Here is a 144,179-nt window from a genome sequence, read left to right as displayed (position 1 = left end):
CGGGTTTTAAAATTTACCCGATAGTGCACAATAAGTAACAAATATTATTCATTGAAGATTTTGATAACTATTTTTGAATGTCAAGATTTACATGAGTTTCTGTTCCATTCATCTTTTTCACTTCTGGTCATATTAGATCATCTCTGATATATAAAATTTCCTGATTCTAAATTACCCAAGCATCATTCAAAGCCTTTGCTTTAATTTCACATTGCTCCAGAAGTTAATCTTTATTTGCTTTTATCAAGTAGTGCATGATAGAGTAGCATTTTCCTTGTTCTATTTATTCCCAGATAAAAAAAAAAGCTCTTTGAATTGAAAAAACACAACATTTTCTGGTTCTCATTTGTAATAGCTTCTGAGTAATAGCTGGTATTTCTAGGCAAACTTGAATTAGAAACGAAATACCATGTCATAAAATTGGCAAAATTTTAAAATGCTGGGCTAGTAATTAGTGATACAGGCATTAATTATTGTATTACTATGCTTGAAAAATATACTATATATGTATTTTTAAGGAATTCTTTACAGTATGTATACTGTGGCATGCCTAATGCATCTGATGATGTGTCCAACTGCCCTTTTTCATTTGCGTATGCATAAAATACATAAGCTTCCCCAGTGAACATACTAGGGGACCCAACAGAAGGAGGTAGACCAAGATGGTTCTGTGAAACCATCCTACTGGATTAAAGCCTGGAGCATGCTAGGCTGAAAGCTGATCTCTTATTAGTAAACCCTTCCCTCCACCTTGTTGGAGGACTGACAGCAGAAGGTTATCCTCCAGCTCAGACAGCAAGGTGTTAACATTCCCTGGCTTTGTCACCTGACTTACAAGGGAAAGGGTGGGCTGAAAAAGCATTTAGACAGAAAGTAAACCAGTACTAGTGAGTTGAGACTTCCTATCCTCTCTTCTTCACCTGACAGAAACTTAGACCTGTGTATAGAATGTCTTGTTATATTTCCTTCCTAGGGTTCTCAAATAAAAAATCCTTGCATGCTACCACAGAAGGGTATGTATGTATGTGATACAAAACCAATCCATTTGAAAGAACAAATAGCATTGTAAGACCAAAACGTAATACAGAATCATATCACAATACTTTTTAATACATAGACAAAATAAACTACCATAGCAGCTCAAGATATAACATTGCACACATTCCTCCATTCATACCTCATTCCTCCAGTTCACAAGAACATACAGTAGGTACTAGGACTTTGGTACAAATCAAAGTCAATGAGTAGAATAACCAGTCAACAGCAACTTATCTTTAGATTCCCGAGATAATGAAGAGTAAAATAATTCCCAAGCTCGCATTTAGGGGCTGATGCAATATCAGGCGCTGAGCTCAGCGCACCTCTAAATGCATGGTTGGATGCAGATTTTGGATGCGCTAGACATATGCCCAATATAATATCGGGATTAGCGCATCCAAAACATGATTCCATACCGGTGTGTCGCTAATAGCACTCATCGCATGCAAATGCCATATTGAGGTGGCTATTAGCTGCTAGTACCTCCCCCATGTAAAAAAAAAGTGCGCTCCACGTGCACATTTTAATCTTCAAAACTTAACACCAGCCCAGAGCTGGTGTTAAGTTTTGAGGCACCCCCAAGCCCTGATCATAAAGGCAAAAAATACAGCTTTTCTGTGGTTTCTCCTACTTAATATCGTTGCAATATGTTGCGACCGTCGCTGCCCAACGTCTCCACTCCGCCCACCTTACCGCTGTGGCGACTCCCTCTTTGCTTGTTGGATGTTTGGCTGCCGCGGCGTCATCTTGCCGCCCTCCTCCGGCATCCCCGGACCGGCAAGACGCTGCACTCCGCCATGTTTCCCAGAAGCCTAGGGCATGCGCGCGGTGTGGCCCTGACTCAAGTACCAGCAGTGGCACGAACCTCAGGGGCATCCCCCTGAGATGACATCATCCGCACCGGATATTTAAGGTCTCTCAGATTCAATGCCAAGAAGTGCAAAGTCATGCATATGGGGAGTGGAAATCCGAATGAACTGTATTCGATGGGGGGGGGGGGGGGGAAAGCTGATGTGCACGGAGCAGGAGAGGGACCTTGGGGTGATAGTGTCTAACGATATGAAGTCTGCGAAACAATGCGACAAGGCGATAGCAAAAGCCAGAAGAATGCTGGGCTGCATAGAGAGAGGAATATCGAGTAAGAAAAGGGAAGTGATTATTCCCTTGTACAGGTCCTTGGTGAGGCCTCATCTGGAGTACTGTGTTCAGTTCTGGAGACCGTATCTACAAAAAGACAAAGACAAGATGGAAGCAGTACAGAGAAGGGCGACCAGGAAGGTGGAGGATCTTAATCGCATGACGTACGAGGAGAGATTAAAGAATCTAAATATGTACACCCTGGAGGAAAGGAGGAGCAGAGGTGATATGATACAGACTTTCAGATACTTGAAAGGTTTTAATGATCCAAAGACAACGACAAACCTGTTCCGTAGGAAAAAAATCAGCAGAACCAGGGGTCACGATTTGAAGCTCCAGGGAGGAAGATTCAGAACCAATGTCAGGAAGTATTTCTTCACGGAGAGGGTGGTGGTTGCCTGGAATGCCCTTCCGGAGGATGTGGTGAAGACCAGAACTGTGAAGGACTTCAAAGGGGCGTGAGATAAACACTGTGGATCCATAAAGTCAAGAGGCTGCCAATGAAGAGTGGGTGACTCACCAGAATGACAGCTACTGCCTGGAGACAATACCCTTATTCAATAAACATACACATGCTTACTGTGACTCCAACATCGCTCTAAGATTCAACAGCAAGAGGAAATGTGGAAAAATGGATTTACACTCACAAAGAGGGGAGTAGCTGGCTTGTTACGGCGGTTACTACCCCAAACCAAATAAGCCTGATACTTCACCTTCAATGCATATACAGCATAGTTCTCTGCTTCAACGACAGGGGAGAAGAAAAAAGGGTTCGCACTCACAAAGCGGGGAGTAGCTGGCTTGTTACGGCGGTTACTACCCCAACCAAATGTGTCTGATACTTCACTTTCGATGCATATCCAGCATGGCTCTCTGCTTCAACGGCATGGGAGAAGACTGATACATCATGCATTTCCAGCATAGCTCCCTGCTTCAACAGCAGGGGAGAAGAAAAACAACCAATAAGGACTGTATAACATAGTCTGGGTAAAACAAATAAGCATGGGTGTAGCTTGCTTATTGCGGCGGTTACTACCCCTACTACCCCTAACTAATCAAGCTAGATATTTCAATGGTGGGGGTGGAAGGTAAATAGAACCAAGAGCTAAGAGAAACAGATAAGTATGAGAGAAAAAATGTGTGAAGCTTGCTGGGCAGACTGGATGGGCCGTTTGGTCTTCTTCTGCCGTCATTTCTATGTTTCTATGTTTCTCTGAATTCGCTAACTAATCGAGTTAGCAAGGAAAGGAAAGTTTCTTACGCTCCTAGCTACTCTACCTCCTCGGATTTACCAGGGGTACCCACTCCTCGGGGGCCTCATTTCTCTTTTGCCTTTCAGGTCGCAGTCTGGAACCGGTACTCGCTCCTCGAGGGCTCACTGCTTCTGAGTACCACTTCTGCCAGGAAGTCATCTCTGCCTACAACACCAGTGAGTTACCATCCTTCTCTCAGAGCTTTCCCTGGAACCAGGTACTCGCTCCTCGAGGGCCTAATCCATTCCAGCTCCTGGGCTGCTTCAAGAGACCATTGTGTGAGTGTTACCATCTAGGTTCTGTTCCTGAACCCTGCTTACCCTGCCTACTCACTATACTTACTTTCTCTACAGCTCTGCCATCCTGGGATCGCTGTTCCAGTATCAGAGGGACTACAGCCCAGCCGGGAGGTTCCAGCTCACTACTGCCACCTCTGGTGGTTCACTATACTGTTTAATAAAAGAACTGGTGTGTGTCTGTCTCCAAACTCTGAGCCTGACCGGTGGTCCCTCTCAGGAAAATCCATGTGGGAAAGGCAAAGGACACTCCTTAGTCTCCAAACATTCATTCCAGCTCAGCTTTGGGCTGAAGTTTCTTTTTTGTTTTCTTTTTCTGATCAAGAGAAAGAACACAGAACATGTCTGTACCAATTGGAAAAATAAAAGAACATAAAATCTCAGAGGCACGGCCAACGCAAAATAAATAAATAAATGAATGAATGCATAATAAAGCAGAAAGTGTGACATTCTAGATAGCTTCTGTTCAAACAACCTGTCCCCTTGCACTTCTAAAAAAAAAAAACCCAAAAAGTGCCAACTGTGCCCCCAACTGTGTCCTTTCAAATCACTCCCCAACTGTTACTTTCATTCCATAGAGATAAAGTTCCTCTCTCCAGATATTACGTTTCATTCCTAACAGGACAGTGGTTGTGCAGTTCTATAACAGACGCAATCAGAACATCACTCCTCTGTCTCTCACCTAGTGATGCCCTTTGGGATATGCAACGCCCCCACAGTCTTCCAATTTATGGTAAACAAGATCTTCCGGGACTTTCTCTACTCCCATGTAGTAGTTTACCTGGATGATATTCTAGACTTATCAAAGTCATTGTCGGAGCACTGACATCATGTGAAACAGGTCCTCCAGAGACTCCATGAGCATTCCTGTACGCCTAGGTAGATAAGTGTATCTTCGAACAGGAAGAACTTCCCTTCTTTTGATATACTATTTCTCTACAAGGCTTCTGTATTGTCCCAGGTAAATTAAAAGTCATACTGGAGTGGCCCTGACCTGTAGACCTTAAGACTTTGCAGTGCTTCCTAAGGTTCAAAAATTACTATAGGCAATGTATCCTCCTTTGCGGCCTCATTCATTGCCCTAACTAAAAAGGTCTCAGACCCCAAGAACTGGACCATGGATGCTAACCAAGCTTTTGAGCTCTCAAAGAGGAGTTCGTCCTTTATCCGTGCCTATACCACCCAGATCCATCCAAGCCATTCAACCTGGAGATAGATCCCTCTACCCTAAGGGTAAGTGTTGTCCTCCTACAGCATAACCATAATGGTACACTTGTGACCTGTTCTTAATTTTTGAAGAAATTCTTTCCAGAAGACAATATTTATTCCATTGGGGATCATGAGCTACTGGTGGTTAAGCTAGTCTTGAAAAAATGGTGACACCTGCTGGAAGGAGCCAAGCACCTAGCAACTATCTATATGGATCACAAAAACCTAGAGCATCTAGCACAAGCGCAGAGACTGAACTCCTGGAAAGTCTGCTGTCATTCTTTTTTCATCAGTTTGACTTTGAGTGCACTACCATCTGCTGAGAAAAACCAATGAGTTGATGTCCTTCTACATTCCTTTCATGCTGAGGGCTAACTGGAATCCCCATGGCATATTATTGACTCTGCGAACATTGTAGTCGCTGCCACATTCATAGTTCCTCCTGGGAAAACTGTGGTTCTCCAGCACCTATGACAGAAGATTCATTAGTGGGCTCATGACTCCAGCTTGGCAGAGCACCCAGGTCTCACCTGAACCTTGTAATTAATCATCTGACACTACTGGTGGCCTCAGATGAAGACCAATGTGAAGCGTTAAATAGAATCTTGCCCCATATGTGCCATGAATAAGAGTGTGTGAGCATGGGGTTTGTTGCAGCCACTGCCAACCCCCAAGGAACCCTGGACCCATTTGGCCACTGACTTCATCACTGACTTTCCCCTCTCTGGCAGCAACACCACTTTATAGGTGGTAGTGGAAAGATATTTTAGAATGGCTCATTTCATGTCCCTTCCAGACCTCCCATCCACTCTTGAACTGGCTAAACTTTTTGTCCAACATATCTTCCATTTGCACATGCTCCCCCTTTACATCCTATCAGACCTGGGAAGGCTAGTGCAGAAAGTTTGGGATTATGTTGGATTTCATTTCAGTTTACCACCCCTAGAACAATGGACAAACCGAGCAAATGAATTAGAGTCTCAAGGCCTATCTATGAGCCTATGTGAACCAGTGGCGGAATAATCGGGCCTCCCTCCTTCCATAGGCTGAATTCTGCTATAATAACATGTGAGCAGTTCCACAGGGTCATTGCCTTTCTACATTAAGTTCAGTTGCCATCCTCATACACCAAGACGAGTTCCAATCTCTGTTCCTTCCCCGGCAGTTAACCTGATAGGAATTCCAGGAACTTTGACAGAAGACAAGACACACCGTCTCCTAGAGCAAGCAGTGGAGTGTTTTTAAAAAACATGCAGACAAGAAATGTTTCCCAGTGCCTCAGCTTCACCTGGGAAGCCTGATTTGGCTCAGTGCCAAAAACCTGCACTTAAAGATGCCGTCTTTAAAGTTCACACCACTATTCATGGGTCCATTTCCCATTGTGTGACAACTGGCCCTGTGGCTTACAAGCTCATACTACAGGCACCTTTATGAATTCATAATGTTTATCACATCTAACTGTTGAAACCTGCCATTCTTTCTTAGCTTGGCAGACCACCCCTCCAGACCACAGAAGTTGCTACAGAAAAAGACAATTAATTCGAGGTCCAGGAGATTTTAGATTTCCAAAGAGTCTGAAACTAGTTGCAGTTTCTTATCTCCTGGAAAAACAATGGACCTGAGTAAAATTCTAGAGAGCCGATCTCCAATCTGCAAGCCCCACCAACTCGTATTCGTATTCCACAAGAGGTTTCCCAATAAACCCAAGCCCAGAAGATTGGGGAGGATGTTTTGAATGGGGGGTACTGTTAAGATGGGCGGCTCATGTGTTGGTCCTGTGAGCCACCACATTCACCCCAGGCAAGGCAGGGCCTTCCTCCAGTACATGTGCGCTGCTGGGAATGGTGTGCAGTGCTCGGACACCTTCTTCTTCTTCTTCTTCTTCCTGCTGTTCCCTGGGCCTCTTTATGCACATGTGCACATGTGTGCTCCAGGACTTAAAAGGACCTTGGCGTGAAAAGTCCCTGTAGAGCCCTTTGAAGACATTTACTGTCTGCATTACTTAAGGCACCTCTGGACCTTGCATCAGTGCCTCAGCAACAGATCTCTTGCCTTAGCAGTGCATGTGGCTTGCGCGCTCCTAGTTCCTGTTGTTTCGCATTCCTATATTCAGCCTTGTCTCATCCAGCTTTGCTTCCAGTCTTGCCTCGCCCAGCCTTGTCTTCTTCAGCCTTCTTCGTCCACCCCTCCTTATCCAGTCTTGCATTGTCCTATCCATCTAGCCCAGTGTCTTCTTTGTGTCTTCATCCACCCTTGGCCTGACTGTCTGGATTTTGACCTCTTGCCTGGACGTGACCATGATAGCCTGCTGCCTAGATTTGACCACTTACTTGGACCTGGCCATTCTTGTTAGCCACCTTCTCCAACCTTGCCCTGTCTCTGACACCCTTAGTCTGCTACCTGCCCTGACCCCAGTGTGCCTTTGGAATATAACTCACTTCAACTCCCTAGGGACCCGCCTAAGCCCCACCAGCCATCAGAACCCAAAGGCTCAACCTGCAGGGGAAGCGGCAGGTATAGGTGAAACTCCAGACTGTCCAGCTACAGGATATGTCCATCAGCTGTCAGTGTAGGCCTAGTAGGTTCGCCTAAGAGCCTGTGTCAACTGTGCTTCAGCACTAAGGGCTCACATCTTCGCTACCCTTCACAGATATAACATGGAGGAATCGGAAGTGATGTAAGCAGAAGCACAAGTTTATAAAATAAACTCATACAAACAAAAACCAAAGTTCAAAGAATATGTTTAAATCAAAGAAAACCATTCTAACTGGTCGTTAAGGCCCTGAGGAATAAGAGTACACAGATAAAAAATCAGAGAACAGCACTAGATTTTTGATCTGTGTACTGTTAATCCTCAGGGCCTTAACGACCAGTTAGAATGGTTTTCTTTTATTTACAAATATTTTTGGAACATCAACTTAGTGTGCACTAAATTGCATTTGTATGCATTAATTGGGGTTAGTACGCACTATAAAAATTAGTGCACGCTAAAAATGAATGTGGTACCCCTAGCAGGTCTGGCCACTAGATGCCAATATCCCTGTCCTTAGAACACACTTAGATAGCTGGAGATTCTGATTGGATGATATTCAATGCTATTTAGCCCAGCCATTTTAAGACTTAGGGGGTTCAGTTAGAGAGAGCAGCTGCAGAGACAACATGTATTTTCTCCACACTCTGATAGGGCCTTCCGGCCTTGCCCAAAAGAGTTTTGTTTTAGAAGAGACACCTCACCATGTCCTCCCTGCCAGATGGTCCTTCTTATAATTTACAGTGAGATAGACTTTTAAAGTCTGATACCCCTTTGGGGGAAGGGGTTCTCTTCAGGGGACCAAAGACCTGTGAGGCTACTCTACTCCCTAGGTAGGCAAGCACCGGTGATGGATCCTGCTGCGAGACACAGTGAGGGCAGAGAAGATATCCTGATTAAGACTTAAAGCATTTTTGGAACTATAGTGTACTGGGGAAGTTTTTGGATCCCCTTTCCCTGCTGGGATTTCAGTGCTGTGAATGGACTGATCTCCAGATTTTTCCACCAGAGAAATCACTTACAGTAACAGCTAAGCAAAATGAACAACTGAATGAAAGGAAGGAAGAGCAAGAGAAGAAGATCCCATCTGGATTTCCCTCCAAGGAATCAGGACAGGCAGAATATCCACAGGAATGAAGATCTCTCAAGGTAGGATTTTTGAAAAGCAAAGGGGACCCCTCCACTAGGATTCCCACAGCACAGTTGCTGGGAGAGTAAGTGCACTTAAAATCACCATGGGCACTAACCAGAGGCCTGTAATAAGGACACCTACCTACACAGAAAGAAACCTGTAACCACAGTCAGATGTACACTCATCATTTTGGACATTGGACTTTACTTTAACTTTAAGAATCAGTAAACGTTATTTTAACAGCCAGCCTCTGACCTCATGAGACGCATGTAAAGTACGGCACACACTGGTGACCTTCTTTAATTGTCTGGACCATAAATGTGAGCTTCCTCCCAGCAAAAGAGTGTGTGTCGTCGTCCCCCACCCGTCCCCCAGGGATTAAGAGTCAGTGTGGGAATGAATAGCTAGCTGGAGCAGTCCCAGAAGATCCAGAAGATATAAATAAGATTGTGTGGCCTTGGAACTTAAAACACCCAACTAAGGGTTACATGAAAACAAAACAAAAAAAAATTGCATACTCTTAATATGCATATACCTAACATCTAGACTATATTGTTCTATTTAAACCTAGAGCAATTGAGCTGTTTCTTTACTGACCTATTAATAGAGGATTACTCTTAAAAGCACATCACAGATGTAGGTGATACCTTTTTATTGGACTAATTTAATACAACTTGCCTGTTGACCTTTAATTCCACGTATCCAAGTAGACTAATATGGCAACCACAGTTTTTTGCTCAATTAAAACAAAACAATATCTGATTGCTAAGGGTTGTACCCAAAATCATTTTCATATCATTTTTGCAATCATTTCGGGGGTGGTCTTTTTGGGTCCACCCCAAATATATTTTGTTTTATTTTGTTTAAAAAAACCAGAACCCACCCCAACCCAGTTTATTAAAATATTGAGCTCCTCCCACCAGCTGATCCTCCTCACTCCCCGGTGTTGCGCGTCCCGTCCGCGCTAGGCCTGCGCCCGGGCCTGCTCACCTTGCTCTTTCACTAGTGGGTCCCGGGCCTTCCTCTCCCGCTTCCACTGCCTGCACCGCCCATCTGAGGCGTCCCGCGGTGGCGTCTCCTAGGCCCTCCACATCGGGCCTAGCTCTGGTGCTGGCCCCGACTCTAGGAACGCACTTGCGGACCACCCGGCCCTTTAAAGGGCCAAGTGCGGGAACCAGCTCCGTAGTGCAGCCCGATGACGTCACCTAACCAGTTTAAAAGCGAGGCCCTGTCCCCCAGGACCTCGCCTTGGCAAACGGGTCTACACCTCGGTGTCCCACGTTTGCTGCGTTCCTGTATTCCTGCTTGTCTTCCTGTTCCTGCTTGCTCCTGTGTTCCAGTCGGCTCCAGTGTTCCTGCGTCTCCATGTGTTCCAGTGTTCCTGCGCCCTGTGTTCCTTCCTGTGTCCCTACTCAGGTAGTATCTTCTCGGACTCATCTCTGGTACTGACCTCGGCCTGCCTGACTAGTCTCTTTGTCTGCTGCCTGGAACTGACCACTGCCTGCCTAACTACTCTCTTCGTCTGCTGTCTGGAACTGACCCTCGCTTGCCTTGACTATGCTCGGACTGACCATGGTATTGACCCCTGCTTTGGCTGACCACTTCTGGATGGATACTCTGGCTTTGACCCTTGCACTTGGACACTCTCTTCTGGCCTTCCATGACTTCCAGACAGACCTGCTTGGATTCTATCTGCGGCCTTCACCCGACTAGACCCGCAGGCACTGCCTGCCTCGCCCGGAGAGCCTTCCTGAACTGGTCTGGTCCATCCTCTCTGCATCACCCAAGCACCCTTACATGTGGTGGGCACACCCGTCTGCTACCTCTCCGGGAGACCATCTGAGGCCCAGCTAAGTCCAGGCGGTCTGGGTACCCAAGGGCTCAACCTACGGAAACCCCGGACTGTTATTGGTGAAGCTCCAGCTAGCCTCTGTCTCCTCATGTGCTCCGCTTCCTGGTGGCAAGCGCTCTCTGGGTCCAACCAGAGGGCCGTATCAATCCTGCACCAGGCCAAGGGTCCACCTCCAGTGCAACACTGGGCCCTTGCTAGACCACCAATGATATTTTGGTTAGTTCTGGGGGGTCAGGAGGGTGGTTTGGAATAGGCAATGGGAGTCAGATGGTGGGGGGGGGGGGGGGGGGGGAATCAATATTTTAATAAACAGAAAGGGCCGAGGTGGGTTCTGGGTTTTGTTTGTTTTTTTTACAAAATATTGCTTTTTTGGCAAACCCCTCCAAAAAAAACAAGAAATACAACACAAAAGCTTGTGGTTTTTCCTATCATTTTTTTAAAATTCCAAAATGAAACAAAATAAGAAATATCATCAATATTTCCTATTTTGTTTCAAATGAATACCCAGCCCTACTTATTACGGCTCAAGTCCAGTAAAAAAAACCAGCACTTTTTCCAAACCAACATCCTCCCCCACAGGAACTCTAAAAGAATAAAACAAGTGTTAAATGGATTTTTAAGGAGGAACTATCCTGATTTTCCTTTTTGAAAATTCACTGAAAATTCCAAAAGAACAAAAGTATCCATGTAATTTGCACCTGTGTGGGTTATGAAAACATTGACCCCCTCCACATTCATTTCAGTGTCAACATCACCTAATCTATTTCTATGTGTGCAGTTTCCTTCTGCTTCTTCACCTCTCGCTATGACAGCCTTCACCTTCTTACACACCGATGGAGCTTTTATCCATTCGTGCCTCATTTGGAGAAGGTTTAGAAAATAGGTCAGCCCAACAGGATCCAATTTTGATCTTTTGTTGTAAAGATTTTCATTGTAGAAGTATTTCATATTTATTGTACTTGCATTCTGCTGAAAACACTCATGTTTGCTTCAAGTTCCTTGGGTACAGCTGAAGGATTCGGCATTGTCTGATGGGGGAAAGGAAACAGGAGGAATACAGCACCTGTGAACCTACATGAACTTTATAGTGAGTAGTTTAAAATGAGAAAAGACTCTCAGCTGTGATTGCCACCCAGAAACAACACAATTTGTAAACTAAGAAAAAAATTGCTGGGCATGGAAAAGAAATCTTTGCCAATGTGTTTACCCAGGCTGAAGGAAACTGCATTATAAAAGTAAAACTGGGTTAAAATAATGTTAAGATTGCACCCCAGAAATACTAATAGACAGGGCCGGAGGAACCACTAGGCGAGCTAGGCCTGTGCCTAGGGCGCCGAGACTTAGGGGGCGCCGCGGCAGGCAGCAGAATTTTGAAAGGGGCTAAAGGTCACTGGTGCCATTTTGCTTAGTGGCAGCCGAGGCCCTGGGAGCGGCAGATCGCTCCCGGGCCCTTCGCTGGACCACCAGGGAGGGCGTCGGGAGTGTGGCGCTGGGGGGGTGAGGAGGCAGGGAGAATCGGGGGCTGGCTGCCTGCCGCGGCGCCCCCTAAGTCTCGGCGCCTGGTCTCCGGCTGCGCCGATCTTCCTTTCTTCGGCCACGTGATCAGCTAGACCGGCTGCGCCGATCTTCTTTCTGTGGGTGTGTGTGTATGTGATGTGATGTATATGTGAGAAAGGAACGGAGCTTCTGTTTGTGTGTGTGTATGTTGTGTGTATGTGAGAAAGGAATGGTGCTTCTGTGTGTGTGTATGTGATGTGATGTGTATGTGAGAAAGGAACGGAGCTTCTGTGTGTGTGTATGCGATATGTATGCGAGAAAGGAATCTGCCAGTTTAAAAAAATGAAATGTGATAATACATAGACCTCAACTTTTGTGCTGGTTTTGTTGAAAAGTTGGATGAAAGATGAAATTACTGAATTTTAAGCATCCCTCTTCTGGAAAATAAAATTTAACAAAGTGGGTAGAGACAAATACTAAAGTAAAAAAAAAATTAAAGTATTTAAAATGTTCATCTCAGCAAAATCACAAATTTAAGATACTGACGCCAGGTTGTTGGGGTTTTTTTTAAGCATAATTTAAGCATGAAGACTAGAATAGTTCCAATCTGAAACGATTTTGCTTTCTTTTTTTTTTTTTAAGCCTTTAGAAAATGTATATTTTTAAATGACTAAGACTGGAATCTTCCCATTTAAAAAGGAAGCTGACTAAGGATATCTTTCTGTTCCATATCTCCCCCATGAATAACCATATGACTGATAGTTTGAAGAAAGACACTTGCTTTATTGCCTGAAAGCGTAAAACAAGAGAAGCTGTATGGTGTGGGTGGCTGTCCCTTGGGAGGACAGAACCTGAAGTAAGGGTGTCATTTTGCCTTCTGATAGGAATGTGGTTTTCTTATTTAACAGTTGGGAGCATCACTTTCACTTTTAGTAAAAGTGAAAAATGCTGCAAGTCTGAAAGCAAGGTTCTTCTGTGAGAGTATAATGTGTATGTGAGACAGGGAGGGTGCTTCGTGTATGTGAGACAGGGAGGGTACTTCTGTATGTGTGTGGTGTATATGTGAGTCAGGGAGGGTGCTTGTGTGTGTCAATGTGTGTGTGCAAGAGAGATGGAGCATGTTTTTGGCTGGCTTGTGGCTGTGAGAGAGGGCATGTGTGTGATTGAGCCTGTTTGTAAGTGAGATAGAACATGTGTGTGATTGAGAGCTTGTGTGTGAGTGAAACAGAGAGAGCATGTGTGTGATTGAAAGCCTGTGTGTAAGTAAGAGAAAGCGAGAACATTGTGTGATTGAGAGAGACTGGCCAGAGAGGCCCGGCACTTCGGAGAGGTGACGTGTGAGCGAGACTGATCAGGGAGATGACTGGTATGTGTGTGCTTGTGTGTGTGAGAAAGAGAGAGAAAGAGGAGTGACTGGTTGGGGAGATGATTGATGTGTGAGAGACAGAAACTGGTCCTGAGGGTGTGACTGGTGTGTATGTGTGTGAGAGAGAGAAGAGACTGGTTGTGGTCCCTAAGGAAGAGAACTGTGAGGACAGCTTCAGCAGCTACTGCTGCTTCTGGTGTGGCCTGCAAGGGAAAGGAGAAGGAGAACTGCTGGAGAGGGTAAGTAAAGGTGGCTTTTTAAGTTCATTTTTCTTGATTGACTACCATTTTAATTATTAGGTAGTATGTAATGTGTCTGGTGTTTGAAATATTTTATTGGTGTTTGGTAAAGCTTTCAAAATTTGCATGCGTCTTTAATTATTGGATATTCTATTCATCAGCTGTTTTGAAATTATTTTATTTGTATGGTTTTATAATTATGATTAATGATTTATAAATCTTGATTTTATTGATTTGTTTCATGAGGAATGGTGAAATCTTTTGCTTTCCATTGTTACATTGTATAGAGTTTGGCATGATGCGTTTTACTGTTCAGTTTTTGTCTGCACATTTCTATTTATACTTTGTGTGGCTTTATTCTGTATTTGGTGAGGGTCTGTCTCTGCTCTGTGTGTGTGACCATGGTGAGATATTCTGCTAGCATATAGTGTCTGTATAGGGATCTATAGCAATCGGGTTTGTTTTGTTTCCTCAGTAGGTCGTGTATTGGTATTCTAGGGCCCAGTGTAATATTTACCCTTGCTTTTTCACAGGTAGTGTTATTGTTGTTTGAGTCCTTGGTGTTATTACTGTTATGTTACGATGGGATTGCAGGATAGATTTTGAGTGTCTTTTTTGCGGGGTTTTGTGTTAGTTCACAATGTGCCTGGCAGTGGAAGGTGTTTGTGCTGCTGTTACTGTGAGGTGACACCAGAATTTGAAAATATCTTTTAGTATGATGAACTGTAAGGGAAACATCCAAGCTCCATTGTTTGGGGGAATTTCAGTGGATGCACAGAGTTACAGAACTGGAGGTGCAGGATTTATATTGACATTCTGCCCCTTCCTATATATTCCAGACTTCACTCTCATAGCCATATAGAATTAGTTGAATGAGGCTATCAAATAATTTTATAGTGTGAAACTGGCCAGCTTTTTAAAATTACGCAGAAGACACTTTGGACTTTTTTATTAACACTTTTTTTTTATAATCAATTTTAAAGTAGGATCCATGCTATAGAGGTGGGTGTGATGAAGAAATGTTATGTTGTCTCCCCCCTCCCCCAACAATTCTTCTGTCTAGAGAGCGCCACTGATTTTCTGTGACCTTAAGCATTAGTACAAGAAGGATTAAGGGGGCGATGCTGGAGAGGCACACAAATGCATTGGCCCCCGGGCACTGGAGACCTTTGGTGCACCACTGGGTGCGAGCCATATGGGGCCGCAAGCGGTGGCAAAGAGGAGTAGAGATTTGGCGGGTCGCGAGCAGTGCCCAACCTGCTCGTGACCCGGAAAACCACATAGTCGGCGGGCGTGATCGAGGATGAGGTAGGATTCGGGGCCAAGACCGGGGAGTGGCGGCGCCACCCGGGGGGGGAGGGGGTGGGGAGACTCAAGGGAGAAGGCTCGCTTAGGGCTCCAAATCCCCTTGCACCGGCCCTGCTAATAGAGAAATATATCAGCCTCATTCTGGCTGCATAACAGAATAAATCATGTCATCTTCTTCTGAATCCTAATCAAGAAGGCTTTAACAAAGTGAGAGTGGATTCCTAATCTGTTGAGCCTGGTACTACACAGTGATGATCTAGGGCTGCCCTGCCATTTATCGTGGAATGAGCTTTGGACTAGGTAGGGGTGGTTTTGATGAATACAGTATGGTTTTTTTTTTTAATCCTAATAGTTTAAGATTTTGCTCACAGTTTTGAACAAGAGATGCAGCTGCTCATAGCTAAAGCTGTAATCATAAATAAAATGGGTATATCTCCTTTCAAGAGTTTAGTTACTGCTGTCATTTACAGAATTAAGATGATATCAACCGATCCTCCTCTACATATTGGCTCTTTGCAGTACAGCTATAAAATGTATAAATAGACCATCGTAACTTTACCACTGCTGTTTCACAGTAAAAACTAGTGCTGTTGGGCATGACTATGTATGATCATTGGTCTATTTACAGTTTGCTTAGAATATTTTCTCTTTTGGAAAGGGAAGGGAAAGGTTAGGTCATGTAGATAACTTCAATATGTTTATTTATTTATATTTTCGCTTTATTCAGCACTTCAAAGTAGAGTACATTCAGGTACTGTCGTTATTTCTCTGTCCCCAAAGGGCTCACAACCTTGTGTAAAAAAGAAGGAATTTGGATACACTGGGGGTTAGGGCAATGATTGAATAATAAATCTGTATAGAAAAGATGGCCTGCATCTACCTGTAACAGGAGAAAGGATCCTTAGGGGTTGATTTTAAGACCCGATGGCTGTGCCCGGGGGGGGGAGGGGGGGAGATTTTAGCAAAATACACGCAGCGACACAATCAGGCCTCCCCTGGTTCCCTCCCAGTCCGCTCCAATTAAGCAGCGGACTGGGAGGGAACTTTTCTATCCTAACCCTACCCTTCCTACCTTTTCCCCTCTCCTCTCTGACCCCCTAACCTAAACCTACTTATCCCTAACTTTTTTATTTTAATACTTACTGCTCCCTTGGAGCAGAAGTAATCTCCGCACGCTGGCCGACTGCTGGCACGCGCTTCCTCAGGACAGCGGCTAATGCCGCTGTCCTGGCCCACCCCCCTGCCCTGACCCTCCCCACCCAGACCACACCCCAGCCCTCCTCTTTTGCAGGGCCCGGCACTTCGGCGCATAATGGGGGTTTACGCGCGTGACCGGGCCCATTCTAAAATGAGCGTGCCACGTGCAAGGCCCAGCAACACATGTAACCCCCTTTTTTTTCACGTGCATGACCCTTTTAAAATTGGGCCGTAAGTGAGCAACTCAGAACATAAACTATCAGGCATTTAAACACCAGGACAGGGGTGACAGAAGGAGGTAATGGAACTGAAATGTCACCCCCAGTGCATACACATACAGGAAGTGGTTGGAGAGAAAAACAAAATGAGTCTACTTTTAGGAAAAGCACAGAAAAGGTGTCTGGGAAGAGCAGTAAGCCAAGGGGAAACAGCTGGAAAGCTATATGCACAAATGCCAATCTGAGCAACAAAGTTCCAGATTTGCAGGCCCTGATAGTGGAGGCAGACTTGGACATTGTCACTATTACGGAAACTTGATTCAATGAGCCTCATGAGTGGGATATAGTCATCTCATGCTATAACTTGTTGGAAAGATATAGAGGGCAAAAAAGGGGGAGTAGTAGTTATTTTTGTCAAAAACAGTATCTTATAACTGAAATGGAGGGATTGTGCGGAAAGGAGGAAGTGCTGGACACCTGGGCCTTTCCTGGATTCAGGGAATGGGGAACCCTGTGTTCAGGACGCCTGGGGATAAGGAAGACCTGCCCTTCCGAGGACGTGATCCACTGCAAGGAATAACTCTGATGTTATCTTTGGTTAAGGGAAAAGAGTATTAAGTTAGACATCCAGGAGGAAGATTGTTGGCTGCCCCTTCCCACCGGTAGTGGTGCAGGGTAAGAAAATCTGCTTCTGGGGGATCCCCCTGTTGGGGTCCTGAGGAGAGTCAGAGACTGAAATAAATCTAAAGAAGTGAAAAACCTGCTAACTGTAAGTAACAGAACTGTAAATATTCTAGAGGATGCCCATCAGTGGTTTTCAGCCTCTGATGAGAGAGAGGATTTATTCCCTGTGCGAGGACAGGATTTTTGGCTATTTGTGGAAGGGGTTTTCCTGACCTGCCAAAAGGTTATCCTGCCCATCGGGATCTCCATTTCACCTAATCCAGGAGGATGGTAGGATCCCTTGCCTACTGAAAAATCCCTGCACAGACAGAGGTGAATATTGTAACCAAGAAGAGAAAAGAGACTGTGGTACTGGAAACATATTTATTGTGCCATGGGCAACTATTCCATTCAGTGTACCTATGTTTGGACACTCATCTAGAACATCCCATGTATTCATTTGGCACACGGCACACAAGAAGTGAAGTGACCCCTCTCCCAGGGAATACCAAAAGGCTGTCAGCCACCCCTGCACTGGGACCCGAAAGGAACCCTTTCCCCCCCAAGCCAAAGGGGAAAAGGGCACAGAAAAGAGCTAGTCAAGGTTCCTGCCACAAAGAACTTACAAATACTTTTATCGCCCCACCCATGCAGGATAGGCACCCCTGGGTGGGGTTACACGTTAAACAAACCCTTCATTTCAGTGTTCATTGAAGAAGATCTTGCGGAAAGTTAGTAAGAGCATGGGTGGGAGTGGGGTAGATACTAGGGATGTGCAATCATTTTTCCCAAATTAGGCAATGTCAACAAAATTGCTAATTCGGAATAGTTCGGGAGAACCGAAAAATGATTGAATTTTTCTGAAATGTTGGAAAAAATTCATTTTTGAGTTAGTGCGCGCTAATGGGAGTTAGTCCGTGCTAACTCACTAATGATAGTGCGTGCTAACCCAACAATCGGGGCCTCCGGAAAAAACCCTCGAACCACGGAAAAAAACAAAATTCCCGTGGGGGGGGGGGGGGGGCGGCCGAAACGAAGCCCGACACGAAGTTTTTACCCGAAGCACATCTCTAGTAGATACCACTTGAGTTACAAAAGAGAATGTTTGAGTGGAACTAGAGAAACGGAAAATGAAATGGGACCGGAGGAGATACATCCCAGGATTTTGAATGAGCTCAGAGAGATGCTGGCAGGTCCACTGAAAGACCTATTCAATAGATCCTTGGAAGCAGGAGTGGTAACACAGGACTGGAGAAGGGTGAGTGTGATCCCACTTCACAAAAATGGTGGCAGAGAGGAGCCTGGAAACTACAGTATGGTTAGCCTTACCTCTGTGGTAGAAAAACTAATAGCGATGCTTCCAGAGGAAAGGATAGTGAACTATATGCAATGCAGTGGGTTGCATGATCCAAGGCATCATGGCTATACTAGAGGATGCAACAAGTTGAGAATTAAAAGCCAAAATGTCCACATTTTTTGATTCTTTATTGTAGAATTAAATATCTTTAAAATTGCCCGAGTCAGGCCGAGTTTCACCCTCTTACAATGGGGCTGCATCAGGGGCTCAACTTCATCAATTAAACATTCTTGATTATTCAAATAGAGTGTATGTGAGAGGCATCAGATGGTCTCTGAAACTTGTTGTCAGTAAATATGGTGCTGTGGTCACTTAACAATATTGCCGTGGTAGGTATACCAAACAGAAGCGATCAATGCAAACAGCAAAGGTAATTATAAATATTGCCATAAACTCTTATCTTTTAGCAATGATTCTGCAGACAGCTCGATCTCGATTACACTCTGGAAGATGACCATGTCAGACAAATCTGATTGACTTTTTTGATTGGCTAACTAGAGAATTAAACCAAGGAAGAGTGCTTGAAGTGAATTATCTGGATTTCAGCAAAGCTTTTGATATGGTCCCACATAGGAAGCTCATGAATAAATTGAAAAGCCTGGGAATGGATCCTAAGGGGTGGAATAGATCAGAAACTGATTGATTTTTAGATGACAGTGAGTATCCATAAATGGTACATACTCTGAGGAGGGAAAAGTGGAGTGTCTCAGAAATCAGTTCTGGAACTGTTTTTGTTCAATCACTTTGAAAGTGATATTGCGGAAGGGTTAGAAGAAAACGTTTGTGTTTTTGCGGATGACACTAAGATCTGCAACCGAGTGGACCCACTTTAAGGAGTAGAGAAAATGAAAAGCAATCTAAGAAAACTTGAGAAGGTTTGGCAGCTGGGATTCAATGCCAAGAAGTACAGAGTCATGAATTTGAGTGCCACAATCCAAAGGAGCTCTAGATGATGGGGGATGAAAGTCTGATGTGAATGGACTGGGAGGCAGGCCTTGGAGTGATAGTGTCTGGCAATCTGAAAGTGGCAAAGCAATGTGACAAAGCGGTAGCTAAGGCCAGAAGGATGCTGGGCTGCATAGAGAGAGACATAACCAGCAGGAAAAAAGGGTGTGATAATGCCTCTATACAGGTCATTGGTGAGGCCTTAACTGGGATACTGTTTTCAGTTATGAAGACTATATCTCTAAAAGAATAGAGACACAATCGAAGCAGTACTGAGAAAGGTGTCCAAAATGGTGTGGGGCCTGTACCAAAAGAGTTGTGAGATGAGACTGAAGAATCTAAATATGTAAATACTGGAGGAGAGCAGAGGCAGGTGTAATATGATACAGCTTTTAAATACCTGAAATGTATTAATAATGCACAGGAATCAAACTTTTTTTGATGAAAAGAAAACTATAGAGCGAGAGATGTATAGAATGCTCTCCTAGTAGAGGTAGTGAGGACAAGAATGGTAATGGAATTCAAAATGACATGGGATAAGCACAGAGGATTCCTAGTAGGTAAATGATGGAGACAAAGAAAAGGGTAACCCATGTTGACTAGGGTAACCTGCATAGAGCAATAATTACCCTAAGAATTAAAAAAAAATAAAAAAAATAACTCACTGGACAGTCTAGATGGACCTTTTTCTGTCAACGTTTACTATGTTAAATATCCCCCACACAATTAGTGACATTTACCTATTTCAGGAACCATGGATACTATGATCCACAGAGCAATGAATATCAAACCCTGACATTGACTCAGCATTTTGAAAAATGTCTCTGCTTCAGGGATTTGAAAGATGCTGTACTTTCTGACATGCTTGCACCAAGAGGCAAAGAGAAATCATTTTATCAATGTCAAAAATGTGTCAAGAACTGCCAGTCAGATCACTTTAAAAACCAACTATTCTCATTGGAGGAGAGTTCAAACATGTAAAATAACCACATGAATAAAACATCATCAACATATATACTCCAGGTTTTAATTTTAGAAACCCGAATGGAGGGATATATAACATCTACAAATCTTACAACTTACACATTTGCTGTACTGGGGACAATGGGAGACCTTGTTGCTATCCCATGCAGCTATTTATTTATTTATTGTTAACTTTTCTATACCGACGTTCCTGTATAAAATACATATCACATCGGTTTACAATGCAACTGCAATATTTGCTCGAGGGCGATACAATGAACAGGGGAAACAATTAACAGTGGCGAGGGGGTAATAAAATCTATACAAGTAATAACTGTATTGAGCACTGAAAAACAGAGAGAGCAATGCACTGCAAAATTTGCATGGGGAGATACAGGGAGCAGGGGCTATTATTAACAGTGGTGAGGTGATTATCAAATCTTTAAATTAATATCAGGGTTGAGAACTGAGGGAATCCTAGGTTAGGGCCTTGAGCAACTAGCATTTGAAAGCAATATGACCAATTGACAGGGCCCAGCCTTGAAGGCCAAAAGTGAACCAGGGGCCAACCTTAAATTACCAAAATTACACTACAATTACGGAATTGAATGACATTGCTTCAGTAAGATAGGGAGCAAAAATTGATGTAAAGATTGACATAAATGAGCTTCAGTACACAGAATTTTAAAGGAGAGGGTCCCAGCCTAGGAGCTGTTGAACCTACTAAAATGCGGATTACATGCGAATATATGCGTGATATGAGAAAAAAAAAAGGTTTGCGGAGAATAGACCACGGTGGGAGGAAATGTCCGACTGAAAGAGGGGGTATGTTAAGTGTCCGGAAAGGCTTGGCTGAATAGTCACGTTTTGAGGGGTTTTTTTAATGCAGACGGGCACGGTTCTTGTCGAAGGTCGGGTGGCAGCGCATTCCATTGATGGGGTCCTGCTGTCGATAAGGCGCGCTTCCTTAAGGATGTTTTCGCTTGAAATTCCCATGAATTTGGAGAAAAAAATTGGACTGAAAATAAGAACATATAATATGCCACACTGGGTCAGACTAAGGGTCCATTACACTCAGTATCAGGTCTCCAACAGCGGCCAATCCAAGTCACAAATACCAGGCAAGTACCCAAACATTAAATAGATCCCATGCTACAAATGCCGGCAACAAGCAGTGGCTATTAGGGGTGTGCATTCGGATTGACCGCATTAGTAAAACGCAACTCATATTTTTTTTTTACTTAAAAAATTGATTCGACATAAACGATCGGATTTCCCACATATCGAACATAGATATGTTCGATATGTGGGAAATCGCGATTGTTGAGCCAAAATAAAAATATAAACCCCCTCACCCTCCTTAATCCCCCCCCCCGACTTACCACAACTCCCTGGTGATGGAGCGAGGAGTGAGGACGCCATTTCTGCAATCCTTGGCGAGAAGCATGTGACGTCGGCGGCACGTCGAGTGACGCCGGCGTCACGTGATTCCCGGCTCGTTCGCGCCGGACGGCTCGTTCGGCCCAAAAAGAACTTTTGGCCAGCTTGGGGGGTCAGGAGGCCCCCCCAAGCTGGCCAAAAGTTCTTTTTGGGCCGAACGAGCCGTCCGGCGCGAACTTGCCGGGAATCACGTGACGTCGCGTCTGAGTGACGCGGCGCCACGTGATTCCCGGCTCGTTCGCGCCGGACGGCTCGTTCGGCCCAAAAAGAACTTTTGGCCAGCTTGGGGGGGTCAGGAGGCCCCCCCAAGCTGGCCAAAAGTTCTTTTTGGGCCGAACGAGCCGTCCGGCGCGAACGAGCCGGGAATCACGTGACGCCGCGTCACTCGACGTGCCACCGACGTCACATGCTTCTCGCCAAGGATTGCAGAAATGACGTCCTCACTCCTCGCTCGATCACCAGGGAGTTGTGGTAAGTCTGGGGGGGGGATTAAGGAGGGTGAGGGGGTTTAATTTTTTTTTTTGCACATATGTACATATACCCAACTCATTGGATTTTTTTTATGTCCATATTGGCCGCAAGTGGGACCCCCTTTCGGACATAAAAAATATGAACATAAAATTTTGCTCTGCACATCCCTAGTGGCTATTCCCTGTTGATTAATAGCAGTTTATGGACTTCTCCTCCAGCGACTTATCCAAACCTTTTTTAAACCTGCCTACACAAACTGCCTTAACCACATCTGTTACAGCAGTGGACTCTTTTTTGAGAGCGTAGACCAGACCTGGGCAAGGGGTGGCCCGCGGGCTGAATCCGGCCCGCCTACGGTCTGAATCTGACCCGCCCACTGCTGAGAGCAGACGGGGAATGAGGCACGCTGCCTTCCCTTGCAGAGGGAAGGCAGCAGTTCATTCTCCGCTCCCTCGCTCCCCGATTGGCCGGCCAATCGGGGAGCGAGGGAGCGGAGAATGAACTGCTGCCGGCCAATCGGGGAGCGAGGGAGCTGCCGGCCAATCGGGGGGCGAGGGAGCGGAGAATGAACTGCTGCCGGCCAATCGGGGAGCGAGGGAGCTGCCGGCCAATCGGGGAGCGAGGGAGCGGAGAATGAACTGCTGCCGGCCAATCGGGGAGCGAGGGAGCTGCCGGCCAATCGGGGAGCGAGGGAGCGGAGAATGAACTGGTTTTTTTTTTTACAGCGTACGGTGGGGGGAGGGAGTGACTCAAGCGAAGGCACGCTGTCCGATTGGCCGGTGCTGGGCAAGCCTTGCCCAGCACCGGCCAATCGGGCAGCGTGCCTTCGCTCGAGTTTCTTTCCTACATAGCGGTATGTCACAGTTCCGCCTTTCGTGGTCTTTTTTCAGGGGTCCCCAACCACCGGTCCGCGGGAGTTTTTTGCCGGTCCGCGGTCTCCCGGTCTCTTCCGCTGCCGTTGCCGCTGGGCTGTCAGCACGTTCAAGCCCAGTGGTAACGGCAGCGGTGTTAGAAGTGTGGCACCCGCGCGGCTGGCCTTTTCTTCTTCCTGCGCCTGCACCCCCCCTCCCGTGACCCGGAACAGGAAGTGATACTCGGAGCGGTGAGAAAGAGCCGTGCCGCATCGGCTGCAGCGTCGGTCCCCGAGCAATTAAAGCAGCCGGTAATCGAGAAAGGAGACAGCAGCAGGAGCCTCCCGCGGCCGATGGGATTCTTCTTTCTTGGCCTGCGGGGGCTGCTGCAGCTCCCATTTGTGCTCAGGGGGGGGGGGGGGGGAGAGGAAGTGAGTAAGAGAGAGTGAGAAGCAGCCAGCCTGCGTGTGATTGAGAGCATGTGTGTGAGTGAGAGAAACTGGTCAGAGAGCTGATGTGTGTGTGTGTGTGTGTGTATGTGAGAGACAATGAAAGTGATTGCTCAGGGAGATGACTGATGTGTATGTGAGAGTGTGAGACATTAGTCAGGGAGGTGACTGATGTGTGTGTGTGTGAGAGAAAAAGCATGAAAGTGAGAAGTCTGGGTATGTGGGAAAGCATGAGCGTAAGAAGCCTGGAGTTGTGGGAGTGAGAAACCTGGGTGAGTGTGCATGCATGAGAGAGAGAGACTGCTTGGTAAGGAGACTGTGTGTGTGAGAGAAAAAGACTGGTGTGTGTGAATGTGAGAGAATGTGATTCAGGGAATGAGAAGCCTGTGCACGTGGAGAGTGAGCATGAAAATTAGAAAGACTAGTGTGTGTGTAACAGAGAGAAAGTGATTATGGGAATGAGAAGCCTGTGCATGTGAAGAGAGTGAGCATGAGAGTGAGAAACCTGGGTGTATGTGAGACACAGCATGGGAGGGAGAAGCATGTATATCTGAAAGAGAACTTGGGAGTGGGAAGCCTGTGTGTGTGTGTATGCATGAGTGAGATCAGGTGACTGGTGTGTGTGTGTGTGTGTGTGAGAGAGAGAGAGAAAAAGTGATTATGGGAATGAGAAGCCTGTGCATGTGAAGAGTGAGCATGGGAGTGAGAAACCTGGGTGTGTGTGAGACACATCATGGGAGGGAGAAGCCTGTATATCTGAAAGAGAACATGGGAGGGAGAGACTGGTGTGTGTGTGTGAGAGAGAGAGAAAGAAAGTGATTTTGGGAATGAGAAGCCTGTGCATGTGGAGAGAACAAGCATGGGAGTGAGAGACTGGTGAGTGTGTGTGTGAGAGAGAGAGACAGAGAAAGTGATTATGAGAGTGAGAAGACCATATATGTAAGTAGAACACGGGAGTGGGAAGCCTGTGTGTGTGTGTGTGTGTGTATGGCATGAGAGAAACTGTTCAGGAAGGTGACTGGTGTGTGTGTGCCAAAGACTGTTTGGGAGATGATTGGTGTGTGAGAGACAGAAACTGGTCATGGGGGCATGACTGGTATGGTGTGTGTGTGTGAGAGACATGGGCACTAAGGAAGAGGACCATAAGTATAGAGCTTAGCTTCTACTGCTGCTTCTGGTGTGTGCCACGGCCTGCAGGGAAGGGGAGTAGGAGAGCTGCTGGAGGGGGTAAGTAAAGGTGGCTTTAAGTTTATTTTTCTTGACTGCCATTTTAATTGTGTGATGTCTGCTTTTTTGAAATATTTTATTGGTGTTTGGAGAATGTTTAATAGTTTTTATGAGTTTTTAATTGTTGGATGTTATTCTGTTCATAGCTGTTTTGAAACATTTATTCTGCTTATTAGTATAGTTTTACAATTATTTCTGTGTGGGGATCTATAGTGCTTGCTAGTTCTGTTTTCCTAATAAGAGGTGTATTGGTTTTTAGGACCTGATTTAATATTTGTAGTGTTGCCTTTTCATAGATAGGGTTGCTCCTGTTTGAGTGTATTCCATAATACAGGTGTAACTGTGTGCGGATTAGTTTATGTGCATTACTACAGATCCTGGGAGTATGTTAGGTCGGTTCTGTGTCTGTTACCGAGATGAGATATTTTGCTAGCATGTAAGCGTTTGTATCGGTCTTATTTGTTGTGTTTTCTCAGAGGACATGCATTGGTGGTAAACTGCTGTCTTTTCATAAGTAGGGCTATTGAGAACTGAGTTAATTATATTAGTCCGGCCCTCTAAAACCATCCCAATTTCTCATGCGGCCCCATGGGAAAATTAATTGCCCACCCCTGGCGTAGACTCTTAGACTGAGGGGGAGTTGGTAAAACCTGCAGGGAGAAGCCCTGCAGGCCCTACTGTAGGTAGGCGGAGTGGACAGGAGCAGAGGCCCAGCGGGAGCTTCACCAATATCAGCTCTCGTTCCCCTTAGGTTGAGTCTTTGGGTGCCTGGGCCAGCTGGACTTAGGTACAGGCCTCTGGGTTGATGGAGATTCGATGAGATACAGGTGCAATTGGCCGGTACAGGAAGAGCAAGTGGTGTCAGGTTCGAGTGAAGGTCTAGGTAGGCAGCAATCAAGAGGAGTCGTGGTTCAGGCAGAGATTAGGACAGGTGGCGATCAGGTGGAGTTCTGGTTCAGGCAGGTGGTCTGAGCAGGCAGAAGTCAGAGAGCATCAAGGTCCAAGCCTAGGTCAATCTAGGAGGTTCAATCCAAGAAGAAACCAGGAGCCAGTCTGAGGTCAAGAGTCAGAAGTCCAATCCAAGAGGTAAGGAATGAGGAGGGCAGAGAAAATGAGATGCTAAAGACAAAGGGAGGGCTGACCAGGAAGACAGGAACCAGACTGCAGGGAACCAGGAACCAAGACAAGAACACACTCAGGAACAAGAATCAGGAACAGGCATGTAGAACAATGCACTTCTCTAGATGAGGCAACCTGTTGCCAAGGCACTGGAGGAATGTGTGGTTTGGCCTTATATATGCCCCAACTTGTGATGTCATCGGAGAGCATTGCCTGGCCGTTCCTGCCACTGGCCCTTTAAAAGTGGAGGAAATAGCCGCTTGCGTGCCTAAGGAGGCAGAAGAGATGGCTAGCTGAAAGGCGGCCCCGGCCCTGATGCCCTGACGATGTCCTGCCGCATTGGGGAGAGAGGGACTGGAGCAGCGTGGTGCAGCTTCCTGCCAAGCTCAGAAGAGGACGCCGCGTTGAACCCCTGGAAGCAGGGGAGGCTCAGCGTCAAGAGGCCAGGCAGCCAGGCTCAACTGGCAGGTAGGGGCGGTGGGCCATGGGGTGGACCCGCAGCCCACCAAATTTAGCATCCTTGGACTCAGGTGAAGTTGGTGCAACCTGCAGGGAGGAGCCCTGCAGGTCTCCACCAGCAGCCGGCGGAGCTGGCTGCAGCAGAGGCCCAACTGGAACTTCACCAATACCAGCCCTCGTTCACCTGAGGTTGAGCCCTTGGGTGCTGGGGCCAGCTGGACTTAGGTGCGGGCCTCTGCAGAGGTGAAGGTCCATGGTGTAGAAGCCATTGCAGGTCAGCATGGAGAGGCAGCGTAGACAGGACAAGCAGCGGTAAGGGCAGGTGGCAGACAAAGCCAGGTCAGAGTTAGGCTGTGATCAGAGACAGGCAGAGTTCTCTTGAAGTCGTGGTTCAGGCAGTGATCGAGGCAAGCAGAGTTCAATCAATAACAATACACAGCAGTGGTCAGTGGCAGGCAGAGATCAAACAGAATCAAGGTCTAATCCGAGGTCAAGCCAGAAGTCCAATTCAAGATAAAAGTCAGACGTCTTAACCGAGGTCAAGGCCAGAAGATCAATCTGAAGACAAGGAATGAGAGGAGGAAAGGGATCACAGAAGCAGGATGAGGCACTGAAGACAGACAAGGAGGACTGACCAGAAAGACAAGAATTCAAGACAAACCACATTGCCAACAGAACGAGGAACAAGACACGGGAATTCGGGAGCACACAGCAGGAATCAGGAACCAGGAACGTAGAGGCAATGAACTTCTCCAAGGGGAGGAAGGCCTGCTGAAGTGGTCTCTTATAGGCCCCATTATGTGAGATCAGTTTCAGGCACCTCTGGGGTTTTCCTGCCATGGGCTCTTTAAGAGGGACAGTGTCAGCGCACGCGCACACCCCAGGAGGGTCCTGAAGCAGAAGCAGTGTCGGTGGCAGGCCAGGATCAGGGGCCTGACATGAGTTAGTAAGAAGCCTGGCAGAGGAGGTGGATGGAGCATGGCAGTCTGCCATGTATGCACCTGGCGATCTCCCTCGACGTCGGCGGCTGGCATCCAAGGTCCAGTGCTAGAGGTAAGAGACCCAGAATGTGGGATGGACCCACAGAATTCTGAATGCAACAGCATCCTCTAGAAATGAATTACAGAGCTTAAATGTGCATTGAGTGAAAAATAATGTTCTCTGATTTGTTTTAAATGTGCTACTTGCTAACCTCATTTTATTTTATTTATTGCTTTTTTATACCGATGTTCGTTAAAACATCACATTGGTTTACATAAATAATAATTTATTGTTTTATGTTAATTTATAGTTTGTAATTTTGTTAACTTATTGTTCAATTACTTAATTCTGTCCTATCTTCCGACATCCATGTTTTACTCTCCCTGTTTTAATGTAACTTCTCTTTTCCACTTATACGTTAATTGGTTTTTCCCCTTGTTCTAATGTAAACCGGTACGATAAGACCTGGTCTTGAGTGTCGGTATAGTAAAAGAAGTTAAATAAATAAAATAAATAAATAAAGCATGGAAAGGAGATAAAATACAATGATAAAAATAGGCATAAAAATACAAATAAAAATATTCAATATACACAATAAAAAATATAATTATAATAAAATTTTAAGAGCATAAAAAAACTATAAAGAGACTAAAAGATAACTAAACAAAGACTCTGCTTTTAGGCTTTAGCTGTCAAGGAAGATGATTATTATGGGAAAGCCTACTGAAAAAGCCAGGTCTTCAACTTTTTCTTAAAAGTATGAGAATTGTTCTCAAGTCTTAATTCTTGGGCATTGTGTTCCAAATAGAAGGACTTGCAAGAGATAGTGCTCGTTAGTGAATAGAGATGAGATGTGCTAGTCTAGGTGATGGTATTGGTAGTGTTCCATTACTGGCGGATCTGGTGATTCTTTGCGGGGTCTGAAAATTAAGAGAGGTATTAAGCCACTCTATTTTCTGATTATATAAGATTTTATGGATTAATGTAAGGGACTTGAATAGAATTCTATGTGAAATCGGAAGCCAATGTAGATCTTTTAAGATAGGTGTGATGTGGTCATTTCTTCGTGTATTTGTAAGTACTCTAGCAGTAGCGTTTTGTAACAGTTGGAGAGACCTGAGGGTGGATGCTGGGAGTCCTAACAGTATAGTATTACAGTAGTCTATTCTGGAAAAAATTAATGCTTGTAGAACCATTCTAAAATCTGTCTGATGTTCATAGTGCTCCATAGTCCTTGTATTATCCAAAAGAGTAAATAACCATTTCAAATTTACCCATTCAAATTTACCCTTTCATGATTTTGTAGACCTTTATCGTATCCCCCCTCAGCTGTCTCTTCTCCAAGCTGAACAGCCCTAAACTCTTTAGACTGTCTTTATAGGGGAGCCATTCCATGCCCTTTATCATTTTAGTTGCCCTTCTCTGTATTTTAAAAGAAATTCTTGTACTATAAATAAATTATTGAACAAAATTAATGAAGCCAAATCCAAAATAATTGATGTAGGAATTTGTTTTGGTGTGGGTCTCTTACTTAATAGTAACAGGGATATTATATCTAGGGCCACCCCATGACGGTGCATGGAAGAAACTGCATAATTAGCTTTTTGCTGCATATTTTACAATCTGCCAAGAAGCTTTAACACCTCTTAATTCAATCCTTTGAACAAGGGAGCCTGCCTTCAGTCTCAGCTCTTTCTCTGCTCCTGCTTCAATCCCTCCCCTCAGAAGCATCCTGCAGGGGCCCTTCTTCTGTTATTCATCCCACTCCCCTTCTTCCTGTCCAGAAGGGAGGAGGGAGTGAAGTTGGAGTGAACAGAGAAAGCAGTCAGAATGTTTAATCATGAGAGGTCTGGAATGAGTAGATGTGAATCGGTTATTTAGACTTTCAGATAAAAGAAGGACTAGGGGGCACTCCATGAAGTTAGCAAGTAGCACATTTAAGACTAATCTGAGAAAATTATTTTTCACTCAATGCACAATTAAGCTCTGGAATTTGTTGCCAGAGGATATGATTAGTGCAGTTAGTGTAGCTGGGTTCAAAAAAGGTTTGGATAAGTTCTTGGAGGAGAAGTCCATTAACTGCTATTAATCAAGTTGACTTAGGGAATAGCCACTAGGGATGTGCATTTTCTTTTTCTGATGGGTCGGGCTACAGGTCGGGCAACCCCTGGAAAGCTTCATTTTCCAATGGGTCATTTTTTTTTTCTCAGCAATTTTCACCAAAAAAAACCCCCCACCCCAGTCCTTCAAATTTAGTTAATTACAACGCCCACCCCCCCCTCCCCCCACCATCCCGACCCCCCCAAAACTTGCCTAAAGTCCGTGGTGATCCAGTGGGGTTCCCGGGAGCGATCTCTCGCTCTCGTGCCATCAGCATCCAGTAAACAAAATGGCGCCGTTGGCCCTTTGCTCTTACCATGAGACAAGGGCTACAGGTACCATTGGTAGGCCCTTGTCACATGGTAGGAGCAACAGACAGCCGGTGCCATCTTAGAAAATGTGACAGGGGCCGACCAATGGCACCGGAAGCCCCTGTCACATGGTAAGGGCAAAGGGCCACTGGTGCCATTTTGTTTACTGGCAGCCGATGGCCCAAGAGCGGGAGATCGCTCCCGGGACCCCCGCTGGACCAACAGGGACTTTAGGTAAGTTTGGGGGGGTTGGGAAGGGGGGGGTTGTAATTAACTAAATTTGAAGGGTTGGGGTGGGTTTGGTTTTGTATTTTTTTAAATAAATGTGCCCCTCCACCCCCCGCACTAACCTGAACAATGAATTTTCCCCGAAGTTCGGGGAAAATCCATCTCAGGAATCAGGTCCTCCGCCCCATGCCGAATTGGACTATTTCTTTGAAATTTGCCAATTCGGCAAAAACAATTGCACATCCCTAATAGCCACTGCTATTAATTGCATCAGAAGCATGGGATCTTCTTGGTGTTTGGTTACTTGCCAGGTTCCTGTGGCCTGGTTTGGCCTCTGTTGGAAACAGGATGCTGGGCTTGGTCCGACCCAGCATGGCAATTTCTTATGTTCTTATGTTCTTAAATATCACTTAAATTCTCAAACCAAAGGTGATTTTGATATAATTCCTGGATAGAATGATGCCCCTATAAAAGCATTTCATCTTTATACAAATGTTCTCACACCTGCATTAGTGGCCAATCATAAACCATTTACAAAGACCTGGATGTGTTTGGAAGCCTACAACTTCTGGTGTCCCACGGCTAGCAGAGAGGGTATTAATTTCAAGTCATAGAAGTCTTGATGACTGACGCTACTTCTGACAAGTTTCAGTTTGTACTAATTCAATTCCTTTTTGTATTTCTTACCATATGTCATTGTCTAATATATGTGCACATGTCTTTCTGTGTAATTAACAGCATGACAAACTGCTGATACTGGGGGCATTTTCTGCATACAGATGCTCATATATTCGGAATGATGACAAGCACTCTTTCAAGAAAATATAAAAGGATGGATGGACTATTTCAGTTCAAAACAAAAGTGACATTTCACTTTTGAAATGTCAGTTAAGAGTTTATATGTCCTTACTTGAGAAATTGATTTTTGTTCTTGGTACATGTTTTGTTTGTATATTGTTTAAAAATTGTTTAAGAATAAACAATACAAATGATTTTAATTAAAAAAAAAATTGACTTTCTTTGCATAGTCAGATATGTTAAACCTTATGCAAAATTATGCAAATTTTGCACATAATTGCAGAGAATTTTGAAAAATCTGCCACAGGAAGCAGGGGCTCTGATTATATCCAATGGTTTTACGGTCCCGGGCTGTGCCTCGGTCTCTCCACCTACCTCGGGGCCAGCCCGGGCTGCTGGAACGTCGCCCCAGCTGGCAAGGTCCGGTCTAGCTCCTGCCGCTGTGCTCCCTTCTCAAGGGAGATGCCGCCGATCCTCTGTGCCTGGCCCCGCCCCCTAGGCACACGCGTACGCAGGGGCTCAGTATTTAAAGGGGCCAGCGCTGCAAAACGGAGGACAGCCCAGAGATGATGTCAGACGCTGCAGGGGTATTTAAACCCTGCATCTAGCCCTATGCCTTGCCTTGCAACGAGGTTCACTCTTCCCAAGAGTTGCTAGTTGCTTCTGACTCCGACTTTCGTCCACTGGCTTCTGACTCCAGCTTTCGTCCACTGGCTTCTGGCTCCAGTTTTCGTCCACTGGCTTCTGACTTCAGCTTTCGTCCACTGGCTTCCGACTTCAGCTCTCGTCCACTGGTTCCTGACTCTGGCTTTCATCCAGGAGGCCTCGCCTAAGTCCAAGCGGCTCGGGTCCTCACGAGCTCCTCTTGGGGGGACCGCGGGCTTCCAGTGGTGAAGTTCCAGTTGGCCTCCTGGCTCCAGCTCTACTCTGCTCTACCTTCTGGAACTCCTCTTCTGACACCGGCCCACAGGAGACCACACATAAGTCCAAGCGGCTTGGATCTTCACGGGCTCCTCCTGGGGGGACCTCGGGCTTCCAGTGGTGAAGATCCCTCCGGTCTCCTGCCCTGTGCCACCTCCTGGCTTCGACATCCACTGTGGGTCTTCCCATGGTGCATCATCATCTGTCCCAGCCGGCTCAAGGGTCTATGAATCCAACAGTTTGCAAGGCCATGGACCCGGTGGACGTGGCGGGCTTAAAGGCCATCCCCGGAATTGCCCAGAGTCTGCAGCAACAGCAAGTCTGTCTTGATGCTCTGATGGTGACCGTAGAGAGACTGGCCAATCGTATTGATGGAGCACCTGCACTCGTACCTCCTGCGCCAGTTGCCGCGGCCGATCCCGGACCGGCAACACCCACACAGGTGCCGGTACTCTCACGGTACTCGGGGGAAGCAAAGCACTGCCACGGATTCCTCAATCAGTGCTACATCCGATTCAATCTGTTGCCTTCCCAGTTTTCTACAGATCTGATCAAAACCAGTTATATTATTTCCTTGTTGGACGGGAAGCCCCTAGCCTGGGCCTCACCGCTGTGGGAGCGTAAAGACCCCATTCTTGGAAATCTGGAACAGTTTGTCTCAGCCTTTCGACATATCTTCGACGAGCCTTCTCGTAGACCCACTGCCACCACTGAGTTACTCCAACTATGTCAAGGCACTCAGTCTCTCGCCGAATATGCGGTGGAATTCCATACCCTGGCAGCCGAGTTAGACTGGAGGGGCGACAGCCTCCACGGCATATTCTTGGAAGGTATCTCTTCATGACTCCAAGATGAGCTAGCTGCGAGGGACCTCCCGGATGACCTGAATAGCCTGATTAATCTGGCTGGGCAGGTTGACCGCCAAATCCAACGCCGCTTTCATGAAGGGAAGTCCGGTCGTAAACCCAGTAATTCGAGGTCTACATTTCCCCGACTGGTACCCTCCTCCTCTGCCTCCCCCGGAGACCAAGGTGTTGAGCCAATGCAATTGGGTCGAGGTCCAATCTCACAGGAAGAGAGAAGATGGCACCACACTCAAGGCCTATGCCTATCTTGTGGCAGCAAGGGGCACTTCCTAGTAGGGATGTGAATCGGAACCAGAATCGGTTCCGATTCCGGTTCCGATTCACATCGTGAATTTTCCTTCGTGCTGTCCGATCGGGTTTTTTTTATCGGCTGCGCCCGAGCCGATTAAAAAAAACCACACCCCGGCCCTTTAAAACTGCTCCCTTAGGTTCCCCCACCCTCCCGACCCCCCCAAAACATTTTAAAATTACCTGGTGGTCCAGTGGGGGTCCTGGGAGCGATCTCCCACTCTCGGGCCATCGGCTACCACTAATAAAAATGGCGCCGATGGCCCTTTGCCCTTACAATGTGACAGGGTATCCATGCCATTGGCCGGCCCCTGTCACATGGTAGGAGCACTGGATGGCCTACGCCATTTTTAAAGATGGCGCCAGACATCCATTACCATGGGAGCCCCCGATTTCTGACATATCGTACGATATTTTCAATCGTCAGATTGAATATCATACGATATTTTCAATCGTCAGAAATACGATTTACATCCCTACTTCCTAGCTCAATGTGGTGAGCAGCCGGGAAACGCCAGAACCTAGGGATCATTGAGGAGCTGACCATAGGTAATACAAGTTCCGCCTCCTCATGCACTGTTCCGGTTACTCTCGTCTACTTCGGGGGTACTTTTGATATGCTGGCTTTGGTCGACTCCAGAGCAGGAGGGAATTTCATCCTCACGGACCTCTTCCGGCAGTTGCAGATTGGGGTCCAACCCCGAATTTTTCCTATCCAGGTATCCCCTATTCACAGTACTCTCCTCCCGGGGAGTATTTCTACCTGCACCAAGCCCTTGATTCTTCGACTGGTCTCCTACACATGGAGGAAATCTCTTATTTTATACTGGAAAGGTCCATTCATCCTATCATCTTTGGCTTGCCCTGACGGCAGAAACATTCCCCAGTTATACACTGGGACACTCTTCAGATTGCATCCTGGGGCCCATCTTGTTTTGACAGGTATTCCTCATCCCAGTGTGCCTCTCCTGACCATGCCCATGGCACTCCCGCCACAGTATCAAGATTTTGAAGATGTCTTCTCTAAGGAGAAAGCTGAACTCCTCCCGGAGCACCGGCCCTTTGACTGTGCCATAAACCTGATGCCTGGCACTACGCCTCCCAGGGGATGGGTTTACCCCTTGTCGCTCCCGGAAACTCGAGCCATGTCTTCATACATTCAGGAGAATTTGGACACAGGCTTCATTCGGCCCTCTAATTCCCCTGCCGGGGACGGGTTCTTCTTCATGGCCAAGAAGGATGGGTCACTCCGACCCTGCATCGATTACCGCAGCCTCAACGCCATCACACGGCAGGACAGGTACCCTTTGCCTCGGATTCCTGAGTTACTAGACCAGCTTCAAGGAGCAAAGGTCTTTACCAAGCTGGACCTCCGGGGTGCATATAATTTGGTATGGATACGACCCGGCGATGAATGGAAGACCACATTTAATACTAGAGACAGGCACTACGAATATTTGGTCATGCCCTTTGATTTATGCAAAGCCTCTGTGGTCTTTCAAAACCTTATGAATGAGGTCTTGAGGGATATGTTGCATATCTCTGTCATAGTGTACCTCAATGATGTATTGATGTATTTGAAAGACTTATCCACACACTGCGTACAAGTGCAGCAAGTGCTACAGAAACTTCGGGACAATCGTCTCTTTGCCAAGTTAGAGAAGTGCCAGTTCGAGCTGGAATCCTTGTCTTTCCTCGGATACATTGTCTCATCCACAGGCTTGCACATGGACCCTGATAAGGTGGCGGCCATTCGGGATTGGCCACAGCTAGTAGGGGTCAACACCCTGCAATGCTTCCTGGGCTTTGCTAATTTCTATCGCCAGCTTATACCCCATTACTCCCGGATGATGGCACTGCTTACGGTCCTTACCAAGAAGGGTGCCGATGCTAAGAACTGGTCCCCGATGGCAATAAGTGCCTTCCAGAGGCTGAAGGAAGCCTTTTTTCTTGATGTCTGTCTCCACCATCCAGATCCACAGCATCAGTTTATCGTAGAGGTAGACGCATCTGATCTGGCGGTAAGGGCTGTCCTGAGCCAGTTATCCACTAAGGGCAAATCTCTACCATGTTCCTATTTTTCTCGAAAATTCTCTCCGGCAGACAGAAATTACAGTATCAGTGATAAGGAGCTCCTGGCCACCAAGCTTGGGCTGGAGGAGTGGCGTTAATGGCTGGAGTGGGCCCGATATCCCGTGATCGTCTATACGGACCACAAGAACCTGGAATCCTTGTGCCGAGCCCAACGCCTCAATTCTTGACAAGCCCGATGGTCACTTTTCTTTAGCTGGTTCAATTTCCTCCTCCAGTACAGGCCAGCCTCCAAGAATATTAGAGCTGACACCCTCTCTCGCATGGCAGAAACGGAGGATAACCCTAATCTGCCTCGATATATCCTCAATCCAGCCAAGGTTCTTCTTGCAGCTTCAGAGGTGGTTCCCATGGGTAAGACGGTCGTACCGGCTCGCCTGTGCAAGAGGGTGTTGTCATGGGCTCATGACTCGTTGAGCGCAGGTCATTCGGGAATAGCTCGAACCTTGGCTCTGTTGACCGAATACTATTGGTGGCCTCAGGTCAAGAGAGATGTTTGTGCCTACGTCAGTTCCTGTCCCACCTATGCTCGATAAAAGCCTCTGATCGGTCATCCCTGGGGACTCCTCCAACCTTTGCCCATTCCCACCAAGCCGTGGACCCATTTGTCCACTGACTTCATTGTGGATTTACCTCCTTCTGAGGGAAAGACTGTGATATGGGTCACGGTCGATAGATTTTCGAAGATGGCCTATTTTGTGCCCCTCACTAAGTTACCAACAGTGCCTGAACTCACAAGTATCTTCACCCAACACATCTTCCGCCTACACGGGCTTCCTCTCCATGTTGCCTCAGACCGAGGTCCGCAGTTCATAGCTAAATACTGGAGAGCTCTCTGCAGGAGATTCAGGGTCCAACTGGACTTTACGATGGCTTTCCACCCACAAGGCAATGGCCAAGCAGAGCGAATAAATTGGACCCTAAAGGCCTTCCTCCGTGCTTTTGTGGGTGACCTTCGATGACTGGGTAGCCCTATTGCCATGGGCAGATTTCTCCTATAACCACCATAAGCATTCTACTACCAACATGTCTCCCTTCCAGTTGGTCTATGGGAAAAGCCTTAGACCTCCCTTGCCCTTGCCCCTGATGGTCCCGTCTCCTGTAGTGCAACTCACAGCATGACAGTTACATGATCTTTGGAGTTCCACCCAGCTGAAGCTTCGTCAGACTGCCGCTACAGCGAAGAAATATGCAAACAGGCTACGACGTCCGGTTCCTGTCTTTCTCCCGGGAGATAAGGAGTGGTTGAGCACCAGGAACATCCAATTACGCATTCCCTCTATGCGTCTGGCTCCCAAGTATATTGGCCCATTCCCCATAGTGGAGCAGGTGGGTGCAGTTTCCTACCGTCTTCGCCTTCCATTCAGCCTGAGGCTCCACAATGTCTTCCATGTATCTCTCCTCAAACCCTTGATCCTGTCTGTCTTCCACGACAAGCCTCCTGCACCCACTACCAAAACAGCGGAACAAAACATCATCTATCAGGTGAAGGACATGTTGGACATGCAGTTCCACCATCGTAGATGGGAGTACCTCCTTTCCTGGGAGGGCTACGATCCCGAGGAGAATACATGAGAACCGGCCTCTCACATCCTGGACAAGGGCCTTCTCCGCCAGTTCCACTTAGATCATCCTGCAAAGCCCAAGCCCCTGGGAAGGGGACGTAAGAGGGGGGTACTGTTACGGTCCTCGGTCCCTCCACCTACCTCAGGGCCGGCCCAGGCCACTGGAAAGTCTTCACAGATGGCAAGGCCTGGCCTGGCTCCTGCCGCGGTGCTCCCTCCTCGAGGGAGATGCCGCCGATCCTCCGTGCCTTGCCCCACACCCTAGATGCGCATGCGCGCGCAGGGGCTCAATATTTAAAGGGACCAGTGCGGCAAAACGTAGGACAGCCCAGAGATGACGTCAGAGGCTGCAGGGGTATTTCAACCCTGCATCTAGCCCTATGCCTTGCCTTACAACGAGGTTCACTCTTCCCAAAAGTTGCAAGTTGCTTCTGACTCCGGCTTTCATCCACTGGCTTCTGACTTCAGCTCTCGTCCACTGATTCCTGACTCTGGCTTTCATCCAGGAGGCCTCGCCTAAGTCCAAGCGGCTCGGGTCCTCACGAGCTCCTCTCGGGGGACCGTGGGCTTCCAGTGGTGAAATTCCAGTTGGCCTCCTGGCTCCGGCTCTACTCTTCTCTATCTTCTGGAACTCCTCTTCTGACACCGGCCCACAAGATGGCGCCGGCCATCCATTGCTACTACCATGTGACAGGGGCCGACCAATGGCACCGGTAGCCCCTGTGACATAGTAAGGGCAAAAACTATCGGCACTATTTTGAATACCGGCAGCCGACGGCGTGAGTGCAGTAGATGGCTCCCGGACCCCCGCTGGACCACCAGGGAGTTTTGGCAAGTCTTGGGGGGGTCAGGAGGGTGGGGGTTTTGTTTAAATTCGCTCCTTTAGACGGCCGAATAATTCGGTGAAGATTTGTTGTATTCGTGGGAATCGCGATACGTTTCATGACGCAATGAATACAACAAATATGGCCCTATATGTTGTGGATTGCCAATATGTTGCAAACTAATGCACACCCCTATTAATTGCCTCAGTAGCATGGGATCTTCTTGGTGTTTGGGTAATTGCCAGGTTCTTGTGACCTGGTTTGGCCTCTGTTGGAAACAGGATGCTGGGCTTAATAGACCCTTGGTCTGACCCAGCATGGCAATTTCTTATGTTCTTAAAGTGACATTAATAGTAAGAACTCAACAAACAAACAATAATTAGTTACAAAGGTGATATTCTTAGACAGGCATGAATAAGTTTGTTTGGTATCTCTTTGAACTTTTTTCAGGTTTGTCCTTCTGTCTCTTCCAAGATTTGCTTCCATTCTTTGGAGCAACCTTTCAGCAGATGGATTTGTATTTTTGGGTGTGTGTGTGTGTGTCATTGGGGCTGTCTGGGACCAACTGGGTGAGTATGTGCCACTGGGGTTGGCTGGGGCATACTAGGGGTGAGGTTGAATGCCAGAGAGCATTTCATACCGCCTGCAGCTGGGCAAGGAAGCATCCATTGAAGTATCTTCCTCCAGACAGAATTCATGGACTATAATTCTTCCCATAGCAGCTGGCCAAAACCCATTCATCTCCTGCCTTAAACCATGCAGCTCTTTCTGCACAACTTATTTGAAGAATGTCCTGCCTTATTTCTATAAGCAGACCTGCCTTACTATCATTTTGGAGCAGCATACAACTCTTGGCTAGATTGCAGGACACCTCATCATCCGCTCTTGGATAAAAACTAGCCTTTTCCCTTTCTCTGCCTTCCCCTTATCAACATGTTGTCTCGACATTTATTTATTTATTTGATTTATATTCCGCTTTTTGACCCTTAAAAGTGGATTACATTAGAAGTAGGTGGTTCAGTATAAGTTGACAAGGGCTTATCCTGCATCAACACCAGTGTATGCTCATCTCTTGCCACATTTTTCTCATGCTCCTATGGGCTGCTTAAGACTCTGCAGACTCCTCCTCTTCTGACTCGCTATGTGCCTCTGGACTAGGTGGTAGTTCTACAACATGCCACTTAGGTCTTCCCAAGCCCATGAGAGTCATGGTGTGAATTGTTTCCGGCAGTAACTTAAATTATACAAACTGTCACTACCAATTTTTTCTATCTGGCCTTCTCTCTTCTCATTCACTGGAAATTCCTTACAGTCATAGAGAACAGCTACATGGGCCCCAATCCACTGACTCCGGCTACTGCATAACCTTCTAGCAGTCCTACTAACTTAAATAAATATTTAGTTTTGAACATTGGATCCTTGAATTTTTGTATCTTATCTCCACTCTCCTTTCTTTGGGGGTCTATATTCATAGCCATTTATTTATTTTGACTTTTAAATTCCACTTCTTAGCATATTACATTCAGGGACTGTAGATATTTCTCTATTCTCAGAGGACTTACAATCTAAGTTTATTCCTAAGGCAATGGAGAATAAAGTGACTTACCCAAGATCACAAGCAACAGCAGTGGGACTTGACCTCTGGTCATCTGGCTTGTAGTCCACTGCCCTAGCCACTAGGCTACTCCTCCAGATAACTCACAAGTTGTGCAGTTAAATGTCCGGTTTTGAATATCTCTGGTACTTATCCAACTAACATTTAGCTGAATATGTAAGGGGTATTTTGAGGGCATTCTGGAGCAGTGTTGAGTTGGGTGATTAACTTATTTGTCTAACTCCAATATTAAGAGTTAGCCGAAAAACTATTCGGCTAACTCTACTTATGCTTGCAGCAGGTCTAAAGTTATCATAGAGGTAATATTATTCCCTTAATTCTAGTAACAGCAATACATCTCTGTATGCAACCAAGTATCCCATTAAAATTTTCCAGCTGCATTCTCACACTAATTCGATTCCTTGAGGTCACCAGACATGATAACTTCCAGGCTTCTGATAGTTCTTCGCTTTCAGAAAGTTATTTGGCTTTTAGATTTCTGCATCCCAAATGCATGATTATTTTTTTTTTTTTAGGATTAAACGTAGGAGCCATATCTCTGACCATTCAAAAATTTTAAAGTCATTTTTAATCTTAATTGCTACCTATGGCATGTCTACTCTTTGGCAAATTTTCATATCTTCTTCAAACTGACCACTGGAGACAAAATGCCAATTTATATAAAGGTCTAGTTCAGAAAGAGAAGAAAAGACTTTTCACTAAATCTATAAAATCAGCAGAATATCCAGCTAAGGAGATTTAAAAATTTGATTCATTGCTCCTGGATAGTAAGCAACTTGAGCTGGCAGGAATACCTAATTGTGTTAGTATTTCCACATTTTTTTTATAGGAAAGTTAAATTGTCAAGGATGTGAGCCCCCGGGCTGAGGCCTGGTTGATGTAGCCTAGCAGGTGACAGCAGATGGATTCGCTTCTCACAGGTTGAACACTTGGGTTCGAAGTGCCAGCAGGGTTAGGCAAGAGTACTGTAAGGATCGGTCACATGAAGTCAAGCAGTGGACGGAGGTCAGGGCATGCAGCAAGCAAATGGTGTCAAGGTCCAGGTCAAGGTCAGGGCAGGCAGAGATCAGGCAGTGTCGAGGTCCAAGGGTAGTCAAGGTCCAAGGCCAAGGTCAAATCCAGGAGTCAGGCAGAGAAGGACGGACAAGGCAAGAACAGGGGACCAAGACAAGCCGAATGCAGAGGGAAGGCAGGGCACACTGAGGCAAGGAGAAGAGAACAAGGCAGGGCAAGGCAAAACAACAAGGCAAGACAGGCACAGAACAGCAAAGCAACACTTACTGCATGAGCAGGAGGACCTGTTGCTCAGGCAATGGGCAGCAGCATACCTGGGGTTTAAATTCCCAGCTATGCCAATGTCATCAGGGAGCACTGCCCAAACTTTCCCGCCACAGGGCCTTGAAGAGCAAGGTAAGTGTGCATGTGCATGCCTAGGAGGCGGCGTGGCATGATGGACCAAGCGTGGAATGGTGGCATACTTGCTGCAAAAAGATCCCAGTGCTGTCCTGCGGCCTTGGCAGTGTTGGGGGTCTTCCTGCAGCCAACCGAAATGTTGCATAAGTGCCTACTAAATACTTGCTGAGGATGGGCTAAGATGGAATTACTGATCAGGTTTTAATATTAAAAAAGAAAATAACATGTTCTTTTGGGCTGGTAAATGAAGAGGCTATGCAGAAAATGTTAGCAGACATGCACCCTTTGGGCAGTTCTTTTGATTTTTGCCTTCCTTATTTGGTTAAGAAGTTGTCTCATAAGAATATGAAATGGATCTCTGAAATAGTTAATGCATCCTTGTTATCTGGGCATTTTCCAGTTTGTTTAAAAACTTCAGTGGTGAGACCAATTCTGAAGAAATCACATCTTGATGCCACTATGTGTGAAAGTTATAGGCCAATATCAAATTTGTCCTTTTTAGGAAAAGTTCTGGAAAAGGTTGTGCAGAACCAACTAACAACATTTCTGAAAACAACATTCTCGGCCATGCAGGCAGGCTTTAAGCTGGGCTATAATACAGAGGAGGGTCTTGTTATCTTTGACGGATGATCTTCTGCATAGATTGGATTGTGGCCTTTCTTCTTTCTTTGGTCCTTTTGGACCTATCTAGTGCCTTCAATTTAGTTGATCATCAGTTATTGTTGAATAGGTGTCAAATTTTAGGACTGGATGGCTTAGTTCTTTTTGGTTGGCCTCCTTCTTGGGAGATCAGGCCCAACTAATACAAGTGGAAGAATGTTTTCCTGAAGCATCTCCTCTCTAGGTCTGAGTACCACAGGGGTAATAACTTTCCCCACTGCTTTTCAATGTGTTTATATATCCACTTGCAAATATATTTGTTAGATTAGGTGTAATGGCATATATTTATGCTGATGGTATACAGTTTTGGATTCCTGTTGATGGTGCTTTAGAAGAAGCAATTGGGTTCTTGAATTCTTGTCTGATGGAAATCACTCAAAGGATGGTAACTAGTATGTTTGTGTTGAACAAAAAGAAAATGGAGGTTTTAGGAGTGGGTAGATTATTTGATCAGAGTGGTGGGTTGGAGGCACATATAACAACTGATGTGAATTCTGTTCCTATCTCCAATCATGCGAGAAGCTTGGGAGTTGATCTTGATTCAGCATTTATAATGGAAGCCTATAGTCAACAGGTCTTGTAAAGGATCTATTTACAGCTAAAACAACTTTGTCAATTAAAACCTTGTTTGGATTTCTAAGCTTTGCCACATTTATGAGTTGTATGGATGATTGTAATGTTTTGTTGTTGGGAATTCCAAAGGCAACTAATAAGAGGTTGCAAGTTTTGCAAAATAAGTGCTGCAAGGCTGCTGTTTGGTGAGAGTACCAAATCTTTATTAGTGGCATTCCATTGGTTGCCTGTGTGAACGCATTCAATTTACATTGCTTATTATAGTCTTTAAATGTATGCATGGCACTGGCCCTGAATATTTTTGCAATAAGTTGAAATGGTATATTCTAGGGTGGCCACTAAGATCCTTGCAAGGTTATCAGCTGGAAGTTACTAACGTAATAAAGAGTCAGTGTGTGGCTAGAAGGATGTTTTCAATGATGGCTCAAGACCTCTGGAATGAATTGCCAGTCTCCATAAGAGCAGAGACCAATTATCTGAAGTTTTGTAAGTTGATTAAAACCTTTTTGTTTCTAGAAGATATTGGAAGTGCCTTTAAGGGATTTTGAAACTGCAGAATATGATGAGGTGAAAGAGGCTATTTTAGCTAAAAGATCTTCCTTCAAAAACTGGAAGAAGGATCTATCTGAAGAAAATAAGAAAAATGCATGAGCACTGGCAAGTTAAATGTAAATCATTTATTTAGATTTTTTTTTATTCCACTTTTTGGCATTTCAAAGTGGATTATGTTCAGGTACTATAGGTATTTTCCTAACCCTCAGAGAGCTTACAATCTAATTTTGTACCTGAGGTAATGGAGGCTAAAGTGTCTTGTACAAGGTCACAAGGAGATCAGGGGGATTTAAACTTTAGTTTCCCTGGTTTGTAGCCTGTGGCTCTAACCACTAGGCTACTCCTCCACTCAAATTAATAAGACACCCTAAAAGAGAATTTGAAAAGAAGTTGGCCATAGAGGCAAAAAATCATAATAAAAACATTTTAAAATATATCCTAAGCAGGAAACTTGTGAGGGAATCGGCTGGACAATTAGATGATCAAGGGGTTAAAGGGCCACTTAAGGAAGATAAGATCATCGCGGAAAGACTAAATTAATTCTTTGCTTCAGTGTTTACTGAGGAGGATGTTGAGGAAATATTCATTCTGGAGACTGTTTTCAAGGGTGACGATTCAGATGAACTAACGTTAAGTACATTAAACCTGGAAGATGTAGTAGGCAAGATTGACAAACTGAAGAGTAGCAAATCACCTGGACTGGATGGTATAAATCCTGGGTTCTGAAAGAACTCAAAAATAAAATTTCAGACCTATTAAAATAATTTGTAACCTATCATTAAAATCATCTGTTGTACCTGAAAACTGGAAGGTGGCCAATGTAATCCCGATATATAAAAAGGGCTCCAGAGGTGATCCGTGAAACTATAGACCAATGAGCCTGACTTCAGTGCCAGGAAAAATTGTGGAAACTGTTATAAAGAATAAAATCACAGAACATATAGATAAACATGATTTAATGGGATACAGCCAGCATGGATTTACCCAAAGGAAATCTTGCCTCACAAATCTGCTACATTTTTTGGAAGGGGTAAATAAGCATGTGGATAAAGGTAAACTGGTAGATGTGGTGTATTTGGATTTTCAGAAGGCATTTGACAAAATTCCTCATGAGAGGCTTCTAAGAAAACTAAAACATCATGGGATAGGAGGAGATATATTTTTGTGGATTGCAAACTGGTTAAAAGACAAGAAACAGAGAGTAGGATTAAACGGTCTGTTTTCACAGTGGAAGAATGGTAAATGAGGAGTGCCTCAGAGATCTGTGTTGGACCAGTGCTTTTTAATATATTTATAAGTGATCTGGAACGGGATATGATGAGTGAGGTGATCAAATTTGCAGAAGTCACAACATTATTCAGATTAGTTAAATCACAAGTGGATTGTGATGAATTGCAGAAAGACCTTAAGAGACTAGAAGATTAGGAATCCAAATGGCAGCTGAAATTTAATGTGGACAAGTACAAGGTGATGTATATAGGGAAATATAACCCTTGCTGTAGTTACACGATATTAGGTTTCATAATTAAGAGTTTCCACCCAGGAAAGAGATCTAGGCACCATAGAGGATAATACATTGAAATCCTTGGCTCAATGTACTGTGGCAGTCAAAAAAAGCAAACAAAATATTAGGAATTATTAGGTAGGGAATGGCAAATAAAATGGTGGATGTCACTCCATGGTGCACCACACCTTGATTAATGCATGCAATTCTGGTGACCGCATCTCAAAAAAGATATAGTTGTACAGGAGAATGTACAGAGAAGGGTGACTAAAATGATAAGGGGCATGGAACAGCTCCCCTATGAGGAAAGGCTAAAGAGGTTAGGGCTGTTCAGCTTGGAGAAGAGACGGCTAAGGGGGGGATTTGATAGAGGTCTACAAAATTGTGAAAGTACTTGAACGAGTAAATGTGAATTGGTTATTTACTCTTTCAGATAATAGAAAGACTAGGAGGCACTTCATGATGTTAGCAAGTAGCACATTTAAAATAAATCAGTAGAGATGTGAATCGGAACCAGAATTGGTTCGGATTCCGGTTCAGATTCACATGTGGGTTTTTTCCCATCGGGCCCGTTCGCATTTTGTTTATCGTCTGCCCAGCCGATAAGCAAAAAACCCACCCCGACCCTTTAAAAGTAACCCCTTAGCTTCCCCCACCCTCCTGACCCCCCCAAAACCTTTTTACAGGTACCTGGTGGTCCAGTGGGGGTCCCGGGAGTGATCTCCCGCTCCGGGCCGTCCTCCGGCTACCGGGCCGTCCTTTGCCCTTACCTTGTGACAGGGTATCCGTGCCATTGGCCGGATCCTGTCACATGGTAGGAGCATTGGATGGCCGGCGCCATCTTGTGCTCCTACCATGTGACAGGGGCTGACCAATGGCACCGGTAGCCCCGTGACATAGTAAGGGCAAGGCAATCAGCGCCATTTTGTTTCCTGGCACCCGACGGCACGAGTGCAGGAGATCGCTCCCGGACCCCCGCTGGGCCCCCAGGGACTTTTGGCCAGCTTGGGGGGGCCTCCTGACCCCCACAAGACTTGCCAAAAGTCCAGTGGGGGTCCAGGAGCGACCTCCTGCACTCGAGCCGTATTGCCAATATTCAAAATGGCGCCGGCGCTACCTTTGCCCTCACTGTGTGACATATGAGGGCAAAGGCTAGCCCGGGTCACAAGGTAAGGGCAACGGACAGCCCGGTAGCCGGAGGATGGCCCGGAGTGGGAGATTGCTCCCGGGACCCCCACTGGACCACCAGGTACCTGTAAAAAGGTTTTGGGGGGGTCGGGAGGGTGTGGGAAGCTAAGGGATTACTTTTAAAGGGTCGGGGTGGGTTTAGGGGTTATTTTTATGTGCCATTTTTCCTGCCCCCCCCCCCAAAAACGATAAGGGAAGCCCCACGATCAATATCGTGGGGTTTTCCTATCGTTTTGAGAGAGCCCCCGATTTCTGACGATTTTGAAAATATCGACGATATTTTCAATCGTCCGAAGCCCGATTCACATCCCTATAAATCGGAGAATATTGTTTTTCACTCAATGCACAATTAAGCTGTGGAATTCATTGCCAGAGGTTATGGTTAAGGCAGTTGAAGTAGCTGGGATTACAAAAGGTTTGGATAATGTCCTGGAGGAAAAGTCTATAAACTGCTATTAATCAATAAGGAATAGACATTGCTTGTTACTAGCATTAATAATTTAGGATTGCTTTAATGTTTGGGTACTTGCCAGGTACTTGTGACTTGGATTGGCCACTGTTGAAAACAGGATGCTGGGCTTGATGGACCCTTGGTCTGACCCAATATGAAATATCTTATGTTCTTGGGTTCTATTAATTGTTTAATTTGGGTGTATATTTTGTGGTTTTATTGTTTATTTTATCTTTTTTAATATTATGCATGTACTTACTGAAACCACTCTAGTGGCTCTGGCTGATTTGTGCAGTCTATAGAATTTTAAATAAATAAACTTCTAACTTTTTCACAATATCTATATAAATAAAAATGTTAAATAATCTCTAATCTCAGAAACCACTGAACCGATTGCTTTCAAATTTGGACACAACCTTCATTTTGCATACAGGAAGGTTCTTCTGTACTTACATTACAGATATGTCACACCTGTGACAGGTAAAATAGGTTTAACATTTTTTTCAAGAAAACAGCGACATCTGCTGGATGTAAGCGCCATCTGTTACACCTTATACTAACACACGCTACACTAATCATTTTGCCAGTCCAGGTCCACGTTTCACTTCCATTTTAACACATTCACGCACTTTTTTCGCCAGAAGATAACTATTTCCTTTACAGATAAAATACACCCACCACCCTCCTCACACCCCCCACACACATGCCAAATTGATTTACTACCCACAGCCTCCCAACACACACAAACCCACCCTCCTCTCACCCCCCACACATAGATGCCAAATGTATTTACTTCCCAGGCCCTCACAACACACACAAAACCTGACAGAAGTCCAGGTGGCTCCAGCGGGGGGCCAGGACCGGTCCGGGACACATCTCCTGCACTACGGCCGTTGGCTGCCAGCAATCAACATGGCGCTGACGGCCCTTTCCCTTACTATGCCACTCGGGGACACCAATGGCGGCAGTAGCCCATGTGACATAGTAAGGGCGAGGGCCCCTCTGCGTCATTTTCAGGACTGGTAACCGGCGGACCTTTGCCCTTACTATGTCAGAGGACCTACCGCTTCCATTGCTCCACCCCACTGACATAGTAAGGGCAAAGGGCCGTCGGAACCTGTTTCAGTGCTCGCAGCCGACGGACCAACGCCAATACATCGTTCCTGGACCACTCCTGAACGCCTGCTCCACCGACTGACATTTTTATCAGGTCTTGCGGGGTCTGGAGGGTGGGGGGGGGGGGGGGGGTGGTAATGAATTTATTGCGAACATCTTGGGGAGGGGTCACAAGGGGGGCAGGTTTCATTCATTCAGCAACTCTGGGGGGGGGCAGGGGGGCTACTGTTTTTTGCAGGGCTGGGGGATGGGGGCAGGAAAGTGTGGGGTGGTTAGTTTAAGAGAACTTTTCTCATAGGGTTGTTTTTTGGGGGAAGGGGGAGGTTCACACACAAATACATACACTAAACTTGCACGATCTCGGGAACGCACCAAAATAGCCCTCCCCAGACCACAAAACAAATTTGGAAGTGCAAATTTGGTTAGGCACTCCCCTATTTGGCTACATAATGCGCACAGACGCCCAGGGACAGATCACATGTAGCACCAACAATTTAAATTTCCCAAGTCTTGGGAGAGGGCAGGAGGGTGGGGGTTATTATTTGATTTAAAGGGTTGGGATTGGGGGGGGAGGTTGGGGTGGGGGGGTTCCCACAGAAATAGACAAAGGTTTTCTGATATGAAGGGTAGGCAGTAGGCAGGGGGAGGTGACAGTGAGGGGAGGGAGAATGAGGGGGGAGGTGAGTGTGAGGGAGAGAGTTGGAGTGGGGACAGGGGAGGGAAGGGGGGGGGGTGAGTGACCAAGGGGGAGGAGGATGAGTGACTGAGGTAAATGAGCAAGGGGAAGGGGGAGGGAGGGTAAAGATCCTGACTCTGCCACTGCAACGTGTGGCCGGGTACCGCTAGTTACTTATAAAGATATTGAAGAGTACTGTGCCTACCACTACTCTTTGAGGCATCTTATATATGTCACTTTCCCATATAAGGACTGTAAGGTACATCTAGTTTACCAAATTGTCTTAAGAACATAGAAACATAGAAATGACGGCAGAAGAAGACCAAATGGCCCATCTAGTCTGCCCAGCAAGCTTCACACATTTTTTCTCTCATACTTATCTGTTTCTCTTAGCTCTTGGTTCTATTTCCCTTCCACCCCCACCTTTAATGTAGAGAGCAGTGATGGAGCTGTATCCAAGTGAAATATCTAGCTTGAATAGTTAGGGGTAGAAGCCGCCGCAATAAGCAATCTACACCCATGCTTATTTGTTTTACCCAGACTATGTTATACAGCCCTTATTGGTTGTTTTTCCTTCTCCCCTGCCGTTGAAGCAGGGAGCTATGCTGGATATGCGTGAAGTATAAGTCTTCTCCCATGCCGTTGAAGCAGAGAGCCATGCTGGATGTGCATCGAAAGTGAAGTATCAGGCACATTTGGTTTGGGGTAGTAACCGCCGTAACAAGCCAGCTACTCCCCGCTTTGTGAGTGCGAACCCTCTTTTCTTCTCCCCTGCCGTTGAAGCAGAGAGCTCTGCTGGATGTGTGAAGTATCAGTTTTTCTTCTCCCCTGCCGTTGAATCAGAGAACTATGCTGTATATGCATTGAAAGTGAAGTATCAGGCTTATTTGATTTGGGGTAGTAACCGCCGTAACAAGCCAGCTACTCCCCTCTTTGTGAGTGTGAATCCTTTTTTCCACATTTCCTCTTGCTGTTGAAGCTTAGAGCGATGTTGGAGTCACAGTAAGCCTGTGTATGTTTATTTAATAAGGGTATTGACTCCAGGCAGTAGCCATCATTCTGGCGAGTCACCCACTCTTCATTGGCAGCCTCTTGACTTTATGGATCCACAGTGTTTATCCCATGCCCCTTTGAAGTCCTTCACAGTTCTGGTCTTCACCACATCCTCCGGAAGGGCATTCCAGGCATCCACCACCCTCTCCGTGAAGAAATACTTCCTGACATTGGTTCTGAATCTTCCTCCCTGGAGCTTCAAATCGTGACCCCTGGTTCTGCTGATTTTTTTCCTTCGGAAAAGGTTTGTCATTGTCTTTTGATCATTAACACCTTTCAAGTATCTGAAAGTCTGTATCATATCACCTCTGCTCCTCCTTTCCTCCAGGGTGTACATATTTAGATTCTTCAATCTCTCCTCGTACGTCATCCGATAAAGATCCTCCACCTTCCTGGTCGCCCTTCTCTGTACCGCCTCCATCTTGTCTTTGTCTTTTTGAAGGTACGGTCTCCAGAACTGAACACAGTACTCCAGGTGAGGCCTCACCAAGGACCTGTACAAGGGAATAATCACTTCCCTTTTCTTACTCGATATTCCTCTCTCTATGCAGCCCAGCATTCTTCTGGCTTTAGCTATCGCCTTGTCGCATTGTTTCGCCGACTTCAGATCATTAGACACCATCACCCCAAGGTCCCTCTCCTGCTCCGTGCACATCAGCCTTTCCCCCCCCATCGAATACAGTTCATTCGGATTTCCACTCCCCATATGCATGACTTTGCACTTCTTGGCATTGAATCTCAGCTGCCATATCTTCGACCACTCTTCCAGTTTCCTTAGATCCCGTCTCATTCTCTCCACTCCTTCCGGCGTGTCCACTCTGTTGCAGATCTTAGTGTCATCCGCAAAAAGACAAACCTTACCTTCTATCTCGTCCGCAATGTCGCTCACAAAGATATTGAACAGGACCGGTCCCAACACAGATCCTTGCGGTACACCACTTAAAACCGCTCTCTCTTCAGAGAAGGTTCCATTTTACTTTTACTATACAATATTTTGTAATATCCTTTTTGATTTTCTCCTGCCTCCTTGAATTTTGATCCTGCTTTTGCCCCTACCACCTCCACTGGGAGGTTGTTCCACACATATCCACCACCATTTTTTGAAAATACATATTTTATAATGTTACTCTTCAGTCTACCTGCTTTGAGCAATCATCTCTTTTTCTAGAATGTCCTATCTACTAAAAGGTACTTGTTTCTTTCACATTAATACTTTTGAGGTATTTGTCTCTGTCTTATACTTCCCCACTCTCTTTTCCTCTTGATCATACATCTTTGGTTACTTTAGTCTCTTTTCATAGGGCTGATGATAGAGACTATATGATCTTGATCAAGCTAATTAATCTCCTTGTATTCAAATTTAGGAACTGTAGTGAAAGGGCATTGTAGTCAAGTAAATTATGTTGTCTAGTATTGCCAACTTTGATAGTGTTATCTAAAGTAATGAGTATTACCGGCCACTTCAGTGTACATTTTTTAAATTAAGTTGGAAGAGATCCATGAATATAATGGAATTAATGGATATTCATATTAGAGATTCTAATTATTAAATGTTGATCTAGGCTTTTCTATGAAATAGATTTTAACCTGGGGAATATATATGACTGAAGTTAAACAATTGTTTTTCTTCTTTCTGGCTTGCAATATATAACTACCAATAATTGCACTGATGTGGGCTGTCTGAAGAGAATTAATTAAATTCAATAGACAGATGCCTTCTTCAGATCAACCAGTGTCCATTAAGCTATATTGATAACCACGAAGTCTCTAGGGAGTTGAAACACTGAAACTTGGGACTTTGAAAAATGTGTATACAAAAGTTATTTACTGACTCCAGGAAATACAAATAATATCTTATGTTAAACAAAAAATGTGTTTACAAGGCCACACATACCACAGAGAAAAATATAACCACCCTTAAAAGAAACATAGAAGATGCCATTAGATAAGGCCTACTTGGTCCACCCAGTATACTCATTTGTGCATGCCTACAGCGATGTCACAGGTCTCATTCAATCTGCAGTCTTCTGTCTCCTTCCTTCCTGCTTGTCTCATGTGTGTTTGAATTCAGGCTTTGTTTTGGTTCCTGTCACATCTGTTGGAAGTCTGTTGCAGATGTCCAAAATCATTTTCCTATTCAGCAAAAAATATAGCGGTAAAGAAGATGCGCCAATGCACCAATGAATAACACCAGAATAAGGGGGTGTACTTCAGAAAGATTGTCTAGAGTCCAAAGGTTAATTCAAAGCTAATGTCATAAGAATATAAGAATATGCTGTACTGGGTCAGACCAAAGTATAGTATCCTGTTTCCAACAGTGGCCAATCCAGGTCACAAGTACGTGACAGGATTCTAAGAGGTAGATAAATTCCATACTCTTTATCCCAGAGATAAACAGCGGATTTCTGCAACTCTACCTTAATAATGATTTAAGGACGTTTCCTCCAGGAACTTGTCCAAATCTTTTTTAAATGTAGCTGCACTAACAGCTTTTACCACATTCTCTGGCAATGAATTCCAGAGCTTAATTATACATTGAGTAAAAAAATATTTTCTCTTATTAGTTTCAAATGTATCATGTAGTAACTTCATTGTGTGTCCCCTAATCTTTGTACTTTTTCAAAGAGTAAACTTGGATTGGCCACTGTTGGAAACAGGATACTGGGCTTGATGGACCCTTGGTCTGACTCAATATAAAATATCTTATGTTCTTGGGTTCTATTAATTGTTTAATTTGGGTGTGTATTTTGTGGGCGGGGGTGTTTATTTTATCTTTTTTAATATTATGCAGGTGCTTACTGAAACCACTCTAGTGCCTTTGGCTGATTTATGCTGTCTATAGAATTTTAAATAAATAAACTTCTTCTAACCTTTTCTCAATATCACTCATTCCACTCCACTTATTATTTTATAGACTTCTATCATAACTCCCCTAAGACATCTCTTCTCCAAGCTAAAGAGACCTAACATCTTTAGTCTTTCTTCATAGGGGAATTGTTCCATCCCCTTTATCATTTCGGTTGCCCTTTTCTGTACCTTTTCTAATTCTGCTATATCTTTTTGAGATGCAGTGACCAGAACTGCACACAATACTCAAGATGAGGTTGTACCATGGAGTGATACAGAGGAATTATTATATTCTCTGTTTATTCTCCATTTCTTTCTTAATAATTCCTAGCATTCTATTTGCTTTCTTGGCTGCTGTTGCACAAAGAGCAGAAGACTTCAATGATGTCCAGATCCTTTTCCTGAATGGAAACTCCTAATGTGGAACTTTGCATAGTGTAGTTATAATTTGTGTTATTTTTCCCTAAGTGCATCACGTTCTACTTGTCCACATTAAATTGCATTTGTCATTTGTATGCTCAGTCTCCCAGTTTTGCAAGGTCCTCTTTCAATTTCTCACAATCCTCTTGTGATTTAACAGCATTGAATAATTTGTGTCATCGGCAAATTTGATCATCTCACTCGTTGTTCCCATTTCTGTTTATAAATATATTAAAAAGCAGTGGTCCCAGAACAGATCCCTGGAGCACTGCATTATTTATTGTTCTCCACTGGAAACATTTATAATTTAGGCCTGCTCTCTGTTTTCTATCTTTTAACCAGTTCCCAATCCACAACAGGACACTGCCCCATCCCATGAATTTTTATTTTCCTAAGAAGCCTCTCATGAGGGACTTTGTCAAATGCTTTCTGGAAATCCAAATGCACTATATCAACTGGCTCAACTTTATCCACATGTTTTTTTATGCCTTAAAACAAGTAGCAGATTGCTGAGGCAAGACTTCCCTTGGATAAATCCATGTTGGCTTTGTCCCATTAAACTTAGATTATGCTAATCTATATGTTCAGCAATTTTGTGTTTTATGATAGTTTCTACCATTTTCCCTGACACAGACATCAAACTTACTGGTCTGAAGTTTTCAGGATGACTCCTTTATCCCTTTTAAAAATTGGGGGGGGGGGGGGGGGGTAAGAGAGAAGGAGAACAGCTTGAGCTTATTACCTGGAAGAAAATTGCCTCTACTGCTTCTGTTTGCCCGCCTGAGGGTGAGGTCATTATCCCGGCCCGTCAGAGGGAGAGTCACACTGGTGACATCATCGAGGAGGAACCGGAATGCCATAAAACTGGCCCCCCCTGTGGCATCTCTTCAGGGTAAGAGAGAAGGAGAACAGCTCAAGCTTATTACCTGGAAGAAAATTGCCTCTACTGCTTCTGTTTGCCCGCTCGAGGGTGAGGTCATTGTACCAGCCCGTCGGAGGGAGAGTCGCACTGGTTACATCATCGAGGAGGGATCAGAATGCCATAAAACTGGCCCCTCCTGCAGCGTCTCTTCGGGGTAAGAGAGAAGGAGAACAGCTCGAGCTTATTACCAGGAAGAAAAGTGCCTCTACTGCTTCTGTTTGCCCGCCCGAGGGTGAGGTCATTGTACCAGCCCGTCGGAGGGAGAGTCGCACTGGTGACATCATTGAGGAGGGATCAGAATGCCATAAAACTGGCCCCTCCTGCAGCGTCTCTTCAGGGTAAGAGAGAAGGAGAATAGTTCGAGCTTATTACCTGGAAAAAAATTGCCTCTACTGCTTCTGTTTGCCCGCCCGAGGGTGAGGTCATTGTCCCGGCCCGTTGGAGGGAGAGTCATACTGGTGACATCATTGAGGAGGGACCGGAATGCCATAAAACCGGCCCCTCCTGCGGCGCACAAGAGACGCTGGCACACTGCCGAAGCTGCGCATGCCAAAGGGGCGCACGGCTTAGGAAAATATTGTGGACTCGAGAGGGATTAAACAAAGAAAAATTGGATTTCCCAGTAAGTAAATACTTTGCTTTTTTCTAGTATCTTTCTCTCTCAAATGCCTCCATTTAAAGTAATTCCAAGAGTATAAACAATTAGAGGCAATTGGAAGTAAGCCCCATTTACTAGTGTTCTTTAAAATTGGATTCTTAAATGCCACATTCCAAGAGAAAAGCAAGGATCAGGGAATTGGGGATGAATACCCCCAACCCAGATACCTCTCAACCTATCATCACGGGTTTTATGGTTCCAGTCATGGATTCTTCTACTCCACAGGCATCCTTGGTATTGATTCCGCAGGAGCGGGTGGATCAGATACCAGACATGCAAGTAACTCTAAGCCCTGGAGCTCCGTCTACCCCCCCTTTTCCCTCTGAAGATTTGTTGACATTAGTGTGCAATAGAGAAATATCTCCTATTGCAAGCAGGGCTAATCTAAGGACTGGCCCTGTCTTAGATCCCGGATTAGTGGCAACACTGGAGGGTCTAGCACAGGGAGTAGATGTCCTATCTCCCTCTGCATTAAAGGTCTCTACTCCCAGAGGGAATATAGAAATATCGGGGGAATCAAAAGGACAACAGGAGAATCAAGCTACTGTGCAAAACTTATTGTGCCCTACTATTCCTAGACCTACTGAGATAACTTTGGATTCTATGTGGGTTGCTATAATGGTACTGGAGAAATCTATTACCTCATTAGTAGATGTTACTTCAAATTTAACAGGAAAATTTACAACTGTGGAAACTAACATTTCTCTAAATACTCAGAAAATTACAATTTTGGAATCCAAAGTTTCTGTTCTACAACAAAATCAAGCACAATTGATAAAATCGGATTTGATGCAACAACGAAAATTGGAAAATATAGAGAACTCTATTAGATATCAAAATCCTTGTATATTAAATTTTCCAATTTTGAAGTGGATACCTCCTAAGGAAATGGTTAAAAAATATAGAATGGAAATTTTAAAAATTCCTAAAGAAATGATGCCTACCATAGCTAAGGTTTACATGACAAAAACTAAAGAGATGGAACAACTTGACCAGATGTCTGAACCTAATTTGAATCTTACACAGTTCCTGGAGACATCTACAGAAATAAAGATAACTAGACGTGGAACTTTGTTTCTACAATGTGTCTTTGCTCAGGATAGAGAAATGTTATTGAAAGCCTTTTTTCGCAATAGATCATCTCAATTCTTTGGTCAGTTGGTTTGGGTTTCCCCAGACATTACACGCTCCACTCAGGAACATATCTTAGCTATGCGTGCTGAAGTAGTGGATATGGGGGCCAGGTTTAATCTCAGGTTCCCATGTCAATGTGTAGTGAATAAGCATGGTGTCAAAAATGTATACTTTAAACCTGAACACTTGCGTAATTTCTTAGATGCAAGTAACTCAAGATCTCCAGATTAAAATGTTTTTGATTATGGAATGTTAAAAAAAAAATTGATTCATGATAGCCTCTAACAATTCAGCATTCTATATTTCTTTAAATAACCCGCTTATTATTTTCTTACCTTGGAATTGCTTTATTACTTTTATGTTACATAGGATAAGATGATCTAGCAGTTAGTAATTATGTTAGCTATAATATGAATAGAAGAAACTTCAATTTCTATATGTATTTTGCCTTTTACATTGTCCATAATGTTTGGTAAAAATTCTATAAATAAAAATTAAAAAAAAAAAAATTGGGGTTACTTTGGCAACCTTCCAGTTTTCAGATACCATAGATGATTTTAATGATAGTTTACAAATTACTAATAGCAGGTCTGTAATTTCATTTTCATTTTTTTCACCAGTCTGGGATTTATACCATCCGGTCCTGATGATTTGCTATGCTTTAGTTTGTCAATTTGCTATATTACATCTTCCAGACATACTGAGATGTGTTTCAGTTCTGCTGAAGCATCACCTTTGAATATTATTTCTGGCATGGATATCTCTCTTACATCTTCCTCAGTGAAGACTGAAGCAAAGAATTCATTTAGTCTCTCTGCTATGGCTTTGTCATCTCTAAGTGCCCCTTTTACCCCATGATCATCTAATGGTCCAACTGACTCCCTTATAGACTTTCTACTTCAAATGTACCTGAAAATGTTTTTATGATGAATTTTTGCTTCCATGGTAAGTTTCTTTTCGAATTCTCTGTTTGCCTTCCTTATCGATGCTTTGTATCTAACTTGCCAGTGCTTATGCTGTTTCCTGTTTTCTTCATTCAGATTCCTTTTCCATTTCTTGCGCACACCATGCACGTTTTAGAAGGGGCCCAGCCACGCGCATAACCTTCGTTACACGCACAAGAGCCAGACCGAAGAAAAGGGGAGGGGCGTGGCTTGAGGCACAGGTACAGCAGCCATTTGCCGCTATGCTGGGAGATTCACTGGCAATTGGCTGGTGCGCACAAGTTGTTCTGCTCCGGAGGAGCAGCAGCTAAAGAGAAATAAAAAAAAAGGGAAGATAGGCTACATTTAGGGGGTAGGAAGGAGAGGGGAAGGGGAAGGGAGGTTAGGGTAGGTGGTAGGAAAGTTCGAAATTAAAGAGAAGACTTGGAAGGAACTGGGGAGAGCCGGGATGCATCGCAGCGTGAAACTAGCAAAAATCTACTCCCCTTGCATGCACCATGCACACATGCATGCGTGGATTACAAAATACGGCGCGCATGTGCGCGCAGCCCACCAATTTTATAACATGCGTGCGCCAGTGCACGCATGTTATAAAATCGGTGCATCATTATGTGTGCACCAGGAAGCATGCGCACATGGACGCGCATGGCTATTAAAATCTACTCCTTAAGGTATATCTCAAGGGCTGAGGTGGGAGGAGGACATATGGCCTCAAACACCTGAGGAGTGGTGCAGCAATTGAGCAAAGGAACAGATGGACAGGGTAAGAGCAAGAGTCACCATGTACCAAAGGGAAAGGAGATTTGGAAGGAATCTTGTAGACAGTTGGAATAGCGAAAGACGCACAATAAAAAGTGAATTTTCAAAAGTTGTGCGTGTAAACAATTGCACTTGCACACATAAAATAGCACATATGCAAATTTATGGTATTTTAAAAACTGCTACATACATGCATAAATCAGGGTCCATGAGTAAATTAGCACATTTTAAAAAAGGGGCAGGCCTGGAGTGTTCCAGGGAGGAACCAACATTTATGTGAGTAAATTGCTATTTTACAACCTGCCAAAGTGAAGAGCATGAGTCTTTTAGTTGCATATATTTACACCTGATCAAAATAGTAAGGGACTACATGCTCAGAAAAACATATTATTATTTCAAAAGTGGAGAGAACCTCATATATGAGCCAAGGGTATTACTGTTTCCTTTAAAGAAATTTATGACAGAAGCATTCACTTATTATGGTAAAACAATGTAGTTGTTGTGAGAAAAATGTTTTAGTGGACCCTTGGGCCGGCCTGCGGGAGACTGGAGAAAGATGGACTATAGTCTCTCCTAGGGACAGGCCGGGAGGTGGATACCAGGCAGGAGGTGGACGACGAGCTTCACCCTGGAAGCCGGTACTCCCCCGGGAGGAGCCTGTAGGAGCCCGGCCGCTGGGACTTAGGCGTTTGGAAGCTGGATCCAGGCAGGGCGGATACTGGAACTGGACTGGCACTAAAGTGAGATAGGTACTAGAACCGGACTGGAACTGAAGCAAGACAGGTTACTGGAACTGGACAGGAGCTGAAGCAAGACAGGTTACTGGAACTGGACAGGAGCTGAAGCAAGACAGGTACTGGAACCAGACTGGCGCTGAAGCAAGACAGGTTACTGGAACCGGACAGGAACGGTGGCAAGGCTCGGGAACTGGAACCAGGCAGAAAAGAAAAAAATGGGGTCTAATTTTTATCAGAAAGCCTATTCATTTTAAATGAATGCACATCCATATTTGGGGGTGTTGATTCCTCTGTACTTGCTGCCTTACCCCTCACTCTGTGCCTTGGGATCTGAAAGCCACTGGGCTCTCTTTCTCCTCAATCTATGCCTTGGGGTGTTAAACACTCCTCTTCCTGCCTTACCCCTTTTTCAATTTGTTGGGAGTTCATGACACTGTGTGTGTTTTTGCTAACAAAATATTAACTGCCTGCAATGGGTGTTCCCGGGGTCATAGCCATATTGCATGGAAGAAAGTAATAATGGCAGTCTGCCAGCACCATTTGAAGCAGAGCAGGAACAACCAGGGATTATAAAGACTTCATGGAGTAAAAGAGTCCTAGGGAAAATGGGGACATGAGAGAAGGGCCTGGGAAGTGTTTTATTTTGTTGTTTTTGTCTTTTTTTTTTTTTGTAGTGGGGCATGGTCTACATATCATTTTGGGATTTTTTTCTTTATTTTAAATGTTGTTTTTGTTTTCTTTTTTCATTTCAAATAAGCAAAACAAAATGAAACAAAAAAATATCTGTGCATATCCCTTCCTCCTTATTACCCCACTCATGGTTGTCAGTTCTTTCTCAGAATAATGCCAAATCAATCAGCCCCAATTATCCCACTCCTCCTCATATGTCAAAAAATGTTAATTAAAATCCAGAGGGAAATTAGGTAGCAATACAAAGAGGCTGAGTGCTGAAAGTTTTCATTAGTACTAGAAGCAGTTTAAACAGGGTGAAGAGTATTAGCTGATTCTAGAAAAGAATAGTAATATCATCTGTTAATATTGATGCAAACATATTTAAGACATAAAAGAGTATATTTTACTGCACTATTAAAACTAGTAGAGGCATGGTGAAACTCAAGGGCCAAAGGCTAAATATCATAAAACACCCAGGAAGTACTTTAAGAGCAGTAAATCCCTCAGGGGCTTGTTTGGTTTTATGACAATAGATATGAAAAAATAACAGCCAAATCATTTTCACGGTTAACCAATATTTAATTAACAGGTTGATGCGGGTGTCATATTGGCTGTTTCAGACATGGATTAAAATATGTGCCTGACATGACATGCAAGCAACAGTTGTAATGAGGCTTTGAAGAGTCATTTTCTGAAACCATATAATTAAATTCATCCATGCTACAAGATAAGCTATAACTTATTAAGGTTCAGTTTCTAAATATGTAATTGTACAGTGAATATGTTTTCCTTCTCCATTTCTTGCCAGAGAGAAACATCTTGCTTTGTAAATCAGGAAGTTTATGTACAGATGCTGAACTCCTAAATTTATTCATTGTCCTGGATTCTATTCATTTTTGTCCTGGATTCTATTTTTCATGCAGTACTTGGATTTTGATTTGAGATTTAAGTAGATGCTTTTCCAAACCCAGGCTCAAGATGAGTTACAATTCATGTGTAAACCCCCCTGGACAGGACACACAAAATGTGAGAGGGTCTGGCACCTGAGCTAGCTGAATACCAGTCTCTCGGTAGGGTTCAAAAGAGTTTGGGTCAAGCAGATAGTGTAGTGGATCTGGGCCCAGAGGTAAGGAGGTGTACAATGTCCTGAGCTGGACAGGGCTCTCACTGACCCTCTCTGACTGTTATCTCCTCACAGTCCCTCCACAAACACACAATAACCAGAAAAATGAGGACTCATTCTAGAGATATTTTGCAACCAATAAAACTTTTCCTTCTTGTCTTGCCACCAGCAGTAGGGATGTGAATCAATTTTATGATGAATTAAAATATCGTACGATATTTCTTAATTCGTTATATATCGGGTAAAACGAGAAACGATCACATTTTCCACAATTTTTCATGAAAAATCGTTTTTCGGCTTAGTGCGCGCTAACGGGAGTTAGCGCGCACTAACAAAAAACAGTTTATTTTTGTTATTTTTTTTTACTTTTTGTTATTTTTGTTAGTGCGCGCTAACGGGAATTAGCGCGCACTAAGCCGAAAAATGACTTGTTACTAAAAAAAAAAAAATGCCGATCCACTGGAAAACGAGATTTTCCCACGGCCACACAAACCCAAAAACGCAAACGATCGGGCACCAGATGCACATCCCTAACCAGCAGTCAGAGTATTTAACAGAGATTCAAGAGTTGCTGATTATATCAGGGTGCGTAAGCTTCCACAGCCAGGCTGCAGTAGCTGCAACATTACAGAAGAGGGTAATGCACCAGTTCCTCTACAGTTTTATGCATCTTCCCTTTAGTTAAGAGAGCTAATTACAAAATCTTCCCTGCGCTGTACGCTAATAGATCAAAATATACACAGAGAATACAATTTCCTCTCTCTTCAGATACTAGGATTGTGACTTTAAACGAGCGCGCTCACACCCACATACGTTGACATTTTCAATTCTCCACATAAGTGCGCACATATAATATAAAATATGCATAGCGCGTGTATGTGCTCCTAATTTTAAGAAGTTACGTGTGGAAACATTCGCATATCTACCCTTAGGACTTATCGATGTTTACAAGCACATTTTAAAACATGCACACGTAAAGGAAATAACCAGTTTGACCACTTAATTCACCATCTTGCCCAGTCTAACTCTAGGTCATCAAGACCCCTCTGGTTCTTCAGCCTGCACCCCGCCAATTTACCCAGGCCCCTCACCCAGTCAGTTTTGACTATAACGAGTTTTCTTTTTCAGACGGATGCCTGATAAAGAGCAGAAGTAAATATGTGCTGGTAACAGCCCTATGCGCGCTGCGTTCGCCGGATTTAAAATCAAAATTTATGTGCAAAATGTTGGCCCTGCCCCGGAATGCCCCAAATCCGCCCCCTTTTTGTTGCTCATTCTGTTGCACGCATATGCGCATATATGCACATAATTTTCAAATTTTAAAATAGGAGTTGCTCATGCTTGGCCAATATACTCACGGATATAGGTCTTTTTATGTGAGCAGCTCTTTAAAATTCAACCCTAACAGTGGAACATATTTTTCACAGTCTTAGCATAACGAATATCACATTATGTGCTTCAGTATTGACTCTTTCATTGGACACATAATAGTTCTCATGCTTGATAGAAATCCTGTAATGCTTCAGAAGTTTCTTCTGATACCTATCCAAGCAGGCCTGGATTTGCCAATAGGCACACTGGGGTAGATTTTATAATTCTACGCGCACGAGTACTTTTGTTCGCACACCAGGTGCAAAAAAAGTATGCTGGATTTTATAAGATACTCGTGTAGCCGCGCGTATCTTATAAAATCTGGGGTCAGCACGTGCAAGGAGATGCACATTTGTGCAACTTGCGCACGCCGAGCCCTGCGCGCGCTGCCCGTTCCCTCCGAGGCCGCTCCAAAATCGGAGCGGCTTCGGAGGGAACTTTCCTTCCGCCTCCCCCCACCTTCCCCTCCCTTCCCCTCCCTAACCCCCCCCCCCCCCCCCCCCCCCCGGCCCTATCTAAACCCCCCCTACCTCTGTCGTAGAAGTTACGCCTGCTCGATGCAGGCGTAACTTTGCGCGCACTGGGCCGGCTGTTGTGTGCATTGTTCCGGTCCGGAGGCCACGGCCATGCCCCCGGAATGCCCCCGGGCCAAAACCACGCCCGCGGCACCACTCCCGGATAACGCGCCGACCGCGTCACGCCCCGACACGCTCCCCAATGACACGCCGTCTGCTTCACGCCTCCCGACACGCCCACCCCAAGAAAGCCCCGGGACTTACGCGCATCCCGGGGCTTTGCGCGCGCCGGAAACTTATGCAATATAGGCTCGGCGCGCGCAGGGGGGTTTTAAAAGGGTTACGCGTGTACCTTATGCGCGTAACCCTTTTAAAATCCGGCCCATAAGGTTTGTGCCTAGGGCAGCAAAACTCTGAGGGGCAGTAAAGCCATCTGAAGATTTGCTGCCTCACAGCTGTCTAAATTTCACTCAGCAGAGAGCAGCCCTCTGCTTTCTGCCCCAACCCCTCCCTTCCCCTCCCTGTGCAAAAGAGGGGAGAGTGTGGCCCAGAAACCATAGAGGAAAGAAAAACTGCTCCACCCCCCGATTCCAGCCCCTCCCCTTCTGTCCTATGCGGGGATAAGGCCTGAGCACACAAGAGGAAGCAAAGAAAAGCCACTCTGTACCCCAATCCAGTCCCTTGCCTGCCCTCATTCAGGGACATGAAGGGAGGAAGTGTGCCGGGAGCAGATGGAGCAGAGTCAAGAAAGATGTGTCTTAGACCTTCTGATCTGTTGTGTCCCTTGTCCAGTGGGGGCACGGCAGCCACTACACCAACAGTGCCTAGGGGCAGCAGAATCCTAAAACTGTGACTGTGCCTCAGCGATAGCAAAGAACTTCTTCGGTGTCCCCGGCTGGTCACTCTTCTGAAGCTTTCCTCACTACATATTCTCCATACTGATTGCAGGATCTGCGGTCAATCCTTCACCTCCTAGAATCAGGTCGGCTCCCCTGGTTGCTTCTCCTTTAGGAGAAAAATCTTTCCACCTCAGGTCTTTCCCCTTGAGGTTCCCTCTCAGAAGAGAGGCTATCCTGGGTGAACCCACTCGCCGAATGGGTTCTCTCCAACTTGAATCACCAAATCCTAAACCCACCATTACAAACCGGAGGAATACTCCTTAAGAACATAAGAACATAAGAACATGCCATACTGGGTCAGACCAAGGGTCCATCAAGCCCAGCATCCTGTTTCCAAAAGTGGCCAATCCAGGCCATAAGAACCTGGCAAGTACCCAAAAACTAAGTCTATTCCATTTTACCGTTGCTAGTAATAGCAGTGGCTATTTTCAAAGTCAACTTAATTAATTGCAGGTAATGGACTTCTCCTCCAAGAACTTATCCAATCCTTTTTTAAACACAGCTATACTAACCACATCCTCTGGCAACACATTCCAGAGTTTAATTGTGCGTTGAGTGAAAAAGAACTTTCTCCGATTAGTTTTAAATGTGCCACATCCTATCTTCATGGAGTGCCCCCTAGTCTTTCTATTTTCCGAAAGAGTAAATAACCGATTCACATCTACCCGTTCTAGACCTCTCATGATTTTAAACACCTCTATCATATCCCCCCTCAGCCGTCTCTTCTCCAAGCAGAAAAGTCCTAACCTCTTTAGTCTTTCCTCATAGGGGAGCTGTTCCATTCCCCTTATCATTTTGGTAGCCCTTCTCTGTACCTTCTCCATCGCAATTATATCTTTTTTGAGATGCGGAGACCAGAATTGTACACAGTATTCAAGGTGCGGTCTCACCATGGAGCGATACAGAGGCATTATGACATTTTCCGTTTTATTCACCATTCCCTTCCTAATAATTCCCAACATTCTGTTTGCTTTTTTGACTGCCGCAGCACACTGTACCGACGATTTCAATGTGTTATCCACTATGACACCTAGATTTCTTTCTTGGGTTGTAGCACCTAATATGGAACCTAACATTGTGTAACTATAGCATGGGTTATTTTTCCCTATATGCATCACCTTGCACTTATCCACATTAAATTTCATATGCCATTTTGATGCCCAATTTTCCAGTCTCACAAGGTCTTCCTGCAATTTATCACAATCTGTTTGTGATTTAACTACTCTGAACAATTTTGTATCATCTGCAAATTTGATTATCTCACTCGTCGTATTTCTTTTGAGATCATTTATAAATATATTGAAAAGTAAGGTCCCAATACAGATCCCTGAGGCACTCCACTGCCCACTCCTTTCCACTGAGAAAATGTTCCATTTAATCCTACTCTCTGTTTCCTGTCTTTTAGCCAGTTTGCAATCCATGAAAGGACATCGCCACCTATCCCATGACTTTTTACTTTTCCTAGAAGCCTCTCAGGACATCTCTCAGGACATCTCTCCCTATCCTTCTTAAAGCAGAACATTCCCAAATATAAGCTATCACCCATTCTTCCCACATTTCACTCCATACAAAAGCACTATCTAATTTTACCAGAAACATTGCCATCTAGTGGCCATTCAAAATACCATATATTCCATAGTATCGGTGAACAGTGACTAACAGCTTCTGCTTTCCTGTAGTATATTCTAGAGATGTGAATCGGAACCAGAATCGGATCCGATATCAGTTCCGATTCACATCTCTATAGATGTGAATCGGAACCAGAATCGGATCCGATATCAGTTCCGATTCACATCTCTAGATTCCATTTCATTCCATAAATCTATCAGTTATACCCAATTAGAGGTTAGGTAGTCTCCCTACTCAGAGCCTTTTCCAAGGGTTTCTCAATGATGAAAAATGATTTGAGAGACCTGTCATACAAGTAAAGCAGGTATTTCCCTGCTACAGAGTGCTTACAATCTAAGGGGGTCATTTATCAAGCTGCAATAAGGCTTTACCTCACAGCAAATATGGTACCGCACGGATATTGTACAGAATTTCAAATTCCATGCGTTATTTGTAACCTAAGAAATCAAGTGTAATGAGGATATTAAAATACACTGATCTGTATACAAATGCATGAAAATTCACTGAAATAATTTCATTAATACAGTAATAAAATAATGTGGCTTGCAGTGAAGTCTGCAAGCCCTGTCATTTTATGGAAAGTTAGCAGCACTGCAAGCGGTGTAACTAAATTTCCCTGGAAGCATCAGAACGCTAATGCACATCCCGATGCTCCCCGAATATTTCATAAAGAGGCTGACCAGAACCCTGGTACTCTTCCCTGGTTTGTGCAGAAACCTGTTGGGGTCTAATGAGACACACACCCCCCCCCCCTCTTCCACCCACCCCATGTCCGCTGTCCCTGAGGCAGCAAAGGTTTCAAAATTTTAAAAAAGTTGCCAGTAATTAGGCCCATCTACAGTTCCACAAGCTCCCCCTTGTTAGTCCAAAAATGTTCACACCCACCTCATGATCTCTGTCTGCTCCTTCCTGCCCTTGAACCCTGGATTCACTATTAGTCCCTGTCTCCCTGTTGGTCTAGCAGTGATGACTGCAACTTTGTGTAGGCCTGCATGTTCCAGGGCAACGTTTCCAAAATGGTGCCGGCCAGCCTCAGTCATCCCTTTGCCCATCATGATATGGGGCAAATGGGCACCTGAGGCTGGCCAGTGCCATTTTGGAAGCAACGCTGTTGCACATGGAAACCTAGGGGGCATGCTACTCATCACCGGAAGACCACCAGGGAATAATAGTAAGTGGATCCAAGGTTCAAGGGAGGAGGGAGAGGAAGAGAGGGAGACGAGGTGGTGGGGCTCAATTTTTTACTAACAAAGGAAGGGGCTTGGTGGACTGGGGGTGAGCTAAACACAGAATATATATATTGTTTTTAATTTGAAACTTTTACAGCATTAGGGGTTGGTATGGGAGATGGGAGAGGTGGGTTTCATTAGACTCCTATGGATTTCTAAACTCAAGGCAGGGGATAGAATCAGGGGCCACATGTCCCCTTTAAAAAAATGGTAGCCCCGGAATGTGGGGTCACCATTTTGCAGTGTTGCTTTGCTGCAATGTTTTTCCCGGTGGGATTTTATCACTGAGAAAAATACAGCAGGATTCAAAAACCTGTGGTGCTCTGTAGTTTTGGTTGGTGAACTCTGTGGTATTTCCTCCCTCAGAGAAAATACTTTAAGCTTAGTGTTATGGTTATGAGGTGTTGGAATGGATTCTTGGGTACTGCGGTGATGGCCACTCCCACGGGGAGGAGCCCCATGAGGAACCGCAGTACTAGGCTAGACTCTATACACGCAGACACAGAGAAGTAGTATGTATTGTAGGGATGTGAATCGTGTCCTCGATCGTCTTAACGATCGATTTCGGCTGGGAGGGGGAGGGAATCGTATTGTTGCCGTTTGGGGGGGTAAAATATCGTGAAAAATCGTTAAAAATCGTTAAAAATCGAAAAATCGAAAAATCGAAAAACCGGCACATTAAAACCCCCTAAAACCCACCCCCGACCCTTTAAATTAAATCCCCCACCCTCCCGAACCCCCCCCCAAATAACTTAAATAACCTGCGGGTCCAGCGGCGGTCCGGAACGGGCTCCTGCTCCTGAATCTTGAGGCTTGAGGAGGCTTGAGGAGAGAGAAGGAAGAAAGGTGAGGCCATTTTCCAAAATGGCGCCGAAAAATGGCGGCGGCCATAGACGAAAAAGATTGGACGGCAGGAGGTCCTTCCGGACCCCCGCTGGACTTTTGGCAAGTCTCGTGGGGGTCAGGAGGCCCCCCACAAGCTGGCCAAAAGTTCCTGGAGGTCCAGCGGGGGTCAGGGAGTGATTTCCCGCCGGAACCCTCGCTGAACGACCTCCTGCAGTCGATCTCCTGCCGGCGCCATTTTCCGTACGAAAACGATTCGCGGCGGGAAATCGCTCCCTGACCCCCGCTGGACCTCCAGGAACTTTTGGCCAGCTTGTGGGGGGCCTCCTGACCCCCACGAGACTTGCCAAAAGTCCAGCGGGGGTCCGGAAGGACCTCCTGCCGTCCAATCTTTTTCGTCTATGGCCGCCGCCATTTTTCGGCGCCATTTTGGAAAATGGCGCCGGCTGAAGACGACAAGATTCAGGAGCAGGAGCCCGTTCCGGACCGCTGCCGTTCCGGACCGCCGCTGGACCCGCAGGTTATTTAAGTTATTTGGGGGGGGTTCGGGAGGGTGGGGGATTTAATTTAAAGGGTCGGGGGTGGGTTTTAGGGGGTTTTAGTGTGCCGGCTCACGATTCTAACGATTTATAACGATAAATCGTTAGAATCTGTATTGTATTGTGTTCCATAACGGTTTAAGACGATATTAAAATTATCGGACGATAATTTTAATCGTCCTAAAACGATTCACATCCCTAATGTATTGTACAGCCTGATGGTACTGCCCGGGGTGGGCAGCAGTGAAGATAGTCCAGTGAAGTAGTCCAGGGGTCCTCAGCAGAGGAGACCAGTCTCACATTCAAGTAGGTGATAGGCAGTGCGGCGTAGCAGGGACAGGTCCCGGATGTAAACCCAGAGCTCTGAAGCTGAAGGTGAGACAGACTGAAGGTTAGTACTCGCTGAAGCAGAAGCTGTATTGTAGAAGGTCCTGGCAGGCAGAAGTTGTTCAGTGGCAGGCACCAGATTAGGGAAAGCAGGCTCTCGAGGAGCGAGTACCCGGTATCCCAGATATAGATAGATGAAATAGAGCAGAAGGGCCCTCGAGGAGCGGGTATCCAGATTAGTGAAGAATACCCCGAAGGGCAGAGAGAGCTTCCTGCGGCAGCTGGGAAGCAGCAGAGCAGCTAAGACCGGAGGCAATCCAATCCTTGCTAACTCAGTTTGTTAGCAAACAAAGGACAGGCTAAATAGCAGGATGTGATGATGTCACTCGGAGGGGACGCCCCCAAGTTTCCCGCCATGACGTGGATATAGACGTGGGTGGCGTGCGCACATGCACCCTAGGAGGCCCTCAGGAAAATCATGGCGAACACCGTCACCATTGCTGATCTAGGGACGCCGGAGAGAGCGGCATGAAGACGCGGCAGCAGCCATCTTCCCAAGGCTTGAGGAGAGAGAAGGAAGAAAGGTGAGGCACAGAGGTCGAAGCCGTCTGAGACCGACGGATGCAACACTTAGTAATTGACCCCCTAAATTTGTACTTCTGGTGATTAACATAATCCCAACCAAACACTAAAATAGCTGTGATTTTAAATTAAAGTGTATTGCAAAAAGATTTGGATTTAATTATTCATTTTCCCAAATCCATGTTCAAGGCAAGTTACAATTCAGTTCCAGGAGGTAAGTCTATGTCTCCAGTAGGGGCTTACATTCTAAGTTTGTGTTTGAGGCTATGCATGACAAAGTGACTTGCCCAAGGTTTCCGGGAACATCAGTGGGAGAGGTGGAATTTAAACCCTGCTTTTCCTAGCTCTTAACCAGTCTTTTAAACACTAGGCTATTCCTCCAATGGTATTTCTACACTGGTAATATTAATGTGTTCTTTAATGGTAGGTCAAAAGAATCTATTTTTTTCCAGAGATCAATGTATTAAAGTGTGTTAAAGCTAATGCAGCATTAACATATTAAACCTATGTTAACATTGCATTATCGGCTGAGCCCGCCCACCGCCTGCCCACTGCCCACCCACCGATGAGGGTGCAACATCACGGTGGCAATGCTGAAGGCAGCACAACCAGTAAGGCGGACGGCCTACCAGGCCTTCTTCATGGGCCTCCTTCACCGGCAGCAGCTGAGGACGCTCCCCCCCCAGAGCAAGGAGGAAGATGACAGCAAGCCTGCCTACCACTCACCCACTGACAAGGGAGAAACATTGCGGCAACCATGCTGAAGGCAGTGTGGCCAGTAAGGTGGACGGCCTACCAGGCCTTCTTCACCAGCCTCCTTCACCAGCAGCAGCAGCAGCACTGAGGACACTCCCCCTGGAGTGAGGAGGGAGACACAGGCACTGCAATGGCTGAGCCCGCCCACTGCCCTCCCATCGTCCACCCACTGATGAGGGAACAACATCACGGCGGTGACACCGAAGGTACTTGCGCTATGAGGCGTGCACGCGAAGGACCACAACAAAGAAGCTTCCCCTTTGTGCGCCCCTTCATGTGGGTCCGAAGGGCAGACTGAAAGTGCTTATTCATTGGTCAGAACTGCTACAATCATGGATCAGATGTGCTTCATTGAGCCTATGCTAGGATAGGATCTTTATGGAGATTTAAGGAGTGTCCCAAGAAAGAAGCAAAGAAGAAACACAAATCTGGTCTTCCCTATGATAAGTAACAACCCTGCAGCTATATCTTCCTGCTTAATGTTTACTCTGCTCCTATTAAATGTTCAATCTCTGTCAAAAAATTCCCCCTGATTAATGACCTGTTAGAGGATTTAAATCCCACTATTTTTTGCATCTCTGAAACCTGGTTGAATGACAAAGATAATGTGATCTTAAACCAAATTTCTCATCCTAACTATTATGTATTTCATTTTCGTAGTCCTAAACGAAAATGTGGGAGCTTATTAATAATTAATTAGTAAAAAAGAATTTAAGCTAGTACCCAACAAAGTAGAGATTAACCCTCCCTATCAGGTGGCAATTCTAAAAAGATTGCTCACCACTGATTGAATTATTTGCTAAAGTGTTTCCATCACCAGAATCTACCGTAATTGTAGGAGACTTTAACCTTTATGTAGATAAAACACCTAGCCTGTGAAATGTTTTTAAAAACACTAAAAACTTTGGGATGGTCCCAATTTGTTTTCAAAGCTACTCATAAAGCAGAACATATTCTAGACCTAATATTTGTCAATAATGGTAACTGTTCAATCAATACTTCTCACACAATATTGCCCTGATCTGATCACCAATTAATAAAGGCAGAAATGACCTTCCTCAACCCAACCCACAAAAGTATAGTTAAGAATCATACTTTAACTTTCAGGAAAAAGATAGACATGTAGGCATTTGCGGAAGCAATAGAAAATAAGCTACTTGAACTAAATCAAGCCAATGCCTCCTCTGCATTTGATTTCTGGGATCAGATTATCAATGACATAGCTGAAAACCTCAGTCCTGTCCAGATGAAAAATATTAACAAAGAAAGGAATAACTTAAAACCTAAGAAGCCCTGGTACAATGATGATTTAAGACACACTAAACTGAACCTTAGAAAATTAGAGAAACAATGACGGAAATGCCAGTCATCTAAATCCCTAGGAAAATATAAATTTCTTAACAAAATACCACACGCCATCCAATAAAGCAAAAAAAAAAAAAAAGATGACTATGTTAAATAGATTCACGGGGTAATATTTAATAGTTTATTGCTCTTTGATATTGTTAAACATTTAATTAAGGACTCGTCATCTTCTATCTCTAGAAACTATAACTTCTCAAAGGCTTCCTGCAATGAATATGCCACATCCTTCTTAGACAAAATCATTAGGTTGAAAACTTAATTCCCTATCTGTTCTCCCACAAAAGCACCTGAAGATTCACATGGCCTGGTTAAGTGTCCACATTCGACAGAATAACTAATCTTGAAATTAGTTAAATCATGACTAAAATTAATTTCTGTTCACACACATGACCCAATTCCAGCTAGTTTCTTGAAACAAGTACACTGTGTTATCACTCAGACAATCACAAACTTAATTAACCATTCTTTCTCAGAAGGCATTGCTCCAAATGGGTTAAAACAAGCTGTGTTAAAGCTGAATCTAAAAAATAAAACTGGTAGAATTGACTATTGGGACAACTATCAGTCAATATCCAATTTGTCTTTTCTCTCAAAAGTACTTGAAAAACAGATATTTTCTTCCCAAATCAATTTGCATTTAATAAACATTGTTCAACTGAGACTTTACTCCTCTCATTAATGGACTCTGTTTTATGAGTGTTTGATGCTGATGAATCTTATTTCCTTGTGCTAATCGACTTAAAAGCCGCCTTTGACACTGTTGACCATACCTTGTTGTGCCATCAGATGAACAACATTGGGATGGATGGTAGTGTTCTCAGATGGTTCTCTTCCTTTCTAAAAGAACATTCCAAGTCAAATTGGGCAATCACATATCTGATACATTCCATATTGATACAGGTGTCCCTGAAGGCTCAGCCCTCTCGGCAACACTATTCAATATGTATATTGCTCCCACTGTGTAAATTACTGGAGAACTTAGGAATTGCTTTCTTCTTGTACAGTTTTACATTCCATTCTCCAAATCATTTGAAAATACAGTATTGCTACTTTGAACCTATATGAAAGCAATACAGCAAGAACTATCACAACTTAAACTAACATCAAACCCTAAAAAGACTGAAACCATTTGGTTAAGTAGAAACTCTTCGATAGTTAAACCATTGGTTCTAAAACTGGGTAGTTTTCAAACTAGTCTCTCAAATCAGGTACAGGATTTAGGTATCCAGCTAGATGAGACTCTTACTATGAAAAAGCACATCAATAAATTAATTAACACAGGTTACGCCAAGTTGCGTATATTACATCAGTTGAAACCATTATTAACTTTCAAGGACTTCCGTACTGTATTGCAAACTCTAGTTTTCTCAAAGCTCCTATTGTAACTCCTTATTATTCAGTCTTCCCGCACATCTCTTAAAACCATTACAATTATTACAAAATGCCTCAGCAAGACTTCTGTTAGGAACTAGGAAATTTTGTCACATTACACCCTTGCTGATTTCACTGCACTGGCTGCCAGTACAATCCAGAATCTATTATAAAGTACTAACATTAATATTCAAAATAATCTATTCCAGTAACACTGGTATGATAGGCGTGACATTGCAACCATACACACCTCAGTGAACACTAAGATCCCAAAATAAAGGACTTTTGACTGTTCCTAAAATACGGAACATGTAACCGGTATATATGGCGATATAAAAACTATCTAAAGAAATAAGTAAATAAATGCATAAATCAATAGGGATGTGAATCGTTTTAGGACGATTAAAATTATCGTCCGATAATTTTAATATCGTCTTAAACCGTTATGGAACACAATACAATAGAGATTCTAACGATTTATCGTTATAAATCGTTAGAATCGTGAGCCGGCACACTAAAACCCCCTAAAACCCACCCCGACCCTTTAAATTAAATCCCCCACCCTCCCGTACCCCCCCCCCCAATGACTTAAATAACCTGCGGGTCCAGCGGCGGTCCGGAACGGCAGCGGTCCGGAACGGGCTCCTGCTACTGAATCTTGTTGTCTTCAGCCGGCGCCATTTTCCAAAATGGCGCCGAAAAATGGCGGCGGCCATAGACGAACACGATTGGACGGCAGGAGGTCCTTCCGGGCCCCCGCTGGACTTTTGGCAAGTCTTGTGGGGGTCAGGAGGCCCCCCCCCCAAGCTGGCCAAAAGTTCCTGGAGGTCCAGCGGGGGTCAGGGAGCGATTTCCCGCCGCGAATCGTTTTCGTACAGAAAATGGCGCCGGCAGGAGATCGACTGCAGGAGGTCGTTCAGCGAGGGTTCCGGCGCCTCGCTGAATGACCTCCTGCAGTCGATCTCCTGCCGGCGCCATTTTCCGTACGAAAACGATTCGCGGCGGGAAATCGCTCCCTGACCCCCGCTGGACCTCCAGGAACTTTTGGCCAGCTTGGGGGGGGCCTCCTGACCCCCACAAGACTTGCCAAAAGTCCAGCGGGGGTCCGGAAGGACCTCCTGCCGTCCAATCGTGTTCGTCTATGGCCGCCGCCATTTTTTGGCGCCATTTTGGAAAATGGCGCCGGCTGAAGACAACAAGATTCAGTAGCAGGAGCCCGTTCCGGACCGCTGCCGTTCCGGACCGCCGCTGGACCCACAGGTTCTTTAAGTCATTTGGGGGGGGGGTTCGGGAGGGTGGGGGATTTAATTTAAAGGGTCGGGGGTGGGTTTTAGGGGGTTTTAATGTGCCGGTTTTGCGATTTTACGTTTTTTTGATTTTTCACGATTTTTCACGATTTTTCACGATATTTTACCCCCCCAAACGGCAACAATATGATTCCCTCCCCCTCCCAGCCGAAATCGATCGTTAAGACGATCGAGGACACGATTCACATCCCTATAAATCAATAAATAATCCTTAACACACTTATGCATTAATCTGCCATTAACATTTGTGGACAAGTTAAAGAAAAATAAAGTTGTTTTTTTTTTTACTTGTGGTTGGGGCCGAGCACCCATGCTCCTGAAGATGACCTCTGGCTGATCAAGGAAGGGCTAACATAGCCCAGCAGTCAGGAGCAGCAGAGGAGAAAGCAACATTTAACTGCAGCAGAAGGGCTTTTCCTTCCTCCTACGGCACTTTGGAGAAGAAAAAAGAAGTGGATGGCTGCCACGAGAGAGTCTCTGTGACTCCCATGGCACTCTGAAAGGATGGGGATGATTAGAGCACGAGCTGGGCGCGAACGGGACGCGTAACAGTTTTCTAATCAATTCTAATGAAACTTGTGGATAGACATCATCAGAAGGTGGGGGAAAAAAGTCTACGGCATCAAGACTCTGGCAAAGTGACTCCAAAAATGGCATGAATAACCTAAAGCACTGTAAAGGGGCAAAAAGGCACTAGAAGTAGCAGGAGTTTTCCAACACCATGCAAAGAGCAAAGCAGCAGCAAGAGTGGCAAGAATACCCCAAGACTTCAAAAGAGGGCACCAATCACAGTGGAATGAACCCTGAAAGCAGCACAAGAGGAGCAAAATGTAACAAAGAGTGACGGGATCATCCTAATGCATAACGAAGGGGGAATGAAGCAGGAAACGTGACATGAAAAACCCCCAAAGCCCCAACAGAGATTCAAAACAGCACAACACATTGACACCCCAAGGCACATGAGAGGTGCAAAGCAGCCATCCACAGTGGTAAGAACATCCCAAGGTGTAAAGTCTGGGGAATGGCAGCAAGGCAGAGTGGCAGCAAGACCTGCAAGGTATCAAGCCTTGGGTATACCAGCAATGCTGAGTGGCAGAAAGCCCCCCTAAGGTGTACGTAGGAGCAAAGCAGAATGGCAGCAAGACCACCAAACGCTGAGTCTAGGTTATATCAGCAAGGCATAAGAACATAACAACTTGCCATACTGGGTCAGACAAGGGTCCATCAAGCCCAGCATCCTGTTTCTAACAGTGGCCAATCCAGGTTACAATTACCTGGCAAGTATCCGAACATTAAGTAGATCCCATGCTACTGATGCCAGTAATAGCAGAGTGAAAGTAAAGACCTCCAGGGTGTAGAGTCTTGAATATGGCAGCAATGTTGAGTGACAGAGAGACCCCCAGGGTGTAGGATAAGGTGTATAGCAGCAAGGCAGAATGGCAGCAAGACCCCAAAAAGTGGTAAATTGGGGTTTGGCACTAATGCTGAGTGGCACCAAACAGCCCCCCTCCCCCCCGGTGCTTTCAGTCATTCTGTCACTCACATGAAAACTCTGGGGAGCTCAGTGAAGGCCGATTGATTTTCAAGGAAACAACTTTTCCATCAATGCTGTCTGCTCTTCTTGGGCATTGCTCTCAGCACCACCAGTAACATCTATCTCCCCCAGCTTCTCATTGGAGACTAAGACAATACTGACTAAAGCTCCCAAGTTCTCTTCAGCCTCTAGCTTTTTGATATCTTATGATTCAGGGAATCAGGTTTTGAAAATACTGCCTCCATTACCTCAGAAACGGTAATTGAGGAGGAGAGTACTGCCCCTTGTGAACTGTTTGCAAAGGACACCTACTGAATACATTACTTCACAAGAATTCATATTAATTTACCACAGTTCTTCTTTTCCCCATTTTCCTAGATGTCCTAGGCACTTCTATGTGTAAAACAGTGTTTTATGTGCAGAAATGGCTTTTTACAAAACTGCTCGCCCAATATGCAAGTACACTTATGTCATGTTCACGCATAGGTAAGCAAAACAAGGTGACTGCCCAAGCCGCAAAGCACAGTGTAGTAAACATAAAATAGTACAATGGCAACCAGAGATACCACATAATTGATACCAGTAGCAGATATCAGATACCAGATACCAGAATTGGGGAGGGGTAACACTTATGCATATACTTTGGCATTTTCAAAAGTGTGCATGTAAAATATTCTGCAAATAATTTTTCTGCATACAGTTTTGCAGACACAACAATGTGCAGGTAGGTTTGGTGGAGCAATACCTCCACTCTGCTAAAACCGCATACCTCCTCCAGACCTATCAGGAGTGCCTACCAAGACACCTATTCGCTCCCCAAGCTAAAACCTCAATCAGAAAACGCGCCATCTCGACAGCCGGTCCACACCACTGGAACGCGCTACCCCACGATCTTAGACGAGAATCCTGCCGAACTGTCTTCAAAAAGAGACTAAAAACATGGCTACTTAGCCATGTTCTTAGTCTCTTTTTTAGGACATTTAACTTACCTTTCCATGCAATTTTACTTTCTACTATCTATCACTTCAGCTTCACCCTCCCATCTACCCCCCCTCTTCTGCCCAACGTTTTTCTCATCCCTTTATGATGAGTAATTAATGTCCTTTTTTTTTGGATGAGCTCTGACATGAGCTCTGACAGTATCTGACATGTTTAAATAATCTCTCTCCCTTGATTTTATAAGGCTATGCTTAGTCTAGAGTGTTACATTTTTTCCTGTTAAATTATTGAATTTCTAACTGAGTTTTCGGTCCCGCTACATGGCGAATTTGAAGTTAAATGTAAACCGGTATGATTTGTATCTCTACAAGAATGTCGGTCTAGAAAAAATATAAATAAATAAATAAATATTCAAAAGAGAAAGTATGCATGTACACGAATGCGTGGATGGAAAGGGAAGGGGGGGGGGGGGGAGCCTGATTTTTATTGTTGCAGAAAACTGGGACAGGGGCCTACAAAGCCGATGGATTTTACCATGTTAAGAGAGCTCTGGGGGGGGGTTCAGGGCCATGTATGATGTTTTGGAGGGAGGAGATTGAGCCACAGAATAACTGGATAACTCCTTCCAGTTACACTCCCACCTGGCCCACCTCTTAACTTAGCCCAATAAATAGTTACCAGGATAAGGGGTGGCTGCTGATCCCGGGCAGATATTCAGTCACCACCACTTTGTTGGCGAAGTTTTGACTTTTCTAGCTAAGTGGCACTGAATATGGACCTCAATGATATAGATATACATGTAATACATTGGTGCATATCTGTGACCTTACACCTATCTATTACTTTAGAGCCTATCAGTGGCTCAGTAAAGAGTGCTACCAACATTTGCACTAAAACAAAATAAAAATAAACTGAGACAGCAACTGCAAGCCCCAAATCTTTGAGGTCCATCCCTGCCTGGAGCCCTAACAACTTGGAATAAGCATAAGATCTGAAGGTTGTGACTGTAGAAGTAAGCTGCGTCAAAGCTGTGGCACTAGGATATTTTTTGACATGCAGCTCCACCCGGTACTAACCAGTTACCCCATCCAGCAAGAGAGACACGGGCTTGTACTTAGTCAGTCTAAAACTCTTTTAATTTTGAACTTCATTTTAAAAACATGTAGGCATACAGTAATCTTCTGAGAAAAGTTGAAAATACAAGGAATGCCAAATACATGCAGTCTGCACTGGCCAAAACTCCATTCCTGGGAAAGGTTTCAGCCACCAGAAATAAACAGGGGACAGGAAAACAAGCGCAGAGGCACTCTGAAGGGGAGAATCGGGGATAGGTAGCATGTGGTAGGGAACCATATGTGCGTGGTTTGAAAGACATTGCTGAATTGTTTTCGGTGCTGTTATTATTTTGACATTTAAAATGAGGCAACTTTCCATTTGCAATTTGTAATATTTTAGTGCCAAGCTACGAGAAAGAGAGATTTCATGAGTTTAGGACTAATGAAATCTGTTTATCTAACTCATATTCAACGTAATAATCAACACAGAGGGCAGTAGAGCAATAAGAGCCTGAGCTAATGATGATATCATTAGGCATGCTTGAATGCGGTGATGAAGGACTAAGACTATAGGAAGGAAAATATACCCTTTAGGAAAACAAAGCATAAAGTGCAGCAAGATATCAAGTGCATAGCTTGCAGAATTAGTTTGTGTTATGGGGAATGCTGGCTCTTTCTTTTTTTTTTTTTTAATTGGAGACTCCTTTCTTGAGAAACTGTAATGAGCAATTAGTCTTAGGAAATTACATGTTTCAGTGCAGGTTTCAGATGAGTGATATTAAAGGCAATTCTTCTATGCTCAACCCTTCTCCACTGAGGGAAGGTTAGCAAGTAGTCCTCCAAGTCAACATTACAATGGCATAAGGAAATACAATTTGCAGTCTGACTAGGAAACATTGACAAGATCAGAATCACCATCCTTCAGTGCTCTGGGCTCTGTAAACACTTTCTCCTCACAACATGCTGAGTCACCCAAACAGGTTGCGCCACCAGGGAAGCCTATTACCCATTTTCCAGCTGCTGCGTGGGAATATGTTTGATGGAACCGCTATCCAGACACATAGAAACATCATTTTTGTATGATTTCAAGAAATGCACTTCAGTCCATGTTACAATATAAATATATTGTTTAAAACAATTTCTTACACCTTTCTGTCTTCCACATTGTAGTTTTCTGGAAAGAGTTCCTTGTTCTTTACTGCTGTTGCCTGTCAGGTCTGGTAGAGGTTAGGATACAGAGCCTCTTCAGCCGCAGATACATACTCCTTGGAGCTTTTCCTAATCCTGAATGGTATATCCACTATACAACACAGATCTGGGTGAATCCCCAAAGAGTGAAAGTCTGGGACAGATTTCCCCTCACTAGGATTCTTACCACGATTTCTGCTTACAGTCCCTCATGGCTGCTCCAAGCACCATTCTCTTTCTAGCACATTGGGGTAAAAGTTAGAGCAGATTTTGCAGAGCTTTTTGCTTGTGAATTATTTTTTTTTTTTGTGATAAATGTGAGGATGATGTGCAAGAGATGACATTAACAATTAAGCAATTAGTATTAAAAAGAATCTGCAGACCTATAGACTCCCTATGGTTTTTCAAAACTGACTCTAAAATGGATGACTGGACTCCAGAAAGATTTGTTACTTCTTTAAGTTTAGATCTTTGTTTTTCCTCTTCACCAAGATCTTTCCACCCTGCCAGTGCCCATTTTAACAAAGATTGTAGTCTTGAAGTACAGGACCATGTGATCTTGGTATTACCTCTTTCTGCCTTCACTATTACATTAAATCATACTTTCTAGTGTTCTTGGTCCTTGGATAACCACCGACTGTATATTAGAACTATTCCCCATCAGCGATAGGGCACTACGTGCAGGAAGATCACAATACTCCCGGTATCAGGGATAGGGCACTGCGTGCAGGAAGATCACAACACCCCTGGTATCAGGGATACGGCACTGCATGCAGGAAGATCACAACACTCCCGGTATCAGGGATAGGGCACAAGTTCTAGTCACATTGACTGATCACATTACTTTTTTTGTCAAGCTACCAACCATTTCCATTTCCCATCCCCCATATATTGTCAGTGGGAACCTTGGTAACATCAATAAATAAGAGGGCAGCCAATAGGAATACATATTCATTCCTAAACTGACCTTAACTGCCCTGAAAAGTGTCAAATTGTATAATTTTCTGTTAGCGCGCACTAACAATGTTTAGTGCGCTCTAACTTCTTGTTAGGGCGCACTAACTCCCGTTAGTGCACACTAATCGGAAGAACCGATTTTTTTACTAAAAAATCGTGCCAAACACGATTTTCTTCTCCTGCCAGACGATTTTGATCGTTAAGACGATCGGGCACATGATTCACATCCCTACTATGCACTATACATAAATTAATTCACAACGAAAAAGCAGAATGGCTGAACACAGCACTACATGTACATGTCCCACATAGAAACCTGATTATCTGCTAACAAAGCCCTCCTAATCATCCCTTCTGTTAAAACAGAAAGACTGACTCAAGTCAGAGAACGGATGCTATCGTTAGCCGGACCCATATTATGGAACACCATGCCTCTGGAGATTAGACTACAGAGAGATTATAAACTTTTTAAAAAGAGTTTAAAAACCTGGCTTTTTAAACAAGCATTTGTTGGAGAAAATGGAGTTTAGGAGAGTAATGAATACAGGCAGCAGAACACCAGCACACAGCACTTAACTTAATATGTGCGATTTTGTTATTTTTTTGTACCCTAAGCATTAGTAAAATATACAGTTATGCATAGACATGTAAAAAAGGACAATATTTATAACTTTCATCAACTAGTCTTTATTATGAAACTATGTTACCAGACTTTAATGGCACTTTGATAGATAGTATTAATATATACAATCCCATAATTCTATATGTGCCTTACTGTAAACCGTTGTGATGGTATATAACTTAACAACGGTATAGAAAAGATTTTAAATAAATAAAATAAATAAATAAACGTTCCATAACATTGCTCAAATTTTTAACAAACAAATAACATTGCACCTAAGGAAATGGAAGTGCCATTTCTCCTTTCTAATATTTGCATTTGAATTTGGATTAAATTAATCGCCTTTCCAAATCTAATCAGAGGTGAATTGCAAATTCAGGTACAGCAGTTTGGTTCCTGCCCGACTATGGTACTTTTTTCCTTCCTCGTACTCCCTGCATTTCAATTGCTTTAATTGCTATTATTTACATGCAATGTCACTGTTATGACCGTCGGCCACGGCCATGTGCGGCCAACCCAACTCACATATTGTCATGCCTGGCTCCACTCCTGGTGAACTTGCGGCTGTGGCCAGCCACTACCGCCATGTTCCTCCTGGCTCTCCATGCCCCACGTGACGGCTGGGACGCCGCCGACCTACACTCCGACTCCGGGCCTCCTTAGGCGAGCACGCCATCTGTCCTCCCTTTAAAAGGCCAATGGCGGGAACTCCAGAGTCATCCCTGGCTGATGACATCACTAGCCTGAGATATTTAAGCACCTCCTTTGGCCTACGCTAACCGACTTGGCAATGAGTTCCCTGAGCTCCTTTGGTGCTTGTTCCTGTTCTCCAGACTTGCGGTTCCTGCCTTGGATCTCTGCTCTCTGACAGTGGACTCTGGCTCTGGGTACCCTCTCCTCAGGGGCCTGCTCTGCGCTTACATTTCTGGAACTTTGTCTCCATGCTTCCCCGCTCCTCGGAGTAGCCTCTGCGCTATTACACCAGAGATCCTGCCTCCACACTTCCCCGCTCCTCGGGGTAGCCTCAGCATCATTCTACCAGAGACCCTATCTCCACGCTTCCCCGCTCCTCAGGGCAGTCTCAGCGTTACCACATCAGGGATCCTGTCTCCACGCTCCTCTTCCCTTGGGGCCTGCCCTGCGTGCTTCTGCATTGGAGATCCTTCCTCTGGTATATCCTCTCTCCAGACCTGTCCAGCACTGCGATATCATTGGACTGACTCTCTCTGTCCCCACTACAGTGCAGGTGCCTGCTATCATGTGGCTGTGATGAAGGCAGTTCTTCTTCACCTCCTCTCTCCTGGGCAACAGCCATGGTCCTGTTGCCTTTGTTTCCAACCAACCTCGCCTCCTGGCGGTGGGGACCTGTGGGGGTCCAACCCCTCAGGTAGCGTCAACCCCCACCTCGGGCCAAGGGTCCACGAAACCTACAAAACCTAACAGCCACCCTCCACTCTGTAACTGGATGGAAGTCTGTAACATTGGATCACGGCCTTTCCTTTAATCCAGACCTGGTTTTCCGCTAAGCTACTGGGAGTTTGATAGTTCCCTATGGAAGGCAATGGAATATTAATTAAGAAAAATAATTCCCTGATTAAGGGGAGGCTATAATGTTTAGTTGCTTCAGACCTCATGCTTATGGTTCTCTCTCACCTTGTAACTGGCCATGGTAAGTGTGAGCATCTTTCTAATTTGGAACAGGTAGCTTGGAAAGCTTTTCTTACAGCCCAGATGAAAGAGATGCTGAGGGCAGGTTAACCCCTGCAAGAATGCCTAAGGCATTGTAAAGTCTCTAATTTAATGGTCCAAGAGAAAGGCTAAGAATCTGTTGTGTTCCAGAATCTTCTGCCATAGTCTTTAGAGAGCACCTGATAAAGAAGGGAGGGCTGGTAGGCTGCAACCCTGCATGTCTTCTTTCCTGACTTATCATGTAAAGACAGGATTGAAGGATTGCTCAAAGACCAGGGCTGCCTGCAAGAGCCTTCTACCTGAGCAGAGCTAAATATTAAACACTGAAAGCTGACGCCTGTGAGAGCTGTATTCCAGGAAACTACTTGCTGCCTGCCCAGCCTCGGACAGAAAGAGATAGATATCCCTGGCAGCCCAGTCCTGAGGACTTCACTATTGCACCCAGAATGAGTGATCAGGATGATGCCAGAATGCATAGCCCTGCAGAATTCACCACTGCAACCAGAGTGAATGACCTTCTAGCTACAGTACTTAATATTCTGTCAAGCTAAACCAAAGCTCTGAATTGTTTGTTCCTGGCTGCTGAAGTACAGCTGCTTTATTTTCCATTCTAAAGGACTGTTTAAAATAAACCTGCTTTTTGAACTGTGCACCAGCCTTGCTGAACTGTCAAGCGTGCTCACGCACTCCCCTTGACTTTCTTGAACAGACTGCAGCCTTACATGATTATACCAATTCTGGGATTAATTATACCATGTCTGTATGATAGCGACTACATTCAGATTTGCCTCTGCCAACAGGGCCTCCAAATCTGGGATTTTATTTATTAGGAGTGTGCACTCCTCAAATTTCATTTCATTGTTTTTTGTTTGTGGGACAGGTGGAGGGTTCATTTCATTCCTTATTCACATTTAAATTTTTGTTTTGTTTTAGTGCATGCCATTTTTTTTAAAAGTAAGCACTAAAGCAAACCCATGCCAGCTACAATTTATTATTATTTTTTTTTTTTTTAAAGGTCTCCTCTCCCCTAGCACATCTTATCCTATCTATGGATCCACAGGGGGCAGGAGCTGGCCAGCACCATTGTGAAATACAGCACCAGAGGGGACCAAAGTGACATGGGATTACTTCTGCGCTCTGTGGACCCATAGATAGGGAAACCTGAGGTAGGGGGGAGGGGTGCAGACCTGGGAGAATGGCCAAAAGTCTGTGGAGGCTTCTTTAAAAATTTAGGTAGAGCATTTTATTTCAGTATGGGATGGGACTGGCTACTCTACTTTTGAAAACGAAACAAAAAACAAACTACTAACACTCATGCCATGTTGTGATGTTACCATGTTATCATGTTATCATGTGTTCTCATGTTACTTCTCTACTTATCTGCAGCCTTATATCCCTCTCCTTCGTTAGCTTCTCCTCTAGTTTTCCTAGTTATCCCAACCCCTTTCCCTGTTTAATGTAATTTCTACCTGAAGTTTTGGATGTAAACCGATATGATGTTCCTACTAATATCGGTATAGAAAAGCCTCTAAATAAAATAAATAAATAAACAATTTTATTCATTTTCTTTCGTTTTCATTTTCAAAGCAAAATAAAATGAAATAAGGACATTTTCAACATTGCTTCAATCAAAAGCACAACCCTATTATTTTTACCAGTCTATGACCATTTGTACAAATAAAAACATAAAAACATGAGACCTACCATTCTGGGTCAGATCAGGGTCCTCTGAGCCAAGCATTCTGCTTTTGACTGTGGCTTAATGGGTCACAAGTACTCAGAAGAACCCAAAAGGTAGATCTTATTGCTTACTCCCGGGTACAAGTCATGACTTTCCCAAGTCTACCAGGCTAATAATTATTGATGGACTTTTACTCTGGGATCTAGAACAGGTAGATGTGAATCGGTTTTTTACTCTTTCGGAAAATTGAAAGACTAGGGGGCATTCCATGAAGTTAGCATGTGGCACATTTAAAACTAATCGGAGAAAGTTCTTCTTCACTCAACGCACAATTAAACTCTGGAATTTGTTGCCAGAAGATGTGGTTAGTGCAGTTAGTTTAGCTGGGTTTAAAAAAGGTTTGGATAAGTTCTTGGAGGAGAAGTCCATTACCTGCTATTAATTAAGTTGACTTAGATAATAACCACTGCTATTATTAGAACGGGAACATGGAATAGACTTAGTTTTTGGGTACTTGCCAGGTTCTTATGGCCTGGATTGGCCACTGTTGGAAACAGGATGCTGGGCTTGATGGACCCTGCTGACCCAGTATGGCATGTTCTTATGTTCTAGAGATGTGAATCGGAACCGGAATCGGTTCGGATTCCAGTTCCGATTCATATGTGGTTTTTTTTTTCATCGGGCCCGATCGCAGTTTTGTTTATCGGCTGTGCATGAGCCGATAAACAAAAAACCCATACCGACCCTTTAAAACTAATACCTTAGCTTCCCCCACCCTCCCGACCCCCCAAAAAACCTTTTACAGGTACCTGGTGGTCCAGTGGGGGTCCCTGGAGTGATCTCCCACTCCCGGGCCGTTGGCTGCCACTAATCAAAATAGCGCCGATGGCCCTTTGCCCTTACCATGTGACAGGGTATCCGTGCCATTGGCCGGACCCTGTCACATGGTAGGAGCACTGGATGGCCCGCACCATCTTGTGCTCCTACCATGTGACAGGGGCTGACCAATGGCACCGGTAGCCCCTGTGACATAGTAAGGGCAAAGGCTATCGGCGCCATTTTGTTTACTGGCAGCTGATGGCCCGAGTGCAGGAGATCGCTCCCGGACCCCTGCTGGACCACAAGGGGCTTTTGGCAAGTCTTGGGGGACCCTCCTGACCCCCACAAGACTTGCCAAAAGTCCAGCAGGTGTCCGGGAGTGATCTCCTGCACTCAGGCCATCGGCTGCCAGTAATCAAAATGGCGCTGATAGCCTTTGCCCTTACTATGTCACATGGGCTACCGGTGCCATTGGTCATCCCCTGTCACATGGTAGGAGCACAAGATGACGCGGGCCATCCAGTGCTCCTACCATGTGACAGGGTCCGGCCAATGGCACGGATACCCTGTCACATGGTAAGGGCAAAAGGCCTTCGGCGCCATTTTGATTAGTGGCAGCTGACGGCCCGGGAGCGGGAGATCACTCCAGGGACTCCCACTGGACCACCAGGTACCTGTAAAACATTTTTTGGGGGGTCGGGAGGGTGGGGGAAGCTAAAGGATTAGTTTTAAAGGGTCGGGGTGGGTTTAGGGGTTAATTTTGTGTGCCGTTTTTCCTGCCCTCCCCCAAAACGATAAGAGAACCCCTACGATCAATATCGTGGGGTTTTCCTATTGTTTTGGGGGAGCCCCCGATTTCTGACGATTTTGAAAATATCATCAGATATTTTCAATCGGCCGAAGCCCGAGTCACATCCCTATTATGTTCTTAAGTTCTTATGATCTTGTCCAAACTTCTTTTAAATCCCACTATACTAATTACCTTGACCACATTCTCTGGCAACACCTTGATTGTGCACCGAGTGCAAAAGTACTTTCTACCATTTCTTTTACATCTGCTGTTTGATAGTTTAATGGAGTGTTTCCTTGGTGTAGAGGTGTGGAACAGGCAAATGGGAGATGAATAGAACAGAATAGAACAACGACGAGTTAAACCCTCTCCTGAAGGAATGATCTGTATCTTTTTACCTTATTCCAGGGAAGGTTTGTGCACTGTACCAAAAACAAAGCGGTAAAAAAAGGGTTTAACACAATAAAGTAAACAAAGCCTAGAGGAGGTAGAAATATAAATAAGCCGGAAAGAGTGCTCAGTCTCACAGCTCGGCACATTCAGAAACATGGGCTGCTGTCGTGTCTCTCTTCAGCTGCTCAAGGGTCACAAGCATGACAATGTTCCAGGAGCCCAGGCGCAGGACTGAGGGCATGAACCGCTCCTGTCTGAACATGTGGAGTGCTACGTAGCCCCGCCCCGATCCGATCATTGCCCGCCCACAACTTATCTGGCTAACCGGATAGCTGGATGAGTGACCGCTGAATTTAACTGGGTATTCGGTGGCTGCTAGACATGTCCTACATATCCGGCTATCTGGCATCTGAATATCGACCTAAGTATTATTTGACAGGGTAAATAATTGTCTTCTGTTTACCTGTTCCATCTCACTCATGATTTATAAACTTCTATCATATCCCCAATCAGCCGAATCTTTTCCAAACTGAAGAGTCCTAACCTGGTTAGCCTTTCTTCATATGGGAGCTGTTTCATCCCTTTAACATTTTTTTTGCCCTTCTCTGTAACATTTCTAGTTCTGCTATGTCTTTTTTGAGATGGGGCAATAACAACTGCACACAATCCTCAAGATATGGTCCTACCATTGATTCAAGCCAGGCATTATAATAGTCTCCATTTCATTCTCTATGCCAAATAGTTGCTAATATTCTATTTGCTCTTTTGACTGCTACTGAATTACACATAGAGCTGAAGAGTTCAATGTATTGTCCACAAAGACACTGGGGTCCTATTCCTAGGTAGTGAGCCCTAAAAAGGAACCTGGCATTCTGTACTTGTAATTGGCATTTGTTTTCCTTATGTGTATCACTTTGCATTTATCAATATTAAATTTCATCTGTCATTTAGATGCCCAGTCTCCTAGTCTTGCAAGATCTTTCTGCATTTCCTTACAATCCAATGTGGTTTTAATGACTGAATAATTTTGTATCTGCAAATCTGATCATCTCACTCATTGCTTGCTTTCCCAGATCATTACTGAATATGTTAAATAGCACAGTGTTGCGCATCCCGGCCGCGTGGGTGCCACGACCAGGCCTGCTCACCTCACGCTGCCCTCCACTAGCTCTGGTCTTGCCGCTGTTGCCAGTTCCCGGCGTCCCTGACGCTCACCGCGGCCCTCTCCGGCTTCCTCCATGCCGCAGGCCTCACAGTGGAGCTCCTGTTGGGGCTCTGCGTCTTCGGCCGCCTTGGCCCCGCCCCTAGGCGCGCGCGCGGCCGACGTCCTCAGTTTTAAAGGGCCAAGCACGGGAAACCTGTCTCAGATGCACACCGATGACATCACGTAGCCCTAGTATAAGTAGCGAGGCCCTGTCCCCAGGACCTCGCCTTGGCAATCGGGTCGACACTATGGTGTACTAGTTTGCCTAATCCTGTGTTCCAGTGTCTCCTTGTTCCAGCGTCTCCTTGTTCCTGTGTCCTTATTCTGGTAGTACCTTCTCGGACTGATCTCTGGTACTGACCTCGGCCTGCCTGACCACTCTCTTCATCTGCTGCCTGGAAGTGACCACTGCCTGCCTGACTACTCTCTTTGTCTGCCGCCTGGAACTGACCCTCGCTTGCCTTGACTATGCTCAGACTGACCTTGGTATTGACCCCTACTTTGGCTGACCACTTCGGGATGGATACTCTGGCTTGACCCTTCGCTTCACTCGGACACTCTCTTCTGGCCTATCATGACTACCAGACCGACAGGCTTGGATTCCAACCGCGGCCTTCACGCGACTAGACCCACAGGTGCTGCCTGTCTTGCCCGGAGAACCTTCCTGAACTGTTACCTACCTGAGGTCTCCGAAGATTCCAGTTCGGGTCTGATCCATCCTCTCTGCATCAGCCACGCATCCTTGCTCACCTCACCGGGCCTGCTCAGCTCACACCCCTCCGCTACCTCTCTGGGAGACCGTCCGAGGCCCACCTAAGTTCAGGCGGTCCAGGTACCCAAGGGCTTAACCTGCAGAAACCCCGGACTGTTATTGGCGAAGCTCCAGCTAGCCTCTGTCTCCTTGTGTGCTCCGCCTCCTGATGGCAGGCGCTCTCTGGGTCCAACCAGAGGGCCGTACCAATCCTGCACCAGGCCAAGGGTCCACCTCCAGTGCAACAGGTTGCCAAGGCCATGGACTCGGAGGAGTCTCCTGCCTTGCAGGACATCCCTGGTCTGGCTACTTGTGTCCGAGAGCAACAATGGATCTTGGAAGCGTTGGCCTCCTCCGTGCAAAAGTTGAATTCTCAATTGGAGGAATCTGCCATGGCTAACCCAGGGGCTCTTGCCCATACCTTGCCCTCACGGGCACTGCTGGCCCTCCCAGCTCCACCCCATTTCAATGGGGATCCTCGCCTCTGTCGAGGCTTCATAAACAAATATTATATGTAGTTTTCGCTGCAACCCTCACTTTTTCCCAATGAAGCAACTAAGATTACGTTCATCCTCTCGTGACTTGAGGGGAAGGCCCTGGCATGGGCTTCTTCGCTCTGGGAGCGTTCTGACGCAATTCTTCACCAGCTCCCTCAGTTCATCTCCATCTTCTGATGCACCTTCGAGGACTCAGGTCGACAGGCAGTCACTGGCCACCACCTACTCCACCTCCGTCAAGACTCGCACTTGCTCGCTGAATATACAATGGAGTTCAGAACTCTAGCAACTGAGTTGGGTTGGCAAGAGGAATGCCTGCAGGCACTCTACCTTGAAGGACTGTCTCCAGCTCTTAAAGATGAACCATTTACCCGCGAGATCCCTGTATCTCTGGAAGACCTGATCTCCCTGTTCGGTAGAATCGACTACCATCTTGGACAATGGCATCAGGAGGTAAGAGCTCTTTGACCTCCTTCCCTAAGGCCTCCCCGTTCGACGAGTCCTCACTTGAAGGCCTTACCAGCGGCTCCTCAACCTCCCGAAGAGCCAATGCAGATCAACCATGGCCTTCTGACTCAAGAGGAATGCCTCCGACGAAGAAAATCTGGTCTCTCCTTGTATTGCGGTGGTTCCAGACATCTTCTCCAGACTTGTCCTGTGCATCTGGGAAACTCCAAAGCCTGAGCCTGGCGGGGGTCCCGAGCTTGGGTGCTACAGTTTCTGGCCCTCAACTGTTGCTGCCTGACTCCCTCACTAGGGAGTCGCGTTCATTCGCTACCATGCCCTTGTGGACACTGGGGTGAGTGGAAATTTTGTTTTGGAAGAGATTGTCACACTCCTTCAGATACCAGTCCAACCATTGGAGGTACCACTATGTATTGGCTCAATTCAAGGAGAACCTCTCCCTGGTCATATCACTCACCATACTTTGCCTATTCGCCTCACTGTTGAGACCCTCCATGATGAGGAGATCTCTCTCCAGATCTTGAAATGATCAACACACCCCATAGTCCTTGGACTTCCTTGGCTCCATTTGCATGTGCCCCATTTTGACTGACAATCCCTGCAACTTACCCAGTAGGGTCCCCGATGCCAAACCCACTGTTTACGGCAAGTGTCTCCATCTGTGACAGTTCTCAGCTCTACAACCCTTCCCGGGTTACCGACTCCGTACTTGGAATTTAAAGATGTATTCTCCAAACAAAACGCCGATAATCTGCCTCCATTCTGGAAGTTCAACTGCCCCATAGAACTCCTACCTGGAGCCATGCCCCCCAAGGGAAGATCCTGTCCTCTTTCACACCCAGAAAACCAAGCAATGTCAGCGTACATCAAGGAAAATTTGGCCAAAGGGTTCATAAGACCCTCTACTTCCCTGGCAGGCGCCAGATCCTTCTTTGTAATGAAAAAAGATGGCAGTCTAAGACCATGCATACCAGAGGTTTGAAAGCAGTAACCCATAAGGGCCGGTATCCACTGTCACTTATCAGTGAGCTATTCGACCACCTGCAGGGTGCACAAATCTTTACTAAACTAGATCTACGGGGGGGGGGGGGGGGGGGGGGCAACCGGAAGACATCTGGAAAACCACCTTCAACACAAGAGAAGGTCACTACAAGTACGTAGTAATGCCCTTCGGGCTTTGAAATTCCCCTGCAGTCTTCCAGCGGCTAATGAATGAGATTTTTCAGGACCTTTTGTACTGATCCGTCGTAGTGTATCTGGACGATATATTAATCTTCTCCAAAGACTCACCACTATGATAGGGAAGGGATGTGATCCTCGAGTGTGGAGTCCCAAGGCCCAATCAGCATTCCAGGCCTTGAAAGGGGCCTTCTGTACTGGCCCATGTTTACATCACCCGGACCCTAACTGCCCCTTCATGGTCAAAGTCAATGCATCCACTATTGGAGCAGGAGCAGTTTTGAGCCAATAATCCACCAAGGGAACCCTAGTTCCATGTTCCTTTTATTCACATAAATTCTTCTCCACAGAACAAAACTATACCATAGGGGACCGTGAACTCCTAGCAGTGAAACTTGCCCTCCAGGAATGGCGTCACTGGCTTGAAAAAAAAAAGTTTAACACAATGAATTAAACAAAACCTAGAGGAGGTAGAAATATAAATAAGCCGGAAAGAGTGCTCAGTCTCCTGTGGACTGCCACAGCTCGGCACATTCAGAAACATGGGCTGCTATTGTGGCTCTCTTCAGCTGCTCAAGGGTCACGAGCATGACAATGTTCTAGGAGCCCAGGCGCAGGACTGAGGGCATGAACCCCTCCTGTCTGAACATGTGGAGTGCTAAGTAGTCCCGCCCCAATCCAATCATTGCCCGCCCACAACTTATCTGGCTAACTGGATAACCGGATGAGTAATCACTGAATATAACTGGGTATTTGGTGGCTGCTAGATAGCTAGAATCGTCCTACATATCCGGCTATCTAGCATCTGAATATTGACCTAAGTATTATTTGACAGGGTAAATAATTGTCTTCTATTTACCTGTTCCATCTCACTCATGATTTATAAACTTCTATCATATCCCCAATCAGCTGAATCTTTTCCAAACTGAAGATTCCTAACCTGGCTAGCCTTTCTTCATATGGGAGCTGTTTCATCCCTTTAACATTTTTTTTACCCTTCTCTGTAACTTTTCTAGTTCTGCTATGTCTTTTTTGAGATGGGGCAATAACAACTGCACACAATCCTCAAGATATGGTCCTACCATGGATTCAAGCCAGGCATTATAATAGTCTCCATTTCATTCATAGTTGCTAATATTCTATTTGCTCTTTTGACTGCTACTGCATTACATACAGAGCTGAAGAGTTCAATGTATTGTCCACAAAGACACTGGGGTCCTTTCCCTAGGTAGTGAGCCCTAAAAAGGAACATGGCATTCTGTACTTGTAATTGGCATTTGTTTTCCTTATGTGTATCACTTTGCATTTGTCAATATTAAATTTCATCTGCCCAGTCTCCTAGTCTTGCAAGGTCTTTCTGCATTTCCTTACAATCCTATGTGGTTTTAATGACTTTGAATAATTTTGTATCTGCAAATCTGATCATCTCACTCATTGCTTGCTTTCCCAGATCATTACTGAATATGTTAAATAGCACAGGTTCCAGTACAGATTTCTCAGGAATTCTACCAATGACCGACCATTTAGTCCCATTCTTTGATTCCTGTCTTTTAACCAATGCATAGGACTCTACCTTATATCCCATGACTTTTTAAATTCCTGAAGAGGGTGTCAGGAGGAGGGAGTCTGTATTATGCCTTCCGAAAATCCAAATACATACACTTCCTGATTAGAATTTTAAAGTGCCTGAAAGGCACTTTAAAATACATATATACATACACTATATTAACTGGCTCACTATTATCCACATGTTTATTTACACCACCGTTTTCCTCATGATACAAAGTACTGTTACCAGGATTTTCAACACGGTACCAAATTAGGTTAAACACAAAACTTCAACACTTTTTTTCGAATGAAACGCATTTCTCCACAATCGTTGCCTAACACCCCTTCACCGATGTTAGGGGACACGCCCTAAATGTCCCTAGGTTATTATTGTATTATTGGTGAAGGGACGTTAGACAACAATCGTAGAGAAATGCGTTTCATTCGAAAAAAAATGTTGAAGTTTTGTGTTTAACCTAATTTGGTATCGTGTCGAAAATCGTGGTAACAGTACTTTTTATCATGAGGAAAACGGTGGCAATGTAATTATGAGAAGGGGACGACGTGCGTGGATGAATGGGTAAATGAATTGTGGACTCCTACGGAATCCAAAAAAGGCTTGAAGAAGTTAAAGAAAACATAAGAACGTGATTTGCATGAGTGAATTAGGACGGAACTCTCTCAACAATTTCCCTGATGAAGCCCCGTCTTGTGGGGTGAAACGAGGCTCTTGTCAGTAGTTGAAGAAGTCGAAAATAAAAGAACTTGAGACAATAGAAGCAAATCGGATAAGTTAAAATAACATATGCATTACTCAACACAATTTTGCAAAAAGGTTTTAGTATGTGGGGAGTTTAAGAACTTGAGAATAAAAATACTCAAATAATAGAAACAGATTGGAATAGTTAAAATAACATCTGCATTACTCAATATAATTTTGTAAAAATGTTTTAGTATGTGATTGGGGATTTTCCCTTGGTGAATAGAGTTTAGGTGATTTTGGTTGATGTATAGTGAGTATGCAAGGAATATGGTATGAATGGAGGGTAATGTATGAATGAAGGGTAATGCATAAATGAATGTGCGGGTTCAAGGGTCCATTCATTTTTTTATATAGGAGACATGTATCGTTATGGAATAAGGTTAAATCCCATAGAATACCACAGTGTCCTAATGCTTATATCCTTCACCAAGAACCTTTAATAATTACACCGACTCGGCTTCATGACCGTCATAATAGGTTTCATCGTATGGTGTGATTTCACTTGCACTTTTCATACTCCACCTTATTTTTAATCATTGGTCAACGTTGCTGCATTTTTATAATATTTTTTTGTCGCAAAAGCTTCTCCAATAGTGATACCACCAATAACGTGCACTTTTCTCAAATTTTGCCACAATTTGTTAATGCTAATACTTAGCTAGATGTACAGAAGCCACTTTTTATATAGAAGCCACTTCTTTCACATGATTCCATGACACTGCCCCTTTTTTTTTTGGGGGGGGGGCGCATCCAAATGGCAGATGAAATTTAATGTGGATAAGTGCAAAATGATGAACATAGGGAAAAATAACCCTCACTGTTGTTGCACGATGTTAGGTTCCTTATTAGGAGTTATCACTCAGGAAAAAGATCTAGGTGCCAAAGTGGAAAAATATATTGAAATCATCAGCTCAGTGTGCTGCAGTGGTCAAAAAAGCAAACAGAATGTAGGAATGATGAATAAAAGAGAGAATGTCATAATGGTTCTGTATCGCTCCTTGGTATAACTGCACAGTGGGGTGAATTTTAAAAGAGTTACTCGCATTAAAAGGTCCATAGATGTGAGTTTCTGTGCTGAGCGTGAGCAACTCATATTTTAAAACAGCCCAATTATCTGCATATATGCTCATGCGCAAGCAACCAAATGAGTGGGAAAAAGTGGCAGAGTCGGGGGATGTCAGGGGCTTTCCTGGGCATGCCCAACAGTTATGCATGTATATCCATATTCTAAATCCGGCAGCCGCAGTGCATAGTGGGCTGTTAGCTGCGTATGTTTACTAGAGATGTGAATCGTGTCCTCGATCGTCTTAACGATCGATTTCGGCTGGGAGGGGGAGGGAATCGTATTGTTGCCATTTGGGTGTGTAAACTATCGTGAAAATCGTTAAAATCGACTGCAGGAGGTCGTTCAGCGGCGGTCCGGAACCCCCGCTGAACGACCTCCTGCAGTCGATCTCCTGCCGGCGCCATTTTCCGTACGGAAAACGATTCGCGGCAAGAAATCGCTTCCTGAACCCCGCTGGACTCCCAGGAACTTTTGGCCAGCTTGGGGGGGCCTCCTGACCCCCACAAGACTTGCCAAAAGTCCAGCGGGGGTCCGGAACGACCTCCTGCGTCGAATCGTTTTTGTCTATGGCCGCCGCCATTTTGCGGCGGCCATTTTGCAAAATGGCGCCGGCTGAAGACAACAGGATTCAATTGAGGGGGCCGTTCCGGACCGCCGCCGTTCTGGACCACCGCTGGATCCCCAGGTTATTTAAAGCATTTGGGGGGGGGGTTCGGGAGGGTGGGGGATTTAATTTAAAGGGTCGGGGGTGGGTTTTAGGGGGTTTTAGTGTGCCGGTTTTCCTGCCCTCCCCCTTCCCCCGATTTACGATTTTTTAACGATAAATCGGGGGAATTGGTATTGTATCGTGGCCCTAACGATTTTTGACGATTTAAAATATATCGGACGATATTTTAAATCGTCAAAAAACGATTCACATCCCTAATGTTTACTTCTGCTCTTGATGAGGCAGAACAGGGGGAGTACAGGTTGATGAACCAGAGGGGTCTGGATGACCTCAAGAGAGACTGGGCAAACTGGTGGACTAAATGGTAAAACTGGGAATGGCCTTCACGCGAGCATGCTTTAAAGTCCACCATCCTGTGTGGGTTAAAGCCGACAAATTTCTAAGAGAGATATGCAAATTATGTTTGCTTAAAATTAAAAGCACACATATGCATGGTAGGTGTATTTTAAATCATAAGCATGCAGTTGCGAGCACAATTTAAAAATCTTACGTATGTGCTCTCGCAAGCACATTTGCAACATGTGTGGGCACACATGTGCTCATTTTTTTTTTTAATTTATTTTTCAAATTATAACACTTACAATGAAATGATATAATCAAGTATTACATAATATTCACATCACAACTTTTAAAAAGAAAATAACAATATTCCAGCCCACATTTCTGGAGGAGGAGAGGATTACTGACTCTACAGCTTTGACATTTCTTATAACAATCCTATATCCCCTCTTTACCCTTTCATAAAACTGGAGTTTTATCTATGATAAATTGTTGCAGGTGGGATGGATCTAGAAATATAAATTTATTATTTTGAAACATAATCTGGCATTTGCATGGGAATTTTAGGAAAAAACTAGCCCCAATATTCAGCACAGATTGTTTCATAGAAAGGAAAAGTTTCCTCCGTGCTTGTGTGGCACGGGAAACGTCCGGGAAGACTTGAATTTTCTGACCACAAAAATTCCGTTCTTTATTTTGAAAGTATTTAAGAAAAAAGAAGTCCTTATCCCGCTTTAAAGAAAAAGTAACTAGCAAAGTTGCCCTCGAATTTATCAAGTCCAGGGAATCTTCCAAAAAGGTAGAAACCCCTGGACTTTCTAAATTGTCCACTTCTCCCTCCTTGTTCCGTTCTATCCTTCTTTTAGGTAAATAATATAACCTAGAGAGTATAGGAATTTTCTCTACTTCAAACTGTAATACCTCAGTCACATATTTTCTATATAACTCATCAGCTGAAAGTAGTCTAGAAATAGGAAAATTCAGTAATCTAAGATTACCAGATCTTATTTCATTCTCTAGGATTTCTAATCTACTATGCATTAATATATTATCTTTAATAGAAGCAACATTTACAGTCTGTAAATTATTTACTACAGGGTTCAATTTTGCAACTTCTTGTTCTAAACTCTCCGTTCTTTTATCCAATTCTACAAACTTTTCCCTTGTTTCCACTGAGAAGGTCTGTACATTTGACATAAACCCTGACATTTTCTTATCTATCTTTGCAGACAGTTTCCATACATCTAATAATGTTACCTTTTCAGGTTCGGCAATGCTCTCCTCTCTATCATTGCTTGAAACGGCAATGATAGATGGGCATTTAACCTTGGAATAAACATCAGTTGCTTCGCTACCCAATATTATCACTTGTGAATGCATAGTCATTTCCGGTGGTGATCCAACACCGTTTAAGGTTGGTATCATTCCTCCGGCTTGGACTATAGCTTCATCAACTGCATTTGTTGCTTCTAATACGGGAATTGGGGATGATTGTATAGCCCTGGGGGTCCCCCCATCAATGGACTCACCAGCAAACACCACATGGGAGTCCATTGGGCCAATTCTTTTCGTCATGGGAGTGGTAGGTGAAGAGGCATATGCTTTTGATTTTCTTTTCCTACCCATATTTTTTCCCCCAGGGGCGCGCCTCTTTGGCGCGCGGCTTCGGCGCGCCGGCGGCTGCGCACCGCTGTGCCCTTGTTTTTATAGCTGTCCCGGGGCACTCACCGATGACGTCACTGGGGCGGGGTTCCGCCTCTCCCTCTCAGCCAGGAAGCAGTTCGTTTTTCTTTCTCTCTACTCAAGGTAGAACTGGACGAGGATTCCCAGCGCGTAGGTCTCTCACTCTCCTCCTCACTCTACACGCCGCTGTGCCCTTGTTTTTATAGCTGTCCCGGGGCACTCACCGATGACGTCACTGGGGCGGGGTTCTGCCTCTCCCTCTCAGCCAGGAAGCAGTTCGTTTTTCTTTCTCTCTACTCAAGGTAGAACTGGACGAGGATTCCCAGCGCGTAGGTCTCTCACTCTCCTCCTCACTCTACACGCCGCTGTGCCCTTGTTTTTATAGCTGTCCCGGGGCACTCACCGATGACGTCACTGGGGCGGGGTTCCGCCTCTCCCTCTCAGCCAGGAAGCAGTTCGTTTTTCTTTCTCTCTACTCAAGGTAGAACTGGACGAGGATTCCCAGCGCGTAGGTCTCTCACTCTCCTCCTCCACATGTGCTCATTTTAAAGTTACTGTCCTTGAGTACTGTGTGCAATTATGATCACCACATCTCCAAAAATATATAGTTGCACTGGAAAGGTATAGAGGAGGGTTACAAAATGATAAAGGGAATGGAACAGCTCCCCTATGAGGAAAGGTTAAAGAGGTTAGGGCCGTTAAGCTTGGAGAAGAGACTGCTGAGGGGGAATATGATAGAGGTCCATAAAATCATGAGAGGACTAGACATGGTAAATGTGAATCTATTATTTACTCTCTCAGGTAATGCAAGGACTATGGGGCACTCCATGAAGTTAGTAGGTAGCACATTTAAAACAAATCATAGAAAATTATTTTTTACTCAATGAACAATTAAGCTCTGGAATTCATTATCAGAGGATGCAGTAAAACATAATTAGTGTAGCTGGGTTTAAAAAAGATTTGGGAAAGTTCCTGGAGAAGTCCACAAACTGCTATTAATCAAGGTGACGTATAGATGGGAACAGCCCCTGCTTATTACTGGCATTAGTAGCATGGGATTTATTTAATGTTTGGGTGCTTGCCAGGTACTTACCTGTATACTGGATTGATCACTGTTAGAAACAGGATGCTGGGCTTGATGGAACATTGATCTGACCCTGTATGGCAAATTCTTATAATGTTTTTTTGTTCTCTGGAGAGGGGGTCCTTGAGAGTAAGAGAGGGTGGGGATGCCCTAAGCCCTGAAGCCAGGTGGGAAATCCAGTAAGGGGCAGAGCTACAGGGAGAAAAGCAGTTGGAGTCAGACAGAGAGGAGGAAGACTAGAGGGAAGAACTGTAGGCCAATGAGAAAACAGCCAGCAGGTAAAAGAGATTTGCTTGGGAAACTATATACCTGACGAAGAAGAGGTACTGCTGTGGGGGGGGGGGGGGGGGGGGGGGGGCTGTAGGAGAAGGCTGACACATTGAAACCAAGATGAAACCCAATCTTTTTCCCTTCAAGAGGGAAGTGTTTGGAGGAGAAGCTGTGTTTGGGAAAAGCTGAGTTTTACTGAACTGTGTTTTAGAGCCTTGATGTTACGAGCTGCTGTGCTGAGACACGTAAAATATGATTGAATTATCATTGGAGAAGCAGCTGTGCTGGGGAAAGCAAGATCTTATTGAACTGTGCTTTGGAGCCTTGGTTTTTGTTGTTGTTTTTTTCCCCCAGCTGATGTACTGAGGAAAGCTGCATTTGAATGAACTGAGGCAGAAGTCTCGCTGTCTGAAAAAGAGTTGCCTTCGAACTCAGGACGCATTGAACTCTATTCTGGATTGGGCTGCTGGCAGGATTGTACACGTTCTGGGTATCCTGCAGAGGGAATCGGTCTGGAGAAGTCTGAGCAGTGGAGCGAAGCAGGGCAAAAGTGATTCTTGAAGTCTGGTATTTTATGACATAGATCAGGGATAGGCAATGCCAGTTCTGTAGTGCCACAGCCAGCTCTGGTTTTCACAAGATTCAACAATGAATATGCATGAGGTAGATTTGCATGCACCGCCTCCACTGTATGCAAACCTACTTCATGCCTATTCATCGTGGATGTCCTGAAAGCCAGACCTGGCTGTGGCACTTCAGGACTGGAGCTGCCTACCCCTGACATAAGACTATGTGGGCAATTTTGAGACTGCCTGCAAGGTTTCCAGGGTTTCCCTTCACAGTGCATGCACCTTTGCCTGCAGTGAGGGGGGCAGCATTTTTAAGCAGCCTTTTTACGCGAGTATGTAAAAGAAGAGTTGGAAAGATAAGGAGGGTTGAAGCAAGAAGCAGCACAGATATGAAGGATGCCATAACGATCGGGGTACCCATATGGATGAGGGCTTTACAAAAGAAAGTGCGTGAGCACTTTCAGGGGAAATGGATGTCGGGTCGAGTGCTAGTAGTTGTGTTGCTCATGGCGAAAATTGGAATCTTTACAGGACGTAATATTTTTTTAAAATATCATAAAATAAAAAACAACAACAAAAAAAGATATGCTGTAGAACAAGAGCTTTATCAATCACAAAGGTCCCCTTTATAAAAAAAAAAAAAAGGATGGAAACAAGGACAGTAGAGAGCATGGATGAGTAGGGAAGAGAGCCTATAAGAGCACAGTGAGAAAGCAAGGGGTGTGTGAGAGGAGCTCTAATTGACTTCAGTGTCATGATGCTGCGTGACTGCAGAAAGCAGCTGAAGGAGTAACACTGCTGCTGCTTCAGGGAGGAGTGCAGTAATTAGTTGTGGATGCACCTGCACAGCTGACAGAAGCCTCTTGGGATTATTGTGGAGTGTCTACGCAGGACCCTTCCACTACTTGGCAGGAGTAAATGTCCAAGGCACACAGCTGAATAGTTCCCGAGTCAGCTCGAAGATCTTTACGGTGGCATTAGAAGTGCAGTGGGCTGAATATTCCCAGCGATCCTGCTTGGTAATGAATCTCAGAAATTTTGACATAGCTGATGCCATGGAACATAATGCAGCTCGTCTGGTCTGTGTCATGCCTTGTCTCCGCTCTTTTCAATTCCAATTTCCCACTTCTCTCCTGCTTCAGCACCTCCTCACCCTCACTTGTCCATTTTAGTTCTCTCTGTCTCCGTGCATCCTATTTCTTTTACTCGTTTTCCTAAGTTTGATCTTGAATTATTTTTCTCTGTAAAGTTTCATTCATTAAAGTATTTATAGAAGCATAAAGAAAATAAATAAGCTCCCCTCCCCCAAACATATTTTTATATAATAAAATGTTACATGCACTTTGCAGAATAGCCAGGGCTCAATGAATAGAAATATGAGGTTGGGGGGAATTATTGCACAGAAAAACATTAAGGGCCCAATATTCCAGATTATCCGGCTATGTAAGTTAGTCGGTTAAGTCTTGCCTGGTTACCTCACTTGGGATACTCAGCAGCACAGCTATGCTGCTGAATATTCTCATATTTGGCGATACTTAGCTGGATAAGTTATATCCAGATATGTTAGACCTGCTTTTTAGCAGATCTAATTTATCCAACTAACTTAACCAGATAAGTCAGAATGCTGGCACTTATCCGGCTAAGTAGCTCTGAATATCGGCCTCTAAGAGGTCCACATCCAAAGGGATTTGCCCGGTTAAGCTAGCACTTAGCCAGACAGACATCGGGGTCCTGGAATTCCCGCCTATTTGACTACCCCCAGGTTAGCTGGCTAATTAGCTGGCTATCAACTTAGCCAGATGAATCAGGAGTTGGTCCAGGTGCATTGAAGGGTGGAGAAAGTTAGTCAGATAGTTCAGCCTGGTAGGAGTACCCAGATAACTGAAATCTTAACTGGTTATATTCAAAATATTGCTGCTTATTTACATCCCCCATAAAAACCCCACCTTCCAGGCCAGCAGGCCCAATTCTCTACCCTAGCTCCTCTCCCCCCCCCCCCCCCCCATCTCCCTCCCCAAATCTGTAAAATTGATGTCTGGCATAGTGGCTGATATGGGGAACCCCCCCCCCCCCTCAAGGTCCCCAAGCAAAATAAAATATGTTATGGGCCATAGTGGACTGAGGAACCTACCCCCCCCCCCCCCCGCATCCTCTCACCCAGATTTTCAAGCTAGCCCCCTGGGCCCCCTCCTAGCCTCTACCCTCCATCGTACCCACAACCCCTACCTTGGTCCTTCTTCCTCTCCTGGAACCACTCCCCTTCCAAAATCCCCCAAACCAACAGAAGGGCAGAACATTTGTAGCGCTCATGGTGGCGTCAAGCGTTACTTTGATAGCATCGTTAGTAGCACACACCGCTATTGTTGCTGTTAAAGCGATACCGGATAATGTCACAGTAATATAGCAAAACAGTAACATAGTATTGTCAGCAGAAAAAGACCAAATGGTCCATCCCGTCTGCCCAGCAAGCTTCCCATGGTTAAGGGTAGTAACGTCTGCTCCATGCCTTATGTTAAGAATGGTATAGTTACATGTCAGGCGTGATGAGAATGCACTGCACTCCTGGGCTTGGGGTATTAGGAGTATTAGTATGGTTGTAGGAGGGGCTGATGGTGGGAGGGGGAGGGTAAGTGTTAGGAGGTGGGGGCAGAAGACCTCATGTTATTTTCTAAACAATGGGTGGGCCATGAGGAGGCTCTTTGGGCTTCTGAGGCCTGCAAAATATTTTAGTTTGCTTGAGGGGCATTGGGGGGCGGGGCGGGGGGGGGGGGCAGGTAGGGGCAATGTCGGTCGCAATGCCCCACATCAATTTTGCAGCTTTTGAGGGGTGGGAAGTGGAGGTTGAAACGTTCGTGCTATATTTTGAATATAGCAGATTAAAATTTAAGTTATGCAGGTACATCTACACAGATAACTTCAAACCTAACTGGTTATATTTAAATATAGTCTGTTAGATTTTAAAAATTAGCCAAGTATGTGCACCTGGATATCTTTAGCTGAGTATATTCGGTGGGAGACACGTCCTGCTGAATATCCGAGACAAGTTATCTAGCTAACTCCCCGGCCTACTGTGTATGGACCTCGTAATTTCAAAGCAGAAGTGTAGCAGGTAGGGTGCGTCCCCTTGTGTCTGAACAATGTGAGAATCCTGTGTATTTATAATGGCTCCATCCTTTAGCAGCAAAGCTCTGAAAAGACAAAGACACTTACTCAGTTAAAAAATATATTTTTGTTTATTGAATGAATTATTACTGAGATGTAAGCATTCATTATTATGCACATGATAGTAATTTAGACAGCAGGTGGCTATTTGTATTTTCTGCGATAAACAATAGCACGGTTGGTAAACAATGACTACATCAAATATACTGCGCTGACGAGCTGGCTCTGACTCCTTTTCTCTACTTAATCCTACCTATCGCCCACACAAGCCAGGGTAAGAATTTCCAGCAATTATGTACCACCTATCAGTTTCCGTGACAAGTAACTATTTGCTGGGTGACCTTTTTTTTTAAGTCTCTTTGTAAGTACAGTACACCTAGTTGTTTATGTATCCAGCACTTCGAAAAATGTCTCTTTTTCATTCTATGGACAAAGGCCTGATTTAAAGTTATCTGGTATGCCCATAGGGCCTGGCAATTAGGTACCAGGAACTGGATTCTGTAAAATTCAGCATAAGAACATAATAATTGTTATACTGGGTCAGACCAAGGTTCCGTCAAGCCCAGTATTCTGTTTCCAGCAGTGGCCAGTCCAGGCCACAAGTACTTGACAGGATCCCAAACAATAGGTACATCTCATGCTGCTGATGCCTAGTGATCTGGTTAATAACAGTTTATGGACTTCACCTCCAAGGACTTGTCCAAACCATTTTTTAAATCCATCTGCGTTTACCACATCCTTCAGCAATGAATTCCAGAGCTTAACTGTGTGTTGAGTGTAAAATAATATTCTCCAATTTGTTTTAAATGTGCTACTTACTAACTTCATGGAGTGTCCCCTAGTTTTTGACTTTGGGAGCCGTGACTTCTGTTCTTGTTCCCTTTGGCCCCCTCCCATTTTCCCATCCCTGAAATGATTGTAATCTTTGGCATTAAACGGCCGCAGTTTTTATTAACTTAACAATTAATATGAAATCAACATCATAACAACTTCACCCCACCCGGGCCAATCCTTTGGGTTCCACCACTTTCTGGGACCACGCCCCTGCGCCGCCTGCCATGATTTCCAGCAAGGCGACATCACTTCCAACCCCCTGCCCGCGTTTACAAGCAAAGGGGGCCCTGCCTCCGGGCGTGGTCCCCACCCCTCCGACAACCTGCCTTTCATCAGCCCCGTGGCTGACCGATGTCCAATTTATTTATTTATTTATTTATTTATAGATTTTTCTATACCGGGGTACGTAAATAACACCACCTCGGTTTACATTCAAACAGTAATTCAGCATTGCGCTTTACAATATAACAAGGTAACTAAACGAAAAACAATACAGTATATAACTTTATATTAATAGAATATCAGCAATATATGAGAGATTGTGGCAGTTAGGAAGAGTAGTTGAGGATTCAGATCATTGATAGTAGGCTTTTTTAAATAGCCAGGTTTTAAGGTTTTGTTTAAATTTTTTGTGACAGAGTTCCTGGCGTAATTCAGAGAGCATGGTGTTCCATATTGTTGATCCAGCAATGATGAAAGATCGATCTTTTGTACTAGAGAGTTTAGTCAGATTGGGTGCTGGGATATTTAGTTTGGCTAAATTCTGGAATCTCGTTGGGCGGGAAGACGTTTTGAATTGTAGTTCATCTGTAAACCAGAGCATTTCTCTGTTTTGAATGGCTTTGTGTATCAGCGACATAGATTTATAAATTATCCTGTAAGCCACAGGTAGCCAGTGCAAAGACTGAAGAGCTGGAGTGATGTGATCATGGCGGCATGTGTCGGTGATAATGCGGGCAGCTGCATTTTGCAGCATTTGCAAAGGTTGAATGGTGGCTTTGGGTAGACCCAGTAACAGAGCATTGCAGTAATCAATCTTTGATAAAATAGTTGCTTGTAAAACTGTGCGGAAATCATATTGGTATAATAGAGATTTAATCCGTTTAAGCGTAAATAGCTTAAAGAAACCATTTTTTACCGTATCCGCGATGAATTTTTTAAATGAGAGATTGCTGTCAATGATGATACCAAGGCTGCGTACTTGTTGTGAAATAGTGGAGTTGTTTTGAGCAATATCAGAGTTGATCAGTATTGTATTTTTTGGAGGTGAAATTATGATAAGTTCAGTTTTATTGGTATTTATAGCCAATTGGTTGTCTGTGAGGATTGTTTTAATTTCTAATAAAGCTACCTTCCAGGTATTCAGTGCATTTGTGATTGTGCTGGTTATAGGTATGAGTATTTGAACATCATCTGCGTAGATGAAGTGTTGAAGACCCAATTTAGAGAGTAGCCGGCATAGCGGTGTAAGGTAAACATTGAACAATGTGGAACAATAAGTCCCTATTGGCCTGGGTACCCACCACCAGCGCCAGGCAGTGTTTACACTTGCCTGGTGCCCCCCAACACCAACCCCTAGCTGCGGCCCTTCCATCCCTTGCACAATTCCTTTCAAGTGTCTCCTGTATTTCATTGTTGAACAGGTCGCATCCAATATCTGATAGATGTACTCTATCCTGCTGGTAAAGGCCCTCACAGTGTCCATCAGCCCATTCGTGCTGTATCTGACAAGCCCCCACGTGCACTAACCATCCTCCAATTTGTCTGTTTAACTTTTTTCGGGCTCTCCCCCATAACTTTTGTTTTGCAAATTTAATGCATGATATAATGTCGGACCAGCAGATGAGCGCTCCCGGGACCCATGATTGTATTTCCCATGGGTCCCTCTTTACCTGACATAATAGTTGTCTGCATGACACTGCACCTAAATCGTTCCTGCCCAGGTGAACTATTATAATGTCTGGTATTGCCAATGTTTGCCTCTTGATCCACAGTTTGGGCAGTAGCTGCCCCCAGCACATTCCATGCTTCCCCATCCAAATGATGCGCACCCCCCGGCCTGCCAAGCCCAAATGCGGGCAGATTCTGCGCTGCTGTGCTCTCTGTGCCGCCCAATGCACGAATGAGTGCCCCACGATCCTCACCTCTACCAGCCTAGGATACGATTCTGCAATTAAAAAACACTCTAATTAATCAACCTGACATAAGAATTTACCACGGAGGAACACCATCTCCCAGTCTGTTGTATTGCCTCCGTTGTCAACCCTGCCTGCGCTGCGCTAGTGGCTGCCCCTATTCTAAAGGAGTGAGTCCCAAAGTTATCCGCATTCCTTCCCACCCTGTTTAAGTTTCACTTGAGTATCGCTGAAAACTGGTATCGTGTTAAGGGGGCCCTATCTTCATGTATAAGTTAGGGATGTGAATCGTTTTTGAACGATTAAAATTATCGTCAGATAATTTTAAAATCGTCCAAAAGCATTAGAGTGCAGATACAATACAAATGCCCCCGATTTATCGTCAGGGCCATTTGTATTGTATCGTTAAATAGGGCGCGAGAAAACCGGCACACCAAAAAAACCCTAAGACCCACCCCGAACATTTAAAAGAAATCCCCCACCCTCCCGAACCCCCCCAAAATGTTTTAAATTACCTAGGGTCCAGTGGGGGGGGGGGGGTCTCGACGCGATATCCCTCTCTCTCTCTCTGGCCACGGCTGGGTTGAGAAATGGCGCCGGTGGCCCTTTGCCCTTATCATGTGACAGGGCAAAGGTAGTGCCGGCGCCATTTTGTTTCCTGGCTCCCGACGTCACGCCTGCTGGAGATTGCCCCCGGACCCCCACAAGACTTGCCAAAAGTCCAGCGGGAGTCCGGGAGCGACCTCCTGCACGCGGGCCGTATTGCCAATCTTCAAAATGGCGCCGGCGCTACCTTTGCCCTCACTATGTCATACGGGCGACCATCGCCCGTATGACATAGTGAGGGCAAAGGTAGCGCCGTTTTTCCGTTTTGCCGTACGGCCGGTGCCATTTTGCACAAAATGTCGCCGGCCGTACGGCAAAACGATTCGACTGCAGGAGGTCGTTCCCGGACCCCCACTGGATTTTTGGCAAGTCTTGTGGGGGTCAGGAGGCCCCCCCAAGCTGGCCAAAAGTCCCTGGGGGTCCAGCGGGGGTCCGGGAGCGATCTCCTACGCTCCTGACGTCGGGGGACAAAAAACAAAATGGCGCCAGCGCCATTTCTACAACGCACCGCAGGCCCGAGAGTAAAAGATCACACCGGGACCCCTGCTCTGGACCCCAGGTAATTTAAGGCATTTTGGGGGGGTTCGGGAGGGTGGGGGATTTATTTTAAAGGGTCGGGGTGGGTTTTAGGGTTGTTTTAGTGTGCCGGTTTTTCCGCCCTCCCCCTTCCCCTTCCCCATCCCCCTTCCCCCAATTTACGATTTTTGACGATAAATCGGGGGAATTCCTATTGTATCGCGCTTCTAACGATTTTTGACGATTTAAAATATATCGGACGATATTTTAAATCGTCAAAAAACGATTCACATCCCTATTATATACCATCGCAACGGTTTACATGTAGGCACATATTTAATGTAGGTAAAAGTGTACTATAGTACATTCTAACAGGTGCCGTCAAAGGTTCGATTACAATATATCATCATACATAGTCAATTTGCGAAGTAGTTCATGACCGATTGTACCAAGGTACTTACACAAGTAGATTTATCACACATAGTAATGTAGTTATGCTTATTGTGGTATAGAGTTCATAGACTAATCTACTGAACAGTCCTAAGTACTGTGTGTCGGTGCTCTTCTGCCTATTCCTGAATAATTTCTATTCTCCCGTCTCTTTGTAAAATGCTTGTTTAAAAAGCCATGTTTTTAAACTTTTCTTAAATGCCTTGAGATAGTCTGATCTCTGGAGGCCTTGTGTTCCAGATTATGGGTCCTGCTAGTGATAAGGCTCTTTCTCTCACTTGGGTCAGTCTTGCTGTTTTTCTGAGGGAATGGTTAGGAGTGCTTTATTTGCTGATCAGAGGTTTCTATGTGGAACGTGTACCCGTAATGCTGTGTTTAACCAGTCTGATTTCTCATCATAAATTAGTTTGTGAATGGTACATAGGGTTTTGTACATTGTAATGTCTTCCCTGATCTGTGCTTCCTGCTTTTTCATTCGTTTCTCATGCTCACATGTGTAAATGTAACCCCTTTGACTTTGTTTCTACTTGATCTTTTTTGGGCAGGGCAGGCTGAGTTGAGAATCTGGCTGCACAGGATAACATGGGCCCCAGGCTCAGCCTCCTGCTGCTCTAAGCAGATGGGGAGAGGGTCAGTAGTTAGGTCTAGGCCCTAGAGGGAACACTGGAATTTGCTTTGTTGGTGGGGATTTAAAATCTGGCAAACTTGGTCCCTTTTGTCTTATTGGACAGAGCTTACAAGGGCTCAAGGAAAAAGGGTAGGAGCTGGCAGATAGTAAGGGCAGGGGGACGTGTTTACCCTTGCCTTTTGTTTTCTGCCGTGGTGAGCTGTATTGTATATAGATAGTGGGTTTTTCCTGTTGTTAAGGCCCAGTATAGTGTGAAAGTCTCCCAGAGCAGCTGCCTGACCAAGAGCAGTCTGAGGAGGTCGGCTTTGATCCGGAGGTCACTGTGGTGGTGAGTAATAGGGATTCTGGGGAAGAGGGGATTTAGGGGCAACCACTTGCCATGGCTGGCGCAGCTACTGTTTGCCTCTGATTTCAGGTTCGGGTGGTATAAGAGTAATGGGAGGAATCCCTCTTCCTCCGGGCTTGGGGTGCATTGATGGTCCGGGGGGGGGGGGGGGGGAGGAGTTGGGATCTGCCGTGATGAGCACGCAATGGTTTCATTCTCCAATTTCCCTCAGAGTTTGTGATCTCAGGGCAAGGGATGCAGTCAGGTGATGCAGGTGCAGGGTGGGCTTTTCTTGGTGTGCAGTAGGCTGCAAGAGGAATCAAATTTCATTCTGGAAAAAGTTGGTGTGATTGTCTATGGCATGTGAGGCTCTGCCAGTGTATGGGGAGGCAGTGGAATGGGCTTAGACCACAGAGCCATGATGGGAAAAACTTCTTCTAGTATGGGGTCATCTGTCCTGTCTTGCAGTGGGGAAGGATTGAGTCAGGAAGCTGAGGTGGGAAGGTCAGAGGTAATGGGAGGATAGCTTCTGGGATGAGTGGGATCAAGTGCTGGTTGTAGTGAGGTCTATGGTAGGGACCCAGGGTCCCTTGAGTCTTACACAGTTAATAACCCTGGGTTCATGTCATGTTCTGCAGTAGTATTGCCACAGGGATGGGAGGATGGATTATTTAGCCTGAGGGCACGCCACATGGGTGGAAGGCTGGGGTTTCCCCAACCATTGCTGAGTAGGAATGGGTTTTGGGTATGACCTTGGATGGGCAGTGGTTTTCCCTGTAGATTTATTTCTCTGGGTTCTAGTAATCAGGGCTATTTTCAAGGGTGCCTGCCTCAGGGATGGTAAGTTGAGGGTTCAGAATTATGGTCGGCTCAGCCTATTCCTGGGGGTTACAGGGATTGGCAATCTGCTTCAGGCATGCTTGCATGAATTTTTTTTTTCCTGTAGCTGGGGCTTGTCACATGGAATGTTTGTTACCTGGTGTAGTATCTGCTGTCCCTCCTGAGGTGTCATTTTTCCTTTCCAGGTGGCTGTTCAGGGACAGGGTTCACATGATGCAGCAGATGGTCTTGGCACATCCCATCAAGAAGACTGGAGGAGTATCCCTGCAGTAGCTGCTCATAGCATTTCTCCTCAGGCTGTGGTGGGCACCAGGGGAGTGGAGCAAGTGGTCCGTGAGCTGGGAGAGATGACGGCATAGGGTGACACAGAGCCCGCTTGTGTAGCATTGCAATTGGATCCTGTCCTTTCAGAGATTGATTCTTCTGTAGGGATTGTAGGAGGGGGTAAGCAATCTGTGCAAGGTAAGAAAGGTGATGGGATTTCAAAGAACAGGAGACTAGGATAGGTCTAAACATACACAGTGCATGGATGCTCCAGTTCCTCTAGTTTGTCAACTTCTAACTCTTCTTCCTCATGGGATAGACCTGCTGGGATGAGGTCATCAGATAAGGGTAATGATAGGGGCACACCAGCCTTGGTGACATTGCCTGAGCTTTGGAAAGGCATATCTCATTCTTTGCAGAATAAGACAAGGAAGCATAGATACATTAACATTTTTAGTCTGTTGGAAAGGAAGGAGGGTAAGAAGAGGAAGGACAAAGAGAGACTTTAAGATATTCAAAAGAGGGTTCCTTGTACTATTTTGAACTGCATTGGGTGCTACCTTCAGTTAGCAAGTATGGTATGGCATTATGATCCATCTCAGTGTGGGCCTATGTTGGCCTGGGCTAACATGAAACTGGCAGCAAACAAGGATTACAGGGGCTGGGCGTGGCTCAACTATGATGAATAAAGCGACTACATTTGTATCATCTGTAGGTACTCCTAGAGGAGTTAGTTCTGTGATGGGGACACAGCCTTTCCAAGGGGCAGCCACATCAAGCCACGTGGCCAAACAAGGGTCCAAGTTGTTAGATATTTGCTGGAGGTTTAACTGATCCATGTGCAACTTTTAGGATTGTAAATTTAAACACCGCTGTTCAGGGTGCAGGGCTCATCATTCAGCCAGCAAAGGTCCCAATCATCCCTGGAAAGGGGAGGGGGCAGGGGGAAGGGGGCAGGTTTCAGCAGCAGAGGGTTCCAATCAACAATTATGCCTACTTTAGGCTTTATATATTGTATCTATGTTATAATCCCCATATATTTATTTCCAAGTTATTTCTTCCTGTTCATTGTAAGACAATTACTTGTCACTGTTAAAGTTTAAAATGTAAACCGAATTGATCAGTAATTCTGTTATTGGAAAGTCGGTATAGAAAAGCTATGAATAAATAAATAAAATAAAATTACTTTGGGAGGATTGTTGCAATCATGGAGCCTTGGTTTTAGTATTTTCCCAAAGTAGATGTAGCAGTCACCTTATATAATGGTTTATTTTTCAGTTTAGGATCCCATACACTGGTCCTTTGGAAAATAGTTAGGTGGAGAATTGTAATTCAGAGTTCAAGCTGTGGAATATAGTTCAGGAGAAACCACAGGCTGAGCTGGAGTTGGATGGGATTGCAGGGCCATTTGCTGAGCCTCCTTTTGAAAAGATAATTTTGCCTCCTTTTGTTATAACTCCAAAGAAGGAACCAGGCAAGTGTAAATTGATTCATACCTTGTCTTTCCCTAAAGGAAATCATGCAAAAGATTTTATACCTAGAGAACTTTGCATGGTGCGTTTCTCATCCTTTGACTGTTGTGCAGATAGTGTGTCATTGAAAGTCGGTGAGACTTTCTGGCCAAAGTGATCTATGAGTCTGCTTCCCATCTCTTACCTGTCCATCCTGACAGCTTTCCTTTATTGGGATTTCATTTTAGGGGTTGTTTTTTTGACTACTGTGCCAACAGGTTATTCATAGAAACATACAAACATAGAAATGACAGCAGAAAAGGACCAATGGTCCATTCAGTCTGCCCAGCAAGCTTCCCATGGCAGTATCTGCCGCTCCATGCAGGTTACCCCCATGTATCAGTCAGTTTTGCTTGACGTGCTTTGCTTATGCACTTGGCTGTAGAAGCAGCCCTGTATTTTTTTCTTAATGTCTGAGCATCAGTACCCCACACTATAAAGAAGTCATGGCTCGTGTTGGTTGTCTCTGAATCCAAATTTCTCTTTCCTGTCAGCCCTCACCTCCCTCCTTTGTAGCAGAGAGCAATGGTGGAGTTGCATCAAAAGTATCAAGGTTTATTTGGTTAAGGGTAGTAACTACTGCACCAGCAAGTTACCCCCATGCATGCTTTCTTCATTTCCTTTAGGACTTGGACGTAGAAACAGTCCTGTGCTTTTTCCGCATAACAGTATTCCAGAGAATGGAAATTGGGGCCCTCAGTAGTCGCTTGAATCAGTTCCATTAAAAGCATCAAAGCATATTGATTAAGGGTGGCAATTTCCATGCTTTCTGCTAAGGGTAGTAACTGCTGTGCCAGCAAGTTACCCCCCTGTATGCTTGCTTGTCTCATTTCTGTCCTCTAGCCTTTGAAGATCCACAGTGTTTATCCCATGCCCCTTGGAATTCTTTGACTGTTTTCTTCTTTACCACCTCCTCCGGAAGGGCATTCCAGGCATCCACCACCCGCTCCGTGAATAAGTATTTCCTGATGTTGGTTCTGAGTCGTCCCCCATGAAGTTTCGTTTCGTGACCCCTAGTTCTATTGTTTTCTTTCCTTTGGAAAATGTTCAGTGTCCATACATGATTGAAACCTTTTAGGTATCTTAAGGTCTGGATCGTATTCCATTGCCTGTGGAGGTTTTTGTTTTTAGAAGATAATGAGGTACTAGGGGTGTGCATTCGTTTTGAACGCATATGTAAAATGTAACTTTTTTTTTTTTTTAACTTAAAAAAGTGATGAGGCGAAAACGATCGGATTTCCAACTTATTCAACATAGCTATGTTGAATACGTTGGAAATTGCGATTGTTGAACATTTGGCCAGCTTGGGGGGGGCCTCCTAACCCCCCCAAGCTGGCCAAAAGTTCCGGTTGTGTCCAACGAGGGTCCCGGAGCGAACGCGCAGGGAATCACGTGACGTCCGCGTCACTCTGACGTGACGCCGACGTCACGTGCTCCTCGCAAAGGAATACAGAAATGGCGTCCTGACTCCCCGCTGGACCACCAGGGAGTTTTGGTAAGTCTTGGGGGGGATTAAGGAGGGTGAGGGGTTTAAATTTTTATTTAGGGAATCGGTGCACGTATGGACATAGACTCAACTTATGGAATTCTACATATGTCCATATTGACCGAAATTGACCCCCCCTTTTGACTTATGGACTTATGAACATAAACTTTTTGTCTGCACATCCCTATGAGGTACTGCATAAAGAACAGTTTGGTTTTTGTAAGGGCTATAGAAAAGAGAATTTACTGGGGTTCCTTTTGGATGACGTATATAAAAAGCTGGAGCAAAATAAAACTGGAATACTTGTTCAGCTTGACATACCTACTGAATTTGACGCCATCCCCCATACTAGTCTATTGATGAAGTTGAGCGAATTAGGTATTGGGGGAATCATGAGGCAGTGGTTTCAGTCATTTTTGAAAGAGCAATGCCAGTTGGTTAGTTTTAGTGTTACGAGGTCTGACTGGTTTCATTACTCTATATCAGAATACCCCAAGGCTCCTCATTATCTTCTGTTTTATTTAGATCATTAGGTGATGTTTTGAATTCTCTTGAGCATCTTTTTAAATTGTATGCAGATGATGATCAATGTTATATTTCTAGTCCAGCTGCCGGTGATTTTCCTCATGCAGAATGAAGACATGAGACCATTTAAATGCATCCAGTAACAACTGGATGCATTTAAATGGTCTCGTTTTGAATCACAACAAAACCATGGTTTTATGGTTAGGTACCAATACTTTGCAATCTTTGTGAACCAATTTTGATTTGTTTAGTTATCCACTGCAGATAAGCAATAAATCCTGTGATTTAGTAGTAGAATTGGATTATTCTCTTTCATTGAGGACACAGATCAGTAATGAGATGAATCTTAAGAACCACACGCGAGTGCACATGTGCACACATTTGCTGGCGTGCACACATGGATGAGGTGATTTTATAACATACGCGTGAATATGCATGTATATGTGCATTTGTTATAAATTTGGCTATGCGCGCGCGTGCATGATTTTATATTGATGCGTACATGTGCGTGCAAATGCCGCTTCAGGCGTAAGTGGGGGGAATTTGAGTAGCTACACGCACCATCGCAATAGCTCCTTTACCCAGTTCACTCCCAGTTTGCCCCAGTAAAGGAGAGGACTTCCTAAACCTCCTAGCTAACTTGCCTCCCTTTTACCCTATTACCCCCAACCCTGAAAACCCTGCTGACTAGCCTATTTTTGTTTTTGTTACATTACTTACACGCTGTCCATAGCAGAAGTAAAATTATGTGGTTAGGGACCACAGCGTATGCTTGTGCGCTTAACTACTTATACGCTGACTTCATTTTACAGTCTTGGCCTGCCCGTGGCCTGCCCAGGCCCCTCCCAGGCCTCATCCACACCCCACCTCTTTTTTGGTTTTTATGATTTCTACGCATAGTGGGAGATATGTGCATACCCAGGTGGGTTTTAATATCTGTGCGGTGTGCACCATGCCGAGTCACGCACATATCTCCAGGTTTCAATGAGGATAAGGGTTTTAAAATCTACCAGCAATTTGCAAAAACATCTTTTTCTTTTAAATTAAGAATGATCCGTCCCTTGAAGTTTATTTTATCTAATAGAGATTTTCAAATGATAGTATAGGTCATGGGTGCTCAAATCGGTCCTACAGGCCCCCCCCCCCCTTCCAGCCAGCCAGTCAGGTTTTCAGGATATCCCTAATAAATATGCATGGGAAATATTTGTATACACAGGAGGTAGTGCATGCAAATAAATCTCATGCATATTCATTAGGAATATCCTGAAAACCCAACTGGTTGGGGGGGGGCCATAGGTCTGGATTGAGTACCTCTGGAGTAGGCTATTGTGTTGAGAAATCTTGATTACTGTAACTCTTTGTTTCTTGCTTTACCTAGAAACCTTCTTCAGGTATTGGAGTTGGTACAAAATGCCGCAGTTCACATAGTATGTGGTTTATCTTGGGAATAAGCTTGACACCCTGTAGGAAGGAACTGTACTGGTTGCTGATGAAGGAGAGGATTCAGTTTAAGTTCTTAACTATAGCTCATAAATCAATTTACTCAGAGTTGTTTTATCTTTGGGATCAACTACAAAAATATGTGCCTTCATGTAATTTTCGCTCCCCTTCTCATAATATGCTTAGTCCTCCTTCTGCAACTGAATTTCATTTAAAAATAACCAGATAAAGAGCTTTCTCCTTAGCAACTGCAGCATTATGCAATTTCCTTCCTTTAAATGTTTTACAGGCACAAGTTTATTTATCGTTAAGAAATTAAGTCAAGGGTTTTCTTTTTAACCAAGTATATTCAAGTTCTTCTGGAGAATGAAGCATTAGACAGTTTATGCTCAAATACTTGTAGTATTTTATTTATTTTTAATTTTTATTGATATATTTTTATTTGTGTTAAAATGTATGTTTTTATGTTTGTTTGGCTTTTATGTATGTATAAAGTTGTAATTCGCTCTGAATGTATGGAAATAGCAGAATATAATTATTAAATAAATAAAAATACCTGACTGGCTAGTTATGTCTTGAGGACTGGGTTGAAAGCTACTGATGTAAATTATATACATACTGAAAAAGTGAATCTTAGTAGCTGTTACATCAATGAAGTAAAAGAACATCAAGGACATATCTATTGTATTTGATAGATTACAGAAAGTATTTACATATTGCAGGTTGATATGGTAATGTAGTAACATAGATAATACTCAGCTACCACTCAATCTACTGGCAGTGATCCATTTGGTTTCTGGGAGTTATAGACTATTCCAATCCAACTACCCCCAAAACTTGCATTATCTCTAGATTATATACAGTAGAAGAGTGTGGTCAAAATACAATAGATAAAAACTTATAGTTAGCATTACAATAGAACAAATCCTACAGTTAGCATCTTATGCCATATAAAGAATAGGCTCTTATAGAAATATAGGTGAAATAAAAAAGGAGATATTCATTTAAGTTTTTAATCATAAGCCCTAAAATAAATTTACATATTTAAAAGCACACACACACACACATCACAAAACCATTTATTCAAGAAGTTTACCTTAGTTTTTAAAATTTAAAATATTAAGAATGAACTAATATCTAAGAGAATTGATTCTGTTTGTCATTAGTAGCGGTCATCTGTTTAATCTCTTACGGAGAATGACTAGTAAAAACATAAAGTTAATGGTGAGCTTTCTGGAATAATGTAGTTAATAAATTTTCTTACAGGCTCTAAATGATGATGCTTTTCATTCCTATTTCTTTTAATTGTTAACTATTATGTTACAATTTTCGCTAAAATTGAATATATCTTTATAGTGAAAGACTATGAGCCCTGTGTATTAAGTATGTTTTCCATACACCCAAAAAAGGAGAAAACCTTCACTGCACAGTCCTCTAAATATGTGCGTGATTCATGATCAATATATGTCAAAATGTCTCACTCCTTCTGCTTACATTCTTCATAATTCCAAATTACTATCCCACACGCTGTAACTCATGGGAACACTTTAATAATAGTTTTAGGACTTTCATCCAAAGGGCCAAGGTGCACCAAGTATGCAACTCACTCTGCACCTATTTATTACTATGCTGCTCAATCTTTTATCATTGTCCTTTAGTGTCCATTTTTTAACATTTTTATGCATATAAAACCATATCAGGTGAACTAAAAACTCAATTCTAAAGGAAGAACATATATCCTTCAAACACAGAGGTCCTAGTTTGATTACTCAGCAATCACCCTTATTTCGGAAATTGTCCTGCATCCAGGAAACTCTTCCTGCACACAGTATTCATATGGGAACCTTTGTGTTCTCAGGTCACAGCAACATGGCTGAGGTCCAGGGCTCAGACCTTGCCCCAGGCATGCAACTGGAGCAAGGTCAGGTAGATGCCATTTTGGAAAATGACACAACTAGATCCAGGCTAGGGGGCACCCTGGGCCCTGCTGCTTGCATATTTTCCATATCTTGAGGTACTGGGTTGAGAGAAGGGGTTTAGGGGGGTGAGGGTCTGGGGTGGTTCATCACTAAATTCCAATGATTCTTTATTGGACTTGGGGGAGGTCTGGGATGGTGTTAATTGGGGCACCTATAGATTCCAACAATGTTTTTTTTAAACAGGGGGTTAGGGGCAAAGAGTGAACAAGCATGACTCTTTTTTTTTTTTGATGGGGGTATACCTTCTGGCCTATATGTTATCTATGAGGACTAGGTTGGGGGGACATCATTGCACAATCAATGGAGTTTATTTTTAAACTTTTGTTTTCAGGGCCGCCTTGATTGGCGGTCCAGTCTGAGGAGGGAGGGGTCATGTTTAACCCCCACATACATTTCAACATGTTTTGGCAGCTTTATTTTTTTAACCAGTGTGCAACGGTGGCCCTGTGCATTAGGAGTAGCCATCGCCAACAAAGGACCATGCCGCATTGTTTTGCCTTGCAATTTTTTTGCAGTGAAACAAAACAACGATGATAGAGCTGCAATATTTTTTCAGGGGAAGGGTCCACTATTGTGGGTACAAACCCCTGCAATAGTGGGGCCCCTCCCGAGAAAAAAATCATGGCTTATTGAATCCAGGCCTAAGTCCTCTCCTCCCCAGAAGCCTTCACTCCACTCATTATTTAGCCAGATAACTAGTTATCAGCTAAGTGGTGGCCATTCAATGGAGCTGGATATTCAACCACCGCTACTTATTTATTAATTTTTAACAATTTTTATTCTGCTATCTATCAGCAAAGCTGTCCAATGTGGAGTTCAACACAACATAAACAGTCTCATGAAAACAATTACATCATCATAAAATTAATACATTAATAATACATTCATGTACAACAATAAAATGTGTCGGTACATTATGTTCAAAGCTCAAAGGAAAGGTCAACTCTAACAGCAAAAGCTTCTTGAAATAATAAGGATTTATCCAGTTAAATATACCTGAATATTGCCCTCAATATATATAAACCCTGACTTATTACCAGCTCTTCTCTTATAAACTGCTTTCGGTCATTTTATTTTATTGATGGTCTCCATCAAATGACTTATGAGGAGAGACTGAAGGACCTAAATATGTATATGCTGGAAGAAAGGAGTTGCAGGCGAGATATGATACAGACCTTCAGATACCTAAAAGTTTTAAAGATGCACGATCTTCAAACCTTTTCCATTGGAAAGGAAACAGTAGGACCAAGGGTCACATCAGGAAAAACCAGGAAAATTTTCTTCATGGAGAGAGTGGTGGATGCCTGTAATGCCCTTCCAGAGGCAGTAGTAAAGACAAACAGTCAAATAATTCAAAAGGTCATGGGATAAATACTGTCGATCCCTAAAGGCTAGAGGACAGAAATGAAGAAAAGAGTGCATGGGGGTAACCCGCTCAGTTTGATAGTTACTACCCTTATCAAAAGCACAGGGATTACTACCTCAACCAATAATCTGCAATATTTTTTTTCCAACTGCAACATCATTCTCCGCTTTGATGGGGGGGGGGGGGAGGGTGAAGGGGAATTGGATTCAGATGTCAGCCAACATGGACATCAACTTTTAATGGTCTGGGGGTACTGATATGCAGACCTAAGGGGAAAAAGCACAGGACTGTTTCTATGGCCAAGTCCAAAAGCAAAGCAAGTCAGCATTGCTGGAATTTTCTGGAAGGCTCCTCAACTAGTAAAAATGTTGCTAGCAGTAATTTTGTATGGGTTTGACAGTTACTTGGTTTTTTATTGCAAATATTTCTACCCTTATCATAAGGATTGACGGTAAATGCATGGACTACCCTTAAGAGAAACATGAGGTGACCAGCATGCCATGGTAGATATTACCATTAGAAGCTTGCTGGGCAGACTGGATTGACCATTTGGTCTTTTTCTGCTATTATTACTATATTACTATGTTACAACTTGTCTTTACTATTTTATACTGTTTTTGATTTGCTTTTATATTGGAATTTTGTTTCTTTTTGTCATATAATTTCTATTTTCCCAAGGTGTAGAATGCATGGAGTCTCAAACAGTACAAAAGCATCAGAAATACCAAGGAAATATAAGAGGGGTACAGGGAACCAACAATGGTTGTATGAACTGGCTATGGCAGCAAAGGCAGCACCAACAATGGCATAAATAACTGTTCTTCAAAACTGTTCTTCAAACCATCATATTCTCCAAAATTGACTATTGTAACTCCCTACTCCTTGGTTTCCCCATCTCATCCATCAAACCCCTTCAACTGCTTCAGAATGCCACAGCTAGAATTCTCACCAATACTCGCAAAAAAGACCATATTACTCCCATTCTGAGAGATCTCTACTGGCTCCCTATTGCCTCAATAATTCAATATAAAACCCTAACTCTCATACACAAAACTCTATTCAATGAAAATATACAATGGCTACAAGACTCCATCCGCTTTCATAAATCTGACAGACCCACCAGATCAGACTACCAAAGAATCTTATACACACCCTCTCCCAAACTCACACATCTCTCCTCCACAAGGGCCCGAGCATTCTCCTTACCTGGTCCCACTTTGTGGAACAAAATGCCCCCCCGACCTCCGCATAGAGCCTTGCTTGCAAAAATTTAAAAAAAAACTTTAAAACGTGGCTCTTTAAACAAGCTTTCGGCTAACACCACCCATCCCTTTCCACCCTGCAAATCCATCTCTATTCCATTTAACACCGCCTTCCTTGATTTTCCACCACTTGGGTAATCTCTTACATGTTATTCTTAAGCGTCCACCTTCCAACCGTCAAGTATTTAATTTAACTGGCTTTCTTCTCCCGCCCCCGTTTCACATCCTGTTATATACTCCTAAACCTAATTTCCTCTCTTCTTTATTTTAGCTGCCTTATTTATTCCCCTGCCAACCACTATGTCGAACATTTATACCTCATTATAATAAGCTCAATGTTCCTGGTAAACCGTTGACTTGTACATAGTTCTTAAGTTCTTACTTATTCTATACCTATGTGATATTATTTTGTTCCATATAACTTTTATGCCTCATATTATAATTGCTATGATAACTGTTAACTGATATGATGCGTGTATCTGTAATGCTCCATTCTATTTACACTGTTTCTTTGTAAACTCTCCAATTGCTCTGTTTTCTTTGTAAACCATCTAATTGCACAGTGTTTCTTTGTAAACCGATACGATGTGCAAACAGCAATTGGTATAGAAAAACTTTTAAAATAAATAAATAAATAAATAGATATCCCAAAGTGCCAAAATGGCATCGAAATGACAGGTTTTCTCCAAGGCACCATAAGAGAGGCAGTAATAGTGGCAGGCTTAGATAGCAAGGCATAAAACCAGAAAAGAGGTATGGTGGGAGAAGAAACATATATTTTTTTCTTTTTTCACATTTTTCTTTTGGGATCAAAACTCTCCAGCATAAAAGAAGAAAGAAGAAGGGGAGGAGAACTAGACTGGAATCCAATCAGAAAACACAAAGACATCAAAATCTGCTTGGTGGTACATCTGGGGGGGCACAGCAGGTAGGCTGAGTGGCAGAAAGACCACCAAGGTTTTGGCCCCTTCAAGGGCATGGCAGCTAAGTAGAGTGGCAGAAAGACCCACAAGGTGGTTGATCAGAGACAAGGCAGCTAGGCAGAGTAGCAGCTAGACCTGCAGGGTACTTTCAGTCATTTTGCCACTTGCATGAAAATTCTGTAAAACCCAGCAGAGTCAGATTGATTTTCAAAATACCAGCTTTTTCATCATCCCTGGCACCAGCATCCTGGGGGACTGACGCTGGCACTGGAGTTGAGGTTGAGGGGGATAGAAGGAAAAAGTCCAGCAGATTGTTCATGCTTTCTACCTGCACTGCCTACTCTTTCTGGGGGGGGGTTGCTTTCAACACAGCCAATATTATCTCTCTCCTCCATTATTTCAGTGGAGGCTAAGGTACAACTGATTAGATCTCACACATTTTTTTCAGCTACTAGCTCTTTAATAGCTTCTGATTCAGGGAATTTCAGAAACATTTCTTCCTCAATCAGTTGTTAAAAATACTGCCTCCATTACCTCAGAAGCAGTAATCATGGAGAAGTGTGCTGCTGGCTTTGGGTGCTGCACTTCTGCTGCACCTGTCCTTGCCCCTACCCCTTCTAATACCAGCCTTCAATGGCTCTCCTGCCTTTTGCTCCTGCTTCAAAACAAGAGAAAGAGGTACAGGCAGAGGTAGCACATGCTTTCTCAATTTCAATTTCTTCTGACTTGAGCTGGTGCCTTCCGCTCCTGTTTTTCTGTGGTTAAAAAAAATTATATCATAAATTTAGGGGGAAGACTTCCTTTTTTCTTATTTTTACTAGTGCTGCTTATACTTATCACGGGCTAGGCTGGCTCTGTAGCAATACCCAATCCTCTATCTTTGCCATCCCTTCCTTTGCCCCTTCCTCGCAGTGGCATGATGGAATTTGAAGTGCCTACTGGGGGTTTTGATAACACAATATAATTTATTGATACTGTTTCAGCACTCTCAGTATCACTCTAATACTGAATGAGAGTGTCTGACTGACATACACACACACACACACACACACACACACATAATCTAATTCACAGATTGAATTCAAGTCAGTGTATAGCAAGCACTGCCAACTTGCCAGAGTTAGCAGCTTGCTTGGGCACGAGCACACATACAGTATATGTGTGTGCAGTGCTGACTGACTCCTTTTGCACATACACAAAACAACTGTTAGAAAGAGAACCCAGAAGGCTGGCACGGCTGTGCTACTCTTCACTTCAGTATGTCCGCGGATAAACTTGAATGAGAAACAAACAAATAAAATGAAAAATTTTTTTCTTTAAATACATAGGCCCCCTCCATTCATTTCAGGGGTCAATGAATGAAACAAAAAATGAACTCATTCATTGTATTGTACCCATTTGTTTCAAATGAATGCACATTTCTAGAAATTAGACTATATAGTAAGAGGATTCGGTAGGGGCTAGGGGGGATCAGAAGAAGGCCCAGGAAGGGGAGGGTGGTGTTTGCAGCAAGAGCCCAACAATTATTTTTTTTAGACAAAAATGAATGAAATTTCATTCCTTTGTCTTCTGTTTCATTTTAATGTTAAAACAAATGTACATTCTCAAGTTGACCCTCAGGATCCAGGACATCCCACAGGCACTGTTCCATGGTATGGCAGACTGGGATGGGTACAAGGACAGCCAGCCTCAGCCACATCAGTAAACAGTTCACGAAGATTTCTTGAGACCGAGGGGCCTACACAGATTCAGTTTCTTAAACAGCAGCATGAGCAGGAGCAAAAGTGCAGCTTTCTGGCAGCAACAAAAACAAGAGCAAAGACACAGCTTATTTAGCAGCAAAATAAATAGATTTATTTATTTTATCTATTTCACATTTTTTCTATACCGAGCTTCATGGTTGAATACCATATCAGATCGGTTTACATCGAACGAGGGATAGAGACTTGTAACAAAAAAACGGAACAATACGTTATAATCAGAAAGAGAGCAAGAAAGCTACATTGAACAAGGACTATAAACTTGGAGGCTTTACAGCTTGGAAGTAAATAGAGTAAAAAAGGCCCGAGCAGGATATACAATCGAATCTCCTCAGCTAGGTAAACACAAGCTAATTAAAAGTTTCTTGAGTTCAGGGCCTCATGCTCGCTTAGTCGGAGCTGTCCTTGCAGCTGGCCAATAGCATCTCTCGCTCTCTTAGCCTGGAGGCCAGGATTTTCAAGGCCTCATGATTTTTGCTATGTCTATCAGGAGAGGCCTGTTCCCCAGCAACCTGCTGCCTTCTATCCAGGACCTTCTTTGTAGAGCAGCGAATGTGCAAAACCTGACCTGACTTATTTTATGCAGTTTCCTGTAACATTAGGAACTGTTACTCATGGGCATCAGGGTGATGGAGCATGGCCATTGTCCTCTAGTGTTTCTCTTCCGTGGGCTAATGGTAATGATGCTGATTTTTTTTTTTCTTCAGCTTGTTTTTGATGTCCCTGTACCAGTGCATGCAACGCTTGGTTTGTTACACTTTCGCTTGACATGCCCTCATCTGCCACACCTATATACTCCACTCTGTCACTTATTAGATACAAAGACTGACAAGCCAAACCCACAAACTCTTTCACACAAGTTTACACCCACAAAAAGACCACACTATCAACATGTTAAGTAGAGCACTTGTATGCATTTGCATGTCATGACTTTATTGATAAAGTGTTAACTTTGCATTAGCATGCATGTACAAATTGGTGCACTAATGCACAATTTTAACACTGTTTAGTAAACTGACCTGTAAACAGAACTTATGGGCCTCATCTGCTAGTTTATAGAGGGGGTAAGTTTTATTCGAGCAAATGCTTTTTAAAATCAGGCCCTTGTGTTCTGACCTGTGACTTTCAGATGGTTCAAGATTATTTACAGAAAACAAAGTATTATGTGCTTGTGGTAATACTACTAGCTTTTAAGCTTCTAAGCAACACAAACTAAATTCAAATACTGATATCTGAGAATTACTCAACATGATGCAGAAGTATGAAAAACAACAGAGTTAAGGAAGCAGATTGCAAAGCTTTTCCTGATCTCTCCCATATCTCCTCCTCCTACTCAGTCTGATCTCCAGCTCCAAAAACTCCTACATCCCTTTCCTGAGTTTTCTCCACTCTGCACCCAACTCTAGCCTTAAGGACTTTATACACAGAGGATGCCTTCTGTTCTGCCTTTCATCACTAGCAGTTTGGCAGACTTATTCCGGTTCTGAAATACCATTCTGTTGTGAGGGATCTGGTGACGCTTTCCGTGAGTCCAGCTCTCAAGCTACAATAATTGAAAGTTTTCTGAGCAAATAAATCTGAGAAGTCAGTTTTGAATATAGTGTGAGAAGCAAGTGACTTTGGACCCACACAAAGTGAAAAGAATTCATGTATGCAGATTATCTTAGATGTGAATGGCATTAACACTGATCAGGAATGTCTGTCCAAAAACAGATTAGGGATGTAGCCAAAAGTAATTGGGCCAGTAATGCTTCCACACATATCCAAGGCATGAACATTATCCTGTTATACCTGGGCTTCCACAAATTATGGTCTGAGTGAAATGCATGCTAATTGTAACTGAAAAATTCATCATTCTTCTACCAACCATTTCAGAGGAAGGAATAGTTTCTTCAGAGTCCTATGCAGCAGTTGATTGCACCATAGAATTTACTTAATAGCCCAACCACTTCCTTGAAATGCAGTTCAAACAGGGTAAGGTACACACAAACTAAAAATATAATTCCACTGTGTAGTCATTGGGATGCATTATGTCTGAGATTCATTGGAAACAATTTAAAGCAACAACATGATGCATGACATAGGTTTAATAGTGCACTTAGCAGCTAATATGACAAAGTAAATATCCTGCTTCTTCTTCCAGCTTGAGTTCAATTTCCAAGAGGACTCGAAAAGTTTATCCAAATAGGCTAGTGCCTTCATTCTGTAAATTAGGTTGTTGCTGCTGAATTTCTTAATAGGCACTTTTGTTAACTCTAGGGCTTTACGAATATATCAGTGATTCTAGTTTTGCAGTGGTTGTGGATTTGTATGGTTTGTCCAAAATGAAATCAACAAAAAAGCTGGGGTTTCAAACAAATCAAAGCTCAAAATACTTGATTTTCTTAACTGGTATCATAACCTGTGAAACAAAGACATTGCCTGTGGCTTCAACTCCTAATATAATCATGTACCAATATTTGTTGTATTTTCCCTATGTAAATAAAAACATGGCAAATAGCAACTTCAATGTCCAATACAGTGATATATAAATTGCATCATTAGCCACCTAAAACAATGCAAGGTTTTATCTTAATTGCGTCTTTGATGGCTTAAAACCTGCCAAGCTCCAACCTGTATGCAGGTTCCCAAAATGAAAAAGTGGCCACACATAAAAACTTATCTTATGGAAAACCCTGAACTTATCTTGCTGTCTTCTTATCCTAATCAAAAGGCCAGAACCCTAGGGGAACCTTAGCTCAACACAGTATTTCAACAGCTGACCATCTACTTCAGGGGTAGAATGGAACACCTATGAAAAATAGAAATACGTCATAAAGATGGTATTCGATACCAGTACAAGTAAAAATCTTACTTACAAAAACATAGCTTATACTTCTATGTTCAGAACATGACCACCATTATCAGGGGTCAAGGTGTCTGATGTAAGATGTCAAAATATTTAAAGAGACCAAAGCAATGCATAGTTTGTAATTGACACATATACATATAATTTCAAACTTGAAGCAAAATGAATAAAAGGCCATCCATGCTATCTTTTTATTAAATCCATAGGGAACAAGAGTGTTCTACTCATAAATAAACCTCTATTCCAATTGCAATAGATATTTGTTAAAATCACCACCTCTTTTATTTGGAAAAAACTGAACCAGTAAAGCAAATTTAAGATCATCAGGTGTATAAAAGGCTGCATGCCAATGTGAAACTAGAGGAGCATCAAATACAGCTTAGATGTTCTTGAATACGAATGTTCAATGAATGAATGGTTTTTGTTTTCCCTAAATATAATAGAGAGCAAGGGCACCAGATTATGTAAACTGTACCTTTAGACTTGCAGGTAAGATTCTCTTTAATTTAAATGACTGACACTATGGAAACAAAAGCTCATCACCATTAATAGAAAAGGCACACATATTACAACTTCAGCAATACAAATTAATACTATTTGTGGAGAGTTGCTCTGTGTAATAGAAAGAAGAAACTAAGCGATTCTAGAGGTTGGGAACTCATTTCAACGCAAACACTGGTGGATCTTGAAAAATTGAGTGAATACTCAAAACATGCCAAATTTTCTTGATGATGGATTGTACTAAGGCTGTATGAGAAGAATATGTCGACATACATGCTCCTCTAGTTTCAGACTCTTTCAACTTAAGCATTAATAACCATTGCCAATTAACCCACCAAGCTTGCTTTTGTATGATATTATGGGGATATCCGCATTGCACAAATCTAACTTTCATCTCTGGACTCTTAAAAGAAATTCAGAATTCATGGAACATAAGCAGCGTAAACTTAGGAACTGACCTACTGGAAAATTATTCCCTAAACTTATTGGATGACAGCTTGTGTAGTGAAATAAAGTGTTCTGTCGGTCAGCTTCTGAAAGATTGAGAACTGTAAAATATTCACATCAGTGCAAACTTGATGTCCAAAAACATAATATTGTCCCCTGCTAATAGTGTGGGTGAATTACAAATTGACATTGCACACATACAGCCACTGAAAAACTCTGCCACGATATCAAGATCTTCGATCCAAAGCATCAAAATATTGTCAATATAATGCTTCCTCAGTCAGATATGATATTTATAGGGACATAAGGTGACAGGGGAACCATGTCTCCTCAAAATCCGCTACATGTAAATTAGCAATGTCAGGGGCCATAGTTGCCCCCATGGTCATCCCTTTAATTTGTTGAAAAGATTTGCTGAAGAAATTATTTTGTAGAAAAATTGCAGCCACCTAAGAAAGGAATGCTGTGGGTTTCCACATATTGAACTAGCTTAAGGGGAGGTATAACTAAAAGTAGATCATCTTGGGAATGTAGAGACCATCGACACTCAAATGTAGATACAAGTGAAGATAAATATGATGGGCCATTTTTCTTAATGGCTTTAAAGATCAAAACTACTATTTTAAATTTAATTCTCTGCTCCACAGGTAACCAATATAATTTAACCAACATTGAGGTTACATGATCTCTTAGCACATTCATAAGCACTAGACAAGCAGCATCAAGCTGTATGGCTCAAAGTCAATATTTCGCAGGCCTATCAATAAGGCATTGTAATAGTCAATAGTGGTTTAAAGATATGCCTCAACAACAAATCTAAAATCAGAACATGATAAAATATAGCTTAAATAGCATAGCATTCAAACTTTATAAAACCCTGAACTTACTAACATATTTAAATGAGGCAATAGCTTAAAACAGAGTCAATCTGAAACCCTAAATTAAGATCAGTTTTAATAAATAGGATATTTGTCCCTTCAAGGGTCATCTCCGAGCCCGTACTAGGAGAATGCTATTTCAAAATCCACATAGCCTCAGTTTTTGTTAAATTAAACATCAGTTGGTTAGATGACATCCATGATTTTATGTTATGCAGCCATTGATTAATTAGTGTTAATGTACATTGAAGATCTGTATCGCTCCATGGTGAGACCGCACCTTGAATATTGTGTACAATTCTGGTTGCCGCATCTCAAAAAAGATATAATTGTGATGGAGAAGGTACAGAGAAGGGCTACCAAAATGATAAAGGGAATGGAACGGCTCCCCTATGTGGAAGTCGATGCCTCGGATGTAGGAATAGGGGCTGTGCTAAGCCAGACCAGTGACTCTAAAATCTTGCACCCATAATCTTTCTTTTCCCTATGCTTCTCGCCAGCGGAGAAGAACTACGGCATTGGGGATAAAGAACTACTGGCAATAAAAATGGCATTTGAAGAGTGGCACACCTGGCTTGAAGGCGCACAACATCAGATCACTGTTTACACTGATCACAAAAATCTGGAGTACCTCCGTCACACCCTGCGCCTTAACCATAGACAGGTGAGGTGGTCCCTGTTCTTCAACAGATTTGATTTTGTGCTGAAATATCGCCCTGGAGATAAGAACATCAGAGCAGATGCATTATCTCTCTCTTTTCTCTCTGAAGTCATACCTGATGAACCCCAGCATATTATTGACCCGAAGAGAGTTATTCTGACAGCTACACATCCGGTACCCCTGGGCAAGACCACTGTACCCTGCTATCTAAGAAAGAAATTGTTAGCATGGGCTCACGATTCAAAACTAGTTGGACATCCTGGTCAACGAAGAACTCTGGCTAAGCTACAAAAGTACTATTGGTGGCCCACCATGAAGGAAGACACTTTTGCATACATAGCTTCCTGTTCCAATGGTGCCAGACAGAAACCTCCGCCCGGACGTCCTTGGGGCCTGCTACAACCCTTGCCAGTACCAGATGAGCCCTGGACCCACATTGCTACAGACTTTGTGGTGGACTTACCACTTTCTGGAGGTAACAATACCATCTGGGTTACATTGGATCAATTCTTGAAGATGGCTTACTTTGTGGATCTCCCTGGCTTGCCTTCAGCCATGGAACTTGCTAAACTATTCATCAGCCACATCTTTCGCCTACACAGCATGCCTAAACACATTGGGGCGGATTTTAAAAGCCCTGCTTGCGTAAATCCGCCCGGATTTACGCGAGCAGGGCCTTGCGCGCCGGTGCACCTATGTTCCATAGGCCTACCGGCGCGCGCAGAGCCCCGGGACTCGCATAAGTCCCAGGGTTTTTCAAGGGGGGCGTGTCGGGGGCGTGTCAGGGGGCGTGTCGGATCAGCGCAGCATTTTGGGGGCAGGATGCGGCGTTTCGGGGGCGGGCCCGGGGGCGTGGTTTCGTCCCGGGGCGGTCCGGAGGCGTGGCCGCACCCTCCGGAACCGCCCCCAGGTTGCGTCTCAGCGCGCTAGCGGCCCACTGGCGCGCGGGGATTTACTTCTCCCTCCGGGAGGCGTAAATCCCCCGACAAAGGTAGGGGGGGTCTAGATAGGGCCGGGGGGGGGGTGGGTTAGATAGAGGAAGGGAGGGGAAGGTGAGGGGAGGGCGAAAGCGAGTTCCCTCCGAGGCCGCTCCGATTTCGGAGCGGCCTTGGAGGGAACGGCGGCAGGCTGCGCGGCTCGGCACGCGCCGGCTACACGACATCGGCAGCCTTGCGCGCGCCGATCCTGGATTTTAGCTGATACGCGCGGCTACGCGCGTATCTACTAAAATCAAGCGTACTTTTGTTTGCGCCTGGTGCACCAACAAAAGTACGCGAAGGCGCACTTTCTTAAAATCTACCCCTTTGTTTCTGACAGAGGAGCTCAATTTACAGCAAATTTCTGGAAAGCCTTGTGTAAGAAGTTCGACATCATATTTGACTTCACTTCTGCATACCATCCTCAGTCGAATGGCCAAACTGAGAGAATGAATAGAACTCTCAAGCAGTTCCTTCGTGCCTATGTTGGTTCACATCAGAAAGACTGGGCTGAACTGCTGCCCTGGGCTGAATTCGCCATCAATTCACATCCAGTATCATCTACTGGATCTACACCTTTTGAAGTGGTCTACGGACGACAACCCTTACCACCTTTACCACTTCCACTTTCTGTGTCATCCCCGGCAGCTCAATCTACAGCCAAAGATATACAACAACTGTGGAGAAAGACTAAAGAGATGCTCCAAAAAGCAGGACAAAGAGCTAAGAAAGGCTATGTTGCTCACTGAAGCAAGGCTCCTGAATTCTAGCCTGGTGACAAAGTCTGGCTGTCTACCAAACATCTGAGACTCAAGCTACCATCAGCTCGATTTGCTCCACGCTTTGTCGGACCCTCTCCTATTCTCCGACGATTGGGCTCACTAACCTATAGTCTGAAACTTCCTCCAGCTATGAAGATTCATAATGCATTCCATGTTTTGCTGCTGAAACCGCTTGTTCTTAGAGAGTTTTCCAACAAGACACCTGAACCTACTCCTGTTGATACAGAAGAAGACATCAAGTATAAGGTTGATGCCATCCTTGATTTAAGAAAGAGAGGCAGAGTTTGGGAATACCTCCTGTCATGGGAGGGATACGGACATGAAAACTCTTGGGAACCTTTGGCTAATATCATGGACAAAGAGATGCTTCATCAATTCCACCAATCACAGCCTCAAAAACCAAGACCAGGTAGAGGGTCTGGAGGGGTCCCTTTGAAGGGAGGTACTGATGTGTTGGTTGGTCTCAGATGGCTTCAACCTCTGTGCCTCACCTTTCTTTCTGCTCTCTCCTCAAGCCTTGGGAAGATGGCTGCTGCAGCGTATTCATGCCGCTCTCTCTGGCGTCCCCGGAACATCAACGGTGAGGGTATTCGCCATGTTTCTCCTGATGGACTCCTAGGGTGCACACGCGCATGCCACCTATGTCTTTCTCCACATCATGGCGGGAATCTCGGGGGCATCCCCCTCGAGTGATGTCATGCCATCCGGGTATTTAGCCTGCCCTTCATTTGCTAACAAATCGAGTTAGCAAGGATTGGAAAGCCTCCGGTCGAAGCTGCTCTGCCGCTTCCTTGCTGCCACTGGACACTCTCTCTGCCCTTCGGGGTCATTCATCTAACCTGGGTACCCGCTCCTCGAGGGCCCTATGCTTTTTTTCAAGTGCCTATCTGGGATACCAGGTACTCGTTCCTCGAGGACCTGCTCTCCCTACCTTGGTGCCTGCAGTCCAACTACTTCTGCCTGTCGGGATCTTCATCAATACAGCTAACAACTTAGTGAGTAATCTAACCTTTGTCAGTCTGTCTCATCTACAGCTCAGCACTGGGAACCTGCATCCGGGACTTCTTCTATCACCTTGTGCTGCTACCATCTACCACTGTGGGAAGGGTCTCCTCTGCTGAGGGCCCCTGGATTGATTCTACTGGGTTATCTCACTACTTGCACGAGCAAGTTATAAAATTGGGCATACATGTGTGAGTGCTGGGTAGTTCGCGCACATGTACGCCTGCGCGCTGTTTTGAAAATCTACCCCTATATTTTTAACTAATCTAATAAAAATGTTTTCTCCAAAGCAAGAGTTAAATCCATATTTATATGATCTTACCTGGTGACTACCACCACCAAACCCCAGGTCTTGACAGGTTTCAATCACCTTTTAAAGTTTAGTTTTCCTAGAGGCACTTTGTAGGCAGCCTTTTGCTGACCTCACTGCCCCAAGTCTGTGAGGACCTCTTGGCCTGCACTATAATCCTGCCAGGGCTTTGATTATAGCCCTGATGCTATCTGCTGGCTGAAGCTGGCAGCAGCAGCATCCCAATGCTGCTGCTGCAGTAGGGCACTATCCGCACTGATTGGCATTTATCTATTTAAAAAATCTCATCACGGTACTTCTGGGCTCTCTCTGGCTGCCTCGAGCTCCCCAGCTCCTGAGGTCTCAGCAACAATCAGGTAAGTATTTATTTAAATTTTATTTATCCCATTTATACTTCATTGATGTCATCTGCAGCAATAAATGGAATTCCACCTGGTTCTTACTTCCTGAATAAGTCAGTGTAAAGATGCACCCACTGCTTCCTGCTTCTTTCAGAGTTGATGCCGACCCTTAATGCTCTGATGAAAATGCCCCACTATTTTCCTGTACCTCTCTATCATTTTCTTCAGGGCTATGCTGCTGTATTCCTTGGCCTCCAACTCTAGTGCATCCTTTGCTGCCAGTGCAGCAAGTATGCAAAGCAATAGATACAGTCATAGCCTCATCTTTCATTGCTTTTTTCATGTTACTGACACTGTTTGCAACAAGAAAAACTAGGAACAACATTCCTTTATCTCTCATCAAGCTGCCAGCCCTTCATCATCTTCCATATTTCTCCTAAGATATTGACCAAATATGGCAGACGTTCATCACCTGGATGTGCAGTTCAGCCCACCTGAACCCTAATGGTCCACCTCTCCTAGAGCTGCTGCCTTTTCCTGTCTCTTTAAGCTGCCACCACTGTGCTATCAGGGAGGAGAAGTGCATAACATTCTGACTGGTCCAGATCTATTTATTTATTTATTTATTTATTTATTTATTTATTTATGTGTTGTATATGCCGTCGTTCCAAGATAAGATTGCAATGGTTTACAGCAGTGGTTCTCAACCTTTTTGCCATCATGACACACCTGACAGACAACACTCACATGTGTGACACACTGCTCATTACAATTCTCAGCGGAAATAAAAAATAAAGGTCCAGTATTATTTTTATTGTTAAGAATGACACAAGGAAAAGATGTGTATTCTGTCTGAACAGAAATTGCATAAATAGTAAACATCCCACACCAAAACAGCACCAATTTCCAGCACTTAAACAGTAACCACCTTACCTAAGAAAAGGCAACACTGATAATATTACACCAGGCCTTAAGACACCAATACATCTCCTATTAGGAAAACGGACCAAGTCAGGCTGCTATAGAGTCCTACACAGAAACTACACGCCAGCAGAAAACCTCACCTGAATCACATGTGCTGACCCTCACCTAACAAAGAATAAAGAGACCAAGACGCATAACTAGAAGCATTGAGATAAAAACTGAATTGGAAACCGCAACAAGCCAGAGTCTCTGTATGCAGTGTAACAAAGGAAAAAGAGAAACATCACCAGTCCTTATAAAACAAATTAAGAAATATAAAATCAATAGCAGCAAAACCATACTAACAAAAAGAACAGATTATTTCAAAATAGCTGATGAATGGAATATCCAATAATTAAAAACTGATATAAAAAATTTTAGATGCCAATAAAATATTTCAAAATAGCAGACACAAAGACCCAGTAATGAAAAATAATGATACAAAAAAGTTTTTGCTCTGCATACCTGGGAACATTTGATAGCCAGGTGCCCTGAGATTATTTTGAATTAGCAAGAGGAGGGACAGCTTGCTTGCAACTTTCTCCTCTCTCTCTCTCACACATTGGCTATCAATCGCTCACATTTACACATGCTTTTTCTCTCTCACTTATATAGGCTCTTAATTACACATGTACACACATAGGGCCTGATTTTAAAAAGCATTTACTTGAGTAAAACAGGGTTTTACTCGAGTAAATGCACTTTACTTGAGTAAGTGGGCTTTTGAAAATTGCTATAATATATGCCATTGAATTATCCATAGGATTTACTTGTGTAAGTGCACTTTACTCCAGTAAATGGCTTTTGAAAATTGCTACAATAGTAGTTACATTTACATGTGTAACTCCTTTTCAAAATTACCCCCTAACTGTCTATCTTTTCATGCTTACACACACAGGCTTACAGTCATACACATACATGCTGTCTTTTTCTCTCACACACAGACTCTCAATCACACAGACACACATGCTGTCTCTTTCTTTCACTTTCACACATGCTGTCAATCACATACTCACATGTTCCCTCTCACCTAAACCAGCTCTCAATCACACATATACTCTTTTTCACATATACAGGCTCTCAATCATTCACATACATGCTATCTCACTGACACTGTGACACTTTCACCAGTCCGTACACCGTCAATTGCATCCGTTCCAGGGTCCAATCCCTGAACGAGCTTCCCTGGCCGCTTGGAAACTCAAATAGCAGTTTAAGGTTATTTATCTTTACAAGTCCTCAGGTGGGGTTTGAACCCTCTCCACCTGGATGAAAGGCAGATGCCCTCCCCACTGAGCCCAAGGATTGGTTCCCAGAGCTCCACCCTTAACCTCCCATACCTAAGAAAGAAGAAGAAAACATAAGAAAATGCCATACTGGGTCAGACCAAGGGTCCATCAAGCCCAGCATCCTGTTTCCAATAGTGGCCAATCCAGGCCACAAGAACCTGGCAAGTACCCAAAAACTAAGTCTATTCCATGTTACCATTACTAATGGCAGTGGCTATTCTCTAAGTGAACTTAATAGCAGGTAATGGACTTCTCCTCCAAGAACTTATCCAATCCTTTTTTAAACACAGCTATACTAACTGCACTAACCACATCCTCTGGCAACAAATTCCAGAGTTTAATTGTGCGTTGAGTAAAAAAGAACTTTCTCCGATTAGTTTTAAATGTGCCCTATGCTAACTTCATGGAGTGCTCCCTAGTCTTTCTACTATCCGAAAGAGTAAATAACCGATTCACATCTATCCGTTCTAGACCTCTCATGATTTTAAACACCTCTATCATATCCCCCCTCAGTCGTCTCTTCTCCAAGCTGAAAAATCCTAACCTCTTTAGTCTTTCCTCATAGGGGTGTTGTTCCATTCCCCTTATCATTTTGGTAGCCCTTCTCTGTACCTTCTCCATCACAATTGCACACGGAGAATCAATGTGGGGCGTTTACACATTGCTGTTTATCATCGGACCAGAAGATTTCGGGCTGGAGAAATAAACATTCAACAATATTATTCACATCAAGATAAGTGGATGCTACTATATACTAATATTATTTGCAATAAAGTGAAAAGATATTGTTTTAATACACAAGAGCACTTTAACACAAGCAATTGAAAAAAATATTATATGGACTGACCAATGATTAAAAATAAGGCAGAGTGAATGAAAGTACATGTTACCACACAATGATGCCTATTATGAAGGTCATGTAGTTGATGCGCCGTTAAGTCGTACACAATTGGGTAAGGGGTGTTTATCGGTGATGACTTGCAGTTAATAGCTCCCCACCTCAGTACAATTTAGTCATCGTTCTAAGCGGTTTTGGAGGATTTTATAGTTTAAATGTTATCCAGGCGGATGTGCACCTGGATAACTTGTACTTTAACCGGCTTTATTCAAAATATAGTCAGTTATGTGCCAGAAAATATAAATTTAAAACAATTCTGGCAGGCCTGCAGGCTCTATCACCCACCGCTACCCTGCTAAAGGGCGCAACTGACAGGCATTGCATCTGACCCCCCTCACCCTCCCTCTGATGCAAAACCTCCTGCCCTGCACGACAGCCCCCTAAAAGCCCCAGACCGCTGGGAATGTGGTACAATTGTAAGATTCCCAGCTGTGTCCAGCGACCAGCATTGCGGTCCGTTAACACTCACTGTCAAAGCAATGCTGGATGCCGATAGGAGAACTAAGATTCTGCTGCATTCCTGGCAGCCCGGGGCCATTTGGGAGAGAGCTGGCTAGGGTGGGAGGGTTCGTGTCATTGCTGGGAGGAGGGTGGCCATGAGCCTAGAGCCTGGACTGCACATATTTCCTGAATTTGTGGTGGTGGTAGTGGTGGGTGGGGAGGATGAGAAACCTCCTCGGACCAATATGCCACAACGTTTTTATATTTTTGGGGTAACTGTTGGGGGGGGGGGGGGTGCAGGGGATTGGCGGGTTCTTGGTACAATGCCCAACTGCAATTTTAGTTCTTTAACTGGGGTGGGGGAGGGGGAGGGAATTGAACCTATAGACACATCATTATTTTTTTTTCCCCAGCACTTAACTGGTTATATTTAGAATTTAGGAGGTTAAGGCTAACATTAGCCAGGTGCTTGGACTTGGATAACTTCAGACCTTCTCTGAGGATGGATGTACTTACTCAGCTGAACTTTGCAGCATTGAACTGATATTCCATGCTGTCTGTTTCCTAAATTTAATCCCCACCCCCAGGATGCCTTACTTTTATCAGGTACGTTTTAGCTGGGAAATGGTGACTTATCCAGCTAAAATTTATCCAGACCGTTGGGGGATATATTTAAACACTCTGATTTGTCTGGCTAAGTCCCGAACTTAGCTGGACAAATTTTGACCTCAGTGATTTTAGTGAGGAAAACCAGTAATGAATGATATTTAATTTTTTTATTGCTGTGTAATACATAATGCCTCAAAGAGTACTGAATGACAAATTTCACCACTTTTGCTGCCAAAGTGAAAGCGTAACACAAACCCCAGCACTGAGATATTTAAGGGATGGTAAGAATCCTGAAAGAAGTGTAACCTCGGGGAGAAGAGTTTGTTAAAATTGAAGCGAATTTGATATCTTTTTTTGTAACTCGCCCTTCCCTGCAGCCATTCTGCCCTGGACTTTGATTTTGTAAATCCTCAAAAGCAGAGCAAGCTCAGGCTTACACAATAATTGGATGGTGGCTTGCCAAGGAAAATGAGTGCGACAGACCTTAGTGGGCATTTTTCTCTTTGAGACGATGCTTACATTAGGCGGCTTGATGCTGAAAAAGTGCCATGCTTTTTAGATGTTAAAGTGCTATCCCCAGTGAAGACCTAGAGATCCATATTCAAAAGCCATTTAGAAGGATAACGCAATAGCTGTCCATATAAATGGCTTATGCCCGGCCGTTACCCGGCTAGAATTTTGCCGTGAAAAATGGGTTCGTTTCGGGGGGCAAGCAGGAGGCGTTCTGGGGAGAAGCAGAATTAGTCACTCAAATTAACCCACTAACTCCGATATTCAGAGTTAACCTTCTGCAGCTAACTCTGGTCAGCCGTAGGGCTGTCCTAATGTTAGCCGGCTAAGTTTAAGATAGCCAGGTATATTCAGTGGCGAGACCATGGCACTGAATATGCACTGCTAGTTAGCCATTTTTTTTTATAACCGGCTAACTAGCACAGCTGCATGGTGGCTGATCATGGAACGCCTGATGTCACTTCTCTGCAAGGCCGGCATGTTCCTTGTGTCATGGCTAAATTCTAGCGATGTGCATTCATATGAAATGAAATGGGAAACCTTATCAACATTTTCCATTTTGTTTTAATTTGATTTTAAAACAAAATGACAGAAAAAAATAAATGAAATGTCGTTTGTTTTTCTTACTTTCAATAAAAAAAAAATTGTCACTGCTGCTGACAAAAAAAAAAAAGTTTTTCGGGCTCTTCCTATGAACTTTCCCATCCTTCCCCCCCCCCATGCTCTCTTGCCACCTTTTTCTTTTTTCACGGGACAGGGGAGATCTCTGGTTGCTCCCACCTGCGGGTGGCATGCTTTGGAACGGTGCCGGCAGAATGAGATTGGCGCCATTGATACTTTCTTTTGTATAAAATGGCTCCGATCTGTCGGCCAGCACCATTTCTGAGCATGCGAGTGGCAGGGCAGGAGTGATTAAGGATCACTCCATCCCAGACTGCGAAAAAAAACAATAAAAACATGGTAAAAGGGTTTGAGGGTTGGGAGGGGGCTGAGAGGGGGCTTTTTTCTTTTCTAATAGGGCCAGCATTTTTTAATTAATTTTGTTTTTTAGGTTTTTCTCTATTTAAAATGTTGGCCTTTTGCTTTATTTATTTATTTTTTTCTTTTTAAATCAACAAGAAGAAACAAACCAAACAGCAAAACAAAACAATAAAGAAAAATGAAAGAAAATTCCAACACAGGTTGTTTAGGGGACAATTTTCAAAGCCATTGATACTGGTAAAAAGCATTTCGTCCACGTTAATCGGCCTTCAAAAATGTGCCCTTCCTCCGTGCAACTAAAAGTCCACAAAGCGTGGACTTTACATCGGGGAAGGAAAAGTGCACACTGGAATGGTAACTTTTAAACAGCAGCACGGGCGCACATATACGCGCGTATGTGAGCTTGCACTAATGGACCCTGGCCATTTTACAATATTCACGTGTATATGTGCGCATGGTATGAGGTAGGCTGTATGCACGTGCATGTGTGCACAATTTTATAAAGATGCGTCCATGTGTGTGCAAATGCTGCCTGTACTGTGTAAGTGGGGGGATTTTAGTAAACACGTGCGCTGACGCAATTACCAGTTTCCCCAGTTCATTCCCAGTTCACCCAGGTAAAGGATAGGACTTCCTAAACCCCTAGTTAACTAGCCTACCTGTTAGAATGTATGATATCCTACATTTACTTACCTTAGTCTATGTGCCTATTTGTAAACCGTTGCGATGGTATATAACTTAGCGACGGTATAGAAAAGTTTTTAAATAAATAAATAAATAAATACCCTGTTAGACCCAACCCTTAAAACCCCACTAACCTCTTTAGGTTTTATTTGTTTGTAGGAAGAGGCAGCAAACAGAGGCACCAAAAGATTATTAGCAGCAGAGCTTCTGTTAACCTCATTCCACAGCTTTTTCTACTTTATTTTTCTTTATCCCTTTGAAAGAAAGTTCAAAGACCTCCAAAGTGACAGGTGGAAAATAAATGATTTTCAAACTGCATTTTTATTTTTATTCAGAAAGCATAATAGCATATTTTATTGTGATGGCAAAATATATTAGACTAGCAGCACAGTATTTTCAAACTGACGTCATGCGCTTCGCTGGCTTGAGCGCCCAAACTGACGGGCGCTCAAGCCAATGAAAGCACATGAACGCGCGTGCGTGACGTCACGGTGTACGTCACGCACGCCCGTCCATGTACTTTCGGTGGCTTGAGCGCCCGTGCACTACGGGCATGCGTTTGTCCGTCTTCACCAGCGGGGGCCGCTGGAAGCCGCTTTCGCCGCCGGCTGCCCCCTCCGGAGGACGGCAGAGAAGGCTGAAAGGGCTGAAAAAGAAACAAAAAGTAAGTTGGTTACACTTATTCACATATTTTACATGTCGAGTCGCTTCGGGAGGAGGGGATTTTAGGTTTTACATATTTTACATGTCGAGTCGCTTCGGGAGGAGGGGATTTTAGGTTTTACATATTTTACATGTCCAGTACCGCCTACCCCTTACCCCTGCCTCTAACGCAGGGGTAGGGGTAGGCGGTAAATTAGCAAGTTAAACGTGCAGCTAAACTGCAGGTTAAAAAGGCGATAGTCGGGGCGTGCGTTACTGAATGGGGGGGGGGGGGAATTGCTAATCCGATCGTTTACATCTCATATACATGCCGCGGGCGGAAAGGGGTACCCGTTGATTTAAAGAAGCGGTAAGGATGGGTTAAAAGGGATAGTGAATCGCGGGTTGGGCTAACGCGGCCAAATTGTGAGTAGAAAGTGGTTAGAAGCAGGGTAACCGCGGCCACACTTTACTGTATCGGTCTGATTGAGAGATCTTGGAACGCCCATTCCCCACCCAGACCATGACCACTCCCCGCTCCTTTTTTTTGCAGAAACATTTTGGTGTGAGGACCGGGAGACACGCGCATACTCACAAGCTTTTCAAAATCTGTGCAGCACACGCCGGCCCGACTTCTGCACGTATCTCCTGGCTTTGGCGCACATAGAGTTTTTAAAATTCACCTTATAGATAACATTTTCAGCTCTCCACGCAGCCCTTTCTGGTATAATTCTACCCAGGGAGAAAGCAGGTTCAAGGGACCACAGGTATCTTGTCCATGCAGCAGTTCTCAGAACACGTTCTGTTTGAGAATTGGGGGAAAACACATGGTGCTCTCATTGCCCCAGTGCAGACAGTTTGAAAATTACCTCAATAACCTGCCAAGCTGACATTCCCCAGTAAAAATAGGATCACCTCATGCTTAGAAAAATCTCTCTGAGAATATTTAACTTTTTGTATAGAAATTCATTATTTCTAATAATAGTAATTGTTTTGGAAATTTAAGCATACCAGGCATACATGTATGCTTAAATGTTACAGAAATATGGTTGAATGGCACCAGTCTTAAGGCCTAATTCTTACCTACTGACCATTCAAGTATCTTCCCTAAACATTACTAGTACACCTATCTTTAGAAAATAAATGCTCTCCTCATTTCTAGAGTTGCTCATACTTCTTTAAAGGTTTAGCAAACACTTCAACAAACCTGGAAAAAATTCCAAAGGTTCATCAAATTGGTTTAATAAATCTCTTTAAGAAAACAAAAACCTCCCTCTGCCAAACTTGCTGCTCTTTCTTGCCTCTGCTTGCTGGCCTCTTCCTACCACCTCAAATGCATCTTCTCATTCTCTTCTCTCCCTTGCTCCTCAGTGCCTATATTGAACCCCCTCCCACTCCTGGCTGATGCCACTTAACTCTGTTTCCTCTCTTCCACTCTCTACTATTGCCACCAAGCTCAACTCTTGACCATATCCCTTATGATAACTCCCGCCCAGCTGCTGCTATCTTCCAGGTTCAGTTCCTTTATCCTATTCCCCGGTTCAAGTTGAAGAACTCTGCTGTCTCCCTACCACATCCCCCAACGATATCACATAGCCCTATAACCTCCCTCCCACTTCCTTAATGGCCAACTCAACTCTCCCTCTCACTCTGCTGATGGCGGAGTTCAATCCCTTTCCTCTCTCTCTCAGACCTTCTAATACTTCCTGACCCATTCCTGCTAGTGCCTCCAAGCACCCTCCCTCACTCTCTCCTCGGCCCTTTCCCTCCCTCCCATCCCTTGCTGATGATTCCAGCTCTACCTTCCAACATAGGCCTGGATTCTTCATTCTTTCGTGCGAAAACGGGGGGGTGAGGGGCAAAGAGGGGGGTGGGCCTGCAAAAGCCCGCATCCTTAGTACCACTGTGGTGCGCCAGCTGCTGGCTTTCGCACCGAGTAGCATCACCGTGAAAGGTGTAGTTATTCGGCGTGCTACTGCCGACGATAATGTTAGGAACATTATCGCCAGCTGCGAAAACACCACCGACTCCGCCCCTCCCCTCCCCACCCCGACTCCTCCCCTCCCCCTAATTTGCATCATATCGCATGCGAAAAGGGCCTTTTCGTATGCGATATGGCCTAATCACGAGCGTTAGGGCCCTGTGGGGTGGGGGAGGAGTGTGGTGGTGATGCCAGGAGGAAATGAAAATCTGCTGTAAATGTTTTCTATAAGCTAATAAACAATATCAAGGTTTGTTTACTAATCTGCAGTGTTCAGAAAAATATATTATTATTAGTGACTAGGTCATAATGCCAATAATGGGAGCTGCAGCAAATAACGCATATGCAGGTTAGTAAATAATCCTTAGTACATTTCTTTTCTGCTGTGCCCGTGTGCATTATCTATATTCAGTCAACTGAATCTAGAAAACATAAGTCTCACGTCCCAGTTTGAAAATACTGTGCTGCTAGTCTAATATATTTTGCCATTATGATAATATATGCTTATTACGATTTCTGAATAAAAATAAAAATGCAGTTTGAAAATCATTTATTTTCCACCTGTCACTTTTTGGAGGTCTTTGAACTTTCTTTCAAAGGGATAAAAAAAAAATAAAGTAGAAAAAGCTGTGGAATGAGGTTAACCGAAGCTCTGCTGCTAATTTCCCTTTAGTACCCTGTGGCAACATAAGAAAAAAAAAATATTCCGCATGTGATGAAACCTCAGTTTTCTGCCATTCATCTTGTTGGAATTCAGGGCAAGCAAAATTTTGCACATGCTTTGGCATGAATTTTATGACTCCCAGTTTTCATTCTGAAGAGGTAGAGAGAATTTTGTAATAAATAAATGCCTGCCTGCACTTGTGAGTTGATGGCATCATTATGCCTTAGGATTCTTCTCTCCCCTTGTAAGAGCTGTGGTAAGGCCACATAAAAGAAATGAATTAGTTAATTCAAAAGAGCTAGCTTGTTTTCACTTCCTTCTTTCTGGTACATTTCAAAACAATTTGAAGAGATATTCAAACAATCAGTAAATCTTACAGGCATCCTCTCTTGACAAAAAAACAAAAACTAAATACGCCAGTTGCCTCCTTCAGATAGGAATTATTTCTTTTATTTTATAAAGAACTTAAAGTTGCAGAACAGCTAAATTTGTCAAATTATTAACGAGCTTCTTTCCTAGAAGTATAGCAATTGTCAGCAGACAAGGATCGCTCATTCAATCGTTCTGACCATTTTGGGTCCTGCCCACAGTGCTGGCACAGATCTTTCTTGATCTGCGGTCTTCATCCTTCATTCCCTGCCACTAAAGCCCCTTTATGTCTTTCCCAGGTATGCTGGAATTCTGCCTCTTTTTAGCTGCTTTACGTTTTTCACCCTCTTAGTAAAATAAAAAAAAGTATCGTCTCACATTCCTTTTGGGTCTCCCCCACTTCAGTTTCACATAATAACCTTGAGTAATTCGACAGAAAATTTTACCTTTGGTGCCTTATTAAACTATGTTTAAGAATGCTAGGTGTACAGATTTACTTAAATGTTAAAGAAATATGGTTGAAGGGAACCAATCATTAAGGTCTGAGGGGGTTGGGGTGGGATGGGAAGATGAATGGGATAGGGGTTTTGGTGGATTATAGCTGGTGTGGATGATGAGGTTTTTATTGTTTTTATATTATTTTTATTTATTTATTTATTTATTTAAGTTTTTTATATACCAACATTCAAGACGATAGTCTCATCATGCTGGTTCACAAGAAACAGGGGTGCAATTATAATAAACTTAACAACTTGAACAATAGTGCAGAAAAAAGCAGTTACATGTAACAAGGAAATATAGAACTTGGAGAAAGAGGGAAAATGAAGATCAGATAATTACATATAATAACATTGTAAGAGGTGGCTGATAATGATATTGCTAGCGAAGTGTGTTGATTGATGGAAGTTAAATAATGTTGGAGTTAGGAAAGGCCTGCAATTTATGAGATTTAGTGGTATTTTTTGATATATTTGCTTTGTAACCTGCTCAGGGATCTATTGAATATGTTGCAGGAAATCAAGTTAAAGTCATTACAAAAATGAATCTCCCTTTTTCCTACATCCTTCTAAAGAGTATAAGCTGGACCAAAATTCAGAGCCATTTAGTTGGTTAAGTTTGGACTTAGGGGGTCATTTTCTAAGTTTTTCGCATGTGATAGCTTGCCGGGGGCGGAGTCGGGGCAGGGAGGGGAGGACCCTCCCTGCCCCGACCCAATAGCGCCACCTTTCACAGTGGCGCTATTGGGTGCGAAAGCCGGCAGCGATAACACCGTGGAGGTATGATCGCTGCTGGCTAGCGCAGGACCGCCCCCCGCTTCGCCCCCCCCCCCGCCCCCCATTACCACCGGGATTCACTATGCCTTGCAGCATTAGTGAAACCAGGCTTTAGTGAGCTAAATGGCGCTGCTTGAATATTCGTCTGCGATTAGCAGCTACCACTTATCCAGCTAATTTTATCTGGCTAAAAAGGTATCTGGCTAACTGGGCCATTCATCAAATCATGTTAGAGCTCTAAAAAGACTGATATCACTTGGTTAAATAGAGTCTCTTCGATAGCTAAACCACCTGCTCTAGACCTGGGTAATTTCCAATTATCCCCTCAAATCAAGCACAGGATTTAGATATCCGGCTAGATGAGAACCATACAATAAAAAAGCACATACATAAATTAATTAACACGGGTTATGCCAAGTTACATATATTACATCAGTTGAAAACGTTATTAACGTTTGAGGACTTCCATACTGTATCGCAAACTCTAATTTTCTCTAATCTAGGCTACTGTAACTCTTTATTACGCATGTCTCTGAAAACCTTTACGATTATTACAAAATGCCTCAGCAAGACTTTTCTTAGGAACTAGGAAACCTGATTACATTACACCCTCGTTGATTTCACTGCACTGACTGCCAGTACAATCCCGAATCTATTATAAAGTATTAACGACAATATTCAAATTCATTCATTCCAGTAACACTGGCACGATAGGCGTGACTTTACAACCATACACACCTCAGAGAACACTAAAATCTCAAAATAAAGGACTATCGACTGTTCCTACAGTACAGAGTAAGAGATCGTGTATTTTCCATAGTGGATCGATAGCTTTACCTGAAATGTTATGTTTGATACCAGATAGAAAGAGATTTAAATGTGAGCTAAAAACATGGCTATTCAAAAATGCATTTAACTAACTTAAAAACATCAGAATGTAGAGAGCAACAACAAGAAGGACAAGTGACATTAATTGAAGCATGAGGAACGAGAGAATGTAAGAATCTCAATAGAACATACTGACTAATATGTGAAATTTGTTATTTTATTTTATGTCCTAGATCTTTAGTTAATTTGTGTTGAAACATCTCATTTGATAGATGTCAATGTCTGTTTATGAATACTACCTCTGTAACCCATCATAATTTGTTGATTAAAGCTATGAATGTTATATGTGTAAACTGTTGCGATCTTTACATGGAACGATGGTATATAAAATGTCTAAATAAATAAATAAATAAATATCATATATATCGCGTGATATACATGATATTTTTCATGATCTTGCCCAGATACCCTCCCTTATTGCAATGACGTTCTTTGCATGTGATTTATAAACATGAATAATGGAAATGCATGCAAAGAAGGTAATTACTAGGCAATTCAATATTATTTATTTATTTATTTAAAGGCTTTTATATTCCGATGTTCATGTAATAGTACATATCGAGTTGGTTTACAGAGAACTAAAGTTAGAAATTACATCGAACATGTGTGATACGTATAACAAGGCGTACGTAATAAGAATTATAGATAAACCAAAACTTAGTATTACATCAAACGTATTAAACACAATTGTATGAAAAATGTGAGCATATTAGCATATACCTGAAAAACAGATGAACAAAAGGGCATTTGCCCCAGAGATTTTTCTAATCCTGGACCATGGTCCTGGAGTAGACTAGCACAGGATAAGGTAAAGAATGAGAAAAAAGAGCGGCCAGTCAAAGCTGAGGTATTGGGTTATTGAAGCCTTTAAATGAAGGCTTTTGTGAAAAGCCAAGTCTTAAGCTTTTTCTTAAACGTTTGCCTACAAGGTTCTAGTCGAAGGTCCGTGGGGAGGGCGTTCCAAAGTGTGGGACCGACGGTCGAGAATGCACGTTTCTTGAGCAATGACTTGGCTGGAGATGCATAGAGTGTGCCTAAATAACTGGTTCTGTTCGATCTGGATGATGAGTGATGACGAAGGGGGCAGTTTAGTTCTAGCGAGGTTTGGGAGTGAATGGTCTTGTGGGTTATGGTTAGAACTTTGTACAAAATTCTAGATTTAATAGGGAGCCAATGTAGGTTCTTAAGGATTGGTGTGATGTGTTCTCCTCTGCTGGAATTGGTTAAGATCCTGGCAGTGGAGTTCTGTAACATTTGTAGTGGTTTGGTGGTGATAGCTGGAAGGCTGATTAGCAGAGAGTCGCAGTAATCTATTTTTGAGAATAAAATTGCTTGGAGAACTGTTCGAAAGTCCTGAAAATGGAGGAAAGGTTTCAGCTTTTTTAATATGTGAAGTTTATGAAAACATTCTTTTGTTGTATTATTGACAATTTTTTTTAGGTTCGGCCTGTTGTCAATAATTACGCTGAGGTCTCTTACGTGTGTGGAGGAGGTCATTTGGAGTGTGATGAGGTTGTTGACAGCCTGCACATTGTCATCCTGAGTGATAAACATAAGTTCAGTTTTTGAAGTATTGAGTACTAAGTTAAGGCTGGTGAGGAGGGTGTTTATGGACTGTAGACAATTATTCCAGAAATTGAGGGTGTTGGAGATTGATTCTGTGACTGGTATCAGAATCTGGACATCATCGGCGTAGATGAAGTGCGTAACCTTTAGACTTGTGAGAAGTTGGCATAGGGGGAGAAGATAGATATTAAATAAGGTGGGGGAGAGGAAGGATCCTTGAGGGACTCCGAGTGTGGACTTGACCGGGTGAGAATCTTTATTGCTTATTCTAACCTTGAAGCTCCTATTGTCAAGGAATGACTTGAACCAGTCAAGGGCTGTTCCTGAAATACCTATGTCTGAGAGCCGATTGATGAGGATGGGTTGCTTCACCGTGTCAAATGCTGCAGGTATATCGAGAAGTGCCAGAAGGTAGGGGGTCTTTTTCTCAAGGCCTGTGAGGACGCTGTCTGTCAGCGAGATTAGAAGGGATTCTGTATTGAGAGATTTGCGGAATCCGAATTGGGCAGGTGTTACAATCTTATGTTCCTCTAGGTATTCCGAGAGTTGTTTGTTAACTATCTTCTCCATGAGTTTGGCGACAAACGGTAGGTTAGCAATGGGGCGAAATTTGGCCGGGTCCACTGGGTTCAGGTTGGGTTTCTTGAGTAGAGGTTTGAGGGTGGCTAGTTTCAGCGAGTCCGGTACTAATCCTTGAGCTAGTGAGCAATTGATGATCTCTGCTAGTGGCTTAGCGATGGTGTTTGGGATAGTAAGCAGTAGTTTAGATGGAATGGAGTCCATCGGATGCATGGAGGGTTTCATCTTTTGAGAATAGATTCAATTTTGAGCGAGGTGGTGGGTTCGAAGGATTCTTGGTTTACTTTCTGGCTAAAGGAGGGAGTGTAGTGTGACGAAGGTTCTGTATTTGAGGCTGCCAGTGGAGCTATTAGATTGTGGATTTTATTTTCGAAAAATTGTGCAAGTTCTGAGCACCTGGATTGGGCTTGATCGTCAGGAATGACTGAAGAAGTGGGTTTCATGAGCTCTGAGACATAAGAGAACAAAGCTTTGGCATCAAAGGAGAAATTGTGAATTTTACGGGCAAAGAAATCTCTTTTTGTGTGAAGGATGATGTTTCTGTAGATGTGCATGAAGGTTTTATACTCAGTTAATGTAGCATTGGAGGGTCTCTTTTGCCATGCGTGTTCTTAGTGTCTCAGTTCTAGTTTGAGGTTTTTTAGTTCTTGTCTGAAATTAGGTTTTTTGTTTTTAATGGAAGGGTCTAGCTCTTTTGTTTTTACGGGGCATATTTTTTCTGCCACCTTGTTTGTGATATTGTGCCACGAAGTGAGGGCTGCCTCTGCGTCAGAAGGATCAAGGTTAGCAAGTTCCGTTGATAGATGGGAGGTGAGGTCGTCCATGGAGCAGGAGTTCCTGTAGTGGATTGTGGTTTTGGAGACTGGTGTAACTGGGCTGTCCTTGATACAGAGGTCAGTTGTGATCATTAGATGGTCTGACCATTGGATAGGGGAGCAATGAAGCGGGGAAGATTGGGTGAGGCCTGAATTTATGAATATGAGGTCCAAGGTATGCCCAGCTTTGTGCGTGGGACTATTAACGATTTGTGTGAAGCCCATGGCCTTGAAGGAAGATAGCAAGGCTTCGCAGTTGGAGGAGTGGGGGTTCACGTCGATGTGAAGGTTGAAGTCTCCCATGATGATGGCTGGGTTGTCGTTTTTGATATGTTTGGCAATGAGCTCAATGAGCAGAGAAGGATCCGAGTCTAGGAGGCCGGATGGAGCGTAAAGTAAACAGATTTGGAGCTGTTTAGAGCTGAATAGAGCGAATTCAAGTCTGGAAGTATGTTTAGTGTTCTGTAGGGTTAGTCTTAGCTCTTTTTTAGCTGCTAAGCAAAGTCCCCCCCCCCTTCTTTTTTTAAGTCTAGGAATTGAAAAAATATCATAGAGATGAAGGGGTAGTTGATTGATTAGAGCTATATCTGTGAGTTTCAACCAGGTTTCTGTGATAGCACAGATGTCCGGTTGTGAGTCCAGGAGGTAGTCATTGACTATATGTGTTTTTTTTTGTAAGGGATTGGGCATTGAAGAGAGTTAATGAAAAAATGGAAAGCCCAAGGAATTGAGTGAATGGGGAGGTCATTATGGGTATCAGTCGCTAATGCTGGAGAAATGTAGGGTAGGTGCGTTTTTTGCGGTTATTGTAGAGGTTTTTGATGGTAGGGATAGGGTAAAAGAGCATGTTTGAAGCGCAAAAGAAAAATTAAAGTTGAGGGTAAGTTGAGGATGAATGGAAGAGGCCTCAGGAGGCGAGAACTGCTGGCTGTGTAGGTAGAAGCACTTAGTGGTCGCACGAAGGGGCGCACAAAGGGGCCTACCTCTTTGATACGCTCCTTTGGCGCGCGGCACCGCAGAAGAGCGCCCTAATTTAAATGGCCGTGTGGGCCCGCCTCCCAGGCGTCAAGGGGACGTGGCTCCAGAGTCAGAATTGTGGCTCAGGGGCGCAGGGAGGGTCGGGGGGCGGCGCAGAGAGTCGGTGCGGTCTTACTTTTTCTTTTCTTTTCCTTTTGGTTGGTCGGGTTGGTGGTTTTTTTGGGGTTCTTTGAGTTTTCTTGGTGTTTCCTTTGTAGTTTTTTTACTTCCTTTCACTTGCGGACTCCTCTCTCCTTCCGGGCTTCTTCTTAGCTCCTTCACTTCCGGTGGAGGAGCAGGGTAGCCCCGGGACAGTTTTTCGGGGTTAGCTGAGGCGGAGGCATAGGTCGGTGGTCAGCGCACAGGTCGGAGGATGGCGGATGAGGTCGGTGGTCAGCGCACAGAAAGGACTGGCCGCAGAAGAGCGCCCTAATTTAAATGGCCGCGTGGGCCATATAAATATATTATTGTGGTTGACCGAAAAGGTAGTCAGCTTTGATAAAATAACAACTCCCTGGTAAGCATTGGATGTGTAGCGGGAGACCTGGGACCCTAATGCGGGTAAGGTATGGTCGATGTCATTTTGGAAAATGCTGCCAACTGGGATGGTTATGAGGATGCACCCATCTCCGATGTGGGATCAATGTTAAGGTAAGAGGGTCTCTGAAGGAGGATTAGGGGGATTGTCCAATGGGAGGCCGGGGGCAGGGGATAGAGCTTGTCTTTCAGGGGGGCCAGGGGAAGGGGCCTTTCCCATCAGGGGTGGGGGAATTGTCTATCAGGGGGCCAGGGGGAACAGGGGTCTTTGACATGAGGAGGCCACCGCCACCACTGCGTGCATACTTTTTATTTTTACTTTGGGGCCCCGGGTTGAAACAGGGGTCAGCAATGACCCCATCTCAACCTTCCCATTTGCCAGCAGTTTATGTTTTGGGCAGCCAACAACCCTTTAAGACTATGGCAGTAATCTGAGGTTGGGGCCGCCATCGTGTTAAAGGGCCCCTCACCGCATTCTTTTGTTTCATGGTGTTTGGCCACAACACAAAAGAACGCGCCATTGAGCCACAATGTGTTTTGGGGGTGACACCTCCCTGTGATAGTGGGACCCCTTTTGTGAGAAAACATCACAGCTTGATGAATCTAGGGATAAGTGAGGAGAAGGGTGGGGGCACTTCTAGTGAACTTATCTGGATAAACATTGATATTCAGCATTTTATAGTTTAGGAGGTCATTTACTAAGTTATGATATTTATTTATGCATGGGGAAAATACCATGGGGTTTACTAAGTTTAGTAAATCCCAAGGTATTTTCTTTGGTGGTAAAATAGTACAGGGAAAAATACTGCATCTTAGCTGCCCCTGCAAATGCTGTGCGATGGTGTCCCTGGACTGTGAGGATGCTATGCATTGAAGGAGAAAATCGACCCTGAGTAACACCAGTCTTTCACCCTCATTTCATGACCCTTCATTCCAGCACCTCCTTTCCATTGAAAGTGGCCTGCCTCATGCGCATTTATTCCTTGGAGGTATTTAAATGTCTATATCATATAAACTCTATTCTTTCTTTCCTCCAGGGTATGCATATTTAGATCTTTAAGTATCTCCCTATTCTTTATGATGAACATCATTGACCAATTATATATCTATTAATTTAAAATATTTATTACCTACCTTGCTTTCGAAATTCTAAGTGGAGTACAATTTAACATTCATAAAATTTTACAAACATATATGAAACAAAGGTCATTACTGACTCAAACGATCAGCACTATTGGCTCAACTTTAGGCTGTTGAGATAGCTATTTTGAATCTGTATTCCTGTAAGTTTGTTATTCTGTTTTCATGTCTCTGTGATCTACTAATTATGATTATAATCTAATCCCATGTGCTATGTTATCATGTTCCTACAATCTACTGATTATGATTGGTTCCTATTTGCCTGGTTAAACATAAAAGCTTATTATTTGGTCTGAATATATTCAGTTTATAGCTTTTTGAAGATACAGTCTCCAGAACTGTATATGGTATTCCAAATAAGGTTTCACCAGAGACATATACAGAGGCTGTATCACCTTTTTCCTGCTGGTGATACCTTTCCCTATACATCCAAGCATCCTTTATAGAGATGTGATTCGGCCGAACTTTTTGGTTCTGCCTTCGTTATTGGCCCGCCGCAGGAAATTTCGTTTTCCCGCGGTTCGGGCCAATTTTATTTCGGATGCCCACGAACTGAAGCCCAAACCTGCCCAAACCCTTCAAATTAAATTATTACAAAGGGGGTTGTAAAAAAAAACAAAAAAACAACAACCCCACCCCAACCCCACCCTTCTGACCCCCCCAAAACTTGCCGAAATTCCCTGGTAGTCCAGCGGGGGTCCCAGGAGTGATCTCCCTCTCTTGGGCCGTCGGCTGCCAGTAATCAAAATGGCACTGATGGCCCTTTGCCCTTACTGTGTGACAGGGGCTATCGGTGCCATTGGCCGGCCCCTGTCACATGGTAGGAGCAATGGACAGCTGGTGCCATCTTAAAAAATTTTGTGGGTTTTCTTATCATTTCAT

Source organism: Rhinatrema bivittatum, chromosome 1, assembly GCF_901001135.1.
Source record: "Rhinatrema bivittatum chromosome 1, aRhiBiv1.1, whole genome shotgun sequence".
Lineage (NCBI taxonomy): Eukaryota > Metazoa > Chordata > Amphibia > Gymnophiona > Rhinatrematidae > Rhinatrema > Rhinatrema bivittatum.
The sequence above is the reverse complement of the archived record's forward strand: the minus strand, read 5'-3'. Positions refer to the sequence as shown.